At 37.9% G+C, this 144,179-nt stretch overlaps 3 protein-coding genes across 4 annotated transcripts in view; 1 reads left to right on the top strand and 2 right to left on the bottom strand.

Moving 5' to 3' along the window:
- The window catches only part of SLC17A8 (solute carrier family 17 member 8), a 42,272-nt gene extending 994 nt beyond the window's left edge, over positions 1–41,278 (bottom strand). The window contains exons 1-12 of the mRNA XM_014835080.3: positions 40,720–41,278; positions 29,111–29,363; positions 21,877–21,995; positions 19,934–20,048; positions 18,219–18,306; positions 14,288–14,374; positions 13,792–13,931; positions 13,510–13,659; positions 12,255–12,387; positions 7,869–7,979; positions 3,025–3,152; positions 1–1,637 (exon numbers count right to left, since the gene is read on the bottom strand). The exon at positions 1–1,637 is cut by the window's left edge and continues 994 nt beyond it. Of these exons, the coding sequence (XP_014690566.1) occupies positions 1,293–1,637; positions 3,025–3,152; positions 7,869–7,979; positions 12,255–12,387; positions 13,510–13,659; positions 13,792–13,931; positions 14,288–14,374; positions 18,219–18,306; positions 19,934–20,048; positions 21,877–21,995; positions 29,111–29,363; positions 40,720–40,847 (1,797 nt within the window). The 5' untranslated portion in view covers positions 40,848–41,278 and the 3' untranslated portion in view covers positions 1–1,292. The remainder of the gene's footprint in view (positions 1,638–3,024; positions 3,153–7,868; positions 7,980–12,254; positions 12,388–13,509; positions 13,660–13,791; positions 13,932–14,287; positions 14,375–18,218; positions 18,307–19,933; positions 20,049–21,876; positions 21,996–29,110; positions 29,364–40,719) is intronic.
- Positions 41,279–55,877: 14,599 nt separating this feature from the next.
- On the bottom strand, positions 55,878–122,869 carry SCYL2 (SCY1 like pseudokinase 2). Of its 2 annotated transcripts, none has more exons than XM_014835016.3 (18): positions 122,591–122,869; positions 109,689–109,893; positions 100,619–100,776; positions 96,397–96,541; positions 83,747–83,896; positions 82,336–82,557; positions 81,771–81,887; positions 81,057–81,182; positions 79,964–80,140; positions 78,169–78,291; positions 73,908–74,021; positions 71,047–71,179; positions 68,783–68,901; positions 63,913–64,013; positions 61,973–62,039; positions 61,732–61,827; positions 60,622–60,741; positions 55,878–59,127 (listed from the first exon to the last, which is right to left on the bottom strand). In XM_014835016.3, exons 2-18 carry the CDS (start codon positions 109,863–109,865, stop codon positions 58,483–58,485), a joined length of 2,790 nt encoding a protein of 929 aa, XP_014690502.1. In that variant the 5' UTR covers positions 109,866–109,893; positions 122,591–122,869; the 3' UTR covers positions 55,878–58,482. The 2 variants fall into 2 exon arrangements, with proteins under 2 accessions (XP_014690502.1, XP_014690503.1); XM_014835017.3 differs by having other exon boundaries at positions 61,732–61,824; positions 122,591–122,859.
- A 37-nt stretch (positions 122,870–122,906) lies between these two features.
- DEPDC4 (DEP domain containing 4) lies at positions 122,907–143,781 on the top strand. Its single transcript, XM_014834993.3, has 9 exons — positions 122,907–123,070; positions 125,037–125,448; positions 126,015–126,160; positions 130,056–130,242; positions 132,474–132,700; positions 133,334–133,476; positions 133,566–133,691; positions 136,515–136,593; positions 142,336–143,781. Exons 1-9 carry the CDS (start codon positions 122,947–122,949, stop codon positions 142,509–142,511), a joined length of 1,620 nt encoding a protein of 539 aa, XP_014690479.3. The 5' UTR covers positions 122,907–122,946; the 3' UTR covers positions 142,512–143,781.
- Positions 143,782–144,179: the final 398 nt, after the last annotated feature.

Genomic DNA, 144,179 nt, shown 5'->3' with positions numbered 1-144,179 from the left:
TTATTTAACCACATTCTTGACATTATTAAGGATTAACATTCAACAGCCAAGCCCTTGCTTACTTCTCAGCTATTTTGTCCATCAGATTCCTGGAAATTTGCTAGCTTGCTTAGCTTTCTCTTTCTGTCTTTCTCTTTTTTAAACTTATTTGAATCTCTTATACAGTCTGTGACCCTTATTATTATTATTATTTTTTCTTGAGGAAGATTAGCCCTGAGCTAACTACTGCCAATCCTCCTCTTTTTGCTGAGGAAGACTGGCCCTGAGTTAACATCCATGCCCATCTTCCTCTACTTTATACGTGGGACACCTACCACAGCATGGCTTTTGCCAAGAGGCGCCGTGTCCACACCCGGGATCCAAGCTGGCGAACGCCGGGCGGCGGCGAAGCGGAACTACAAACTTAACCGCTGCACCAGCAGGCCGGCCCCTGTGACCCTTATTATTTTAAAACTATGAATTCACAGAATCATTTGACTCTCAGATCATAGAGGCCCCTAAGGGTCTTTGAATCCAGCCCCTCATACAATGTTTGAATGCTCTCTGCCACTTCAACCCAAACGTTTCCCATCCCCCATGCCTGTCAAAATACGGTATTGTCCACAAGACAACCCACTCTACTTTCAATTTTCATTATTAAAAATGTCTTCCCTACCCTGAGGTAAAATAAAACCTTCTTCTCCAAAACCACAGCTTATTTTGGACCCCACCAGTCTTAGCACTGGCCCTGACAGGACGACCTCGGGCAAGTCAATCTCTTGTTGCTTTAGTTTCCTTAGTTGTAAAATGGGCATAAGAAATGGATGTCACAGGGGTGTGGAGATTAAATGAGAATGTTTATAAAGCACCTGTCACAACACAGGCCCTTCATGAGCAGTAGACTCTACTAGGAAGGAAACCCTCCTCTGCATGGCAGCTATTGTTTTCTCTCCTCCAGGACAAATATCTCCATTCCCTTCCATTTTTCTTTGAAAAGCTGGGTATTGTCTCTCTTATTCTTCTAGTCATTCCTTTTTGAATAAGTTCAGTTCTTTGAGAGAAGAATCAGCCGCCAATCAAAACAAAATTATATCTGTACCCATTTTGTCAAATTAGAGCAAGCTCCATACCCATAGGTATCATTGTAAGAAAATAGTTCTCTTTTCTCTATTGCTGATGAAATCTCTTCTTCCCCATCCCCCACCTCTAGTTGTCCCCATATTTGACTCTCTAGCTAGCTTGGCTATGGGGAAGGCAATAGATATGGATACTTTCTGGTTCCAAGGTGAGAAGAAAGAAGTGCCCCTCAGACATTAGGATGTATCTGAGAAGTTTCCTTCTTCATTCTGGTAGGATATCACCTCTTCCTCATCACGGGTCACTCCTCTCTGTCCCCTCCATTCCTTCTTCTGGACTTCACAATTGTGAGTAGTAGCTCCATAGGACATCTTCTTTTTGGGACTTGCAAAACTCTCGTGGTTGAGTTCTGTCTCTTCAGCTAATTCATCTTGGTCAATGATTCCACACTTCTCCTCAGAGAGGTTCTCAGGATCAGCCCACTCCTGTTTCTCCCCAGAAGCAAAGACCCCGTAGAAGATCACGCCACTGTAGTGCACTAGGGCAGCTATGAGGAACACATTCTGCCATTCCTCACGGGTCTGAACAAAGAAACACAGTACCAATTAATATTTTCACCAAAAACAAAGATTAACAGAATGTTCCGGAGGCCTCCACTGGGACAAAAGCACCTGGTCACCCCAAAGGCAATGCTGTGTCTCTTGGAAAGACATGTGTCAGAAGCATGCCCAGGATCCAACGGGATCCAATTTGAGTGTTTAAAAACTGAAAGTTAAGACTACAATGAATATGCATTTTTTAATTTATAAAAATACCTTACAAAATAAACATGATGTAAAATATGTGCATCGCCACTTCACAGCTCTTCTAAATATACAAATGGGGTGTCCATTCACATAGCAGGTTAAATGAAAACTGCTTTAGGAACCCCCCATTTTAAATATCAGAGGTCTCCTTCTTGCTTGTGTTGGTTACATAACAATTTGAACCACAAAAAAGCTCACTCTTGACTGTCAATAGCTTATTTATAATCACATTTTCTGTGCAAAATACAGTATAAAAAATAATGGGGATTTATGTTTAAAGTTAGGGGAAGTAGTACCTGAGATTTAATATTCATGTTACCAATCCTACCATCTCATGAACAGAGAGGGAAAATGTGGGTCTTCTGCCTATAAAATCCCCAAATCCCACCTTCCTTTTCTATCCAAAAATAAGAAAAATTACCCTATACTTTCTTCTCCAAGATGCTGGAAGAATTTCTGAAGTCATATTTGTAATAGGCAATCCAACTAAAAAAAATAGTTGGGTAAAAAACCCGTAATACCAAAAAATTCTTATTTGCAGAAAGCAGCATTCTGAAAACTTTTCAGTGACAGAGATTAAGAAATCACATGGTCTGTGGTGGAACTCTGGATGGTTGGGATCCTCCTCCACCACCCAGCCTCGTCTAAACACACAAAGGTTCAGTAACGACCGAGTGCCACAGCCTTGTAGGTTCTCAGGAAGGGTCATTAATGTCTTGTTTATTTTCTTCATAATAAGGAAGTGTAACAGCACTAATATTTTTATACTGGAACATGCTAAGCAATGGATGGAAAATGACTATAAAGTTTAATTATTTAGAATTATAAAACAATCTTGGGTAATCTATTTATCCTGAGTTGATAGCCTCAGTTTCTTCTCTGTGTCTCTAAACAGTCTTTATGGTGTTGGTTCCCCAACACACACATCTTTTATTTTCCAATTGAATAAACATGGAAGGAAACATCAATCAGCCCCCTTGCCATCAATTAACAATTATTTTTTTAAAAGAAGAAGAAAGAAAATAAAAAAATAAGTTCAAATGACTCAACCAAGGTTAAGGACATACACGTTTACAGGCTGAGGCAGGGCCTTGAGATCTCAAGTGTGTGCAGGACTTCAGTCCCCTGATACCATGACCCACAGACCCAAGGAGACCATTACCTTGTGCTTTGTCATTGCACCAACAATGAGGGGACAGACCATTCCAGAGAGGGTTCCCACTCCGTTTGAAATGCCCATGAGAATGCTGGCATAGCGGGGGGCAATGTCCAGGTGGTTGACGTTAAAACCTACAGTGAAGCCAAAATCTTAAAATCAGAGTCAAAAACAGACTTCCAAACACATTAAGGAAAATACTTGGCTTCCCCCAACTCTCCTCCATCTGTGCCGTTTCTTCTTGCACCTGATTAATGGATACCTCTACCATGAGGGCTGGATTGAGAATTGTCAGGCTATACCTGCACAGAGCAGAAAAACATGCTTTGATTGATTAGCAATGTCTGAGATGGGCTTTCCATGGGGAGAATTATGGCATCTGTGCCTTATAGGTTCAGACCTCCAAAATAAATGGTGTTTTGGGCAATACTGGAAAGCAGAAAGCTTGGATCACTTTTATTCAGAGCAAACAATGACACAATCACATATAGTGTGATTAGAACCAAACCCCGCCTCATAATACCCTCCTTCCTAGCCCTTGACTCACTCCCAAAAAAACACCATAGGTAAGCCAGATTTAGTGGCCACATGGAATAATGGAAAGGGTGATTTTCTGACAATAAACATTTGCACAGACATTGGCAGTATCCTCTGTAATTTACAAAACACTTTCACATACGTGATTCATTTGAAGTCTGTAAATCTGGATTCACATCTTATTTCCACCACTTAAGTAATTTTTAGGACTTTGTTCTCTCATCTCTAATATGGGGGTAATATTACTACTCAACTTATAAAGATGCTGTGAGACGAGACTCAGGGGAAAAATGTACGCGAGAGCCCTTAGCAAGCAGCTAAACTCTGCTATCTCTTCTCCCACCACGAATATGCTTCTGCTGCTGCCCCTGCGGCTAGGCATGTCCCTCTCTTTGAGGTCTTCCATAAAAGATAATGCTGCTGGGAGTGAAAAAATAATAAGTTGTCAACACCTTACTATTAATCTGTTTATCAGGAAAAAGAGAGTAAGTGGAATGAAGGGGGTGGAGTGATGTCAGGCAAAGAACAAGACTACGAAAGAGGAGGCTTCAGGCACTGGGAATCAACTCTACCCATATTGCCCAATTTAGAGTCAGACAGGCCTGCCCCTGGCAGCTTAATTAAGATGCAAATTTTCTGAACCTCTGCTTTTTTCTTCTAGAAACTGGGATAATCATTCTTATAAAATTGTTGTAAGAATTAAGTTAAATACTGTATGTTAATTACACAGCACATAGAGGTGAAAACTAACATGTATGTTCTTTACTGGTGTTAGCCATCTGTCCTCTTTACCACCACCTTCCCTGAATTGGCAAAGTGTCCGGCACATAGTAGGCACCCGAAGAATAATTGTTTAGTTAATCACTAATTTGAGCTATGAAATTACAGCAGGGGGTTGTAGACTTTATTAATTGATATTTTTGTTTTCCTTTGCCTTGCTTTTTAATTCCCTATTCTGTGCAAAGAACCTAAAAATAGGATTAAAAAATTATTATTTTTTTAACCTGGCACATTGGCTGGTTGTTTTTCCTACCTCCATTCAAAGAGAATTTTGAGAAAACCGTTTTGTAATAAGCATACCTTCTCTTTCAGATCAAAGTGGCAGGCAATCAGAATATAAAACAGCTGGAAGATTAATTAATTTTACTGATGATTTGAATGTGATAAACACTTTATTAGAAAAGAACCCAGAGATAAGAAGCAATTAATATGATTGCCAAGTATTATATTCTGATACAAAACCTAGGCATCTGTGTTCAGCTAAAGACAATGTGAGAAAAGCCATGTAGGTTTCTAGCTGCACAATCTTAATGTTCAGGGGGAAAAATCATTGAGAAACTGAGATATTAATAGTTTTTTTGGTAGCAGACACACACAAAAAAAAGTTGTATACAAGCTGGGAGAGTCTGTCTTCTCTCCACAGGACAGTTCTCAAAACTGGCATCACCCATCACTTGTATGTTTCTAATCACACCTGTCTTGGCTCTCTTTCTGTAATCAGTTCCTAAATCGTGCCAGCCTTCCCTGGAACAATAGGAAGTTATCTCTATGAACTCCTTGCAAAACTGGCAGATAGTAGATCCTGAGGAATTATCACCCCCATGGTCACAGTCCCTCCCACAGTGTCACTGTTGGGTTAGACAAAGCTTTATTCCAACCCCAGCCTCTTAACTTACCTGGGTAAGTTTAGTCACCTTCCAAACCTCAGTTTCCCCACTGGTAAAATGGACATAACAATACCCTTCTCATAGGGTTGCTACAGGGATTAAATGAGATCATGTCTTAAAAATGGCTACCATGAAGTAAGAGCTAAAAAAATAATGGCAGCTGCTGTGATTTGGGGTGTTGGGTTTCTCCTCTTCTGATTGCAGTGTAATTGGCAATCTGGAGGCAATATGAACCTGAACATTTCATATCTCTGGGGACAGGATATGAATCTCTTTTGCGTCACAGAGCAATCAAAGGGAGGTATTCTTCAACATCCTAATGGAAGCAGGTAGTGATTGCTCTATCCTTGCTACTCAAGATGTGGACAACTGAGCAGCAGCAGCAGCATCACTGGGAAGCTTGTTGGAAATGCAGAGTGTCAGGCCCCACTCTGGACCTGCTCAATCGGTATCAGCATTTTGCAAGATCCTGGGGTGATTTGTGTACACATTAAAATTTGAAAAGCACTGGTCCAGAGTGAATAATTGAACAATAAAAGTGAATACTTATTAATTTTGTTATGCATCTGGCACTGGGCTAAGGGCTTCAAATGCTTTATTTCCACTAGAATGTAAACTTTATAAGGACAGAATCTTTTATTTTTTTCACTGTAGTGTCTCTTGTGCCAAGAACAGTGCATGGCTCATGGGAAGTGTGAGTGAATGTATGAATTATCTCAGTTCATTGAGCTCTTCCAACAATCCTACAAGGCTACCATCCCATCTCTCCAATCTCTAGTTGAGGAAACTGAGGCTTGAGGATTTATAACTAAGCGAATTTTTTCTTTTATGAATAGTAGGTAGTAAAAAGAGGGGTCTCAAAGCCAGGTTTATGCACCTCCAAACGCAAGTTCTTACCTCCAAGCTACTTTTAAAGTAGACATATTTTTCCTAATTTAATGATTCATCAGTCTGATTGATTTTGATAAGATCAAGTCCCTGTTTGCTGGTAGTTTAGACCAGAGTTTCCACATTTTTCTGCTCTGGGACGTTACCACTCTGATCTTTAAGACAGCCCGGAACGGTGGAAGAAGTGCACGCTTGGAGCCAGCAGAGCTGCACTTTAGTTCTGCCTTTGCCACCAATTGTGTGACATTAAGAAAGCACCCAGGGGCCGGCTCCGTGGCCAAGTGGTTAAGTTTGCACGCTCCGCTGCGGCAGCCCAGGGTTTGGATCCTGGGCGCGGACATGGCACCGCTTGTCAGGCCACGTTGAGGCGGCGTCCCATATCCCACAACTGGAAGGACCTGCAACTAAGATATACAACTACGTACGGGGGAGGTGGGGGTGGGGAGATAAAGCAGAAAAAAAAAAAAGATTGGCAACAGTTGTTAGCCCAGGTGCCAATCTTTAGAAAAAAAAAAAGAAAGTGCCCAATTTTTCTGAGTTTTTAGATTCTTAATCAGTAAAATAATGGCATTACTACTTGCTTCACAATGTCATGAGATAGATGCAATATATGTCAAATGTTCTGTAAGTGATCGTTTTTAGCATCACATTATGCTTTAAAAGTAGAAAAACAATAGAAGTTTACTTTTTCATCCAGATTTGCATAAGGAGCTTCTGAAGTTTATAAGACATGATATGGTAGCACTCCGGCCTTTCACACACAGCAGACTGGTTTCTGCTCCTGTCAAATGGGAGACTGATACCACTGATTCCCTCGAGGGTCGCTGTGAGAATTACCCGGGTTATACACATAGAGGGCTCTGAATAGTCCCTGGCACAGAGTCTGGGCTTCATCAACATTAGCTCTCACCATAATCATTTTTTTTTTCTTGAGGATGATCAGCCCTGAGCTAACATCTGCTACCAATCCTCCTCCTCCTCTTTTTGCTGAGGAAGACTGGCCCTGAGCTAACATCTGTGCCCATCTTCCTCTACTTTATATGTGGGATGCTTACCACAGTACGGCTTGATGAGCGGTGCCATGTCCACACCTGGGATCCGAACTGGTGGACCCTGGGCTGCCAAAGCGGAATGTGCACACTTAACCGCTGCATCACCGGGCCGACCCCACCATCGTCATTATTATTCTTACTTCTTGCTCTACCCTATTCAGAAAGCCACATTCCCTTTCTGGACCTGCATGTCCTTGTTTGGAAAATGAAAGCCATGGAGTAGACAAAATCTAAAGAAGTTTTCCACTCTAAAAACTTTGGATTCTATGACTTTCTATCAAATGACCACATCATTTGACTTTTGAGCTAATACTAGCAGTTCTGTACAGGAGGTGAGGATCGAGAATGTCAAGAGCCTCTGTTAGGTAGGGTGACCTGGTGCTGAAGTATGAAAGTGCCACTTCACCCAGGACACAGGCTTGGATCTCTGCCCATGCCTTGGGGTGGGGGGTGGGGGGTCACCTGCACCTTGTGTCTTTTCCAAGATGGATAAGTAGGGACAATCCCAGCTTCACTGGGCTCCTAAGCCCAGTGCTCAATAATCTTAACAAAGTTATGGCCACTCAATGAAAGTCTCTAGCTAATGGCTCTGCTTCTTGGGAATGGCCTGGCTACTAAAGGAAGGTGCTACTATAGCCTGTCCTTCCTTCCTCCCAAGACTTGCTGAATCTATTGAAAAGATTTGGAAAACCAAAGGACACTTTACCTGAAATAGCAAAGCCACTAAAACCTACAGCAAGCACCAGAAAGGAGATAGCCACCCCTTTGGTATGGGAAAAGCCAACCACCAGGAGTAAGGTTGCCTCCATGCCAAAACCTGTGAATGGAAACAGCAGGAAAAAAAGGTCATTTTCATGTCGGTCAGCTCAAGTTTGTGAATTTATCAAATAAGAATCTATTTCTATTTCCACAGACCTAAGTTTTTAGTACATACATCCTGGTATAGTGTTTACATTACCTGAGTGTTTCTTGACTACATGACCATGCTAATGTTACCTGGGTGTTCTGTGAGCCTTCCAGCATTATCCTGGTGCATCTTGAACCCTGAATGTTCCCAGCAGGTCCCAATGATGCCTCTGGGATGAAGGATATCTATTATCCACTATTTCATGGGTAGTTCCCACTGCCATTTCTAAATACTAAAACTGTCAATTATTCTCCTTTGACTACGTAAGTTCTCTCTCACAGAAAAATAAAATGACAGCATTCTAATATTTATTTGCCAAAAGTGACCAGAAAGCTGTAGTGAATACCTGAAACAAAAAGCAGAGCCTTACTGCTTATAAAACATAAGGCAAAATCCTTTCCTTTCAGCAGTTCACCAAGCTCTCAGGCCTCTTTATAAAAGCCAAGAGATATTTGCAAAGAAAACACATCAGGACAAAAGTACTTTCTGTTCATAACAAATGAATCTAGCACAATAAAAAAGGATGAGGAAATTATGAAGATGTTCTTTCTCATCAAAACACACACACACACACACACACACAAGTTTGGCCAACAGCAGAAATAAAGATGATATAAATACGATTTCCAGGTATATAATGTACCCTGGGAGGCAGAAGACAATGAAATGATGCTTCATACTGGAAATGTCTGCTGATTTCAGACATCTCCACACGATTGTCCTAAAGTTACCTCAAAGACAACATGCCCAAATCAAGTCTCTATTTCCCTATTTTTTTACTGCTAAACAAACAAAGCAAACAACTGCCACATCACCACCACCATGCTCTGTCGTCTTCTCTAAATGAATCTTCTATTCACCTGTGCTTAGAACCTAGACTTTAGAGTCAGATAGGCCTGGGTCCAGATTCCACCTCAAAAATCACTAATTGTGTGACCTTGCACAAGTAACTTCACCTCTTAGATTCCTCATGCCCAAAAATGGAGCTAATAATATAACCTCATAGCACCGCAAGATTAAATGAAATTAGGTATATAAGGTGTTGAGCACAATCACCAGCACATGGACACAGCTCAACAAATGGAACCAAAAGTTCAACACAGAAATCTCGGGATCATCTTGGACTTCTGCCTCTTCCTCAGTTTTCACATAAGAATCTGTGGGTTAGACCTCAGAAACACCTGTCAAATCCGACCTCTGCTTTCCCCTCCTCTGCCACTGTCTTGGTCCTGGGCCCCATGACCTCTCACTTGGGCAACTTCAATAGCTTCTTTATTGGTCTTCCCATCTCTTCTTCCTCTGATCCATTCTTCACATGACTATCTTTCTAAACCACTAATCTGATCAGTTGCTCCTTTGCTTAAATCTTCTGTCAAGGGTTCCACATTATTAGTACATAGTTATTTAGTAAGTCTCTCCTGCTGTTCCAGCTTCATCTTCTGCCAGCCCTCGCCGCCCTGCTCACTGCCCCTAGCCCATGGAAAGCCCTCTGTTGCGATCACACAAATCTATTAGCTATTTCCCAATCACAACACTGTTTCATGGCCTTAATGTATGTTCACAAGCTGCTCTTTCACCTGGGATGCTCGTCTCCCACCACTTATTTCTCCTTTTCTGGAGAAATCTTACTATCCTTTAAAATCCTTTAAATTCCAATTCAAATGTCACTTCCTCTAGGAAGCTTCGCAACAACCCTGCCCCTCACCTACGAGTGAAGCTGACATCTCCTCCCGCTTCTTCTTCATTTTATAAAACTTTTCAATATTGCCTTATAATTTTTCATTTGTGTTTCTGCTTCCCCCACAAAACTGTGGTGTTATCCAAGAAGGTACCGTGTAGTAGCACAGAGCCTGGCTAGCATGTAGTGAGCACTCAATAAACAATGTTTAACGAATTAATGCAAAAGAAAGAAAATGGGACACAGAATCAAGATAATTAGGTTGAAATACAAACTAAAGCACTTTTTTGTAGACCATGGTAAATTACTTACCTTTCTGAGTCCAATTCCTCAAAATTATCATAGAAACAGGGCAAGGATCAATAACTTTTTTAGATGGTTATCTAAAAAGGATCAAATGAAAGTATGGAAGTAGTGGTGCCCTTTAAATTGTGGGCTTTCTCCCATGGCTACTTGTTAATTTTGTTTCAACATTGTAAATTATACATAGGACAAAGTTGCTAGTGTTTTATGTACTAACTCTATGTGTTTCACAGTGGACTATCTGAAACACCAAGGCATCTGGCTGAAACTTCTTTTACCGTAACACACTCAACAAAGGTTGTACCAGAATATTAATTCCTCCAAAGAATTAGAATGAAGACATTGGGTGAAGAATAAGACTTACGAATGATACAGCAGCTCATCTGCTGGAAAAAAAAAAAAAATCATTGCCAAATATTCAGTAGATTTCCAAAGTAAGAAAAAGCAATTGAGAGCCTAAATGCTTCCTATCCACAATGAAAATGCAAGAGATATGACTGTATGTTTCAAGAACTGAAGGATAAAATTTGAACTTCAGGGTGATCAAGAGATCCTTGAAAGTGAACCTGTTCAGAGCTGACAAGAGAAACAGAATTAGCATTTAAAGACCTGAGAAAAATTTTCATTTCATGTTAAAACAATCTGAAGTTCACATAGGCAACCAATTCAGCCAGACTAGAATTTTTCATTCAGTCACACTTTATGTGTATTGTAGAAGGAGGTACAAGGATTTGACATCTGCCTTTGAAGACCTTGGAAATGTGCCCTGATTCAGAATGAACTAGAATAGAACATCACGTCTTAAGACGATCAGTTTGCTTTGCATGATTCTAGCAGCAATGTCTCTTGTCTATGGAAAGAAAAGGAGGTGACAGACTCCACGAAATGTGTGATCTTTCTCAGATGAGAAATGTCCTCTATATTTCTTCTTAGAAAACATGAACCCAACTAAAATCCTCTGGAAGATCATGCAAGTGCTTCATTATATCCATATCAATCTGACTTATTCAGTGATGGCACCAAACCCTGTCTTCACGTATTTATCTCTAGCCTAGCATCTCTGTATATAAGCAAAATGTTGCTGTGTTGTTGTTGTTTTTTAATTTTCTACGTAGAGCTCACTGGTCCTGCTATGTCAAAATATAAACTGACATGAAAAGGCATATGAAGAGGGTTTTTTAAATTACTATTAAAGATGGGAGAGGGGCCAGCCCGGTGGCGCAGCGGTTAGGTGTGCATGTTCCACTTCGGCAGCCCGGGGTTCACTGGTTCTGATCCCGGGTGTGGACATTGCACCGTTTGGCATGCCATGCTGAGGTAGGCGTCTCACATATAAAGTGGAGGAAGATGGGCATGGATGTTAGCTCAGGGCCAGCCTTCCTCAGCAAAAAGATACCCCAGTCTCCTCACCGTAAAGTGAGTTTAATAATAGAACTTGCTCCACAATGTGGTTATGAGGGTTAAATAAGATAATGTGTGTAAAGATCTTAGCTTAGTGTCTGGCACAGAAGGCATTCAGTAAATGCTAATTCTAAAAGTAAAACAAAACAAATATGGAGAAAGTGAAGGGTTTGAAAAAGGTGAGCAGTCATGAATGCTGTGGGGGTTCACAATTACTTTCATCTACCTCTTCTGGAAAATTACCAAACTTCCACTTTGTCTTTGCAAAACCAAAATATAAAGCAGGAACTAAATAAAGCAGAAAAGAAGATGGTGTGTGTGTGTGTGTGTGTTCACTCCATGCACAAGCATATCTTGGGAGGAAAGAAAACTATTCAAAGAAAATACTTTTCTGTTTCTTACCAAAACATGTGTATATGTAGAAAGGGAGGAAGGAGATAAGAGAATAAACTACACAAGCAAAAGATTATGTGTGTGGAAGGAGGTATGGGAAGGAGAGACAGTAAACATATACAGAGCAGGAAATCAATCAGGTGCTTTGCCTTAAGAGAAAATGAAAGAAGGATTTCTGCAGTTGCGGGTGTGTATCGTCTGATGAACTATGTCGTATCTCAGGTTACACAAGCACAGGTGGATGACCACTTGGCAGGGGTGTGATGGACACTCAGTATCTGCCAGGGGATGGACTTTGGGGCCTTTAAGACCCCTTCCAGTGATTAGAAATAACCCCCAAACTATGCTCTGAAGTTCAATTTCATCTCATTTTATACAAGCCGTTTAGCCGTCCATGAAGTCCACAGTACCTCCACAGTTCATGATTTTTCTGACAGCAGTTGTGGTCAGAATTTTTCTGCTTCTTAAATAATCAGCCAATTGTCCTCCAATAGGAACAACGATGGTCATAACCATGTGTGGGACTGCTGACAAGAGGCCCACCTAGAATGGAAAGAAAGAAGGGGATATTTTTAGCTACTTCTGAGAGAGGTACATCCCTAATTCCCTGCCCCCACCACCTCTACCACCCCCCCACCACCAAATTTAATAACCTAATTATGTAGGACCCAGGTAGGCCTGAATTTTGTAATAAGTGAAAAATGAATGAGTGAATGATTTTAAGTAGTGACCTGTCTCCTCCACCAGATTGGAAACTCCTTGAGGACAGAGATGACTTTTACTCATCACAGAGGCCCCTGCACCAACACAGTGCCTGGCACGTGGTGGTTACACTGGCCACAGAGTGAGTGTTCATTGATGGCAGCCACTGTTACTGGCCCCTACTAGCTCGTCCATGGTGACTTCCGACAGGACCTGTGCAAACATCTACCTCTACTAGGCTGCTGTTCTTTCCCTTGTAGGAAGGAGGCCTAACTATTTCATGATTGGACAGGCAAACTCCCAGTGTACCTTAAAACAGGGCTTCCACAAGAGAAATGTCACCAGGATGCCCTTTAACTTCATCTAGGTACCGTGCGGAGATTAGACAAGTTTGCTCAGGCGCAGTAATTTGGAATTACACAAGAGAACGGAATAAAAAAATGAGAACCATCCACACCCTTTCTCCCCGAAGCACAGACAACCTAATGACAATGGCTGGGGAAACTGAAAAAAGTTCTTTCTCGACCATACGAAGCAATGGTCGTTATTAGTACAACCGCCATTATGGAGAGAAGGGTCATCTGTAAAATGAGCTTTAAGGTTCTAACTGAAACTCACTATGTCATTTATAAGAGGGAAAAAAGTCTCACCATCAAATCTTGTTATCTTTTTATCCTTGCCTAACGTGCAGCCCTTGGGTTAGCTTCAAAAACACTTTGCCATCAGGTAGAACATAAATCTTTAAAAGCAGCTTAATACAGCGCTGATCTTTTCTAAGAAGAAACTAAATAGCTATGTATACTATGCACAGACTGTGTAAATTGTCTGATCTCCAGGGTATTAGATGTCACAGAACTGTTACGAATTAGGATCAGCAATTTAATTACTGTATCATGCAAAGATTTTCTCAGTAGAAGCAAGAGATTTAAAGTTCAAGAACATTTGAAGCATCTACGTATTTACCTTACTTATTGCAAATCCAAAGACCTCTTCAAAATAAGCAGGCTGACTTATTAACAGCAAATAAAAGGTCCAGCTTCTGCAAAAATTTGCCACAATGATTGCATAAACCGGCAATGATGTGAAAAATCTTTTCCACGGTGTATTAAATTTCTAGAGAGTAAAAATACCATGAGATTTTTAGTGAATATATTGATATATTATTTTTCTTAAGAGGACAACACAATCACTGAGAGAAATTCTCGCAAGGAAGAGGCAAGTCTTCATCTATCCGTCTATACTTACACTCAGACTAACCAAGTTGGCGCCTTCTCCTATACTTGTCTCTATGTAGGTCCTCTCCTCATGGGATATTGTTGGGTGAGCTCCAGGACACTCGTAGGCCTGCAACAGCCAAAACACGTACCAAATAATCCCAAACATACCTGCAGTTAAAAAACAAAAGACTTGATGATATGGTCTCCTTTTCTCCCATCTCTAAATTTTTCAGTTTTCAAAATATTCTCAAACGGCACTATGTTCAGCTAAGAGAAAAGTGTTTTGTTCATTTCCTTGTTGTTACTAACCGGTATTTAAAGAAAGCTAATGTTCTGCTCATTAAGAAACTCTACTTTAATATAAACGTTAAATGAATCCTAGGTAGACAAGTATTCCATTTATATGATAAACTTGTCTTATTAATATCTATTTTCATATGGTAAACTCTTAGCCAACCCCATTATACAGTAAAATACCATCTCTGCGAGTCAACCATGGGAACTCAGAAAGTCAAATCACTCACCATAAATGTAGAAGACAGAGGCCCATCCAATGTACTGTACCAACACCCCAGCCAGGGGCATGGCAATCACTGCTCCCGCATAGGAACCTAGAACAAGAAAAGGTTGAGGGAAACTTACCAAAGGTCATAAGGCCTTTCCTCCCATTTAGAGTTCATGCAGCTGAGGATGAATCAAACTGAGCAGGAGTCAGAATGCTTCTGTGCAGAATGGACAGGCAAACACCCAGTATTCCTTAACACAGGGCTTCCAGAAGAGAAAGGTCACCAGGATGTCCTTTAACTTCATCCAGGTGCCATGGGAGGATTAGATAAAGATCGCTCAGGCACAGCAATTTGGAATTACATGAGAGGATAGAATAAAAACATGAGAAAAATCTAAGAGAAATCTGAAAAATTCAACCAGGCACAATATTGGGTGCTAAAGACAGCAAGTGAATTCTTTCAGAGCTCACGGTTCAGAAGGAGTATCACCCAGGTCTTTAAGTGAGGGGCTTCAAACTAGTAAAAGGATCATGCTTTTTTAGTCTTGATTTTTTTCTTTAATCAGGTAATAGTTTAATTCCAGGATGGCAGGATGACCAGGATGGCTTCTGTCTCCACCAACCTCCTGAATGGGTACATTCTGAAGCTTATTTCTTACTTTGTAAATACTTAACCTTGTAAATACTCACCTACCTGTGGATGTTTATCTTGTCTAGACAAGATAATGAGGGCTAGAGGCAGTGACCTGGCCTCCACTATCTGCTACAGCTCCATGAAATCTGCTGGAGAAACACAAGCCCTGCGAACTCCCAACAAATATTAACCGAATCAAAACATGACTATCTGAAATTCCCTCTGGGTTGTGAATGAAAAAACCCTTGCTTCAGAAAAAGTGAGCAGCAAAGGAAATTCTGTATCCCAGAATCCAATGCTGAGGAAGACCTTCAGGAAATGAGAGCTTGGGGATCTTCCAGAGAAGGAGATTAACCCCATCTTTTCAATCTGGGCCTGACTGGCTAGGAAAGGCCCAACCTGGAATCCCAAATCTGAACATCCCGACGCCTGAGGAAGCCTCTCAATCTCTCTGAATCATCCTCCTCAGAGAGAGGAAGGGAATAAATCTCTATCTCCCAGAGTTGTTTTGAGGAGCAAATAAACTCTGCATGTGAAGATACTGTGTAAGCTCTAATTAGTGCCATACAAATGCCAACTGTTCCCACTACTGTCACATGCAGAATGATAGCACAATTTTTTTTTCTTACCTCAGAATTCCTCAAACCTATAAGGCAGGCATTCTGGCGCATATCCTTTAGAAAGAGCTATAGGCCTGACTCCACTGTGGGTGTAGAGTAGGTGGTCTTTGTCCAGGGCCAAATACCCTGGGAGTGAGGTGTGGGTGGCTCCACGTTAGGAGATAAAAAAAATGCCCAGGACAGGGAGGGTCAGGGAATAACCAGCAACAACCAAGATGCATTGAGTGCTTCCCATGCACCGAATACCATGCTGAATATTCTGGACCCGTGATCTCATTTAACTTTCTTTACAACCCGATGACTTCGGTACCAATATCATCCCCATTTCAGAAGGAGGAAACCAAGGCTGGGGTAGGGGAGGTAAATTGCCTGAGGCCACACAGATTTGAGTGACACGAACCCAGGTCTGTAAGAATCCAAAGGCTTTATCTTTAAATATTTAATAACTCAGTCCTGCCTCCTCCCCTCAGCAGTGCCCAATAATTCCTCGCAGCAAGAAGCATTCTTTTGTTGAGGAAACTTCACATCTTGACCTAAACCACTCTTCTTCCCTGTCTATGCGACAAAGACTCCCTCATCCTTCCAGACATGGCTGGAACACAATCTCCCATCACACTCACAGCTCCTGAGTGCACCCCAATGGGTGTCGCCCCGGGGAACAGACTGCGCCCTGACCCCTGTGTGCTTACCATGAGGGCAGAGGAAGCCCTCCAATGTTTGTTAAACGGCCTGGAGCGGGTGAATAGCTGAATTGGGGGTGGCAAAGAGTCCCCAGTTCTGTCCTCACTAGCTGTGAGAAATTATATCTTTTTTTCCTCCCTGAGCCTCCGTTTTCACCACTATAAAACAATGGATGTGACTAGATGTTTTCTTCCGACTCCAAAACGTTTTGAGTGCAAGCACTGATAATACCCAAGCCTGGCAATTCTTCTAATGACATTTTCTCTTTGCTGATCTTTGAAACCAAGGCCACACCTTAGCAGGGAAATGTAATAAACCCTGTGACCTTGATCAGGTAACTTTCCTTGAGAGTCAAACCATTTCTTAAATCAGCCCTTTTCGGGCTATAAAGATACTAAGAATGGGGAGTGGCTGCTAGTCATTCTTGTTTTGCTGGCAAATCAAAATGAAAGGGCTTATAAATAAACCATCCAAAGAAAATAAGGTCAAGGATCTGACAATTCACAAGGTCAGCTGGGGCAGAATCTTACATTCTTCTAGAGTTGGTATAAGGTCAGTACTAGGGTGGAGATGATCTTGAACTGCAAACAAGAGGACAGAAACGGTTTCTGAGGACAAGAAAAACTAAAGATGTACAGACATCTCAGCTGAACATCCAATTCCAAACTAGGCACAAAATAGACGCACTGGTGAATATTTCACACCAAATTCCCAGGGATTCGTTTTCATTATTATTGTTACTAGTAGTAGCAGTAGTACTTAAAGAAGGTGAAGAGAAAGAGAGAGGAAGAAATAAATAAAAATATTCACAGAAATAAAGAGGAAGCCAATAAGGAGTACAGGTGAGCTTCTCTTAGGAAAGGCGTGCCAGCTTGAAAAATCAGACAGACCTAAGTGCTGATGCTAACTCTGTCTGGGCCCCACTGTGACTTTTGTGGCCTAAGGCACTTTAGTCCTCCTAGGCTCCATCCCCCATAAAAAAATATTTGAAGATAGATTTTACAACTGTGCTGACAGCAGCAGCACACGTGTCCGTTCTATTGTTGACTGTTACCTAGGTAGACTCTTCAGAATGCTGATTACTCCCAGAGATACAGAGAGCGGGCAGTCCCATAAGAATAGCTTGGAGTGAGGCAAACTTAGCAAGGTGACGTTTGGAGACCCAGGAATTAAAGTCACATCACTACTTAGGCACCGCTAGCTCACTTTCAGTTAAGATGGATGGTCTCCATCTTGTTTTTATCTGGAATATAATGGCAAAAATTAATTAAAAGTCTCTATGACAATGTGTACATGGTAGTGTGTAGAGAGGAAAATTTGAACCAAGAATTAGGTGGTCTAGCTTCAGCCCCATGACTTAGTAGTTTTGATCTTGAGCAAGTCATTGGACTTTAGTTTCATTTCAGTGAAACTAAACATTAAACTTTAGTTTCAGTTTCCCCATCTGTAAAAAAGAGTGGGGGACTTGATGATTCTATCTCTTCCACTTTTGACCTTGGCAAATATCATTTGTTGGCTGATCCAACAAGCACTTCCAATCCTTTCTTTCCTACCTTTCTCTACTAAAGATGCTGGAAACCCTAGGCACTTGCTTTCCTAGCCTCTTCTGCACTTAGGAAAGCATATGACACAATTAGGGCCAAAGAAACATAAGTGGAAGGATGCTAGAGGGTTTTGGGAAAGCTTTTGCTTTCCTGATGAAAAGAACAGATGTGGGTAGGATACCTATCCCCACTTCTTTCTGCCTTGAATGTAGACTTGATGACTGGAGCTATGACAGCCATCTTGTGAACATGAGGAAAAAGCAAGAGAGTAAAAAGCTATCACTCTAAGGACAGCAGAGTAGGAAGTCAGAACATGTGTAGACCCTGGGTGGATCGTTGAGCAGCAGAACCAACTCCAGCAAGCACTCATCTTTGAACTTCTGTTACGGGGGAAAAATTGAGTCTATTTAGTAGGATTTTCAGTTACTTGAATCGAAAAGCATTCCTAACTGAAGCTTCTAGTACACTTACCACAAAAAGAGGTTGTGGCCAGTCGACTTCTCTCCAAAGGTGGTGCCCACTTACTCCACATTCCATGGCAGGCTGGGTAGGTCACACCCTGGTAAAGGGTTGAAAATAGATTATCTGATTTGATTTTAGTTTCTGTTTGTGTTTAAAACATGGATCCTGCTGGGGCCCGTTCTGTGGCCAAATTGTCAAAGTTCCATGTGCTCCACTATGGTGGCCCAAGTTCATGGGTTTGGATCCCGGGTGTGGACCTACTCCACTCATCAGCCATGCTGTGGAGGCATTGCACATACATAACAGAGGAAGACTGGCACAGATGTTAGCTCAGGGCAAATCTTCCACACCAAAAAAAAAAAAAAAAAAAGATCCTGCTTCTTTAAGACAGGCTACAATACAAAAGCTCAAATCATAATACTAAATAGCATGTGTCAGCAGTTTTGACTTGCAGCACAGATGCTGAGATTCAAATATCAGTTCCAATGTAAGCATGGTAGGGAATAGGGAAGAGGGTCTTTATATTTCATATTATTGTAGAATATCAATGTAGAAAGGGACTTCCACAATCAGCTGATCTAGCCTCTCATTTCAAGATACAGAACCTCAGCCTCAGAGCCATTGAGTGACTAGACCGTAGTCCGCATGGCTGCTAATAGCATGTTCTTTCTATCACATCAGTATTTTTCCGAAGTGTGATATATGTCCCTCTAGTGGGATTAGAGTTGGATTTGAGGTGCTACAACAACATAGATTTTTAATTTTAATTGTTACATATGTATTCTAATATGCTTTAGAAAAAATGTAGCTAGCACATCAAACCCATGATTTCAAAGATATTGCTTAGGGTGAAGTTTTTTTGTTTTTTGCTTTTAAGTGAGTTGATCTGGGGAAAAGCCATAGGTAAATAATAGTAGAAATTGTACCCGGATATGACAAAAGTGCTGAAGGTTAGAGGTGAATGACTGAGTTTGGGAAACATGGCTCTACACCAGGGGTTGGCAAACTATGGCCTGATTTGGCCCACCATCTATTTTTGTACAGCCCTTAAGCTAAGAACGATTTTTATATTTTTAAGTGAGGAAAAAATTTTCAAAGAAGAAGAATATTTCTTGGAATGTAAAAGTCACATAAAATTCAAATTTCAGTGTTCAAAATGTTTTACGGGAGCACAGCCACATCCATTTGTTTACATACTGTCTCTGACTGCCTTCCCACTACAACGGCAGAGTTGAGTAGTTGCAACAGAGGCCATATGGCCAGCAAAGTCCAAAATATTTACCTTCTGAGTCTATATCATGCTGCCCCCTTCAATGAGTTAAATCTCTGTGTAAGAATACACCTAGGAAATTTACAGATATACTAATACATCCATTTACATTGTTTTAGCAGAAAGAGCCCTTGCTATGTGAACTATAGGTTTGGGGCTTCAGTTTCATCATTTTTTAAATGAAAGGTGTCAGATTAGATTATGTCTAAGATCATTCTTGGCTCATCTGAAATTCTGTGCTTATACGAAATGATCCTTTATTGTGTGTAAATTTGGAATCACACAAGCATTTTAATTAAGGTATTCATAATTGTAGCATAACCAGAGCTGAGATAGAAGGACAAGATGGAAGATAGGAAAACTGAGTGAAGGGGGTTTTCTTCAGAAGTCGAATTTTCTAAAAAACCGTGTTGTCTCCAGCAATATCGAAAACCGTAAGAAAAGTATCTCCTACCTCCACTAGACCTTGCAAAATTCTGACGCACATGACACAGCCGTAATGCACTCTGGCTGCAGAAGGAATGAACATGTTCAAAGTCGATGTTAAGAAGATGGCGGCTCCAAAGACCCTGAGGGACCAAAACACTGTGTTATTGGGCAGGCATGCTGACGGATGTGATATCTCAGCTCGTTTCATCAGAAATGAACCTAACAGTTCATGGAAGATCACTGTGGAAATTAATAGAAATAAATTCAGAGAAACAGATGCTATGTTAGTGTCTGGTGTGTCCCAAGCCAGACCGTTGGGATGCTTTGATTCCTGAGCTCCAGTCCCTGGACCAATTGTGGGCAGGTTTTTGGAAGTACAGGGATGTCCTGCCTGCCTATGAGGTCCTGAAGCTGGAGATTGACTAACATGAGGTGAGCTTGCTGGAGACCCACCCTTCTGCTTGTTTCCACCCAACTGACCAATTCTATTATCTCATGACTTCTGCACATTGGGGTTGTATCTCCTCCTTCCCAACTCTGCTCTCACTTTACCAGAAAGGGATACTGTCTATCTGAGAAGCACGCTGTGTCCTGGGACCAGCCAAGCATCAGACAAGCTGTGGACCTGTCTTAGCCCCCAACTCTCTGCCCAGTGCCACTGGCCTTCTCCTGCCTGCTTGGACCAGAGTGTCCTGGGAAAAGAGAGCAGGCAGCATTTTCTTCCTTTCTCATACATGTTGATGATGCTTCAGCCCTTTTACATGCTAGAAAATCATATTATGTGTAATTTCTTTTTAGGGCAGAGGTGTAAGCAGTACCCTGGAGACCATATGAGCCAATATTTTATCATCTGTGTAAAAAGAATACAATAGGTAAGTAACAATAAATAAAGGACACAAATTAGACAAGGATATAAGTAAATATAGTCATGCTTATACATATTTAGATTTTATGGTAATTGCTTTCAAACTTTTTTGACCTTGACCCATAGAACACAATATATTTTATAGTGCAATCCAATACATTCTTATACACACAAGTGTTATCAAACTAATATTTACCCTTAAATGTGCTATGAACTAAGATATTTTCTATTCTATTTGATTCTATTTGATTCTCTTCTATTCCTCTCTCTCTTTCTTTAGAAAATGCTCATTAGTAAATCATTATATTGATTTCACAAGAATCTAATGAGTTGTAGTTTAGAGTTTGAAAAACACTGCTTTATAAAATGTACACTTCACAAATTCCATATATGCAAAGGAACACAGGATATAGAATTGGAAGAGACCTGGAGCTATTTGGACACTCCTTTTCTGGTACATTTACACTCTACATCTCCTCTACGTGGCCATCCTTTTCTGGTTGAATACCTCTAGTGACAGAGAACTCACTGCTTCTTGAGGCAGCTCCTTCTGTTCTTGACACTTTTAATTGCTCAAACACCTACTATAGAATCTCAAGGGCGTCAAAGACATCTTCAATCTAGAAGGAAGTCCCTACCACTCACATGACAAAACCTGTATGGTACTGGGTGATATTAATACAACACATAGGATCACAGAAAGTCACCGGCCAAAGGGAACTCAGCACAATCTAACCCAATGCTTCATTTCACAAATAAGGAAACTGAGGCCCAGAGAGGGCAGGAAAGTGACTCAGTTGAGGTCGTCCAGTGAGTTACTTAGGGTCCAGGAACCGTTTCTCCCAACTCAGAGTCAGTTGCTCTTTTTACTACACAATCCCTTAAAGAGTTACAAGTTAAATTAGATTGGACGAAAAAGTAAATAAAAGGAGAATCTTAAGAACAGGATCGTTTGGGATCAATATCTGTGAATCACATCTGTCAGAATGGCTCCTGTCTTTCATCCCACACTCCTAAATTGGATGCCAACTACGCAGATTTGGTAAAAGTACAAAGCCATGTGATGATCGGGGCAGCACTCATGCTGTATCAGTTTATCTTACCTGTTAGCAGCAAACTTGTTTGAAATGAATCCACCTGGGATTTGTGTCACAATATAACCCCAGAAGAAAGATCCGTGGATAAGGCCCACCGTCTCTGGATCCCAGTTAAACTGTGCTGTCTGGAAATGAGAAATCAGATACAGTCATGTTTGTAAGAAAACAGCTGACTGCCGTTTTTCACTGATGATCCTACATAATAACCCCACGAGGTCCTTCGTCTCTTCCTTTATTCAACAAGTATTTAAGGAGGGCCTGTTGTGTGCTTGGGATCTAGCAGTGAACAGGACAAGGTCTCTGCTCTCGTGGAGCTCGCCTTCTAGTGAGAGAAAGAAGAGATTATGCATAAATTAAAAAAAAAATATATATATATATATATATACACAACAAATAAAATATACATATAAAAATATGTATATAACCGAATATATATATATATGGTATATACGTGTGTGTGTGTGTAGTGGTCAGTGCTAAGAAGAAAATAAAACAACTTGTGAAGAAAACAGAAAATAAGTTATAGCTTTACTAGGTTATTTAACATGTTAGTTTATTCAGAAACCACTCAGTGTGAGCACAAAGGGAATAAGTCTTCACTCTCTCATTTCTTAATGAGGATAATAAATCTATTCTACCTACCCATAGGATGTGTGGGGAAAAATGGCGTGAATATTTCTGGAAGGTGATTCCTCCGCTTAGGGATTTTGCGTTTAACACGTTAGGATAGCGCCCAGAACATAGTGTAGACTCGATAAACGTTAGCAGCCATTGGTGGTGTTAAGATGATGACAATGGCAACAAAATACCGATCCATAACTCAGGCCATTGAAAATACGATTCTCTAGGGCTGGAGTCCCTTTCCTCAGTTTCTTCTCCAGGCAAAGAAAATCACAACTCCTGACAAATGTCCCTTCCTCTGAGGAAGCTCCCCAGCTCCCCCAAATTGAAGTGACACTTTTTCCTGCACTTGTCCCACAGACCTCTGTTCTTACAGCCCTGGCACCCACACTGTGCTGCTCTCAAACTAGCCGTTCACGTGTCCATTTCCAACCCGGGACAGCGAGCGACTCTAAGTTAGCAGCCATGACCCATGTGACTTTATAGACTCAGTACCTAAAATCAATGCCTAGCACATGGAAAGGACAAGTAAATATTTGCCCAAGAAATGGCTTTGTAAAGCATTGATATAAAATGCAAGGCTTTCCTATTATGGAGTAAAGTCTCTGTCAACATGCTATATCTTATAAACTGTCAACATGGTTTATTTTCCAGTCACAAACTGTTACATGTTTATTTGCTCATTTATTCAACATTCACCTGGTTCCTCCTGCATGCCACATCAGGTGCTAGGTGGTGTAAATACGAATTCAGACCTTCCAGTGGATCATGGTCCAGGGAACGTTGGCCTGTACTCTGTACTGTAGTTCTCATGTTGCAGGTTAGGAAACCGAAGCTCATGAGTAAACAGGAGCTAACAGTCATTAACTCAAATCAGCTCACCAAATTTTAATTTTGTGCCTATTATGTGCCATGTACTATTATGTGCTATTATGTGCTAGGCACTGGGGATACAGCAGTGAACAACGACAGTAATTCCCGTCTTCATGAAGATGCCAGAAGGGACAACAGATGATACACAAACACATACTGTGTTAGAGGGTGGTCAGTGATGAGGAGAAAAAGGAAAGCAGAGAATGGGACAGGAAATATTGCGTAGGATGAGGTGGGGCCCAATTTTAGATAGAATGGTCAGGACAGGCTTCACTGAGGAGGTGATTTTAGAGTAAAGCCCTAAAGGAAGGACGGGAGTGAGTCATGTCATCATCTAAGAGGAGAGCTTTCCAGGCAGAAAAATAGTAAGTGCAAAGGCCCTGAGGTAGGGATGTATCTTGCGTGTTAGAGGAACAGCAGGATGCCAGTATAGCTGGAGGGTAATGAGTGAGGGAGAGCAGAATAGAAGTTAAAGTGAGTGGTTCAAACGGTGAAGGGCCCTTTAAGTCATCCTAAGGACCTTGGCTTTTACTCTAAGAGAGATGGAAACCATTGGAAGCTTTGAGCAGAAGAGGAACATGATTTCATTAAGGCCCTTTCCATATATTTCCTCCTTTAATCCTTACAACATCTAGAGGTAATTATTATTAGCTTTTTTTTTGTACATGAGGAAATTGAGGCTTAGAGAGATTAACTTTCTTTCTCAAGGTCATACAACGAGTTGCAAGAAGAGCTGAGATCAAGACTTCTCATCCGCCTGACCCAAAACACAATATTCTTTCCACTGCCTATAGAGACTTGGCTTTCTCACCAAGAAGCAGAGATTAGACTTTTTTGCCTTAAGTCACAGAATGACCCACAGAATCAAGGATCCAGGGCAGAGGGGTCCACTTCATCCAGTGGCTAATTGTCAGTCACGTGGTCCCTTCTTCATGCCTTTCTCTCTGAGGGGATGGTGCTTTTGCCCCTTCTCTGAAGGAAATGATCCATGAAGAAGAGCACTTGGGCCTACTGAGAACTGACTCTCGTCATCACTTGAGTCCCATTAGCATCATAGTGGCCCCATGAATGAACCATTAACATAAGCCAAGCACTGTGTCAGGTACTGCGTTAGGCTGAAAAATGGCCCCCCAAAAGATATACACCCTAAATCCCTGGAGCCTATCAATGCTGCCTTATTTGGGATAAAGGTCTTTTCTGATGTGATGAAGTCAAAGATCTTGAGACGAGTCATCCTGGATTATCCATCTGGGCCCTAAATCCAATGACAAGTGTCCTTCGAAAAGCAGAGGGAGATTTGAGACAGAAGAGGAGAAAACCACAGAGAGGAGAAGGCCAAGTGAAGATGGAGGCTGAGGTTGGAGTTATGCAGCCACAAGCCAAGCAATGCCTGGCGACACCAGAAGCTGGAAGAGGCAAGGAAGGATTCTCCGAGGACTGTGGCCCTGCTAACACCTTGATTTCAGACTTCTTCTGGTCTCCACAACCGTGTGAGAATAAATTTCTGTTTTTTTAAACTACCACGTTTGTGGTAATTTGTTATGGCAACTCTAAGAAACTAATATAGTTACTTTATTAGTACCAAATTACCTCATTTGACCTGCAAAGCAGTCCTTTCAGTCTCATTTCACAATAAGGGCAATAAGGGTTAGCAAAGAATCGCTGGGAATGCCAGTTCCTGCCTCCCTACTCACATTTCCTTCTAAGAGCATTTCCCCACCCGTGTCCCAGCGCCATGGGACTCTCCGCTGGTGACTATCGCGGCTGACTGGACACCTGAATAGGGAGAGTCAAGCCATAGGCTCGCTCTGTCTCTCTGTCTTTGTCTCTGTCCGTCTCTGTCTCTCTCTCTGCAATCTGAACCCAGAGATTCTAGTTGGATGGTACTGGGCACTTGAAGTGAAACAAGTCCCACTGGAGTCAAGGCCGAGTGAGTCAGCTCCCTGGCAAGGCAAAGGCTCCAGGAACTGCAGCTTTGGAAGGCAGTGAGGAGCCATGGAAAAGGAAAGAAACCAGTCCGTGGAGAGACCCGGGAAAATGGAGCAGACTCAGAGAGAAGCAGGTCAGAGACCCTGCAGATCAAGCAAGCTGGAGACCTTCGCTAAGAATTTCCTAGTTCCCATGAGGTCCAGCTCCAATCGGTGCTTCCTGACAGGGCCTCTGTTCACGCCTTGGAAAGAATTACATAGAGACTCTTTTCCTCCCCACGGTGGAGTCCAGCCTGGATCTCAGTCCCACCTCAGGCTGGGCCTCCCTGTCTGGGGCACAGGCTGCACAAACATACACAGCAGAGCTGCTTTCTGCCCTTCACTATCATGAGATCCCTTACCGCCCTACTATAATTCCCTTTTTAACTGGAGCTGGTTTCACTGCGTTTCTATTCTTTGCAGCCAGCAAACCCTGACCAGGACACAAGGGCAACTTGCTCAAGGACCCAGAGCTAATAAACAACAGAGTAGAGTTTGAAACTAGGTCTGGCCAATTCCCAATCCCATCCTACTAGCCCTACAGAGTTCATGATTCATGAGAAGGAGTTGGGACTTTTCCTGAGGGTCATGGGAAATAATCACAAAGTTTCTCAAACTTCAGTCATTTATTGCTCACCATAGCCAGACACTGTTCTAAGTGCTTCACATGTTTTAATACTCACAACTATTAAAAGAAAAATGATTATTTACACATCAGCTAAAACTACCCTTCATAGTAGTTTACTGGAAGAATATATGCCCCATAGTTGCAAGACCTACCTATGCATACTGCTTACTTCTCTCCCTCGTTTGACAATGAGGATTTAAAAATATTGCAGTGCATGGGGCCAGCCTGGTGGTGTAGCAGTTAAGTTTGTGGGCTCTGCTTCGGCAGCCAAGCGCTCACCAGGTCAGATCCTGGGTGCAGACCTACATACCACTTATCAAGCCGTGTTGGAGCAGGTGTCCCACATATAAAGTAGAGGAACATGGGCACAGATGTTAGCTCAAGGCCAATCTTCCTCAGCAAAAAGATGAGGATTGGTGGTGGATGTTAGCTCAGGGCTAATCTTCTTCTTCTTCAAAAAATCTCAGTGCAAAATATCTAGTTTTTATCCCATTAGACGAAAAATCAAACAAACAAAAATACCAGCCATTCAGAGCCTTTCTTAATACAATTAGTGGAATCTTTGTCATCAGGTTGAACACGTCCAGTGTATATCTCAGATTTGTTCTATTTGGATGAGAAATGGCCTGCTGTAAATTGGAATTGTGCTAGAGCTTCTGAAATGCTACTAAACTCCTACTTTTGAGGCCAGAGAAAATGATGTAAAGTGTATTTTAGATCTTAATCAGTTTCTCTAAGATGCCAGAGGGCAAAACCATAGAAACTAGAGCGCGCACACCGCATTGTTCCTTAGGTTTATCAAAATGTCTTTTCCATATGCCTCAAAGCAGACTTTATTGACCTAGGCCTGTCTTTTCAGGCAACAAACAAATGCAAACCAGCATCTCATTTTGCTCTGGGCCTCAGCAGACAAATTTTAATTAGCTGGCCTTGCTCACAAAAGGCTGGGAGAATACATGTGATACCCATCTGAAACCTCGCTAATATACATCATTCTTTATTTAAAAAATGTATGACATGCCCCACACACACCTCTCCGGCCCTTCCTCCTCCTCCCAAAAATAAACATCCAGAATATCTTTTTAGAGCAGATTCAGCTTGGCATCAAAAAGAGATTAGTTAGAAGAATCTCCATGGTGCTCTTCTCCTTGGCAGAATCATCTCTAGCTAAAAAAAAAATGCCTGCAGGCCAACTAAAACCTTCTTTTAAATGGATTGAAATCAAATTTTCCCAAACCAGTGCTTGGCAGGAAGTGTCCCAGGTAATGGTGTGAAAGGAAGTGCTCTGCAATCAAGTCCAGGAAATACTGCATACCACAGCCCCGTCTTTGGGGTTCTTATAGGACCCAGCACAGGAAAGGCTCCCACTTTACACAATACCTTCTTCATAGCTCAGCCTACAGAACAGTGACTTGCCAGGCGCCAGTTTGGGGAACTCTGATCTAAATCTTTCTTCAGGTATGGGTAGGGATCAGAAAACTATTAGATGCCTCTCTACAAATGGATAGATTTCCAGAGTCATCTCAGTGTATGTGTTCAATTCAATGAAACATGTATTTATTGGCTATCCATAGGGCATACACTTTTGTTTCTTCCCTCATAACCTCAATACTTCTCTAGGCCTACCATTTAAGAAACAAACCAGATTTTGTCTTTCCAATGATTCACAGAAATAGTATTATTTAAGTCACATGGGCGTATGTTTGCTTATGATGACAACAGCCCTTGAACTGGGCCTCCTGCTTCCTCTCACTTCAATCCCAATCCATTGGGCGATCACTGGCTGGACAGTGATAGTTCTGGAGCTCAGATTTGATCACACAGCCTCTCTGCTTAAAGCCCATCCTTGACTCCCCACACGGCTTACCAGGCTTTCCCCGACATGACCTTTACATTGCTGCCTCCTTCTTCTTTTTTTTTAAAGATTTTGTTTTTCCTTTTTCTCCCCAAAGCCCGTCCGTACACAGTTGTATATTTTTAGTTGTGGGTCCTTCTAGTTGTGGCATGTGGGATGCCGCCTCAGCATGGCTTGACGAGCGGCGTCATGTCTGCACCCAGGATCCAAACTGGCAAAACCCTGGGCCACTGAAGCGGTGCGCGTGAACTCAACCACTCGGCCCCAGGGCCGGCCCCAACTGCTGCCTCCTTCTTCTAATGCTCACCCTCGCGCTCTACCCTCTTACCAGGGGTTCTCAACCTGGGGTCTGTCCATGGAATTCTCTGGGTCTGTGAGCTTTGCTGGAAAAAATCAGCATCTTTATTTTCACTAACTGCTAACTGAAATTTAGCATTTTCCGTAATTCTGAATGTAGGAAACAAACCACAGTAATATTACCAGTACCTGTGACTCTATCACTAGCAGAAATGATAAATATGGTCATATCATATGACAGTTGTTGCTACTATCTCAAGCTATGGTGTATACTTCAAACTTCAAAATTACAGTAATTTTTAGACCCATGGCTAGATTTTGTCAACTAATGTGTTCATAAAGAAGCCCATATGTTTCTATATGTAATCAAATCCTATAAAAATTTGGTTTTTAAATATTTTTATATGCGTATTTTAATGTAATTGATTTCCTTTATAATTCTATGTATCTTATTTTAAAAATTTAAAACATTATTTTGACAGAAGGTTTGTAATTCACTAGGCTGCCAAAGGGGTCCATGACACAGAAAAGATGAAGAACTCAATTCTAAACACACCATGCTCTCTCCCTCTTTCTCACTCTCTGTCTCCCTTTTTCTTCAAACACTCTTCTTTCCACCCCACCAAAACCCGCTTTGTTTATCAGATTCCTCCTCATTCTTCAGGTCCAGCCATCACTTTCTCTGGGAATTCTTTCATGATATCAAAGTCCAGGCTAGGCCCTCTCCTCTATGACCCCAAGCATTCTGACATACATGGCACCCCAACATAGCACCTGCAACCCTGAATTGTAATTGCTTGCTTGTACATCTCTGTGAAAACAAAGGCCCAGCCCATATTGTGCACCCTTCTAGTCCCATCACCTTGCACAGCACCTGGCATGTGGTAGCCACTCTACATTTTTGTCACATTAATGAACGAGGCACAGTGCTTTGTTTCACATAACAAAGTATTTGCACAGCTATGGCCAAAAGACTTCCCACCCTAGACTGACAGTGACCTGAATTTCCGGTTTTCCATCAACATATACAGTGCTGTTGTTGACCATTTCCACTATGGCGACTCCAAGATTGCAGCGAATCCCAAAGGAAATGCAGAATCCCAGCCCACTCATGATGGCAATGATGTAACGCTTGGGGACACCACAGCAGTGGCAGTCACAGAGTGGAGGGCTCTGCCTGGACGTCTGCACTGGCCTTCCTTCTTCATTCAGCTCAATATTATCTGCTTCCTCATTGGTCCCATCAATTTTTCTACAGGAGAAAAAGAATGGGCAGAGAAGAAAGGCAAGGATTAGAGAGACAAAAAAAAGCATACTAGGCAAAAAGAAAAAGTGTGGCAAGAAAGAAAGAGGGAAAGTAGGATGCAGCCTGGATTTTTTAAAGTTGTGATTATCATCATCATCCTTATTAAAATAAATTGTAACGGCTAAAATTACTGATATTCTGGATATTGTTTTGTACTTTTATAGGCATTAAGTTATTTCAATCTCATAACAACCCCATGAGGTAGGTAGTGTTATCTTGCCATTTTCTGTGTCCAATCCAGAAGACAGGTGCCTTAGTTTGAATGTTTAGGCTTCCACTTACTTAACTGTGTGACTTTGGCCTAGTTACTTAACCTCTCTGGGCTTCAGTTTCTTCATCTGTAACCTAGAAATTATAATAAGAGTTTCTTCTTCCTGGGGTTGTTCTTAGGATTGTAATATTGAATTACTACATTCAGCTCATTTAGAATAGAATGTGACACATGTAAAAACTCAATATATGCCAGCTATTTCTATTACATTAAGCTTTGCAAACATTTAATGAGTCCACTCCATTAGACTGAGCATTGATGCCATTTATTGCCATTTATATGGATGCCTAAGAGTTATTTGGACCATAGGACTATTTAAAATCTGCAGACCCAGCAGTCTCCATGAATTTCTGACATCAGAACACATATAATTTGAATACCATGGAAAACTGATGCTTTAATAGTGACACATTATTATAACAGCATTATTAGTATTAGCTAAAACAGGGATGATATATAACAACTACACAAATATTTGTATGAAGTAAATTCAGTTTCTTCCCTCTGCCCCTCCCTCTCCCCACATTTGCATACAACGATCTTATTCGATGGTTAGAACAGCTCAGTGAGACATAGGAAATCTAACGCTTCCATTTGACACAGAATATAACTGTAGTTCAGAAAGCAAGAGCAGATTGGCCAAGGTCACACAGCCAGTCGAGGGTAGGGGCAAGATGTGAAGCCTTTCTCCTGGCTCTCCAGGTCTCCTGGTTCACTTTCATGTGTGTTTCCTGGCAGCCAGGCTGTGTTCTGTCTCAACATGTCCTGAGTTACTTTGTCTTCTGTATCTGTTTCTTTGAAGCCCTTGCCCAGCCACCATGGGACCACTCGATAGAGGAGAATCAGAGAATGGGCTCTGGAGCGAGAGAAAGTTGATGCTGTTTCCCCCATGTGTTAGCTTCATCACTTTGGCTAAGTTACTTGACCACTCTAAGCCACAATATCCTGGTCCTAGTTTGCTGGGGCTGCCATAACAAAACACACAGACTGGGTGGCTTAAACAGCAGAAACTTATTTTCTCACAGTTCTGGAGGCCAGAAGTCCAATGGTGTGGGGAAGGTTGGTTTCTTCCGAGGCTTCTTTCCTGGGCTTTGTAGATGATAGTCTTCTCCCCGTGTCTTCACAGCATCTTCCATCTGTGCATCTCAGTGTGCAAATTTCCTCTCCTTGTGAAGACACCAGTCATTTGGATTCGGGCACACCCTAATCACCTTATTTTAACTTAATTACCTCTTTAAAGATCCTGTCTCCAAATAGCCATATTCTGAGGTACTGGGGATTATGACTTGAACAGGTGAACTTGGAGAGAACACAATTCAGTCCATAACAATTGCCATCTCTAAAAAGGGCTAATGATAATGATATCGACCCTGATATCAGTTTCCCCACATTAAACCCAGCATACATGAGTTTAAAACCAAAACACTCATTCCCTGCTTAGCCTCTGGCTTCCTGGCTCCAGAATCCACTATCCTCCATGGAGACAGACACGTCAAGGACAAGCACCTGGATTATCTCCTCCCCACAAAGAGATACAGACTGGTGGGAAAGCTGCTGACCAGCAAGGTCACAGGCTTCCTCCTCTCTGTAAGTGTCTCAAGGCCAAAGACAGGCTGGTGGGAAAGCTCTGACCAGCAATGCCATATGTTCCCCCTCCCCTACCTAAAACCCCAAATAAAAACCCTTCCTTTTAGCTTTTTGGGGAGTTTGGGATTTCAGCATTAGCTGCCCTCTCTCCTTGCTCAGTGCTGTGCAAAAATAAAATTCCTACTTTCTTCCACCACACCCGGTGTCAGAAATTGGCTTGCTGCGCAAAGGGTGAGCGAACTCACTTCAGGTTCGGTAACAATAATAGTTATCTCATAGGGTTGATTAATGATTAAACGATATGATGCATGTAGCGGTATGATATAATATGTTCTCTGCTGCCTTTTTCTTGGAGGTAGAGCATCCAGATCTGGTCCTCCTAAGCTGTCTGGGCTTCCTAACATGCTTTACTAAATTTCGTTGCACTTTAGCTAGAGTGGCCTCTGCTGTTGCAACTAAGAACTTTGAATGATACAGTGTATTTCTTTGTGGAAGTAGAGACTGTTTCTGTGTGTTAACACACAAAGTGTGCCTTTGTCAAAAAATACAATGTGGCCTGATTCATTCTGTAAGTATTGAGTTCATGGCTCTGGCGCAAGTTTTGAGAAGCAAATAGAGGATTTGTTTACTGTAAAAATATTTGGGGAAAGTTGGAGAAAGAGAGAAAATAAACCCTGGATAAGAAAACATACTGCCAGACTAGGAAAAGATAAGAGATGGTGAGAAGAGAGAAGGCTAAGGGTCTAAAAGCTGAGGAGTCCTGTGCCCTGCTCCTTGGGTGGAACCCCTGAGGTGGGGAGTCCTTAAAAGATATTAGTTCTAGGAAGCAGAGCCTAAGAAGGAGATCTTGGAATTTGATTTCTCACTAGTTAGCTTGCAATGAGGACTCCAACACTGATGGTGGGTGGAGTATTGATAGTTCCTGGCACCCGGTGCAAAAGCTAAGACTTTCCCCTGTGGTGAACTGGACCAGGATACAGGTAGAAGGGGCTGCGCTGGTTCATGCAACATCTCTGGTATTTGGGAAGTATGGGAGAGAGAGCAATTTCTCCACGGAGTTGAGTGGCTGTTATTAAACGACATTGATGCTCTGAAGAGAGAAAATGATAGGATTCAGGTAATCAATTACCAATTTAAAGAAAAGTGCAAGAGTCATCTTCCTTGTCACCACTGAAAGAGATCCTCATCTCCCACAGTTGGAGGGCAGATAGAACTGAAGATCAGGCACAAAATGTCACTGTAAAAATGGCAGAATCCCCTTGGAGTGTGGGCTGGACTTAGTGACTTGCTTCCAAAGAACAGAATATGTAAATTATGGAAACCTGGCAAACACTTCCTAAGCAAGCAGTCAAGGTTAGCATCACAAGTAATAAGTCACGTTGATAGCGTTGTACCCCCTGATGTGATGTGATGAGAAAAGCAGTTTGCCTCTGTGGTATTCGTCCTAAAAACTCACAACCCTAAACGAATAATGAGAAAAATATCAGACAAACCCAAACTGAGGAAAATTCTACAAAATTTGTTGGTGTTAGTGCCATCGAGTCGATTCCAATCCTAGTGACCCTGTGTATAGCAGAGGAGAACCCTGCCTGGTCTTTTCACACCATCCTCTCACCTTCCGGACTATATAACGCAAGGCACTGCTGCTACTTATAGGGTTTGCATGGCCAATTTTTTTGGAAGTGGGTGGTTAGGTCCTTCTTTCTTGTCGGTCTTATTGTGTAAGCTTCACTGAAACCTGTCCACCACAAGTGACCCTGCTGGTATTTGAAATACCAGTGGCAGAGCTTTCAGCATCACAGCAACATGCAGTCACCACAGTATGGGTGGTGTGGTTCAATGACTGGAAAACGAACCCAGGCCATGGTGGTGAGAGCACTGAATCTTAATCACTGGACCACCAGGGCTGGCCTTCTACAAAATACCCAACCAGTATTCCTCAAAACTGTCCAAGTCATGAAAAACAAGAAAAGGCTGAGAAACTGTCATGTATCAGAGGTGACTAAAGAGTCTTGATGAGTAGGTGCAATGTAGTGTCCTGGATTGGATCCTGGAACAGGAAAAATGACATTAGTGGAAAAACTAATGAAATTTTAATAGAGTGTGGAGTTTAATTAGTAATATACCAATGTTGACATCTTGGTTCTGACAAGTGTACCATGGTAATGTAAGATGTTAACATTAGAGGAAACTGAGTATGGAGTATATGGAAAGTCTCTGTACTATCTTTGCAACTTTTCTGTAAGTCTAAAATTATTCCAAAACAAAAGCTTTGGATTAAAGAATAGCAGAACTCCAGAGAAAGTGGAATTCTGAGCCTAAGCAGGTCTCATACATCAAAGCTGAGATCCTGATAAGAAATGGGACCCTGAGAACTTGGGATGAGAGGAAATCTGAGACTTGGATGAACCCTCTGGACCTGCAAAGTGGCACTCCCCTTGTTGGAAGATAGATGCCCCTTCTCCCCTTACTTGAAAACAATACAAAAGCCTCAAATGGAGCAGGTGACTGGCAAGAAAATGCTGGCACTCTTCAGGATCTGCTCCTACCTCCCTTTCTGGCCACCAGACCAATAATCAGAACCAAATACCAGATTGGGCATACACTAGGCCTCCCGATGGAAGAGAGAGGTTACAGCCAGAGGAGCAGCACCTGACCAATATTTACCAGCAGGAAGCAGGAAAGTATGCCTGGGAATGGATCTTGAATGTGCTGGATCTGAGGGAAGTGGAGGGGTAATAAAGTTGAATAAGGAAGAGTTTGTCAACATGAAGATTGTAGGTTGAATTGTGTCCCCTAAAAAGAAATGTTCAAATCCTAACCACCAATACCTGTGAATATGATCTTGTTTGGAAATGGGATCTTTGCAGATGTAACCAAGTTTAGATGAGTTCATACTGGATTAGAGTGGACTCTAATCCAATGACTGGTGTACCTATAAGAAGAGTGGAAATTGAACACAGACACAGAAACTCAGGGGAGAAGACCAAGTGGCAACAGAGGCAGAGACCAGAGTGATGTGTCTAAAAGCCAAGGAATGCCAAGAGTTACCTGCAACCACCAGAAGTGAGGAATAGGCGAAGATGAATCCTCCTTCAGAGCCTTCAGAGAGAGCATGGCTCTGCCAACACCTTGCTTTTGGACTTCTGGTCTCCAGAATTGTGAGAGAATAAATAAATTCAAGCCACTCAGTTTGTGGTACCTTGTTACAGCAGCCCTAGGAAACTAACACAGGGGCATTCTCCCATGACACAGGATATAACATCCTGAAAAAGGCCAATAAAATGGTTCTATTGGGCTGCTAGAGTGGCTTTCAAAGGCTTAGACAAAGCAGAGATGCCAAGATGAGGCTGATGACCTTTTAGGTTCTTTTTAAAATAATTGTGTACTGGGGGCTGGCCCGGTGGTGCAGCAGTTAAGAGCACACATTCTGCTTCTTGGCGGTCTTGGGTTCACTGGTTCAGATCCCGGGTGCGGACATGGCACCGTTTGGCAGGCCAAGCTGTGGTAGGCATCCCACGTATAAAGTAGAGGAAGATGGGCATGGATGTTAGCTCAGGGCCAGGCTTCCTCAGCAAAAAGAGGATGATTGGCAGGAGTTAGCTCAGGGCTAATCTTCCTCAAAAAATAAATAAATAAATAAATAAATAAATAAATAATTGTATATTAATTTCTAATTATTACTGCATAGTTGTCAGAGATTATGGCCACTATGACTTTTTTTTAATAACTTGAGAGTTTCTTGTGGTTCAGTAATTGAGCAGAGCACATCTTTGAAGTGGATTGGACTATCAGTTACTTCTACCTTTCCATCTGACCATGTTTGAATTCTCCTTTAAATAAGAACCCGAAGATGGGGACCTGGTGAAGTCAGGTCATGGTTTAATAAGTGTGTGCAACATCATTCCTCTTGCCATTCATATTCATTTTGAAGAGAGAATATCCAAGGCCACAGGAGTACTCTTCCTTGAGTCCAGAGGTCCACTCCCTCCCCTTTCCTTCAATGTTCAATAAACCTAAATTATAAGCTTATTTCATTTTTTAATGTCTGTTATAATGACTACTGAATTTATTGGACCATATAGATGAACTAGTGAGAAGTAGATTGACTTTTTTCCTTTAGGTAGAATTTTCATTTCTGTTATTTGGAATATAAAAGTTCATGACGTATTTTCAATGTTGATCGTACTCTTCAATAAGTAAGTCTCTTTTTAACTGTTTTTGTTTTTTAAGAGAGACGCCAGAACTATCATGGCAGATTATAGAGAAAGAGATTAAAGGTCCAAAGAAGTGGACATGCTACAATGGGTTTACTATATATGACCAGCAAACCCACAGGCTAACTATAATTCCTCAGGAGGCCTGCGGGATACTCCCTTTATGAAGACAATGAGGAATGCAGTGGTGACGGGGCCACCAGCACCATTGAGCAGGTCAGATCTGACAGTGGGAGGCACTGTTCCAGAACTAGGCTCCCTAGCAGCAATCGGAATGATAGAATCCTGGAGAAGCAGAGGCCAGTGGCAGCACTTAAAGATCAGAGACAAGGGCAGTAAAGTCAGAATGGCAGTTGAGGGACCTGACTCGCAGGAACTGACGTACATGCGGATGAACCTACGAAAGCGGACACAAAGTGTAAGACCTTTAGGTTGCACATGAACACACATCAGAGAGCCTCCACTTGGAAGAGGCATTAAACAGCCAGTGGGCAGGTGGACTTGGCTGGTTGATGTTAACCACTTGTCTGAGAAACAAGGAGTAGAAGTAGGAGTGGCCTCACTCACCATCATTCCCAGTAACCCATTTGAGGAACATGTCATCTTTTCCACTTAGGCTCTGTCAGTCTAGAAGTCCTGATTCCCAAGGAAGAATTCTTCTACTTGGGAATACAATGGAAATCCTATTAAAATACAACTATAACTGCTGCTCAGTAATTTTTGGGTCTTCATATCAAGACCAAAAGGGAAGGCCAGGGGTCACCATAGTGGAAAGATCAATTGGTCCTGATCCTCAGGACAGGTTAGTACATTCGCTTCATCATGGGAGCAGGAAGACATATGTTTGGCATGCAGGTGATCCACTGGAACATCTCCTCATAATGCCTTGTCTAATTTAACTCAAATACAGGAACCATAACAGGGTAAGGTATGTTAACCAGGGGATGAAGGTCTGGATCAGTCCAGGCAACCCAACAGATGTGAGGGGGATTGAGAGTAGGGGAAGAGGAGGGACCCGCTGGAGCAGTGGAAGCTAGAGTGCATCCCATCAACTCTTCTCCTGAAGGTTCCTCAAGAATGATGACCCCAGAATCTTGGAGAATCTGTACCTGGATGGAATAAACTTAACGTGAGAGCAAGTAGATTTGAGTGGTGCAATGAGTGGACTGCTATAGACACTATAATGCACTCCCCAGATCCTTTTTCTCAGGCCAGCACATTTCTGGAGCTGTTCACAGCTTGTAACTGCTCGCCTCTTAGGAGAACTGACCACTGCTAAGTGGCCTCCATTATAAGCCTCCATCCCTGCTGGAGCAGCCCACGGTCAATGACTGACTGATGCAGAGACATGGAAGGCTGGCCCCTTTGCTCAAAGGAATAACTCAGTGCTGCTTATACCCCCAAACCTCCCCGCTGTGACGTGGCCCCTGTGCATTACCTGAGATCACATCCTTGCTTGATTTTCTCCTTTCCTATCCTGGTTTACTCCCTCCCTTCCAATTTTTTCAGGAAGAGCTCCCCTTCAATAAATCACATCCTAGGCTTATCCAAATCCCTATCTTAGCCACTACCTTTAGGGAACCCTACCTAAGAGAGAGGTGGAGCAAAATAAATCAGGGAAGGACAGGCAGTAGGTGAGAGGAGGAGGAAAGGTGAGATTTATCTCTAAATAGCCTGGTCAGAAAAGTCCTCCCTGGGAAGGTCACCTTTGAGAAGGGACTTGAAGAAAGTGAAGGAATGAGCCATCAGGCGATTTGGGAGAAAAGCTTTCAGGGCACAAGAGCTGGCATAGGAGTGGATCTGGAAAGTTCCAGTAAGAGTGCAGAGTGTGGCTGGAACAGGAAGAGGCAGGAAAAGAACGTCAGAAAAGAAGTCAGAGAGACCTTCCAAGGTCCTACAGATCGTGTAGGGCCTTGAAGGCCATTGAAAGGACACTGGCTTTAACTCTGAGTGAAATGGGAAACCATGGGGAGGTTCTGAGCAGGGGAGAGACGTGATCTGACTTTGTTTTAACAGAATCACCTGGCTGCAAGGGCGGGAGCCAAGTTGCCTGAGGTTGTGCAAGCAGAAAGCAAATGATGTGGCAATTGGAACCAGGCTTAGAGCCGGCTCTTACACACCTGCCTTTGTTGAGGGAGCAGACAGAGCACATCTGGTACATACATTCAATAAACCACTGCTGAATGCTGAGGATGGACGCAACAGAGGGATTGACTCCACCTCTTTAAAGGGAAGATACAAATACCCATAAGGAGATCAGACTCCTGCTCAGTTTCTCCTGGGGAAGTCTTCAATACTACAACTGTTTAGGAGAAAAGACCATACTTGCCATCAGGTCCAGAGGCTGCTGGTTACACTGCAGCCCAAGTAACTCTCTACACTTACGTGAGTCGGTAAATTTCAAGAGGAAAACATTTAGAGAGGTAGCACAGTGTAATGACTAAGAATGGTGGGCATAGAACATCTGGTCTGAAACCCAGCTCTGCCTCTTATAGCTATGTGACCTTGGGCAACTTACTTAACCTCTCTGTGCCTCAGCTTCCTCATCTGTAAAATTGTGATTATAATAGTCTCCACCCCACAGGGTTGTTTATAGAATTAAATGAGTTTACAGTGCCTGGAACATACTGTTTGCCATTATTATTTTATTATACATAAGCAATTAGAGGACACTCATTGTCATTTAAGTTGAATAAATCTGCATGTCAATTTCTGGACATTAATTTCCAAATTTAATGCTTTCTATGTCATCTGTTCCGATGTTGGACTATAAGTGAATGCATCTTTCTTCCTACACTTCTAAAACACTATTGCACCTTTAGCTGATTAAATTGTTCAGGTTTTTTTTTTTTTTTTATCAGTGACTGTTCTCCAGGAAGGCTCATAATGCCTGACTGTAATCAGCCCCACGTGTGAATTTAAAATGCTTCCCTGTGCATTTGTCACTCCCCTGACCATGAGGAACACTCCATAAATAAAATACACTTCAAGAATTCCATTTAGATGATGGCCTTTGTTTCCAAACGTTATTAGATACCTATGATTTACACTGCTTGTTAGAACATCGAGGTTTCTAACTTCCCAGCGTTCTTGTCCCTTACAAAACAGAAAATAGGTCTTTGTGATTTTACTATATTTTTTTACACTGGATTCTGTCAACTGGTTTTATGTGAAAAACAAACAAGGGGAGGGAATGTCCATTATATGTCTGGCTTTTAGCAAAGCATTTTATAGATAATTATCTTACAGACTTGAGGATCACACCAAGTGTGTGGTAGAGCTGGTCTCACTGGAGGAGCCCTAATTCTGCAGCTCTGCTCAAAGACCACGAGAGCAGAGGATCATCTTGGAACACTGGTCGATTAATGCCTTTTTTCCTTCCTTTGCCAATAATTTCTCTCTAGGGATCACTGAAAGAAGGGGTTTGAATTTGGCTTTATTTTTTCTAAAGCCATTCTACAATTATGATGACAATGATAACATCTAGCATGTATTTATGGCATTCTCTATCTCCAGCACTGTGCTGGCTGTTTTTCTATTGTTCCGTGATGCAATTCTGAGGAAACTGTTCAGATTCCTAAACACATAGCTCAATTTTGGGTTGAGGCCACACAACTTGGAAATTATTAATTTTATTGTAGCCCTAAGCAAACCAATCTGACAAATAAAAGGGTCCTCAAGTGGATCATCCAATCACACACAGCAAAAAGAACTCCTAGGATAAGACTCCTATTGAAAAAAATCAAATTTCAAAAAAGCAGTTAAACTTAAAGTTGGAAAAGAAAATTCCTAAGTACGCTTTTGTCAAGTATTTTAAAACGAAGGCACAGAGTTAAGTGATTATAATGGTGACTATAGTCCGAAGTCATGGTTTTTATTTCTGACTTTGTCAGATTCCTTTGTCATCATTTGCATATGCCAATTAAACCATTGTGCCTTCCTTTTGCATTTTTAATCAAATGACACTACCATAATAAGATGTTACCTGGGGAGTGCTCACGAGAGGGATAAAACACTCTTAAAAGAAAAGGTTATTATAATCATTTCCTGTTTGGCTGGTTTATCCTACTGTCACTGAGCTAGGTTTTCATCTATACATGATAACTCAGTGTAGGTCTGTTTGAAACCTTTTTGTTTTTGATTACTACATTAATAAGGTGCCAAACCCAGTTCTCTTATTTTGCAAGCTCATCAAGAGTGACACAATGGAAATTTTAACACTAACAGGAGCCCCCGTGTTATAAAGCACAAGAAAGAAATAGAATGACTCTCCGTGTGCCTAGAAATAGTCCTTTAACAGCTAAAGCTCTTAAATTTAAAAGATAATATAGAAAAGTTAAAAGAAGACGCCAGGTGGTATTTTCATTCATCAGGATTAGAAATAATCATTCAAACACACAAAAATATTATCAAGGGTATTTTTCACATTTATGTACATCAGAGAGATTAAAGGACTCATTTTACCTTGCACATAAGGACCACTCATTAACTCACCTATATAATATGCCTATAAAAAATCACAGATTAAAATGTCACATTAATTCATTCACTTAGGCAAATTCTCCTTCCAATAATAATATATTTTACTTTTTAAAAAAAAGATCTTTTGGTTTGGACAAAAACGTTCAATTCAAAGATAGTATGTAACATTTTCCCACTGTAACCATGTAAGATTTTCTGCTTAAAGAATACTAATTTTTTCAGTTACCTTCTTCAAACTGTTGTGTAACTATCCTTCTCTTTGAAAACTACACAATAAGGAACCACTTTATATAGTTTATATAACAAGGTAAACAATTTACAACTGTCTCATTTTTATCTATAGTGAAAAATTCTTAAAAATTATTTTAGCTCAAAGCATTACCATATAAAGTGGTTCCTGATTTTGTCACTACTATTGAGTTAACATGAAATATTATCTCCTTAAATCTCTTCTAATTCAATGCCAAACACACAATATGCAATACCACCATCTCCAGTAAGCGCTAATCCTGCTGTATAAGCAGAATGCTTGTCTTGGTATTTTCCTAATTCAACCTTATACATCTGATGCATCTTTTTTTCCCTCCAGGCACAGTCTGTTGGAGCTGGAAGGGGCTCCAGAAACCATCTAATCTGACCTACCTGCTCCTTTTTAAAATGTGGCTTTAAAAACAGCAAAGTCTCTCAAACATTGGCAACGTGAAGCTACTCAGAAATAAACCTAAAGTTTGCATTCAAACTTTACCTTCGCAAAATTCCCAACGAATCTCCCACAGCGTTCTTCACTCCTTCCTTTCCAGGTTTCACAAATTTTTCTTTGAAAGTATCAAATGCTTTAAAAGGCATTTTGAATGGGGGCCACCTCCGAGCCATTAACAATCAGTCTTAGAAACTGTCATCCTTTCTCACTTCCAGCGTGGGGACCACTCTGTTTTCCTTGATGAACACCTTAAAGTCAGTCCTCATGGAGGTAACTACTTAAAATCAAAAAGGAGATGAAACCCAGCCCAGATCTTCCAAGATGAGACCACTCCCCTCTCCCGGCCAAAAAAGAGGCCAAGAGGTATCTGGCTGGGAATTCAGCCCCTTGAAAAGCTACAAGCTCAGCAGCAGCCTGTGGTGCTGTCTCAGGCAGTCACTCTCAGTCTGAGCGCAGCCTCGCTCCCTCCCTGGGGCTGCAGCTGGAGAAGCTGAAGTGGGCTCCAGCCCACGAGGTGTCCTGAGACCAGTGACAGCATCTGCGGCCTATCTCCAGCCCCTCCTGCCGCTTCTGACCACATCCCCCTCCTGCCTCATTCTGCTCCGCTATGGCTTTCACTGAGTGATCTTTTCCAAGGTGATGGTGCTATAGTAACCGGCACAATACCTGCCCCTCAGCTGCTGGGGCTTATTAATGGGCTCTCAGCCAGAGCAGGCTCCCACAGTAAACTGTATGAAACATTTACAAGTCTTCTGCTTTTCTGAGGTCTGGCACTGCAGACAGGCTCTCAGCCACCACATTATGCCTCCTATGCCCCTCGTGGGAGCCATGAAACAATTTTTTTCAGCCAGACACTAGCATGGGTGTGGTCCTGGAAGAACACTTGCACTAGAGAAAGCTAAATGCAAAACCCAGACCACAAACTTCTAGGAGGGCATTTATTTGCTCCTCATCAACAGAGCAGGATCTCTCAAGGTGTGGTGCGTGGGTGCCACTGGGACCATCTAACTGAAGACACCTGAGGTGGTCCTAGAACCTGCTTAGAACTCTTCACTGGTCCTCACTGTCCTCAGGATAAATCCAAGTTCTTTATCACGGCACACAAGGCCCTCCACGGGACCCCAGCCTTGTTTCTTGTCACTCTGCTCTTCATATCAGCACTTTACTCAACTCAGCAAGCTCCCTAGCATCTATGGGCTTTACTCAAGCTATACTCTCTGCCTGGGTAACTCTCCTCATCCTCCCTTTGGGTAACTTCAGGGGATTCTTAAGTCTCACTGAGACATCACTTCCTCTAGAAACCCTCATAGACAAGGTTAGGCGTCCCTCCTCCCAATCACTGGTCCTCTGTCCCAGTAGGACCTGGAACGTAGTGCTGTAACATAAATCGTTGTTGGAGTGGGATTGAAATATCACATGTTGTTCCCACATTTATGGGCAGTAGGATGACACCTCCATAAATGATGCTGCCATGAAGAAACCTCCTTCATCTGCAAGGCTCCAGTGCTCCAGTCCCCCAGGCTGCACAACCAAATCAGGTGCTTTAGGCTCTCGGGTTCCCCAGGAGTCATTTCCACAGGACCAATCACTGCCCTCTGCAAGCCGTAGTCCAAACCCTTCTCCAAGATTTTAATTAAGTTGATCTAAATCAGACGTGGATCCTTGCTTGGCTAAATACTACTGCCAATAATAACTATTATTATTATGGCTAATATTTATTGAGCTCTCTCTATGGTTCAAACTTTGTGTTAAGTACTCTTTATGTATTATCACAATCTTCTCAACACTGCTTTGTGACTAGTAACTTACTATTTTCCCCAACTTTACTGACAGGAAACTGAAGCAAAGAAAGGTTAGACTTGCCAGGTTTCAAATCCAAACAGTCTGGCTCCAGCCAGCCCTGTTTTCATTCCTTCTCTCTCTCTCTCTCCCCCCACCATGCCCGACTCCCACTACCTCCTCAGACTTTACTGAGGTATAATTTGCATATCATATAGGTCACTTATTTAAACTGGCCAATCAATGATTTTTAGTAAATTTACCAAGTTGTGCAAGAATCCCATAAATCACAAAGCAGATAGAACATTTCTATCACCCCAATAAGATTCCTTATATTCACTCTTAATCCCCATCTCCCACCTCCCACACTGCTCCAGACAACCACCAATCTACTTTCTGTCTTTATAGATTTGCCTTTTCTAGACATTTTATATAAATAGAATCATACAAAATATGGTCTTGTCTCTGGCTTCTTTCACTTAGTATAATGATTTTGAGGTTTTTCCATGTCACAGCTTGTATCAGTAGTTTGTTTCTCTTTTTTTTCTTTTCTGTGGAAGATTTCATTGTATGGACATACCATATTATGTCTTTCCATTGATCGGTTGATGGGCATTTAGGTTGTTTCCTATTCCTGGCTATTATAAATAAAACTGTCCAGAACATTTGTGTGCAAATCTTTGTGTGGACATATCTTTTCATTTCTCTTGGGTAAACACCTAGGAGTGGAATTCCTGGATCATGTGGTAAGTGTATGTTTAACTTTTTAAGAAACTTTCAAATTATTTTCCATTTCATCCCATTATTTTCCATTCCCACTAGCATGCATGAGGGCTCCCATTTCTGCACATCCTCACCAATATTTGTTGTCTTTTTTAGGATAACCATTCTAGTGGGTATGAAATGGTATCTCATTGTGGTTTTAATTTGCATGTCCCTGATGACTTATGACGTTAACCATATTTTCATGTTCTTATTAGTCATTTGCATATCTTTTTTTGGAGAAATTTCTATTCAAATATTTTGCCCATTTTTTAAATGGTTTTTGTGTGTGTGTGTTATTATTGAGGTGTATGAGTATATATTCTCAATATAAATCCTTTATCAGATATGTGATTTGCAAATATTTCCTTCCAGTCTGCTGCTTGTCTTTTCATTTTATCCATGCTGTATTTTGAAATGCAAAGATATTTAATTTTGATGAGGTCCAATTTACCAGTTTTTTTTTCCTTTATACACTGTGGTTTTGCTCATCTAAGAAATCTCTGCCTAACCTGAGATCTTGAAGATTTTCTCCTGCTTTTTCTTCTCAAAATTTTATTGTTCCAGGTCTTATATTTAAGCCTATGATCCATTTTGAGTTCATTTTTATGTATGGTGTGAGGTAAATATCTAAGTTCATCTTTTTCCACGTGGATATCCAGTTGTCCCAGCACCATTTGTCGGAAAGGCTATCCTTTCTCCAATGACTTGCCTTGGCACCTTTGTCAAAAATAAATTGAACATAAAGATTTATCTGGACTCTCAATTCTGTTCTATTGATCTTTACATCTATCTTTATGCCAGTATCACATTGTCTTGACTGTAGTTGCAAAGAAATTTTTGAAACTAGGAAATAAATGTCCTCCAACTTTGTTCTTTTATTAAGATTGTTTTGCCTATTCTAAATCTTTTGTATTTCCATCTAAATTTTAGGAACAGCTTGTTAGTTTCTGCAAAATATTCTGTCTGGTCCTGTACTCTTAAAAGGATCGTTTCTGGCCACCAATCTTACCACCCACAACTCCTCAATACTGAGAAGGCCAAGACCCCAGGAAATCACACACCTAATCACTCCACCAACAAGTCTCTACCTGTTCAAAAATCTTGCTCATTTGTCAAAAGCAAATACAATCTAAATATGATAAACACACTCTCTTGCTACAGAAAGCATCCACTGGTGGAGCTTCTAACCCATTCCTCAATGCCCAGATACTCTTATGTTACTAGTCTCTCAGAGCACATAATGTAAGCACTACTACGCAAAGACCACATAAATCTCTCTTAAGGGTCAATGACTGCCAAGAGCACCAATCATTCCTGCAGAATGTGTTGCTCATGAAACATAGCTGCATCTACAAAAGTTTTTGGCGGTGGTTCAGATGGTTGATGATAATAATCACTAACATTTATGGAGCACTTTTTGGTGTCAGACTTTAAGCACTTAACTCATTCAATCTCCACAATGACCCTCTGAGGTAGGTACAATCATTATACCATCTACAAATGAGGAAACTGAGGCACGGAGAGTTTAAGTAAATTTGCTCAAGTTCAGAGAGATTGGAAATTAAGGAGAGATGGGATATGGACCCAGGAAGTCTGGCCTCAAAGCCTCTACTCTTAACTTCTACACTAGAGCTGTTGATAACAAAGACAGGAAAATATAAGTCAGACTTTCCAGAACTGAGGCTCATTTTATTCATTTATTCATTCGTTCCTTTTCTTGAGGGCCTACTATGTGGCAGGCCTTTTTGAGGCACTTGTGATATAGGTTGAACTATGATATTCCCCTTGAAGGAATAAGCCAGAAAATGAATGAGTCCATCGCAGTGTAGTGAGTGCCACATATGGGGTTATGGGAGCACAGGCAAGGATACCTAATTTAGCTTGTGGAAGGGAGTGGGAAGGGGCTTCCTAGATGAGGGGATGGTAATGGAAGCTTTCAGGAAAGAGAAAGAGTGAGAGAAACAAAAGAAAAATTGTGGGAGCAAAGACTTGCATGAGAAAGCATGGCACCTGAGAGAGCTTTGCATAGTTTCAGAGAGCTGGGTGAGTTTGCCATGTGGTGGAAAACAAGGCAGAGAGGCGATCTTGAGCATTATATAATTCAGTTGTTACAGAAGAGCATTAAAACAGGTGCTCCCCCAGAAGGAGGGAAATAATGAAAATTAGAGCAGAAATAAATGAAATTGAAACCAAAAAAACAGTAGAAAGGATCAACAAAACTAAGAGCTAGTTCTTTGAGAAGATAAACAAAATTGACAAACCTGTAGGCAGAATCACTAAGAAAAAAGAGAGAAGGCTCAAATAAATAAAATTAGAAATGAAAGAGGAGGAATTACAACAGATACCACAGAAATACAAAGGATTATAAGAGAATACTATCAAAAACTACAGGAAAACAAACGGGACAATCTAAAAGAAATGGATAAACTCTAAGACTCATACAACCTCCTAAAACTGAACCAAGAAGAAAAAGAGAATCTGAATAGACCAATTACAAGTAAAGAGATTGAAACAGTAATCAAAAATCTCCCAAAAAATAAAAGTCCAGGACCAGGTGGCTTCTCTGAAGAATTCTATGAAACATTCAAAGAGGATTTAGTACCTATCCTCCTCAAACTATTCCAAAAAGTTGAAGAAGACAGAACACTTCCTAACACATTTTATGAGGCCAACATCACCCTGACCCCAAAGCCAGATAAGGACAACACAAAGAAGGAAAACTACAGGCCAATATTGCTGATGAACTTAGATGCAAAAATCCTTAACAAAATATTTGCAAACCAAATACAGCAATACATTAAAAAGATCATACATCATGATCAAGTGGGATTTATACCAGGGACACAGGGATGGTTCAACATCTGCAAATCAATCAGTGTAATAAACTCCATTAACAAAATTTGGAATAAAAACCACATGATCATCTCAATTGACACTGAGAAAGCATTTCACAAGATCCAACATCCATTTATGATAAAAAACTCTCAATAAAGTGGGTATAGAAGGAAAGCACCTCAACATAATAGAGGCCATATATGACAAACTCATAGCCAACATCATACTCAACAGGGAAAAACTGAACACCATTCCTCTGAGAACAGGAACAAGACAAGGGTGCCCACTCTCACCACTCTTATTCAACATAGTAGTGGAGGTTTTGGCCAGAGCAATTAGGCAACAAAAAGAAATAAAAGGTATCCAAACTGGCAAAGAGTAAGTGAAGCTCTCGCTGTTTGCAGACAATATGATTTTCTATATAGAAAACCCTAAAGAATCCATGGGAAAACTATTAGAAATAATCAACAACTACAGTACAGTTGCAGGTACAAAATCAACTTACAAAAATCGGTTGCATTTCTATAATAACGAACTAACAGAAAGAGAACTCAAGAATACAATCCCATCCGCAATTGCAACAAAAAGAATAAAATATCTAAGAGCCGGCCTGGTGGCGCAGCGATTAAGTTCGCACATTCTGCTTCGGTGGCCTGGAGTTCGCTGGTTCAGATCCCGGGTGCAGACGTGGCACCGCTTGGCAAACCATGCTGTGGTAAGCATCCCACCTATAAAGTAGAGGAAGACAGGCATGGATGTTAGCTCAGGGCCTGTCTTCCTCAGCAAAAAGAGGAGGATTGGCAGCAGATGTTAGCTCAGGGCTAATCTTCCTCAAAGAAAAAAGAATAAAATATCTAGGAATAAATTTAACCAAGCAGGTTATACAATGAAAATTGGAAGACAATATTGAAAGAAATTGATGTTGACATAAAGAAATGGAAAGATATTCCAAGCACATGGATTGGAAGAATAAACATAGTTAAAATGTCCATACTACCTAAAGCAATCTAGATTCAACGCAATCCCAATGGCATTCTTCATGGAAACAGAAGAAAAAAAATCCTAAAATTCATATGGGGCAACAAAAGACCCCAAATAGCTAAAGCAAACCTGAGGAAAAAAACAAAGCTGGAGGCATCACAATCCCTGACTTCAAAATATACTACAAAGCTATAGAAATCAAAACAGCACGGTACTGGTACAAAAACAGACACACAGATCAATGGAACAGAATTGAAAGCCCAGAAATAAAACCACACATGTACAGGCAGCCGATCTTCCACAAAGAAACTAACTTCAATAACTGGTATTGGCAAAACTGGACAGCCACACGCAAAAGAATCAAGGTAGACAATTATCTTCCGCCATACACAAAAATTAACTCAAAATGGGTTAAAGACTTGAAGGGAAGACATGACACCATAAAACTCCTAGAAGAAAATATAGGCAGTACACTCTTTGACATTAGTCTTAGAAGGATCTTTTGGAATACCATATCTACCCAGGCAAGGGAAACAAAAGAAAAAATAAACAAATGGGACTTGCTCAGACTAAAGAGCTTCTGCAAGGCAAAGAAAATCAGGAACAAAATGAAAAGACAACCCACCAACTGGAAGAAAATATTTGCAAATCACATATCTGACAAGGGGTTAATCTCCAAAACATATAAAGAACTCATACAACTCAACAACAACAAAAAAAAACCCTGATCAAAAACTGGGCAGAGGATACAAACAGACATTTTTCCGAAGAAGATATAAGGATGGCCAACAGGCGCATGAAAAGATGTTCAACATCACTAATCATTAGGGAAATGCAAATCAAAACTACAATGAGATATCACCTTACACCTGTTAGAATGGCTATAATTACCAAGATGAAAAACAGCAAATATTGGATAGGATGTGGAGAAAAGGGACGCCTCATACACTGCTGATTGGAATGCAAACCCGTACAGCCACTATGGAAAACAGTATGCAGATTTCTCAAAAAATTAAAAATCGAAATACCATACGACTCAGCTATTCCACTACTGGGTATTTATCCGAAGAACACAAAATCAACAATACAAAGAGATTTATGAACCCCTATGTTCACTGCAGCATTGTTCACAATAGCCAAGATGTGGCAGCGACTCAAGTGCCCATCAACTGATGACTGGATAAAGAAGATGTGGTATATAGATACAATGGACTACTACTTATCCATAAAAAAAGACCAAATCATCCGATTTGCAACAACATGGATGGATCTTGAGGGTATTATATTAAGTGAGATAAGCCAGACAGAGAAAGACAAACACTGTATGATTTCACTCATATGTGGAAGATAAACAAATACATGGACAAAGAGAACAAATTAGTGATTACCAGAGGGGAAGGCAGTTGGGAGGTGAGCATAAGGGGTAAAGGGGCACATATATAATGATGACTGACAAATAATAATGTACAACTGAAATTTTACAATGTTATAAACTATTATGACATCAATAAAAAATAAATATTAAAAAGAAATGTGCTCCCCATCTTAAAATATCAAATACAGCAAGGACAGAGGAAATTATGTGTAGAGCAGAACCCCCTCAGGCTGTGAGACAAAAGCTTTGGTCTATGCTGGGCATAAGTAGACCAAATATACATTAGAAAAAATTCCAGCTATTGAGATATATTTGATGACTTCCATCATTCTCTACAAATGCCTCTTCCCTTAGAGAAAAATAATATTAACTGAGACATCTTTAGGGATGCTTGCCTAGATCAAAGCAATTCCTCATTCTCAGGGAACTTCTAGTGTCTCCCGCTACCCTCCCCTTTTATGGTGACAGGCCTCCAAAAGTCCTGTGTATACTATAATGTTTCCCATCTCTTCTGACCATTTTTGCATGGACCAGGGGTGGGCACCTACACCAGGCTGAGCCAGTCAGATGCCAGATTCTCCTGGTAATTTAACTTTGAAATTGAAAGGCAGCTAGTTAATTTTTCAGGACCCTGGAACTATAACTGTGGCGTGGCTACATTCACGTTATTGACTGGAGATGCAGAGAATACTTGTCTGTCAAAATGCGAGAGGAATGAAACATGATGGTGTCTGTGTTTCTGATGGCCTGCCAGTTCCTGTCTTGTCTAGACCCAGCTGTCCTTCCACCTTTGGGTTTCATGCAGTACCCACATCCTTATAACAAATTGCCCTCTTTTAGTTTATTCTAGCTAAGATAGTTTCTGCTCCTCACAGATAAAGAATCTTAACTTTTGCACTGATTTAAAACCCAAATCCTGTAATGCCAAGACTGCCTCTATTTACCATCACGTGGGCCAGCCTGGCCAGTTCAATGATAGATAGCATTCCAGTCTCCAACAGTGAAGAAAGTGGAGCTCATAGGCTGTCCTGTGCCAAGTCATTCCAATCTGCTATCTAGACAAAAAACAAAAAATAAAACATCCCAAACAACCTGAAGATAATATTTATTTCAGAAAATTATTTCATCAAATCCAATCAAAGTGTTAGGTGGAGAGTTTTAACAAGGCTCAGAGTTAATGACCAAGTTATTAATCTTTTTGGATAAGAAACTTCACAAGGAAACAAACGTAACAAAGAGAACTAATCATCTTATGGTTCCTTCTCTCCTGAATTCTGTGGCACCTCTTCCAGCCAACCCCTTTCTCCACCTTAAATCCATACTCCTCCCACCCAACTCCCATAACATATTGAGACCAAAATAAAAATTGCTATTTTACCCAGGATTCTTCTCATCCTTTAAAATTTGTATATCATTAATAACTATCATCATCACTAATCAGAATATATATAAAACTTGATTTTTCATTGTATTTCTCCTATGTTTGACACTCATTCTTTTATTAATAATCAAACGTTTACAGAGCACCTTCAAACATCTCATTTGATTCTCACAAGAACTCTGTGGAACAAATAAGCAGATATCAAGACTCATTTTTGCCCAAGGTAATCTGGCCAGTAAAATATGGAGATCTGGGACTACGTCCCTAAGCCCATTTCCTGAGCTTATATCACCATGGTACCCAGTAGCTTGTGATCCGATAATCCTACTGTGGCTATTAAAGACTGCCTTTAACAAAACTCAGGAAAGATGTACTTAGAATCCTTGTGCCCTTAAAAATGTCATTGAGCACTTAACTACAGGTAAGTTTTTGCTAGCTACTGCGGAAATTTCAGAAATAAATAAAACAGGATACTGATTTTTAAGATTACACACTAATCTACTTGCTTTCACTGAAGTTCCACGAAAAAGTAGGACAAACCAATAGTAAAATGAAGACAAAATTAACGTAAAACACTGATGTACTTGCCCCTTGATTAAGATTGCCACCATTCACTCAAGTCTGACAAGACACTCCTTCTAAGGGGAGACTAATGGGAACATTTGTCCCATTCATAGGGGACATATAGTAATTGCTTCCGTATCTGTTTTTCTGACTTGAGTTTCTGATCTCATTTCATTATCACAAAGTAGAATGAAAAATTAGATATGACAAAGTAGAATGACTGAGTAGATATTATCTCCATTTTACAAACGAGGAAACTGAGGCTCAAACTCAAGAACTTGTCCAAAGTTACCTCGTTTTTGGTGGAGCCAGGATTTAAACCCATCTGATTACAAATGCTCACTTTATTATACCACATTACCTCCTGTCCACAATAAAGCATTGTTAGTCCCATTGTATTTCAGCTCACTATGAATTGGGTACTGGAATTCTATTAATTTGGCTTTATGTTCCTAAATTATAGGAATACAGTTTTATACCATTATTAAATAAATAGAATACGTCTCTATAAAACTTTGCAAACATAAGGTTGCATACATGGACAACCTAGAAACACACCAAGTTCTATTTTCAGTAACTGCCTAAATATTGTGTCATTAATTTTTTCCCAATTAATGAAAATTTAAAAGAAAGTCAATCAAAATACAGAAATGTAGGATGCTTTTACACAACATGGAATAATATCTAAGTATTCTGCATTTTTCATAGAATTTAGTTAGAACATGAATTCCTTATATTTATGAAGTACTTTTAAGTTCATTCTTCACTGCTCCTTTGAGGTTATAACTACCTAGAGAACTAGGTTGGACAGACTACTCCACTTGACTGTTGAAGCCAATGGCATGGAGAAGACCAATGACATACTTAGTTCTTTTGAGGTGTTGGGCAGAGCTGGACTAGAAATCATACCCATGCACTTATCCTCTGGCTGTCACTGGCTGCCTTTAACGAATTATCATTTCACCTTGGAGAATCCCATTCTCACAGCCCCAACATAAGAAACTCGATTATAAATTTTTGAGTCTGTTTCCTGGCTGCAAAGATGAGAGAATTTTTTTTAACATGTTTTACTGCCTGAAGATTATGAGTATATATCGGATCAGACTTAGTCTGAAGTCCCTATTTGTGAGTAATTGGAGAAATACTGGTTCATTTCATCCAGTAATATTACAGTGTGGAAACACTTTCCAATTTTGCTTTACATACCATGAATGGTGACTTGAAAAAAAGATAAGTATATCTTAAGATGTGTCCAAGGCCAAAATATCTTAGAAAATCTGATAATTTAGTAAACGTGGTCGCATCATAATAATGCAGCCTGAAAATGTGGGAGGGAGTCAAGATCTGAGAGGATATTTTGGAGAATTTTTCATCCCCTTCATTTTTCTTGAAAGTGCAAATGTAACCTGGAGCATCCAGACAATTTCCATATATGGAGCAGTGAACAGGGTTCACATTTAGGGCATCAAGAATCAAGATGGAACAAACCTACACACCTTGGAAAAGTACTTTTTGTGAGGTCCTATCCTTCTCAGAAACTCAACACTAGAAGCCAAGAATTCTTATCATTTGTGACAGCCTGTCAGTGTTCAAAAAACATACCTGCAAAAGGGCTAATGTGATGGACCATTACTTGGGAGACAGTGACATCTTCTGGTAGTTTATAGATTAAACACATTTTTTCCCCCAGAAATCAGCCAGTTTTAAAGGAATAGATTTATCTATCTATTCAGTATACCTTTATTAAGTCCATAAGTGTGGATTCCTAAATTCCTGAAATAAAGCATAAATTAGCTTAAAAACATCAGAGCTCACTTAATTTTGCTCCTCGTTTCGCTGTCCCCCGGTTTAGTCTAACAGGAAAGGTTTTAAACAGCCACCATTAATTCCATTTTTCGTGGTAATCAAAAGTCACTTGACCAGACTTTCCTTAATTCGAGCAGTTTTCATATAATCTCAGAATTCAAAAGAAAACCTTGGAAGTTACCTGCTCTAATTCCCCTTCCCAGTGTGTCCAGCTTAACTTGGGAAAATGTGATTCCTAAGTAATCATTTGATAGCATTGAAAACAATGTTAAAAAGGCTCCACATGAGGCTGAGCTTATGCCCCATCTCCTCTGAAGATGCCTTCCCCACTCCCCTAGTCCAGGTTGGGCATCCCCCTATTGAGCACTTACCATGTGCCAGGAGCCTTGCCAGGTGCTTCACACACTTTTACTTCATTTAATCCTAATAAGTCTTAAGGCGTGATCCTCATTTTATACTTCGGAAAACTTACTCTGGTCAGTTAGTAAGAGACTAGATTTAAACTCATTCACTCCATATACTTATACTCTACCTTATTCCAAAATAAGACTTTCTAAGAACATGACACAAAACTTTAAATGGGGGGGAGTGGGGGAACAAAAGGAAATCAGAGCCAAGGAGAAATAAGAATTTAAGAAATCAGACATAGCCAGAAGGCAAGTACTGAACAATGCACACTATTAACGTCCTAAACGTTTGCTACAGGCGAAACTGAAATTTGGCTGAACCTCTTAGCTGTAATATGTGATTTGTTACTTTATTCAGAGACTTTAAAAGATAAGAGCAAACCAGTTGCTTAGAAGCACCTTTACTCCTGAACTGAAAACTGAAATTTCTCCTGGGGGGTCCTCAAAGAAGCGACCACAAGTTAGAGTGACCCAGCATCATCCCCATCATGAATATAAGCTTCACAATACATCCAAAGCTAAGTGTGGGAAGGAACTTGATGCGTGGCCAAAACAAGGCAACCCAGGCACAAAGGTCTCCACAGTGGGCTAATTTCATTCAGAATTCCTAGGGAAATGGATGGATTACTCAATTTTTGGCCTCCTCTATAAACATTTCTCAAAAGTTAGACTTTGAATGTTGGGCAATAGAGAGCTAAGGGTTGTTCTCTGACAAGTATCTGGGGTACAGGTATTATTGCTGATTAAGGGCAGGTCCATACAATCACTGGAGGCGGGGAGAGAGACGGCACCCCCTTCTGAAACTGAAGCAGTCTAATGAGGATACCGCCTCGGTTAAAGGTCTTTCCATCTCCCCACAAAAGTGATCTTATGAGTACCCACTCTTAAGACAGGATTTTCTTAAAAACAATTTTGAATCTGTTCCAACACATGAACAACTGTGTAAAAAATCCTGCCCCACCTCTATAGAGCATGAATGCTATAATTTTAGCCAAAAATTTTTTAAAACATACAAAAAACTCCCAACTTTATCTGGATCCAAAGTCTATGCACCCTGTATGCTTTCAGTGTGCCTGTGCAAACGCCCCATATTTGACTTTCATCTGATCATGTGTTTAGAAACACTGGCAGGCTTAAGGACACAGACTTGGAAGAGACCTGCATGAATGTTGATTCCTACGTTCAAATTCTAGACATTAAAGTCTCGATTTCATTTACTTTTTTATAAGAAAGTCAAACACTGGCTTCCCTACTAACCTAGGCCACCACACAAAGGAAAAACATACCCAAAAAGTAGAAAGAAAAAAAGGGTAAAAGTTGGAACTGCATCAAATAAGTATAAAGTAGCTAAACCAAATTTCCACTACAGGCACATTTCAAAAGAACTTTTAAGAAAGGAAAGTTTTTATTATAGGCTAGATAAATATAATTCCATATGGCTTTTGTTAGCAGCCTCAAGATACATCATTTGGCCCCATTTTAAAAAGGCTTAGTAGATTCAGGAGTGTATCACTGAGGGTGAGGTCAGGGGACCAGATATTTGAACACGGAAATTTTAATACAATAATTGTTAACTACTAAAAGGTGGTTAACTATTTAAAGGAATAAAAGAGGGCTCGAAGGAGTATAGAAGTAGCAGTTGCAAAAAGAAAAACCAAGCAGCTACTACCTCTAGGCTAAGAGAAAGTGAAAAAAAATTAAGGAACTAAAGACTAGGAGAGCCTCTCCCCTTCCCCCACCCCCCAGGCTGAGACTTCTCTGGAGAGGGCATGGTTTCCACAGGAACGTGCAGTCTGCCAGTGGTGAAGAAACTTGTCAGAAGGCACAGTCCACAGGGTGGGAGACAGTTGCCTGAGGGAATGGCTGAGCTGCTCCAAAGTGGCAGCACCCAAGTTGGGACAGTGACCTAAGGCACAGCTGGAGCTCCTCTGCTGGGGTTGCTGGGCTCCTATGGTGAATAAAGATGGAGAACTAGAACCCAGAAGTGAAATGTGTTCTTGCTATTGCTTTGCAATGCCACGTCAAGGGCCCTCTATCGATGAAGCCTAACATTCTGCCAAGCTGGTGAAAGAGGCAAGTTTATCTCATAGCTCCAGTATTACAAAGCAGGGCAGAGAAGATGGATTTGGAGCTGGAAGACAGTAACTTGATAATTGCCATAGTTCAGTACACTATCTAATAGTTACTAGCCACACATTGCTACTGAGTACCTGAAATGTGAATAACCTGAATTGACATGTGCTAAGTGTAAATATAGACTGGATCTCTAAGACTAGGTATAAAAAAAAGAATGTAAAATATCTCGTTAAATTTTATACCAATTCTATGTTGAAACATTTTGGCTCTATTCATTCAGTTAAATAAAATATATTAAAACTAATTTCAACTATTTTTATTTTTTAATGTGGTTACTAGAAAATTTTAAATTACATATGTGGCTTGCAGCCCAGGTAGTGGCTGGAGCAATCCGGCTGCTTTGGACAGAAATAGTTTCTAACCTCCAACAAGCTTGATTTTGGTGAAACGGCTTTTCCCAGTGCACCCCCACTCTCCGAGGTTACATGCTTTTTCTGCTACAGTCTGGATACTGCAAACACTGCCAACCTGGCTCCCCCAGCCCTCCTAACTCACAATTCAGAGAAGCAGCCCAGAGGCTGATTCTGACTATAAACATTTCTGTTCTGTCATCTCCCTCTCCCTCTTCAGTGGCAATTTTTCTAATATATTTATGTTATCCAATTAATACTGAACACATACTTGCTGTATAAAAGTCTCAACAAAAGCAAATCTAGAAGAATTCATACAATAAAAGATATAAAGGATGCAACACAGTAAACAGAGCATTGGATTGCAGATTAGGAAAAAATCTAGCTTCTATTCCTGGCTCTGACTTCCTTGGGTTAGCATGTAAGTCTCTGGCCCTCTTTCTACATCGGCCTGGAGAAAGACAAGGCTGAATTATTTCAGTTTTATTCAAACTACATGATGAAATCCTTTTAGCAATTGTAACCAGCCCTTTTTTTCCCCCAATAAATAGGATAGACTAAAAAAAATACGAGAATATACAACATGTATTAAAGACAATTTCTAAAACTTTTGTTTCTGGTATATATTTTATATACTGGTTTGCAGCATAAGATATATTTCTTACCGAGTGTCACAATTACAGCTTGAAAGCCACTGATGTAAATAATCTCTTAATATCCTATATTTATTAAACTATCCTATATAGTTTGAATTCTTACAGATTCATTTTGTTCTAAAATTATTTCAAGACCAATAAATCACAAAGCATGAAATCACAACTTAATATGGAAAGTTTTATCAAAGCTAAAATTTATTTGGTGCATACTCTGTGCTTGCTATCAGGTACTTCCACATATACTCTTTCCTTTAATATGTAAAAGCAATTGTGAGGTATTTTACAGCTTAAAAAAAATATTAACAAAAACCTACTTTCTTAACTTATTCAGGTGAAAAGAAGGATTATAAGCATTCCAAAATAAAAACAAAAACAAACAAAACCCAGTCAAGTACATGGTCTATTTTCATTTCCTTTTATACATCCTCTACATATATCACACACTTTAGCATTAGGAGAATAAAGAACCAACTGAAATAAAAGGGAATCTTTCTGAAATTTTTGTCTACAGGTGCTACCAATTTTCCACTCTAAGCACAAGAGACTTAAATGATGTTAATATCTGAAATAATTTTAACGTGATCTAGTACTTTGAAAGTTTTGTTCAAGGAGAAGTACAAGGCTAAAAATAGAACTATTTTTCAGAGGAAATTTCTCAACAGAAAAAGGCAATGGTAACAGTCCAATTGATGGAAATGATTTAAATAAAATATCTTCAAGAAAGTAGAAAAAAAGCGTAGGAAAAATTTCCAAAAATGTAGCACCATTATCTCAATGAATGAGCAAATTTCAAGATGTGAAAATTACCTAAGCATTATATATTATATTTTTTCAAATAATCTACTTTTATATTTGGTAGTTCGAATCGTATGTTGTTATTAAGCTTTCCTTCTAATTAGGAGTTCAACACTGACATCAAGTTATTTTACAAAACAAAAAAGAATTTCCTAATAAAGAGGGACTACCGAATTGTTACAAAGAAAAATTCTTCAACATTAACCAGTTTTATTCCATACGTAAACTTTTCTCAAGAGAAATATTAATATTGTGTTACAAACAAGACAGATAATCTGGTCAAGGTGTGAATGTATTTGACAAAAATATTTGCTCTTCCTAGTGCTTTTCATTTCTCAGATAAATTTCTTCAGCATTCCTATAAGTCCTTTTCTAAAACCTTGTAACAAAGTACAGATCATATAGAAACCAGATGTAAAGCCGACTTTTTATTTTTTAAAGTACCCTCTTACTGAATGCTGCCAGCAATATTATCAAATTGCATTTTATAATCAAGTACTGTATATTCAATGTATATATTTAGTGTATGTATACATATCTATTTCAATGAATAAACTTAGTATCAACACACTAAACTTCATAAGATTTACTTTAAATGATTGCTGGTTTCAGATAATTAAAAACCACAAACTCTATGGCAGCAACTATAATACATATATAATTCTCTGAGAGATCATTTAAAAATTATTACATAATGATAGAATATAATTTAACAAAATACAAATGACATTTATAGCATAAGGCTCCATGGTTGAATAATCAGCAAATCAAAGAAAAATATGAGAAAGGCTTTGAAAAATAAAGCACGTTTCTTGTTAAAATAATTTATTTTTTCCGTCCTAAAGATGGCTAATTATGAAAATGAAAATGTTCGAACAAAAGGTTCCTGAAATTCCAAGAATTAAATTTCAGTCGCAGTAATCGATGAGGTCAGACTTTATCATGGTAAGCAGAAAATTAATCTGTTGGTAGCCAGAAGATACAACTGCTCATTTTTAGAGAAGTAAAGTTTATTACATTTAAAACAATACAACAGGAATCTCAAAAGATTACTCATTAAATATAGTTTGATTCTTACAAATTTCCTTTTGAAAATGCAATTCATATATGCTGTACCCTCAGAAGTTTTAATTCAAAACGAAATATGAAGGCAGTAGTCAGGGAAATCACATCAGAGGGCTTTGTTGAATACCCATACAAATCAGTACATACCTCTTCGGTCTGTGATACAGTAGGAAAAAAATGATTCTAAACATATCCAAGTAAATGCAGAAAAATACATTACTATTTGAGGCAGACCATGCTACAACATAATTTATAATGATTAGTTTGCATTTAAGATGGTTAATAATGCCTTTACTTCAACCAATGAAATCAACATTAAGTTAAATTTTGCAGTATTTGCTCAGTCTTTTGTACTAAATATTAGTTCATCTGAGAAGCGAGTAAGATTGAAAAAAGCAAGTGATCTGATCCTTTTCATTATCATTTTCTCCGTCATACTAAATGCAAACAAATCAATACAGCATCAAGATTTTTCACATATCAAAATGAAGACTAATGACTTGAGAAGGCAGATTTTGTACCATGTAGTATTTAACAGATGAAACTTGCAATTACCATCAACTCAATTTTTTAAATAACACCAAGATATACAAGCCAAAATAAACATTTGATTAAAAAATTCTGCTATTCAAGATACTCAGGTGTCTTGTTTCTCTTTGAGATTGGTAAAGGTTGGGTCTTTTAAAAACCTGAAGAGGAGTTTGGAAGAGGAAAAAAATCCTCAATGCTTTAAAAAACTCAACTGTTAGGAGTCTGTACAACTACTATGCTGGCATGGAAACAGGTGTTTTCTGTCAAAGAACCATTCAGTCTCCCATAGAAGTAGTTCCTCCAAGCCAACTATATAAAGATGTAAATCAGCTCACCCATGATTAAAACTGAAGTAATCCTTCAAAAATAGGAGCAAGACACCTCACCCAAAAAGATCTTTTAAATCATTGCTAGCTGAACTGCTATTGGCCATAGTAGTTGGTGGCTGTGCAAAGTTCTGTGGGTTAAAGAACGGATTAGCCTGCATACCAAAGGCAGATTGTCCTATCATGTTCATCTGTGTTCCCATTACTGAACTGCCCATACCTGGAGACCCCTGAGGAGGTACAAACTGATTAAGCCACTGATTTGGTTTCTGTTGTGATAACTGGTTCATGCTAACTTTGGGTTTCTGAGGGCCAAAGAGATTATTAAGAGCAGACATATCTGTGGGTCTTTGCTGAGTCTGCTTCGCACCAGCAGGAGGAACGCTCACAGCACTGAAGTTTGGCAAAGTGGAAGGTGTTCCCAGTGTCATCTTGGTCACTCCAGATGTGCCTGGACTACTGAAGAAGTTTTGGTTTGTATTAACTGGCATGTTGAATCCTGAAGTCTGAAAGCCCATGTTAGCATTTAGGCCGTTTGTCATATTTCTCTTTGTATTATCAACTGGTGTAGAAAACATCATGTCAAGGTCCATGGATGGAACAGAAGTGAAGGTACTTAAAGCAGAAACCTTAGGGGTACTAACAGAAAGGCTGGTCAAAGACGACATATTATCCATCAACGTGTCCGTCAAGTCCTTAGTCTGAAAAATATGAGAGAATTACTTTACCTCCAAAAATTCCAAATTACTTTATAATTAGTAAATACTTGATAGATTATACTATAAAGGTCAAGTTAAAATTAAGCTCAACAGTCTACACCAAGTCAGCAAACCATAGCCCATAGGCCAATCCAGCCTGCCACATATTTTTGTATGGTTTTTACAGATGAACATGTATAATCAATTTGATGATAGCAAACACTAACTTTAAATTCCAATGAAATAAAATGTTGTCGGGCAGGCCCCATGGCCCAGTGGTTAAGTTCACACGCTCCGCTTCAGTGGCCCAGGGTTTTGCCGGTTCAGATCCTGGGCGCAGACATGCACCACTCATCAGGCCATGCTGAGGTGGCATCCCACATAGCACAACCAGAAGGACCTACAGCTAGAATATACAACTATGTACTGGGGGGCTTTGGGGAGGAGAAGAAGAAGGAAAAAAAAATAAAATGTTGTCTCCCCCATCCCCCTAAAACACAGAATTGCATTCTTCTCATTAGTAGATAATCTGTATTACAAAAAAGGATACTCTATGATTTTTATATTTTGAATCTCATCAAAATTTTGTGAAAAATTTTTTTTCTATTCTTATATAAGTATCTACAGAATATTCTTGCTTTTGCCTCTTGGCCCACAAAGATGTTTCTCAGAGGAAGAATTTTAGTGATTAAGAGGTAACAAAAAAATAATTTAAAGAAACTTTTTAAGATAGTTTTTTCTGAAACCAGTAAGAGTAAGGACCTTAATCACTGCTACAGCACCAGCATGCAGAACAGTGCCTGGACCACAGCAGGAAATAAACATTGGTCAGGACATATAGGTAAATATCCCTCAGTCAAGTTACAAATCTCTCCTTAATTGGAAAGCCAAAAAGTGAAAATAACTTTTTGCTCAAAAATATGTAAATGCATGAATATAATCTTCCTGAGCATTTCAAAATGAATATAGTTGAATTAGTACCTTTTTGTGTGTGTGTGTGTGAGGAAGATTAGATCTGAGCTAACACTGTCGCCAATCTTCCTCTTTTTGCTTGAGGAAGACTGTCTCTGAGCTAACATCTGTGCAAATCTTCATCTATTTTGTGTGTGGGACACAGTTAAGCATGACTTGATGAGTGGTGTGTAGGTCTGCACCCAGGTTTTGAACCCATGAACCCTGGACTGCTGAAGTGGAGTGTGCAGACTTAACCACTACGACACTGGGCCAGCCCTAAGACATAATAATTTTAAGAAACCCTCTTGTTCATCTAGTTTCCTCTTCATTGATAACAAGCACTGTCATGAAACATTATACTTTAAGCAGGATTTTAGAATTTGTTGGAAAAATCTTTATGCCCATACTTCTTAGACGCTGCATATTAAAGTATTCTCTGAAATACCTTTTAATACAAACAGTAGTAAGCAGACTAAGTTCCATACTACCTTACTCCTTAGAAGTAGTACGCTTGAAATTATGCAAAAAGAAATGAACTCTGACCTGTTTGACTGGTGCAACAGGTGTGTGCACTTGGGGTTTAAGAGGCTGTTGGCTTTTCAACTTCTGTGCCTGCTCCTGTTCTTTTGCTAATTTTTGTTTTTCTTCAAGTGTAAGTGATGCCTTAAAACAAAATAATATGAAAAATCAAATAGCAACTTCGTAAGTCCATTTGTAAAGCAAAAGACTTCTTTTTTTCCCTGTAAAGTATGTCTTGGTATGTTTTACAATACCAAGTAGTTTGCAAACTACTCCTGTATTGCTGACTGCCACAGGTAAGTTATATTTTGAATTATTATAAGATTTAACTTTAGGTAGAAACTCACAAGATGTGTGCTAAAATATTTCTAGTATGAAAACAATTATTTTAAAACCATTCATTAGAATCATCTTTTTCCAGACAATGAGAATATGATTAGGTGATTTCATTTTCTAAAATTGGGAAATTCTTCTTCGATTCTAAACTACCTCACTCCAAAAATATTTTAGGAACTCACCTAAAAGCTAAGGAAGAAGTGAACAATTTCTTTTACTGCTAATGTCTGCATCAAATTCATGTTTGTCTCTTTCTTTCATCAACCTTGCTAACTTTTAAGCTCACAGTATATTCTCTTATAACTTTGTAAATCACAATGTCTAGTAGGTCCCTGGTTTAACACATACAGGTACTCATATCTGTTGAATGAATAGAAGAAAACTGCCCTCAACAGAAACACAAAATTGACATATTTTTTGTATTGGATGTTAACCAATATTTCAATGGGAAATATCATTTTATAGTTTGTTATTCAAACTAAGAAGCAGAGAAGAGAGAGAGTGGAATTTATCAAGGGGTGTGACTGGTAAAGTGCAGCAGAAAGAACAAAAGGACTCAGGCAATCTAGAAATGTTACCAAGGGGGAAGGTGAGTAATAAAGGAAGCTAGAAATCTTAAGCTGGTTTATTCCCAACATGGGTCAGATCATGTTCCACTGATAACTTTTAAATTTCATAAAGATAATTAAAGAATTTTTCTTGTTAAGATGCTGAGCAGTATTTCCCAACAAAAATCTATGGTTTACAGGAAGTCCTATAACATAAATGAGAGTACTAAAAGAACAGTAAAGAACTTACTCTTTTATGTTTATTCTGTAACCCATCGTCTTTATTTTCTGATTCACCACCAGTGAAAAGGTCTGCTCCAATGTTGTTAAAGACTTTGTCAATCTGCTGAAAGAGAAAAAAGTCAACCACCTGAATGACATGAAAAAATTGTGATTTTACTGCTTAAAGATCAAAAGTCAACCAAATGAAGCACACTGTCAAGCACTTGACTTTAATTACAAAAATTAAAATAATCTAAGTATCTTCTTACCTGCGACCCAACATTTGTAACTTTTGTCTCCTCAGAAGCATTCATTTGATTTCCTATATCCAAAGACCTGCAGGAGAGAGGAATTATGACAAAGCAATAAAAATGAATGCATATTTTCAAAATGCTCCTACTAAAAATAGTTCATCCACATGGAATTTATTAAAACCTCAACAAACTGCAACTTCATTCTTTAAGAAGAGTCATAATCTTTGTCATTATTTACTACAATTAATGTCTGCTTACCCAAAATATTAACATTTGTATACACGCCTTTTTTTTAATCTCAACTTTTGAGATTTACTGAAGAATTGACTCAGGGGGTCATAAAACCAGGCAGGCATGGTTCTTACCATCAGAAAGCTAGAGCTCACTAGAGACAAGATATGATATGGGGAACTTAATGTGATTAAGTTCAGAATCTGTGATCCTAACAATAAATGCTATCATCACTGTGATGTTGGCCAGATCTATGCCTTAAAAAATAGGTAGGATTTAGATAGGAAGAAGAAAAAGAGAAGGTTCATTTACACCTCAAGAATAAATAATAGTGGGGGCTGGCCAGTGGCACAGCGGTTAAGTGCCCACATTCCGCTTCGGTGGCCCAGGGTTCGCCGTTTCAGATCCCGGGTGTCGACACGACACCACTTAGCATGCCATGCTGTGGTAGGCGTCCCACATATAAAGTAGAAGAAGATGGGCATGGATGTTAGCTCAGGGCCAATCTTCCTCAGCGAAAAGAGAAGGATTGGCAGCAGTTAGCTCAGGGCTAATCTTCCTCAAAAAAAAAAAAAAAAGAATAAATAATAGTGGGCTGGCTCCATGGCCAAGTGGTTAAGTTCATGCGCTCAGCTTTGGTGGCCCAGGGTTTCACCGGTTCAGATGCTGGGCACGGACATGGGACGGTTCATCAAGCCATGCTGAGGCAGTGTCCCACATGCCACAACTAGAAGGACCCACAACTAAAAAAATATATACAACTATGTACCAGGGGGCTTTGGGGAGAAAAAGGAAAAATAAAATCTTTAAAAAAACAAAAAAGAATAAATACTAGACATCAAAAATTTCTATTAAAAATTTTCAAAAATTATTTCTCAGGATTCCTATGTTAATATAGCCAATCCACCAAACATCATAAATATATACATCACAGAACACTTGAGAGCATACAAAAGGCTATTTCCTATCACTCTATCCTTGTATATGTACTTCCATTAGCCTTCATCTTACACTGGGGGAGAAGCTAAAAAGTTTCTATTTAGGGACCTTGCTCATGATTAACATCAATTTTACTGATTTTCAGATGTCTTTTGGTTCAGGATATTCAACTTCAACAGGCATCTTAAAATCATGTGTTTTTCTCTGGGGCAAAGAATGTAGTGGAGATTTGATTTTAATAAACTGGCATTCTCCAGTGAATAATTTCCACCTTTCTTTTCTTCCTTTGAATACTAGTATTTTGCAAATAATTTAGAAAATGCTCTCTAAAAAAGAAGACGTAGATGTTGTGGTATTACATAGGAAATAAATGCTTTCTATAAATGTTTCTGGAGTTAGAGGAAAGAGACGGGGGAATCAAAACACCAGGGTTTCACAGATTTGAAAAATATTTATAAGTGGTACTCTTGGTTATCAGTTCCCTGAGTTTACCATGCCAGTGGCTAATGCTGACAAGTGATTGTCTCAGAAATAGAATTTTCTTTATATAGAGAAAATGGTAAGATTATATCATATTACACTTTTGTACTCAGAAATGACATTAGATTTTCAACAACATTCTATTTTAACTCAGTTCAACTCAATATTCTGGAAAAATTTTAAATGTCTTATACATGGTCAAATTGAAATTCATCAGTTTTTCTAGTCCATATTCCAGAAAATCAACAGGAGACAACTTTAATCTCACTCTTGGACAATGTGCAATTCATATGCAGCCTACTTACTTCTGCTGTTCTTGCATTATATGAAGTTGCTCCAGTTTAGTCTTATGTTCAGTCTCCAATCTACTAAGCATTTCTTTTATGACGGAAATGAAAGAATTGAACTGGTATAATGAGAAATTGATATGGTTATGATGTTTCCAGTTAGCAGCTAATGTAATCTAATAAGATAATATAACGAGTTAATCATAATATTCTCTATTTTTACCAGAATACGACCCACTCATAGCACTGATGTCACAAGAATAGTATATTTAAACTCAGCATATCATAGCAAGTTTTTACAATATCTCTGTATGGTGGTGATATAGCTGATGAGTCTTTTAAGTTTTACATAACACGTCTCAATAAGTTTTCTATCCTGAGATGTCTAACAGCTCTTATTCAGGAGTATTATATAAATTCACCCCTGGCAGTTATTATATATAGATTTTCCTAAAATAATCCAAAATGGACCATCTGAATTTGTGCATATGTCAAACAATATGTTTAATAATGCATAAAAATTATTTATTCAGATCGTTATAAAAAAGACCTTTTGCTGAAATAAACCTTGTTTTCTAAAAATTTTGTAGAAATATTAAATGTACATAACCTAACTCTCAAATAATTAATGTTCATAAAGTACATCTAACATTATATATTAACACAGTTTAGCGCTGGTTAAACTTTGGTTAAATGATAATTCTTATAGTACTTCAGGGTCATCATAAATAATTTATTTGAATAATACCATATATTACAGGAAGAATCTAGAAACTGCTTTCTTTCCCTCCCCAAATCTTATAATTACATCTTTGTGCTAGGTGCTTTATACGTACACTCTTTTATTAATCCTCACAACTTTTCAAAGTAGGTTTATTAGTATTTCTATTCTATAAGTGAGAAAACTCAGGCTCAGCAAGAGAGAAAGCAACTTACTCAGAGATACTAAATAACGTACGGCAGAATTAGAATTCATACTAAGTTTGTCTCCAAAGTTTGTGCTCTTTTCTACTACATTACACTGCTTCTCACCATGCTCTATCATCCGTTTATCCTTTGTCTTATTATGAGGGTAACTAAAGGCATATTTCCTTAGCAGTTTACCATGACTGACTCCTTAATTAGAGTCAATTTAAGACAAATTAGGTCATTTAAAAATCATTGAACTTTTTAATGAAATATAACATACCAACAGAAGAGTATACAAGTGCACATCTCAAAAAATTCACAAACTGATTTGAACCAGTGGTCAGAGGACCAACAGAACATTGGCAGGACCCCAGGAGCTTCCTTGTGCTCCCCGCTTCCAATTATTTCCCAACCCCTCACCCTATGAGTAAACATTATTCTGACTTCCAGCAGTGTAGTTTTGACTGTTTTTGTACTTTGTATAAATGGAATCATTCCGTAGATCCTCTTCTGTGTCCGGCTTAATTTGCTCAACATTATGTTTGTGCAGTTCATCCATATTGTTGCATGTGGTTGGCGCAGTAGGCCTGAACTGCTGTCCTTGGAAAGGCCTGCTTGCGAGGTTGGTCCTTGGTGGTGTCCAGGAGGGTTCCTACCTTAAATGATGATAGTGGCTCACTGTGCCTAAACTGCACAAAGAATGTTTTACGCTGAACACCTGCTTTCCTTCTGGGAGTCTGGAATCTGATTACATGACAGGCAGGGTGGTAGTTGATCAGTTACCAGTAAAAACTCTGGGCACTAAGTCTCTAACAAGCTTCCCTGGTTAGCAACATTTCACAAATATTGTCACAACTCATTACCAGGGAAATTAAGTGCAATCTTTGTGACTCCAAGGAGATGATTCTGGAAGCTTGACCTTGGTTTCCTCCAGACTTTGTCCTATGAGCCTTCTCCCTTTGCTGATTTTGCTTTATATCCTTTCACCATAATAAATCATAGCTGTGAGCACAATGATATGCTGAGGCCTGTGAGTCCTACTAGTCAAACACTGAATTTGAGGATGGTCTTAGGAACACTCCAACACAAGTTGTGATTACTTTGATTGCTACACGCTATTTGCTGTTTTTTAATCAAATGCTAAAACTGTATTTTCCTAAGTTACTTTGTCTTTTTCATATAATGCATAATATACTTAGATTATTTTAAATCAGAACTAACAACACAGCAAACTTGAATTAGGAAACTTGTCCACGAAATAATAGGAAAGCAGACCATGTCCATGACAACTATAGAAGCCCCCCATCCTTATCTGCAGTTTTGCTTTCCATAATTTCAGCTACCTGCAGCCAACTACGGTCTGAAAATATTAAACGGAAAATTCCAGAGAGAAACAACTCATAAGTTTTAAATTGCATGCCATTCTGAGGAGCATGATGAAATCTCATGCCGTCCCGCTCCGTCTGGCCTAGGATGTGAATCACCTCTTTGTCCAGCATATCCACGCTACCTGCCCATCAGTCACTTAGTAGCCATGGACTGTTGTAGTATTGCAGTGCTTGTGTTCAAGTAATCCTTATTTTACTTAATAGTGGCCCCAAAGCACAAGAGTAGTGATGCTGGCGATTCAAACATGCCAAAAAGAAGCTGTAAAGCACTTCCTTTAAGTGAAAAGGTGAAAGCTCTCAACTTAAAGAAAAAAAATCATATGCTGAGGTTGCTTTTATTACAGTATATCATTATAATTCTTCTATTTTATTATTATTGTTGTTAATCTCTTACTGTGCCTAATTTATAAATTAAACTTTATCATAGGTATGTATTTATAGGAAAAAACACAGTATAGGGTTTGGTACTGTCTGCAGTTTCAAGCATCCACTGGGGGTCTTGGAATGCACCCCCTTTGGATACGGGGGGGACTACTGTACTGTCAAATACCAGAAGATATGAATCAAACTATTTCTGTTGATGAAAATAGGTTTCTTAAAAATCAACCACAGGGGCCAGCCTGGTGACACAGTGGTTAAGTTCGCACATTCTGCTTCAGCAGCCTGGGGTTTGCTGGTTTGGATCCCAGGTGTGGACCTACGCACGGCTTATCAAGCCATGGTAGGCAGGCATCCCAGATATAAAAGAGAGGAAGATGGGCACTGATGTTAGCTCAGGGACAGTCTTCCTCAGCAAAAACAGGAGGATTGGCAGTTGATGTTAGTTCAGGGCTAACCTTCCTCGAAAAAAAAAAAATCAACCACAAAGCTGAAGAAAACTAACACGTTTCAAATGGAATCATATATCCTGAAATAAGCATTCAGGAGTATTTTAAAACACTCCAAATCATAAATACAAGAAGTAACAACAGAAATGACCAAAAGTTGAAGACTATCAGGCATATTATTATCCTATTCTTCTCCAAGATTCACTGTTGCTCTTTTTGCCAGTCATAACCTCAACCCTGCCATCCAAGATATGAAGAAACTATCAAGCCAAAAACTGAAATCTAGGGACACAAACTTTCAGATGCTTACCCTACCACTTCAAATTAAATTTTGGATCTGACTAATTTTACAGATTACACTAATTCCAAAACTCCATTCACTTAGCATCTCTCCTATGCCAAAAGCTCTCTTGCTTAACTCCCAGCTTTCTGCTTCCTTCACTGCTCTAATTCACTTTCAGTCCTTAATTCCAAATCTTGCCTGCCTATCCATTTCTGACACTCTCAAATGAACAGTAACCCTTCCCAGTCTTTCCCATTATACTTCATTAAACACCAGTTCTATGGTCAACAAAACACCTTGTCATTACTCTGTACCTCAAATTCTCTCAATTTGATAAGTATTTTTATTTGTGGCACTGCACTAAGTGCTGGGGATATAATGAACAATAAGCTATAATAACCAGCCTTCCAAGGGAGTAAGACGCCTAAGTACATAGCTGTGATACTACAGTGACAGATGTATATAGAGAGATAATTCTATAATAATCTTTGAACACATTACCCCTTCGCTCAAACATTTACCCCATCTTGAAGGTTCAAATATCTAAACCAGACAGGCATTTAATTGTATTCTCAATTTGTCTTTCTCCCATTACTCCCTTATTGTATTATAGGTATCTCTCAGTCAAACTGGATTATTCATTTCCTATGGCAGACAGATTCTAAAATCGTTCCCAATTATCTCCTCTGGCTACTCATGCCTTTGTGTAGTCCCATTTTTGAGCATGAGTAGGACCTATGACTTGCCCGTAACCAACAGAATACGGCAAAGTTAATGGGATGTCATTTACTTGATTATATTATAAGAGACTAATAACTTCCATCTTTCTAGCAGACTCTCTCTCTTTCTGGCTTTGATGAAATAAGCTGCCATGTTGGAGAGGCCCGTGAAGCAAGGAATTGATGGTGGCATCCAACTAACAGAGAGCTAGGAAATTGAGGCCTTCAGTCCAACAGCCCAAAAGGAACTCAATCCTGCCAACAACCATGTGAGTGAGTTTAGAAGCAGATCTTTCCCCTAGTTGAGCATTCAGATGAGACCCCAGCCCGATGGCAGTATTGTGAGAAACTGAGCAGAGAATCCATCCCTGGCTTGGCAGACCCACAGAGACTATGAGATAATAAATGCATGTTGTTTTAAATCATCAAGTTTGTGGTGATTTGTTAAGTAACAATAAATAATGAATATATACCCCAGATACATTACAACAAATCTTTTCTTTGTTCATGTCCACTTCCCAGCCCCCAATTTGAAGTACCCCTAAATCCTACACATCTTTCAACATTCTGTTCATTTAGTATCTCCCAGTGAAGCCTTCAAAAACCCATTCTTCCACCTCACCTACTCCTTACTCTGGACCCACAAACTTTCTTTAACTCTGTGGCATATTTTTCCTTGTTTTAGCAATATTTATATACATATTTAATGCCAAGAAAACAATTAAGCTGAATAAACTGAATAAAGCATAAAACCACTCCTACCTGATTGAGATTAAGATTGTTTTCAATACTTAGGGGAATGAGATGAGGCAACACTTTTCCAGCCAGCTGCTCTTTGGTGATTCCCAACTTCTTATGAGTAAAAGTACATTTGTAAATACCTATTAGAAAAGAATGAGACAAATTTTATACTTCAACACCACAAATTAACAGAAATTAGGAAAATAGTGTATCTACATAAAATCTCATGATAAGTAGTGTAGCTACAAATTTCTCCCTATCTGTGCTTAGAACAAGGATGTGCTTATTACAAATTAGAATGATTTCAGCTTTATCATCAGTTTAGATTTAAACACCATGACCTATTTACCCTGTATCCTTTTGGTTTAAGAGCACATTTAATGACACTATAACATTAAAAGCCTATCAGTGGGTCTGGCCCTGTGGCTAAGTGGTTAAAGTTCCATGCTCTCAGCTTTGGCAGCCTGGGTTCACAGGTTCAGACCCTGGGAATGGACCTATTACTCATCAGCCATGCTGTGAAGGCATCCCACATACAAAGCAGAGGAAGAGTGGCACAGGTGTTAGCCCAGGGCTAATCTTCCTCAAGGAAAAAAAAAAAAAAAAGAGGAAAATTGGGAGCAGATGTTAGCTCAGGGCGAACCTTCCTCACCAAAAAAAAAAAAATCCTATCAGAACTAAGTACAGTTCTTACAGTGCAGCCGTAAGGTTACAGAATGCCTCTCTATCCTGAAAACATCTAAATACTTATTTCAGACCTCTCACTCAAACTTGAGACATCTACTTTAAAGTGTGTAAGCATAGATCCTACACCTTTATTCACTTCTTTAACCAATCAGACAACATGTTTGAACCTTAATAACTTAATTCAACTCCACACAATCCTTCCCTATTGTCTCACCTATTTACTCAAACTTCAAGATCCTGCTTGTTTCACCTATTCCACAAGGCCTTCATTTAGTAAACTGAGCAAGGTGGTCCTCATTCTCTGAATGCTTTTGTGTTATACGCATTTTGTATATAATCCAAGGCTTTAAAACATACCATCCCCTATTATTCTCCTGTTAATGTACATTTCACTTATATACTCAAAGAGAAACTTTATTGAGCATCTACTTCTGCTTATTTGCTAGGAACTATGCTCTTTACTTTCCCTTTGGTTGTCTCACTGAATTCTCACAAGACTCCTATAATGATGTTATTTTTATTCTCATTTGATAGATGATGAAACTTTTTAAAATCACTCCAGGAACTGCCACAGCCAGGATTGGGTCTAGAGCTCTTTCCACTATGCCAAAATCCCTCTCAAGAAGACTAATTTCTTTGAGCCCAAAAGTTTCATATTATATCCCAAAAGTTTTATGTCTACAGAGGTCTACAATAAATTACTTGCTGACCATTCCTACAAATATTTACTGAGGGCTTTCGATAGATCAGGCACTATAGTAAGTGTTAAAAATACACAGCCAAGTAATAAAGATTTTCTTCAAAATTAACAAAGAACTTAGAATTTAGTAAAAAAGTGAACTTGTTAATGTTCTTGTGATTCTACAGCTATGTCTGATTCTATTAGTACAACAGACCCCCAGAATTTTCAGATTGGATTTTCATAACTTCAATTATTTATAAACAATTTCAGAGTTTCTTGACAGAGTAATTTGTAATTATGCTGATAGAACAGAATGTGCTGTAAGGGTAAGATACTTCATCAGCATATCACATATCAGTGAAGCATACTGGTTAAGATTTAAACACCTCTAAATTAAAAACTAGCTCTACTACTTATCAGTTGTATAACCTTGAATAACTTACTTCACTTCTCTGATTCTCAGTTTCCTTACTGTAGGAGAGAAATAATAGTACTATTTCACTGGATTTTGGAGAGGACAAAATAAGATAACGCAGAGAAAATACTCAACATAATGCCTCTTACAAATTAAGTACCAAATAAACATCAGGTATTATTATTAAGGCTGGTATGAGCATTTTAAGAAGCTTTGTTTGCCTCTTATTTGGTACCATTTTACAGAGAAAACTACATGTCATCACGATATTGTGAAACCAGGATTCCCAAATGTCTTACTCCTTTGTAATGTCCAGGTTCTACGGTTTTTGCCAAAACTAACAAAAAGAAAAGTTATATCATAGCATTTATCCCATCATTCTTCAATTACTGAATGTTATATACATGAAAGAAGAGTACAACTGTTTTATAGATTGGAAAATTTATTTACATGACTATAAAATGATAAAGTAGCATTAAATGACATTAAGTTTTCAACTACCTAAAATTCCCATGAGGACTGCAGGTTCCTTGGATGGAATTTGTTGTAAGAAGGGCAGGATATCATCAAGTACAAACCACTTATCCAAGTATTCCAAAATCTTTCCTAAGCACACTAGTGAGTTTACACGAACCTATTAAAAGAGATAAAGTGCATTAGCCATTTAAAGTCTTTGCAATCTAGAACAAAATATTTAAATGTAAATTTCATCTTCACATAGATATATGTTAAAATCTCAAGAATAAAAGTGAGTTTAAAACCTCCTATCCTTTATTAATAAAGGAAATTCAGGTATTTACTAATTCCCCTGACTTGTTTCAGAAAGAATTTATGATTGCTTTACCAAGACACCAGTTAACTAAAGGGAAGGAATGACTTCAATTTTCTATCATTTTAAATAAAATGATTAGGATTGAGAAGCTTTACTATATATATGTTTACTAAGAACATTTCTTTGGGAACACCTGAATTATAAAAAGGACTACATTCTCCCACCAAGTTATCAATTTTACTGGGCTTCCAGTACTTTTCTCTAACTCAGGTTCAATTCATCCTTAAACTAAATATTTTAACAACATGTGAAGATATCTATATTTGTCCTACATAAAGTTTTCCGTTTCTAAATCTTTAACACAGTTACTAAAACCTGACATTTAGGAGCTCTTTTATCAAAATTCTATCTATATTCACTTGACTGTTTTGATAAATATTTCACACTCTATTTTTTCAGCCAGAATTTAAGACAGCATACTTTCAGTCAGGATCATAATATCAATAAAACTCCAGTTTTCAAAAAAAAGTAAACTAAGAAAAGCAGAAAATAATTTAACTGGTTACAAAAGTACCATATTTCTGCAAGAAAGTTGAAAAAAACTTCTGAAATATAACGCACAACTGTTTTCTGAAATTCAAACATAAGAAGTAAATTATAAATTCAAAAAATATCTAAAGGCTTAACTTGCTCTTAGAATCAGTTTTATAAAAGGAATTGCTGCATTCTTTATATGTGCGTGTGTGTACATATACACATATAAAGAGAAACTGGAAATACTAGTTTATTTTCTTTAATGATGTATAAAATATTAGTCATATAAGTCACGAAGAAATAGAGCTCTTGAGAGCATTTTACCTAACTCTGTGTAGAATGTATTTTTATTTTCAGGGAACAGTATTAGAATATAATTCTCATTCATGACTCATGTTTCAAGAATTTCCTAGTTAGAACTTTTAAACCTTAGAAGTCTATGTCTACGAATGCAACTCAGGAATTCCCATTTGCCACTCTGAAGGTAGGGAGCACTGAATGTAGTACATAAAATGCAAACACATTCCAGAGTTACTGTTCTAAATACATTCATTATAACTCCTTGTCAACAATATGCCTTTAAGGGATCAGTTGGCATCTTAACAAGAGATACAAACATCCCTGGGCATTAATACAGATCATTTAATTTAATAATCCATGCTTCCCACATCACTCTGCATACAGACTTAGAACTGAACTAGAACATGTACCTTGACAAAATGTAGGCTAAAATAAATTTATGCTGCCATAAAATATAGTATGACTTATGTGATGTTTTAAAGGGAATTCTGAAAACTGAAATTTAAGTTGTATATTACTACCACCTATTTTGAAAATTCAATCATAAAATTAGAAAATTTCAGAGAAAAGGACTGTATTTCAAATCCGTTTAATGTTGATGAAGAAAGAGACTCAGAGAGGTATAGTGACTTGTCCAAGGGAACAGGGATAGTTAAAAGAGTCAGAATAAAAACTCAGGTTTCTTGACTTCATTTCATACTTGTTCATTTCAGTAAACAATGATATATTTTCCTACTCTGGTGTAGTTTTCCATCTCAGAACCTTTCTACCAAAAAAGCAAGAACTAAAATGGATGAGACGGCTATAAGGTAAAATCGCATCATTATTTAAATTCCTTTTGCCTATAATTCTATTAAGCTATAAACGCTTATTTTTATTTAAATTCACATTTCACTGAATACAGATGGATAAGATCTACAAAGAACTATCTTAATAAAATGGAAATTTAATAATATGCCCATTATCAAATATGAATACAATGACTGATCAGGTGAAGGAAGGATATTTCTTCCTCTTTTCTAAAGCTGCTATTTGAAGAGAGTATTCAATGTTACTTCTATAAAGAAATATCAAAGAGATAAATTCTTATGATTTAGTGTTAGAAAAAAGGTTGGGAACATTTATTGCTCCCAATATGAGACAATGAGAATTATGTTATATACTCTACCTCCTTGACTACCAAGTAACTTAGTGTTAAAATTTTGTATTCAAAGGATGCAACTCTTCACCTAGCTTTCTGAGTACAACTATTTCCTCCCACTTGCACTCTTATTAATTTATTTCTTTATCGTACCCTTTACTGTTTTTGAAGGTAGACAAGTTAAGTGGGGGCTTTAGAAACTTTTCTCTCTAAAAAATTTACAGAGAAATGACTAAAAAAAGAGGCAGTTAATAAAAGGAAGCCAATCAAAAAATGTTTAGGTTTATACACCAAGTTAAAAATCTCATGATTATTTTAAAACTACCAACAAAATGAATTGTGAGTTATAGCAGAAAAGGATTAAGAAAAAAAATCACTTAAATTTTCCACTAAAACATTAAAATTTAGGGGACAGGGAGGAAGGTCAGGGATGCAGTATTGTAAACATATACATCAAGGAAACTATAGCTAATGCTCACTTTTATAGTACTACATATAGGTTACCTACAGACAAGATGAAATAAATGAACTATAAAAGAGTTATTAAACAATAAGAAAATTATTTAAACCAACGAGAAGTGAAAGAAAAACAAAAATTAACATGCAATTACTTACAGCAAGGGAAGACGTTTGTAGACATGCATTTTTAATTCTTGGTATCAAAGCATTTTTCATGGAAGGGTAGTCTATAAGATTTGCAAAGGTTGGAATGATGTTTAGACAGAGTTCCTATTAAGAAAATAAATCAAATCAATCTTAGGGAAAGATTTTCTCACCCTTTCTCTCACATACTAAAAAAAATTTCGCGAGCCAGTCCTGATGGCTTACTGGTTAAAGTTCAGCACGTTCTGCTTCGGCAGCCCAGGTTCGGTTCCTGGGCACAGAATCACACCACTCATCTGTCAGTAGCCATGCTGTAATGGCAGCTAACACAGAAGAACTAGAATGCCTACAAATAGAATATACAACTACATACTGGGGCTTTGGGGAGGAAAGAAAAGGAAGATGGACCACAGATGTTATCTCAGGGTGAATCTTTCCCAGCAAAAAAGAAAAATTGCATTTGCCTGGCTAATTTGTCACACAGTTTGAAATAAACTTTTACGTATTTTACATCATTTGGTCCTTCCCACAATTATTTGAAAGAAGAACAGCTATTATCAGTTTTTAATTCTAGAGATGAAACAGGCTCAGAAGACCTTACTTGAAATCATGGTAGATCATATAACTAGCATATGGTACCAAAATTCTCTGGCCTCATTCCTAATTTCCTTCCCTGATAACACAACTCCTCATTTATTTTTAAAAATAGAAACACCAGGGCCGGCCCGGTGGCGCAGGAGTTAAGTGCACACGTTCTGCCTCAGCGGCCTGGGGTTTGCCGGTTCAGATCCTGGGTGCAGATGGCACCGCTTGGCAAAAAGCCATGCTGTGGTAGGCGTCCCACATATAAAGTGGAGGAAGATGGGCATGAATGTTAGCTCAGGGCCAGTCTTCCTCAGCGAAAAGAGGGGGATTGGCAGCAGTTAGCTCAGGGCTAATCTTCCTCAAAAAATAAATAAATAAATAAAATAAAGTAGAGGGAGATGGGCACGGATATTACCTCAGGCCCAGTCTTCCCCAGCAACAGCAGGAGGATTGGTGGCAGATGTTAGCTCAGGGCTAATCTTCCTCAAAAAAAAATAAATAAATAAAAATAAAAATAGAAACACCTAAGTTTTCCTGTCTTTCACAACGAGAGAAAATCAAATATAAAGTCACGTAAAACTATTCCTCTTAAATAAGGGATTAATTAGCTGTTACAAATATCCATATGATGGAATATAATACAAACTCTTAAAATATCTTTTAAAAGATAGTTTAATAATAGTGAGGAGAAAACACATTAAGACACTATTATATAATCCCAATTTTTAAAATGTGTACGTACATGTGTTTGTCTACAGGCTCAGGAAAAAAAGACTACAAGAATATATCTGAAAACATTATGAGCAACTCTGAGAGAGGATTTTAATTTTTAAAATATTTTTAAGTACTTCCAAATTCTGATACTTAAGCACGTATAACTCATAGAAACAGGAAAAAGTTATTTAAAACATTCTTGTTAACTAATACCTGCCATATTACAAATGACTGGAACTGGGAACTCTGAGGATAACAGACGAAAAAGGGGGATAATTGAGGGTAGGGGATTAATTGAGACAAGGAAAAGAACAAGAAATGGCTTGAGAACTAACTGGCTGAAGAATACACATCTCAGATACCTTATTAAGAATGATCCTTGTAGCCAAGTATAGGAGAAGAAATTACTGAAGAAAAGGAAGTATAAATGTGTATCAAGGAAGGAATCATTGACAATATTTGGTAAACTTAAAGATATCCATTTGCAGACAGAAATGAATTAAGTACTAAGAATCTGTTATCAAACTACTGGCCAGTATTTTATTTGCTTTAACGTATTCCAAGATTTTCAAAAGGTAGATATAAGGGAGTTACATGTTTATATCCACTCAGAACTATAATAATTAAATGGGTGACATAATTTGAGGATAAGAAATATAAGCTACATTTAAAAACCATTTTCCACAGATGGGAGGAACGGACCAGAGTGAGCAGGCAGTGAGACACTGCTCCTGTTACCAGAGGGTGCCTCCTGATGGAAGATCAGCCTTTAACTGATGAGAGGGAGAGAGTGTGTGCACGAGAGAGAGCTCATGAGTGCACCATGCTGTATAATCTAGCAGTAGGTTACAAAAAGGCAAATCTTAACTTACAAATCAAATCTTAACTAGCTAAATGAGGAGAGAGCTCTCTCCCTAGGAGGAGATAGGATGAAAAACCTAAGAACAGGAGACTGAAAACAACAAAACTCAAGGAAGTCCAAATAGCACATTCTCAAGAAGTTGCACCTGATTTTATACTTAATAACTGGTGGTTAGGAGGGAAGAATGAACATATCTTTTACATGTTTTACATGTTTACATGTAAAATGTTTACATGTTTTACATGTTAATTTTTTTATTGCAGTAACGTTGGATTATAACATTATAGCTTTCAGAAGTACATCATAATATATTTCGAATTCTGAGTAGATTACATCATGTTCACCACCCAAAAACTAATTACAGTCCATCACCACACACCTAATCACCCCTTTTGCCCTCCCCTCTCTTCCTTTCCCCTATGGTAACCACCAATCCAATCTCTGTTGCTATGTGTTTGTTTGTCATTGTTTACATGTTTAATTTTAAAGGTAAATAAGTTAAAAAGCTGGTTCACACATACGTTTCTATTAATGCCTCTAAAGACCCTAACTCTTGCAAACCACCTTCTACTTTTCCAAATGTTTTTCTAAACTCTCTAGCCTCTTAAATATTCTAATCAAACTTCACTTTAAAAATATCACTCCAAAAATGAATTTCAGGAGTTACTTTGTAGCCTTCTACTTGCATGAAGCTTGAGGTAAATAAAGGCTTTTATTTCTTGCTCTTGCTCTAGGACTCTCCCAAAACTTAGACAGGCTTTAACTTTATCAGACTCTTACCAAGCAGTGTTGATACTAGTCATTTGGACTGGTGACTAAAGACTTACACTGAATGATAACAGAAATGCTGGTTTCTAAAACTCAGCAAAGTTGCACAGGTTGATCTGAATTATATATTAACTATTTCAATAAAACAGTGGCTGATACTTATTAGCCAAACTAATCCCCCGAGGAAGAAAAATGGCCCAGGTCACTCAACAGTCTCTCTCCTTCCTAATCTCACTGAATATAAAACCAGGTTGGCCACATAGGGCCTGTGGGAATGCTTCAAGAAGCTATAATTCACAACTCCTTTGGAAAGGGCTAAAAAATAGAAGTACACCTTCCCCAATTATGCCATGTCATTTGGACAAACGCAGCATATCCTCACTTTTGAGACGCTATCACCTTAGAAGGAAAAAATTTTAATATCAACTTCACAACTTTGAATAAACAAAAGAACTTAGCAGGCAAAGTCTCAAATGACCATAAAAGTGACCTTATACATATGGTATTAGGTTCACATTAAAAAAAAAACTTTGGTAATAACTCTAAAAATTAAAATTTCATTCTTCTTTACCAGAATTTCTATACTGGCAAAGACACTATAAACTTTTACATAGGAAACCATTTATCCAGTGAGATGTTCTTAACATAAGTATTTATTTTCTGAAGTAAAAAAAAAGAAAGCCCAAGAAACTAAATTACACTTTTAATAGTGATCCAAAAATTTTTTTTTTCTAGACACATAGCCCACAGAAGCAAAGCTACAGAACCAAAAGTTTGGCAAAGTGCAAGACGCTTTAACATCACCTTTGTGACACAAAAGCATGACTATAAATGCAATAGGAATGGTCACACTAAATTACTGTCTGCTTGTCTATCTACCTGCTATACAGATTAACTTCAATGCAGAAGGCATAACATTTCTAAATAGAAGACTGACTTACTATGCATGAAAGAAAATTATGAGTATGGGAAGTACCTACTTAACATTTTCATAAGAAAAAGGCACATATATCTCTGACATTTTATTTCATATGTGACCCACTTAGGAAGAAGGTATAAAATAATCCAAACTACAATAAATCAAACCTTCTACAATAGTGCCTTTCTGATAAATAAAAGCAATTAATCATTTTACTTCATTAATACAGGTATGTGTCAACTGATTCTTTAAATTAGTTAGGAGTGGATACATTTTAGTAACAGTGTATAATGCAATTCAATATGGATTAATATATACTATTGAGTTTTATATAGGAGACTTTATGACTTAAACCCAAAATGTACTTCTTTCTTTTGCTTTAAGAATCAAAATTATCATCAAAGAAAAAAGATCAAATATTATACCTGAATCTGAATGGAAGGAGCCTCTAGTGCTCTGTAGACCATTGGTAGGACACTGTTCTTTATGTCATCAGGAGGAGTTTTGGTTAGTAGCAAATCCATTTTTTGTAGGAAAATTAACAAAATCTGTGTAGAAAAAGGGAACAATGTATCAAAGTCTAGAATCTTTGCAAGATTTTATATATGCCAAAATTTAACATATCTTCAAAAGAGTAAGTTATATATTAAAACACTTACCATGTTGCTAGCCTGAAGGCATGGAAAACAAAAACATACAAATCAAGTCTCTTACATTTCTGGAAGGACAATATTTAACATCTGCTCTCAGTTTAAACATTTAAATAAAAACTAATTTCCTAACTCTCACATATCTTCAGTAATACATTGCTCACCCAAAAGTACCAACTATCTGGAAAGCTACTGGGTAAAAAAATAAAAGCCTGAGGACAGCAAAGTCAGATGTCCCAAGGAAGTAAATTCCATCACTCAGCTTCTACGAAGTTCAAGAGAAGAAGAAAAGGTACAGAAATGAAAAGGACTATCAGGAAAAATTGTAAAATGAAACATTTTCAATTGTCCCTGATCATTCGTTTTTTACCTGGCTGCTACTACATACCTAAATTACAAGGAACCAACTGCCCCTTCTATTCATGGAGAATGCACAGTTTTGTCAAGGCTCAGTTAAAAAGTTTCAGAAGGAATTTTTAGCTGACTACTAAGAGAAAAAAATAATACCAAAGAATGGATGCAACTAAGAATTCAGACGATGAGTTCCTTAGGATACTATCTTGACTGATGCACAGCTTAGTGAACATGTGGCTCCACTACCTCCCCTCCTGACACCTTGACCATTTGGGGAGAACTCTGCTTCACAGCCTACCGTCCTTCACCTGCCCTTTCCTTAGCCATAGGAACTCTTGTCTTATCACCAGACTTCTTTCTCTTCCCTCCTTCTGAGGGAAGGACCACAAATAACTTGTCATAAAACCATTAAATCAAGTAATTGATAGTTTACTAATAATTTGTTTTACCATGCAGTGGCAGAAACACGCAATAATATTTACTATGTGCCAGGAAAATTTTATTTAATCTCAACAACCCCTTTCATTTTAGAAATAAGCAAAATGAAAGCTTTAAGAGAGTAATGACTTATCCAAGTCATACTTCCGGTAAGGAGATAAAGAAGGCCAGATTCAAACCCAGGTGTGTGACCCTACTGCTCTTAAGTCTAAGGCTATTTTGAATCTGGCAAATTAACATCGTAAGAGTCTACATCAGAGACTAATTACATTTTTCACTTATAATACACACACATATTACTTCCATGGTGCTATAAGCATTTTCCCTCTTCTGGTGAAACTATGTATTAGCAATAAAATAAAGAGAACCAAGTGGCATAAACCATCTACAAATTAAAGAACTGAATAACAAACCAAACAAAAAACAAAGAAACAGAAATACTTAAAACTGCAGGAGAAAAAGAAATACTTCTTTTCCCAAACCTGTAACTTTCAATAAGGCCAATGAGAACAGTAAAACACATGCAAAATCTCGTTACAATTTATTTTCTGAGATGGTAACTTATGGAAAGCTGTAGACATTTACTTGCAAAGTTCAATCATAATTTTAGGAATGGTTCACTTTAAACATATGCAAAATAGTTTCTGACTAATGGAAAGTCTCTTACCTCAATTTTTAAAAAGTCATATATCTATTCCTTTTGTTTTTAATGATAGTCATCACTGACTAACATCACTGAACAACAGCAGATAAATAGGAAAAAAATCTACATACATACCTGGATTGGCTCCTGCTGTTTAAAGACAGGGCCAAGTTCAGGTAGAATTAATTTGACATATTCTTCTTTGGTGCATTCTTCAGCAATCAGTAGAACATTGGGCAAAACAAAAGGTACCATGTCAGGGTTTACAAACTCTGAAGTCAGACAAGGCAAAATTCTCTGCACAATGACACGCTGAAAGACAAAAATGTTTTCATAAAACTAAATTTTATTTCAGGTCTTCAGTATTAACATTGAAGTTACAGTCTAAAATCTCCAATCTCTTGGGGTAAGGTGACCATATAATTTATGGTTGAGAGTAAAATGGGGTGCAATTGCTAATTATACCAGGACAAAAGGCATAACTTGGGAATGTCACAGATAAAAGGGAAGATATGGTTACCCTTCCTTTAGGAAACTTCCCTAATTAGTCTTCACTAATATCTTTCTCCTCTTAATTCCTTCATTACTTACGATTCATACCACACAACTTAAACACTGTCCTGTATTGTTAATTGTTCCATGCAACAACCCTTACTGTAAGTGCCTTGAGAGCAAGGATAGTATTTTGCTTCCTCTTTAATCTCCATAGCATCTAAGTAAAAGGCTAGACAAACAGTACATAATGAATATCTGACAGATTAATAAACACTGGAGATTTTTTTGCAACCAGGAATTGCTAGTTTTCCAACCAGTGGCTTCTTTAGCATTCCCCAACATTTTTTAGACTAATTACACTCATGATTTAATAAGCCAGAGAGGGAGAGTTAAAGGAACTGGAGAGGCTAGTAACAGTACAGAAGTATCCCCTTAATTGCTAGCGAGGCAGTGATCTCCACAATGGCAGCTTATGGGCTTCTCTTCAGACCTTTAGTGTTCAAGTGCACAGGTTGCATAGGTAGTATCCTCAATTTTTTTACCCTTTTTTATTATTTTTGAACTATGCAAAAAAGGTCCACTAAACTTTTGACTTCAGTCTGCAGCATTTTATAGTCATTTATGCACCTAAAGCAAAATTACATTTCTTTTTTTGGGAGAGTTATTATACTAAGTCAAAGTAAACTTTAATTCTAAAATCCTGACTATAATAAGAAACTGATCAACAACAAACCTTAGGTAGTTTTGGTAGGACCTTTGGCAATCCTTTGAAAAACTGTGATTTCTGAAGATTATCTCTTTGGAATAAGGTATCAAAATACTGCAGTGTTACTGCACCAACATCATCAAAGAAAGGAATCTAAAACAAGGAAATAACATTATTTTGATAAATATTAAAGTACTTCTCATATCTGAAACTACCATAGTATGGTGAAAAAATATTCAGGAACATTTTACAAAATGCTAAAGACCACTTAATAAAAATCAGAATAAGGAAGTAATACATAAATCCTTTTTCCATATTCAAATTTTCAGAATCAGGAGTTGTGAGTCGGCTGGGCAGTAACATTTTCTTTATGTAACTAATAAAATATTGAAAGATTAAGTAAATATCTTGAAGGCCTAAGGATTACCATTTATCTACTAAAATTCATGCTTAAAAGAGTGAATCAGAGGGCTACAATTTCTTGGGGTGTCCAGAATTTCTGCATATTGAATTGTAACTGTTGGAACTCTATCTATTTGAAATTTTAATTTTATATCAGAATAATTACATACATAAATTATTTAACTGTTTAAGATTAAAACAAGTTGAATATTTAACACATTTAAGAATACGGATGTTATCTGGGGACTATATCTGACTAAATCTTGCTTTAGAAGCATTTAATCTACTTTACCTCATTTTTCGTCCCTCCACCTAAGGCAGGAATTCATTTGTACTCACCTTTGTCATTTGATCCGCATCTGGTCTTACAGTGGGAGTTACATTTAACAGTAGTTTTACATGTTCACGGACTTCCTCAGGTATATTTGTAAGTGAACTAGATCCTAAACGACTCAGCTATTCAAAACAGTGATAATAGTAAATATTAATATAAAATATTCAAAAAGATATGCATTTACATTTTCAGTAGTCCATTTAAGAAAACTTTCTGAAATTTACTCAAAAATACATTTTTAGATTAAACAAATCTAATTCTACTGTTGCAAGATAAGTAAAACACTTTTCTTTAATACCTGAAATAGTTTCTATTCCTAAAACAAAATGCCCAGTATTTTAAACCATATTTCAATATTTACTCCAGTAAATAAATGCCATGAATAAAGTTGCAGGAACAAACTTTAATCCTCATTATTCATAGAATTACTTTTGTTAAGTTGATTTTATGCAAACTTAAAATATGAGACATTCACCTCATTTTAGAGAATTTTCTGAATACATTTTGGAAAACAAATCAAAGAAATATTTAATAGATTTTAAATGCAAGCAACTATTTATAAACAAATACCTGATCCAACTGCCTACTGAAACTCTTGTAAATATCTTGCTTGTTAACTTCAAATATAGGTTTCCCTTTATTAAATACAGCATACATGACTGTTCCTAGAGAGTACATATCACTGGCTGTTTCACAGCTCACAGAAAGTATGTATTCAGGAGCCAAATATTCAGGATTTGGAAGACACAATGATGGTAAATTTGGATCCCATTCTTTACAAGGAAACTTAGGCTGTAATAAGACAGAAAAGGGATTACATAGATTAAATATTTCAAACTAAAGCAAACTACTATCAAGCAGTAGCAATCCAGTTTCAAATTCATATTCAGTCATGCAAGTAAAAATGTTACCACCACCTTCATTCCTGAATTCCCAAGTCTAGAAAGTTCACGCAACAAATTGTGAGATAATAAGAACTCTTAACTTTGAGATTTTTGGAGCTCTCTTCCAGAACACAAATTATCACTTTAACATGCAGTACGACTGTGGAAAGGTCTGGCCTATGTTTTATGATACACAGGCGTCAAGTTTTATGGCCTCAAATATTATTTGAAACCTTGTTCCTTCACTAACTAGTATGTGATTTAGTCAACAGCTTCAAAAGGTTATTGTAAGATTAAACAAATGTATGCAAAAACAAACCTAGCACAGTCCCTGACCCATTCCCATTGTATACTCAACCAATACTAATTCTTCCTGCTTCCCTTAAAAATCTTTACTTAAATTACAAATCTATCTTAGGTCAAATCATGGTCCCTTTAACAACTCCGTATAGTTGACTTGACACATTGCAGTGTTTTCTAAGTATAAATAAGTATGTATCAAAATCACTAAGTACCATGTGCTTTGGAAGCAGAAAGAGTGCGTTCAAATCCTAGCTCTACTACCTGTCTAAATTTAGGCAGATTATTTTATTCTATGAGCCTAACTTACTCAACTGTATTATTCCTATACCTCACTGAGTTGTTGTGAGACTAAAATAAGTAAATACATAAAAAGTGTTTACAAAAATGCTTCAATAAATGTTAGCTATTATCATTGCTATTGTTGTTATCATGCTCCTTAAACAAGATTCTGTGGTCTACTAAGTTGGGGAAACACTGATAGAGATTCACTATGTTTGTTAGTGTATTTGACATTCTGAGGAAAAAACCTGCTTCACTCAATAGTTTTCAAATTTGCTTAACTCTAGAATCCTTTCTCACATAACATTTACAACTATGGAATTAATGAGCTGAAGAATACTGTTCGGTACAATGAACACTAGAAACTTTCTATGAAGCTATACATTTAAACATACCATTGTACCACATAGACTATTTCTACACATTTATCAGGCTTAAAAATTCTCTAGTCCATTCCAGATGCAATCACAAATTTCCATAGCCTTAAAAAATTAGAACATTAAAATCTTCATTACCTCTTGTTCAGAAGGATTGGTCGATGAGACACAAAAATCAAAGCCCATTATTTTCCAGGCTCCACTTTTATTCAAAATTATATTTTCAGGTGTAATATTTCCATGAACCATTTTCACACTGCTATGCAAAAATGACAATCCTTCAGAAACCTGTAAATGGAAAAAAAAAACCCAGATATTTTTACATTAAATAAAACTCCCTTCAATTACAGTCATAAAATGTCTCATAAAAATCACAATTGCTGCTTCTCCAAAAGATTTTTTACATGTCAGGTCACAATTAAATTTCATCATAAATGCAAAAGTGTAGATATTCTCAGTTGCCAGGACAATCTAAGCATTAGCAGGGAAAAATTCAGTTATAAAACCAGAGTACAACTATTTATCAAGTTCCTTTCTATATGCAGTGCACGTAAGCAAAAGAACAGATGATACAAAAGCACTTTGCTATCCAAATTTCTTCAGTTGCTGAGCTTGAAAAGTGAGGGAATCTTTGGTTCCTGTGTTGCAGATAGTAAATTTCAAGAGATACCTTTGTCAATTTGATTGTAATTCTTAATATTTTTGTATACTTACACTTCATATTGAAATTCAGTTCTTTTGAATAGTGCTGTGCTCAGTTTTCAAGTAGTAACTGATGTTCACTCATTCTCACACTGGATTAGTATTTGGGAATTATTATATTTGTGGCTGAGTTTACCACGGAATTTGTTAACTAAAAATACAGACTAGATCTGTTTCCAGGACCAGACTTTGGCAAACTAATGCTCTCTAACTTACAGGACACCATTCTCCCAGGTTTTCCTCCAACCCCAGTGGTCTCTGATTTTCAGTCTAATTTGCTGGTTCCTCCTCATCACCCAAACCTCCTGAATTCAATGTTTAGACCTGTGAATTTTCCATCTACTCTTTCTCAGTGTTCTCACAGCTTTAAATACCATCTATATGTTGATTATTCCCAAATATCTCCAGCCTGGGCCTCTATTCTAAACTCCAGACTTGATTATCTGACTGCCTTTTTGACTTCTCTCCCCCAAATGTTTTATAAGTATCTCAATTTTATAAGATTCCAAAACTGAGCTGCCCTTACAATTCAATTTTCTCCTCCTGCAGTCTTTCCCATATCAGCTAATGGCCACTGCATTCTTCCAGCTGCTTAGGACAAAAGCCTTTGTGTTTTCTTGCACTACTCTGGTTTTTCTTATATAGCAAATCTATCTGCAAATTCCAATACCTTCACCATCAAAATATACTTAGAATTTGTGGGTGATGTCAGCATTATGGCAGAATGAACTTGCCCAGGACTCTCTCCCCCCAACATACAATAAAAAGGGGCAACCATACTTCAACAGAGGTCATCCTAACAACACAAAAAACTTCAGAGAGACACGCAGCCACATGACAGAGGGCAGAGAGGCTGGGGCCCTCCTCAGTGGAGCAGGAACAGGGTAAGAGAGAACTTTGCTCCCTCCCCTAAAGACTGCAATCGTGCCTGCAAGAGAATCCATGAGGGAAGGAACAGGTGAGGGGTCGCTCATTCGCAGCATCACCAAGGAGTCCCCAGGGCCCTTGCAGCCTAGAGGGAAGCACTCTAACAGAGCAAAAGCTTTTGGAGGGGGGTGACCTCATCAAGCCAACACCCCAGGAGACCAGATAGCAAAAGCTGATCAAGATAGACCAGAGTGCACGCTGAAGAAAGTGCCTCTTCCCCAACCCGCCCCGTGCCGTTTCACTTCCTGGGACATCGGCTGAAGGCGGAAGCCTCAGAATACGCAGCTCTCAATCCCCACCCAGTGGCAACAGGCAATGACTGCAACCGAATAATATCAGAACGTGTAAGACCCGACCTTTCAACATCAGACACTAAATCAAATCTCCAGACCAGAGAGAAAACGACAAGCACTCAGAACTCAGTCATGCGGACACAGAAATATGTAATCTAAACGACAATGAATCCAAAATAGCTATCAGCAAAAAACTCAATGAGGTAAAAGAGAATGTAGAGAAACAATTCAATGAGTTCAGGAGCTACTTCAGAATAGAGATTGAAACAATAAAGAATAAATCAGAAATATTAGAGATGAAAGACACAATGGAAAAGAGAAAACAAAATACAGATTCCCTAAATGCTCAAACGGACATCATAGAGGAACGTATCAGCATAATTGAGGAAAGACATGTTGAAATGCTCCAGACAGAGGAGGAGAGAGAACTAAGACTAAAAAGAAATGAAGAAATATTCAAGAAATATCCAACTCAATGAGGAAATGCAACATAAGAATTATAAGTGTTCAAGAAGGAGAAGAGAAGGAGAATGGAGCAGAAAGTGTGCTCAAAGAAATAACAGCAGAGAACTTCCCAAACCTAGGGAAAGAGGGAAATTTGTGGAAGTCTTCCAGATCTCCTAGATTTGTCAATGTAAAAAGGCCTACTACAAGGCATATAGTAGTAAAACTGGCAAAAATGAATGATAGAGAAAGAATACTCAGGGCAGCAAGGCAGAAGGAAATAACCTACAAAGGGATCCTTATCAGGCTTTCAGTAGATTTCTCTCCAGAAACCTTACAAGCTAAGGGAGAATGGAACGACACAGTCAAATCTTTAAAAGACAAAAATCTTCAGCCAAGAATACTCTATCCAGCAAAAATATCCTTCAGATATGAGGGAGAAATTAAACCTTTCCCAAACAAACAAAAGCTAAGGGACTTTGTAGCCACGAGACCCCCCACTACAAGAAATCCTCAAGAAGGCCCTTATACCTGGGAAAAAAAAGGGGGGGGGGAGAGAAAGGAGACAAAAAACACAGAGTAAGGAGATAAATAGGTAGACAGAACCAGAATAAGATAGCAATCATTCAACTCTAGCATTAAGCTAGAGGGAAGGAAAACACCAAAAACAAAGATAATCTTGTCATTTAAACCACAAACTCACAACACAAGATGGAATAAGATGTGAAAAAAACACCTTAGGAGGGGAGGAGGAAAGGGACTAAATCGGTATAGACTAAGGAAATAAGAAGCCATCAGAAAATGGACTATCTTATACAGGAGATTCTGAATACAAAGCTCAAGGTAACCACTAAACAAAAAAGCAGAACAGAGGGGGTCAGCCCTGTGGCTGAGTGGTTAAGTTTGTGCGCTCTGCTTCGGCGGCCCAGGGTTTCACTGGTTCAGATCCTGGCGCAGACATGGCACTGTGTGTCAAGCCATGCTGAGGTGGCATCCCACACGCCACAACCAGAAGGACCCACAACTAAAAATATAGAACTATGTACTGCAGGCTTTGGGGAGAAAAAGGAAAAATAAAATCTTAAAAAAAGAAAGCAGAACAGAGACACAAAGAATAAATATGGAGAAAATAAAGAAACATATAAAAAACTACACAATTCAACAGGCAGACCAAAACACACAGGACGAGAAACAAAGGAAATGCAGGAAAACCAGAAAACAAGTGATAGAATGACAGCATTAAGCTCTCAAACATCAATAATCACCGTAAACGTAAATGGATTGAATTCTCCAATAAAAAGATACAGACTAGTGAGATGGATTAAAGAACAAGATCCAACAATATGCTGCCTCCAGGAAACACATCTCAGTTCCAATGACAAACACGGCTCAGAGTGAAGGGGTGGAAACGGTACTCCAAGGTAATGGCAAACAAAAGAAAGCAGGTGTCGCAATACTCATATCAGACAAAATAGACTTCAAGATGAGACAAGTAAAGAGAGACAAAGAGGGGCAGTACATCAAGGGACACTACATCAAGAAGAAATAATGCTTATAAATATCTATGCACCCAACACAGGAACACCAAAGTTCATAAAGCAACTATTAACAAACCTAAAAGAAGATATTAATATTAACACAGTAATAGTAGGGTACCTCAACAGTCCACTCACATCAATGGATAGATCATGCAGGCAGGAAATCAACAGGGAAACAGTGGAATTAAATGAAAAGCTAAACCAGTTGGATTTAATAGACATATATAGAACACTCCATCCAAAAACAGCAGAATACACATTCTTCTCAAGTGCACATGGAACATTCTCAAGGACAGACCAAATATTGGGAAACAAGGCACGCCTCAATAAATTTAATAAAATTGAAATAATAACAAGCATCTTTTCTGATCGTAATGCTATAAAGCTGGAAATTAATTACAAGAAAAAAGCTGAGAAAGGGACAAAGATCTGGAGACTAAACAACACGCTACTGAACAAGCAATGGATCACTGAAGAAATTAAAGGAGAAATCAAAAAATATCTGGAGACAAATGAAAATGATAACCTACATACCAACTCATATTGGATGCAGCAAAAGCCATATTAAGAAGGAAATTCATCACAATACAGGCACACCTTAACAAACAAGAAAAATCCCAAATAAGCAATCTCAAATTACACCTAACTGAATCAGAGAAAGAAGAGCAAATAAAGTCCAAAGTCAGCAGAAAGAGAGAAATAATAAAAATCAGAGCAGAAATAAATGCTATTGAAACAAAAAAGGCAGTAGAAAGGATCAATGAAACAAAGAGCTGGTTCTTTGAGAAGATAAATAAAATTGAGAAACCCCTAGCCAGACTTACAAAGAAAAAAAGACAGAAAGCTCAGATAAACAAAATCAGAAATAAAAGAGGAGAAATAACAACAGATGCCACAGAAATACAACAGATTATAAGAGAATACTACAAAAAACTATATGCCAACAAAATGGGACAATCTAGAGGAAATGGATAAATTCTTAGCCTCTTACAACCTCCCAAAGCTGAATCAAGAAGAAACAGATAATCTGAATAGACCAATCACAAGGAAAGAGACTGAAACAGTAATCAAAAGCATCCCAAAGAATAAAACCCCAGGACCAGACGGCTTCTCTGGGGAATCTACCAAACTTTCAGAGAGGATTTAACACCTATCCTTCTCAAGCTATTCCAAAAAATTGGAGAAGATGGAACACTTCCAAACACATTCTACGAGACCAACATCACTCTGAAACCAAAGCCTGACAAGAACAGCACAAAAAAGGAAAACTACAGGCCAACACCGTTGATGAACATAGATGCAAAAGTCCTCAACAAAATCTTGGCAACCCAAATTCAGCAACACATCAAAAGAATATACATCACAATTAAGTAGGATTCATACCAGGAAGACAGGGATGGTTCAACATCCACAAATCAATCAATGTGATACACCACATCAACAAACTAAGGAATAAAAACCACATGATCATCTCAATAGATGCAGAGAAAGCATTTGACAAGATCCAACAGCCATTTATGGTAAAAATTCTTAACAAAATGGGGATAGAAGGAAACTACCTCAACATAATAAAGGCCATATATGACAAACACACAGCTAACATCATACTCAATGGGCAAAAACTGAACGCCATCCCCCTGAGAACACAAACAAGACATGGATGCCCACTATCACCCTTATTCAACATAGTACTGGAGGTTTTGGCCAGAGTAATTAGGCAAGAGAAAGGAATAAAAGGAATCCAAATAGGGAGTGAAGAAGTGAAACTCTCACCGTCTGCAGATGACATGATCTTATATATAGAAAAGCCCAAAGAATCCATCAGAAAACTAATAGAAATTATTAACAACTACAGTAAAGTTCAGGGTACAGAGTCAACTTACAAAACTTAGTTGCTTTTCTATACTCCAATAACGAACTTGCAGAAAGAGAACCCAAGAATATAATTCCATTTGCAATCGCAACTAAAAGAATAAAGTATCTAGGAATACTTGGAATTCACCAAGAATGTGAAGGACTTACACAATGAAAACTGTAAGACATTACTGAAAGAAATTGATAACAACATAAAGAGATGGAAAGAGATTCCATGCACATGGACTGGAAGAATAAACATAGTTAAAATGTCCATACTACCCAAAACAATCTATAAATTCAATGCAATCCCAATCAGAATCCCAATGACATTCTTCACAGAAATACAGCAAAGAATCCTAAAATCTATATGGGGCAACCAAAGACCCCAAAATGCTAAGGCAATCCTGAGAAAAAAGAACCACGCTGGAGGTATCACAATCCCTGACTTCAAAATGGACTATAAAGCCATAGTGATCAAAACGGCATGGTACTGGTCCAAAAACAGACACACAGATCAAGGGAACAGAACTGAAAGCCCAGAAATAAAACCGCACATCTACGGACAGATAACTTTCAACAAAGGTGCCAAGAACATACAATGGACAAAAGATAAGTCTCTTCAATAAATGGTGTTGGGAAAACGGGACAGCCACGTGCAAAAGAATTAAGGTACACCATTATCTCACACCATATACAAAAATAAACTCAAAATGGATCAAAGACTTGAAGATAAGCCCTGAAACTATAAAACTCCTGGAAGATTATAGAGGCAGTACACTCTTTCACGTTGCACTAAAAAGGATCTTTTCGAATACCATGTCCTCTCAGGCAAGAGAAACAAAAGAAAAAATAAACAACTGGGAGTTCATCAGACTAAAGAGCCTCTGCAAGGCAAAAGAAACTAGAATCAAAACAAAGAGACAACCCAACAACTGGGAGAAAATATTTGCAAATCATATATCTGACAAGGGGTTAATCTCCATAATATATAAGGAACTCACACAGCTGAACAATAAAAAAACAAACAACCCGATCAAAAAATGGGCACAGGATATGAACAGACATCTTTCCAAAGAAGATATACAGATGGTCAATAAACACATGAAAAGATGTTCAACATTACTAATCATCAGGGAAATGCAAATCAAAACTACACTAAGATACCACCTTATGCCTGTTAAAATGGCCATAATCACCAAGAGTAAAAATAACAAATGTTGGAGAGGGTCTGGAGAAAAGGGAACCCTCATACACTGCTGGTAGGAATGCAAACTGGTGCGGCCACTATGGAAAACAGTATGGAGATTCCTCAAAAAAGTGAAAATAGAACTACCGTAAGACCCAGCTATCCCACTACTGGGTATCTACCCAAACAATCTGAAATCAACAATCCAAAGTAACATATGTACCCCTATGTTCATAGCAGCACTATTCACAACAGCCAAGATATGGAAACAATCCAAGTGCCCATTGACAGATGACTGGATAAAGAAGATGTGGGATATAAATATAAAATGGAATACTACTCAGTGAGAAAAAAAGACAAATTCATCCCATTTGCAATAACATGGACGGACCTGGAGGGAATTAAGCTAAGCGAAATAAGCCAGACTGAGAAAGATAAACACCAGATGATTTCACGCATATATGGAATACAAACATACACATGGACAAAGAAAACAGTTCAGTGGTTACCAGGGGAAGGGGGGGGGGGGAACCAGGTGAAGGAGAGCACTTATGTGGTGACAGACAAGAAATAATGTACAACTGAAATCTCACATCGATGTAAACTATTATGAACTCAATAAATATATATGTACACACACACACACACATACACATACACTTAGAATTTGATCCTATCTTATCACCTTCCCGACCCTGGACCATCACTTCTGGCCTGTCCTACTGTAACAGCCACCTACCTCATCTCTTTACTTCTGCAGTTACCTGTCTACACAGTTTAATCCTCAATACAGCAGCTAGAGGAATTCTTTTAAAACCTAACCCAGATCATGTCACTTTGCTGCTCAAAATCTCCCAAAGGCTTTTCCTTTCTCTCAAAGTAAAATCCAAAGTATTTCTCTGGCTTTCAGACCTAATAGGACCCAAGCACTCCCTTAACTCTTTCACCCTACCTCCTACTACTCATCTTCTCGTTTACTCCTCTCCATCACTCCAGGTATTTTACTATTCTTTGAACATTTCATGCATGATTCCATCTCAGGGACTTTGCACTTGCTGTTCTCCCTGCCTAGATCATTCTTTCCCCAGGTATCTATATTGCTTGCTTCTTTGCTTTTTTTCAGGTCTTTACTGAAACATCCCCCTTTCAGTGATAGATTTCCTGACTACCCTATTCAAAAATGCAAGTCCCCACTCCTCCCCATCGAAACTATCCCCTCTTCCTTTTTCCTCTCAACAAGCAATTATAATCTAATGTATTATATATTTACTTATTTTATTGTCTTTCTTCCTCCATTAGAATGCAAGTTCTAAAAGGCAGGAATTTGTGTCTGTTTTGTTCACTGCCAGACCTTTAGCACCCAGAACTATGCCAGACATACAGCTGTCCAATAAACATTTGCTGAATGAAGAAATATGAGAATGAATTCTCTAAAAAATCCCTTACAGTTTTCAACATGAAGGCAGTTCAAAGGGTAAAGAGCATAAAGAGTACTATTTTAGAAGATATCTAGATTCCTATCCCCACTTCATCACTTACTAGCCTTGCAACTTTGAGCAAGTCACTGAACCTATGTAGGTCCCAGGTGGTGAATTACTTCAAATGATGGTATATTAACTTCTTAATAAACATGGGAAATCATATTAGACTCCACACTACTCCCAGCTCCCATCCCCATAGCCATCAGGGCCTAGTCTACCTTTCTATAACTTCACTCTGTATCTCTAGTCCTTCCTATGATTTTTGACCAAGACTTTTCTTTTAACTATCATTAACTATTTTGTACATGTAAGCACTATGCTAAGCACTTATAAATTTACACATTTGATTCAGAAAATAACCCTATATAGTAGGATTATTTCCCATATGTTTTCCCTACCCTAAAATTCCACTTTTCTAGAATAATAGCTCTAAAATGCACAGCAGACCAGGTCATTTTCCCTGCTTAAAATCCTTCAGGGTTCTCCATCACCAACAAGGCCTTTCACTATCTTTTCAGCGTGACTTTTCACCACTCGCTGAGATGCTACCTGCTACTTCTAATTGCCTGAATATTTGTCCTGAGTGACTAGTACAAAGAAGTAATTAGGGGCTTAATAATATTTTTCAAATGAATGCTTTCCAGTTCTAACACATTTGAACCCATGAAATTCATGTAAGATTTACATTTTTAAAATGCTTATTCCTCAAATATAATTTATAAAACACGCAAAGTTTTTCAAGTCTAGAAAAGTTTTTCTAACTTTATAATAAAAATAAAACCTATTGCATGCTTGTTGTATATTTCAGGCACTCATTTGGTAGTTGCATTTACATAATTTTCTCAGTTAATCTTTGGAACCATTTTATGGTTAGGGGAAAAAAGTTCAGATGCTTACTACAAAGCTATGGTAATCAAAATATTGTGGTATTGATATAAAGACAGATATATAAACCAATGGAATAGAACAGGGAGTCCAGAAATAAACTCCAGCATATATGGTCAAATGATTTTCAACAAAGGTACTAAGTCCATTGAATGGGGAAAGGACAGAAGTTTCAACAAAGAGTGCTAAGAAAACTGGATATTCACATGCAAAAGAATAAAGTTGGACCCTTACCTTAAACCATATATAAAAATTAACTCAAAATGGATCAAGACTTAAATGTAAGACCTAAATCTATAAAACCCTTGGAAGAAAACATAAGAGAAAAGCTTTATGACATTGGATTTGGCAATGACTTCTTGGATATAACACAAAATGCACAGGCAACAAAAGAAGAAAAGCAAAATAAAAAACTTCTGTGCTTCAAAGGACAAAATCAATAAAGTGAATAGGTAACTCATAGAATGGGAGAAAATATTTTCAAATCACATATCTGATAAGAGGTTAATATCTAGAATATATAAAGAACTCCTACAACTCAACAACAACAAAAACAAACAACCCCGGGGGCCAGCCCCATGGTCGAGTGGTTAAGTTCTCACACTCTGGTTCGGTGGTCCAGGGTTTCGCCAGTTCGGATCCTGGGCACGGACGTGGCACCACTCATCAAGCCATGCTGAGGCGGTATCCCATGTACCACAACAAGAAGGACCCACAACTGAAAATACACAACTATGTACTGGGGGGCTTTGGGGAGAAAAAGGAAAAATAAAATCTTAAAACCCTTAAAAAATCTTAAAAAACAAAAACAACCTGGTTCAAAAATGGGCAAAGGGGTTGAATATACATTTCTCCAAAGGAGATACAGAAATGCCAATAAGCACATGAAAAGATACTCAAATTCACTAACTATTATGGAAATGCAAATAAAAACGACAATAAGATACCACCTCACTCCCATTAGGATGGCTACTATCAAAAACCAGAAAATAACAAGTGTTGGTGAGTATGTGGAGAGATTAGAACCATTTTTGCACTATTGGTGGAAATGTAAAATGGTGCAGCCACTATGGAAAACAGTATGCTTAGTTCTTCAAAAAATTAAAAATTGAATTACCATATGAGCTGGCAATTCCACTTCTGGGTATATCCCCAAAAGAAGTGAAAGCAGGGTCTCAAAGAGATTTATTTGTATACTCATGTTCATAGCAGTATTACTCACAATAGCCAAGAAGTGATAGCAACACAAGTGTCCACTGACAAATGAGTGAATAAAAATTATGTGCTAAATACATACAATGGAATACTATTCAGCCTTAAAAAAGAAGGAAATTTTGACACATACTACAACATGGATGAACCTTGAGGACATTATGTGAAGTGAAATAAACCAGTCACAAAAGGAAAAATACTGTATGATTCCACATATATGAGGTACCTAAAGTAGTCAAATTCACTGAGACAGTAAGTAGAATGCTGGTTGCCAGTGGCTAAGAAGAAGGAGTTGGGGGGCATGGGGAGTTATTGTTTAACGAGTACAGCTTCAGTTTTGCAAGGTGAAAAGAATTCTGGAGATGGATGGTGGTGATGGTTGCACAACAATGTGAATCTACTTAATGTCACTGAACTGCAGCATATCTAAAAATGGTTAAGATGATAAATTTTATGGTACGTGTATTTTACCACAATTAAAAAATATATATACTGTTACAGGGGCTGGCCCGGTAATGCAGCGGTTAAGTATGCATGTTCTGCTTTGGCAGCCCGGCGTTCACCAGTTTGGATCCCGGGTGCAGACATGGCATCGCTTGGCAAGCCACGTTGTGGTAGACATCCCACGTATAAAGTAGAAGAAGATGGGCATGGATGTTAGCTCAGGGCCAGTCTTCCTCAGCAAAAAGAGGAGGATTGGCAGCAGATGTTAGCTCATGGCTAATCTTCCACAAAAAATAAATAAATAAAATCTGATAAAATAAAATTTAAAATATATATATATATATACTGTTATGAGAATAAGATAAGCCACAGACTGGGAGAAAATATTTGTAAAATCATATATCTGATAAGGACTTGTGTCCACAATATAGAAAGAAATCTCGAAATTCAGTAATGGAAAACAACCAACCCACTCAAAGAATGGGCAAAAGATCTGAACAGACAGTTCACCAAAAGAGATATTCAGATAGCAAAGTAGCATGTGAAAAGGTGTTCAACATCATTATTCATAAGGGAAATGCAAATTAAAACTCCAAATTAAAATCCCATCACACACCTATTAGAATGGCTAAAATTAAAAGAACCAAGCATACCAAGTTTTGGCAAAGATGCAGCAGGAATACAAAATGGCACTACCACATTGGAAAACAGTTTGTCAATTTCTTAACAAACGAAATATATACATACCATTTGATCCAGCCATTCTACTCCTACATACTTAACCAAGAGAAATGTAAGCATATGTCCATAAAAAACTTGTACATGAATGTTTATAGCAGTTTTATTTGCAATAGCCAAAAACTTTACAACCCAAATGACCATAAACAGGTGAATGGATAAACAAACTACAGTATACCTGTACAACAGACCACTACTCAGCAGTAAAAAAAAAAAAAAAAAAGTACTGATATGCAGAATAATATGAATGAATCTCAAAACAATTAGGGTAATTGAAAGAAGCCAGGCCCCAAAAAAAGTACATACTGTATTATCCCATTTATAAAATTTCAGTGACCCATTCATACTGACAAAAAGCAAGGCAGTGGTTTCCTGGGACAAGAGATGGAAAGACAGCAAGGAGCAGGAGGGAGGGATTACAATGAGTATGAGGAAACTTCGAGGGGTCATGGATATGTGCATTATTTTGATTGTGGTGATGGTTTTACAGGTATATATATATGTCAAACTTATAAAACTGTATATTTTGAATATGTGAAATTTATTGTATGTCAATTAATTATACCTTAATAAAGCTGTTAAAAAATAATAAATAAAATGATCTCTGTCCCCAAGGAAATAAGAAGCTACTGCATAAATTTATCCTATAGAACTGAATATATTTTGATAAGCAGAGAAAGGAAAATCAGAAAAAGTGGACATATATGAAAAGGCTAACAATATCTCTTGACATCTATTAAATAATTTCCTTAAAGATGTAATTTTTTATTAAGTACATTATTACTTCAATTTAATATTTCGCTTATGAAATGCACTCACAAGGCTCAAAACTGAAAAAAAACAAAAGTAAACCACCTCATCCACCAATCCACCACATTACCAGTGTTGTTTCATACAATTAAAATATAATTTAAGACTAACAATTAACTGTAGAAAAATTCTAGAACATAGTGATAATTTTTAAATTACTCAAAAGATACAAAGATTTACATAAAGTAGTTTACATGGCTACTAAGTTTAAAATACTCAAAAAACAATTTTGAAGGAAAAAACTCTTCACATGATGAATAAAAATACATACCTGAAGCAAACCATATTTAGTTTCTACATCATAAAGTTTATAATCCTTAATGTCTGGAGATACAGGGGAAGGCAGATTTTCCCAGTTACCTAAAACATTGGCTAAACTGGCAAAAACTGGTTCCGTACAAAATGCCAAGCAATCCCTGTTTTAAAAAAGAAAGAGAGCTATTTACCATTTTTTCCACATTCTCAAAATCAAATACACATAAAAGATTAGTGGTCCTATTAAACTACCAACAAAAAGGTAGACTATTTTAGATTTATTTTCAGTATTAACATAACATGCTTATCCCAAGAGAGCAAAGTCGGGAAGCTTTGTATATGAATTATACTAGATAAATCACTCAGTCTTTTAAACTAAGTGTCCTAACAGTTGTGATACATTTTTTAAAACTTAAAAAGTCAGAAAATAAAACATTATTTCAACTGTGCTTTTGAAATGACTGATATTTTATATGGAACACGAATATAAAATATTGATACATTACACCTATGATAATATCCTTATTTCTAAGGATATAATTTTCAAAATATCCTCAAACAAACCCACACATTTCCTACAGACACCTCTGGAGCAAGAGGAGTCAGAGAGACAGGGCATAGCTCCACGTCTCTCATCACTACTTCAATCAGAGCAGTTTTGCTTTTATCTATTTTATCATCATTTTGAAAGGTGTCATAATTTTTAAATTTTTTAAATTATTGCTCTTTGATGTTTAAGCATATTTAGAAATTCAGAAAATATTATATATTAACATTCAATAAGCCTTAGAGAGTAATGATCAAAAACTCAGGCCTTGAAGACAGACAAATACCCAACTCCAAGTCCCAGCATTCCTATTCCTCGACTTGGTGACTCTGGATACCATGGTTGAATCTCACTTTGCCCATTTGTACAACAGTGATAAGAGACTACCCTGAAGGGTAACTGAAGATCAAATGAGATAAGACATGTAAAGTACAGTGACTAGCGTGTAAACAATAAATGCTTACTTTTGCTATTATAATTACCATGCATTTGAGACTCAAATCCTAACATTTTATGCCTTGGGCTTAGGCTCTGGCAATGAAGAACGACAAGGTAAGTGTAGCAAACAGCTATACCAAGCCTCTTCACCTGAATATTATGCCCTTTGCTGTTTCATCTGTCCACAATACCTGAGCAAGTTTTCTTTCACTTCACATGCATTTTTCAAATGAAAGCATACGCAGAAGCTCAATATGTATGAGAGAGAAAGACAGAGCTGCTTACATTGAGGGAGAGAGTCACACTGTCCTGCTTGCTCAGTCACCATCAAGGATGCTATCTGGTTCTTTACTCCCACACTAAGCTCATTAATACAGTGGACACTAGGCTTTTGTTTGAAGAACTCTACTGAAGGAAAACTGCTCAAATACTCTATGTCTTTTCTACAGTTTCCTATGATTACCAGGACTCATTTATTTTAGCAATGCATTCTTTCCCCTCTCTGTCCTGACTCCAAAATCATCGTTAGTCATAACAACATCCATATGATTATTCCTCAAGCTTGAAGGCCTTATTATATTTCATGAATATTCATTTCCATCATCATTACAGTTACATACCAGAAGGGCTATATCCTCTCTCAAGGATATAGCCAACCTCCCCCAACCACATGTACTTACTAGCCATTTATCTCCTACCCTTTCACTGTCTCCACCAATAGAGACTCCCAGTAAGTTTACTCAATAAATTGGAAGTATTCGGTCCTGACTACAATTGATTCCTTTCTTTCCCTCAACTATCTCAACAATAAACTATTACCCTAACTATTCTTTACTGAGCAAACCCTTAATAACCCGTGGTAACCATCACGTTTCTTTTACTTTCCTGCTTATGTCATAAGCTGAAGGAAAAAACAGGAAACCCAAATCTTTATAAACTCACAGCATAAAGTCACATAGTGTACTTTAACCTTGCTCTTTTATTTTTCAACATTCAAGAACATTCCTTCATAGCCCTCTTATTTAACTCCTCATTCCACTGCCCCCTTACCCACTACTCACTTATTACCCACTTTTTACTTAAGAAAAAAAAAAGTTCATCTAATATGAATGACCTCATTTTCCTAAACTTCACCTTAGCATACTAGTGATTCAACTATGCTTCTAAAATTTCCTTTGAGCTCCTATTAGGACTTTACTCACATAATGGTATCTTCTCCGCTGGGTTTCTTCGTATGTCTTTTCTAGTGTCCGAACGGCCATCCTACTGAAATTACGGACTATCACTAACAACCTAATGTAATGGGTTCTTTCCAGTCCTTATTCTCTTTTTATTCAGTGATCCCCAGTGTTAGTGCGTTCTTTCTTCCCTCTTTTGGCTGCCATGACATACTGCCAATTTTTCTCCTGACAAATGACAATGACCCCTCACCAGTTTCTTTCCTTGGCTCTTCTTTCCCCTCTACATTTCAAGTTCTGTCCTCAGTACTCTGCTCTTTTTACTCATGCTCTTGAAAAAGTCATTTTTTTCATCGTTTTAATTACTGCCTCTATATTACTCACTCTCACATACATCACCAACTCTGGGCTTTCATCTCGTTTACTTTTTGATAGCACATTTCTTTTGGATAATTCCAGTGTCATCTCCACATTATTAATTCATTAAAAACTGGAAGTTTTTTCCTTCCCTAAAATGTTCCTATTTCTATCAATGCTACTGCAATTTTTACAACCTAACAATCAAGAGGCCTTAAAGTAATCTTTGAACTGTCTGTCTTCATGATTGCCAATAAATCCCTAGTTCTGTAATAGTTAAATCACATAAAAGAAGCTGCAGGGACAGAGAAAAATATAAAACATTGGTCCTTCTCCCCTCAAGAGACTTAAAATGTAATAATGAAATATAACACATATTGATACAAGTCAAAATAACAAAGATGGGTAGGATTCTGACAGATAACACTATAGACACTGATATGAAACACTCTAGAGGAAATAGCACAAACAAATACGGAGTCAGGAAAGCACAGGACAAATGCAGCAAACAAAACTTAGTCCACTTTGGGATAGAGGGTTCAGAATAGCAAGTGTTACATAAGAGAGAACAACTATAATCTTCTTCTGGGTTTATTCATGAAAAGAAGGGTAATAAAAATATTATTATCATAATAGGCATATGAGCATATTTCTGGGTAGGCACAGCATGGTACAGTGACGAAAAATAAAACATGGGTTCAGGAATCATGGTGCTATAACTATGTGACTTAAGTAAAATCTCTGATCCTCAGTTCTTCAATACAACTGCAAAAATTAAATGAGTAAACAAATGCAAAGCATTTAGTACAGTTTTTCACATGGTAAATATTAGGTTTATTCTTTTAGGTTGAAAGAAAGGATCTTATGCCTTCGGGAAAGGAGGTAAATGATGGTGAGTTATTAAAGATTCCAAAGTAAGAATTACGCAGAAATTCAATATATAAAATAGATAAAAGCAAAACTGTCCTGGCTGTCTGTTCCTCCCCTATCCTTAAAATCCTAGGGTCCACAGAATACAAGTGGCAAACCATTTACTTAAGATCTTCTGAATTAAAAGAGGAGACTACAGTCAGCTAAGTAGGAAGGAAGAAAGGAATAAATTAGGGGTTATGAGTAATGTGGAAGACTTATATAGTTAGGGTATCTAAAGGAAAAGGAAAAGTACCACAAGCTTGAGGATCCAGTTAAGATTACACAATACAAATTTCATTTTTTTGTCATTCTTAGCAAAGTTCCCAAGTTCATCTTTGAGAAAAATAGATGGTAGAGTGACTGAGGGCTATAGAGTGACATACTAGGCATAGTAGAACGTTAAATGTCTAGAACAGTACCTGGAACACATAAAAATAGGTCCCAAACACTGAATCAATGAACAGGGTACAAAAATTCTAGCAAATTAACAAGGACAGCTACTTTCAGGCAGAGACTGTATTCTATACCTCTCTTGCATATTGCATTTTGACTATGGTAATGCTGAGCATAGAACAAGGAGAGATACATGGCAAATATGAAAAAAACTTTCATTGATATTTCAAAAAGAGACATATACATAGAACATGCAAATAAATCTTAGGGAAATAACTAATCCGTAAGAACTCAATACTCAGTTTATAAGAATTTTTCACTGCCAGTAGACTTTAGAGAGAGATTTCAAATATGAAGTTATTTTTAATTATTTGTTCAGGAATTCTCTTATCTAAGCTTTTATAGAAATTTACCTGGATTCTTCTAAAGGATGCTGGACGGTAAGAAGTCGAGGGTGTCTCAGTCGAGTTAACTGTTGGACTCCTCGTTTCAGAGAATCGATGATTTGATCCTTTTCAAATTTTTGATATTTGTCAATAAGCTTTTTATCAAAGACAAAAACAGCCACTTCCTAATAAAAGAATTGTGAACTCATTTTAATCAAGAATATATAAAAACAACAAAATTTTATTTGATTGTCACAACAATCTACAAATAGAAATAACTAAAAACTAACGCCACGGAAATTTGAGCACCATTGTAATATTTCTTTGATATCAAGAAAATTTGGTTTTTTCATGATTAGTAAATCTAAATACAGCCATGCATCACTTAACGATGGGGATACGTTCTGAGAAATGCAACCTTAGGTGATTTCATCATTGTGCGAACATAATAGAGTGTACTTACAAAAACGTAGATTGTATGGCCTACTACACACCTAGGCTACATGGTATGGGACCACCATCATATATACAGTCCATCGTTGACCAAAACATTATGCAGCACATGACTGTACTTTGAAAGATATGAGACCCAACACCCTCATCTAAGGAGAACATAGGAAAATCTCCATCTTTGAATTCTGGTATCAGAAGTACACATAAACTGTGTGTAATGTGTTGTCCTCTACGTTGTCATCTCTTATTTAACCAGAATTCAAATAAAAGTTAAAATGTTTAAAACTTCAAAATGCTATTCACAATGGCAACCAGAGAGTATACTACAAAATCTTGAAATGCTTTTTGACAGAAAGGTTGTATATGTCAGAGTGCTTGTTCATACAAAAACGCAATTCGTAAGCATCTTTCACAAATTAATAACCTATACTCTTTCCTTCCACTCTATCCCCATCTTGTTATGGGTAGTAACTGGGAATAGTTACCAGTATAGGAAGCTGCTACCTGAATGCCCCTCTTTGAGCGTTATTTTATACTCACAGCTTATTTTACACTATTAAAAGCCCACATTCTCCTTAACTATCTTCTTTTCCTTCTCTCTCATTTACTTAAGGGAAAATAGTTCCCATTCTCTTACCCAATCTTAACAAACCAGTCAAAAAATAGCTATATTGATAGCTGATGTATTACCACTGTATACTATTCAACTATCAATATTCAAGACAGTATCTTTCCATTTTATTGCTTCTCTTCTAATTGTTTTTGCTACATCATGATTATTCTTTTCTCAAGTTAGCCTGGCAACCTAATCAATTAAGAGATTTACTGCAGAATTCCAAACCAATAAATTTATCAAACACAACTTGTTTTAATTTGGAGGCTTCTTATATATATATACATAGTTAAAGATTTTAAAAAACAAGTTAAAGATTTTACTGGATTGAGTCTCTGAAAAGTGATTAACATAAAGGGGCTATTTAGTGACTCAATCTGAACATTCCCTAAATATTTGCATGCTTTTTTGGAATTATCCCTTCCTCACAGCAACCCTACAAGACGAGTTATTTTCCTCACTTCACAGATGAGGACATTATGGAAAAGATAAATGTATTATCCAAGACCTCGCAATTGATAAGATGAAGAATCAAGATTCAAACCCAGTCAATCCAGCTCTAGAGGCCACATTCTTAACTAATACAGCATTTTGTTTCCCAAGAATAACACACGGCCAATAAATATGGAGCACCCCAGTAAAACATGGCATACACCTTCAGGAAAACCACCCTTTGAGTGAGAGCTTTAAACAGCACTCATATGTAAATACACAATCATAGCTCTTTTGAGCATTATGAGACAGAGGACAATCAGGAGCTAAGAGCATTATGTAATATAATTTGAACTAAAAACAAATGACCTAGAAGTTCAAGTTCCTATCTCACTATTCATGTGCACAATCTTATTTTAGTAAGTCTTCCGCAATAACACGTTTTATAAATGCATCTAATTTAAATGTGTTTATTTATTCAAGACCTTTTGTCTTTAAAAAAAGATCACGTGAAACAGCTCTTGAGCTCTCGCAGTTTCACCACCCTTACGGAAGAACACTACAGTTCATAAAGAAAAAGAAACAACACAAAATTCTCTCTCAGGCATTCATTTATTGTTTCAGGTCAAAGATGAAAGATCCCTACATAGCTCAGAATAGGTTATCAGCTATCTTAAAAATATTTTCTCTTTGTTCCAATCAGTTAATTAAAATTAACCAATTTCAACAAAGTTGTGACTAATTAACTAACCCATTAGGCCTCACACAACTTTCTAAGAGGAAACTCTTAGCCTGCAGCCCAAAATCATTCATCAGAATAGACTATCCTCTAATTTCTAAGTTATGTTTTCCTTCTACTACTTCACCATACTACTCACTCTGCTAACGCATATTATTTGTGTAAAAATTCTGTTAACTTATATGTATTACAAGCTTCTTGAAGAAAGAAACCATGCTTTCAGTGTCTCTATATCTACCACAGGATCTACACCTAGAAGACACTCAGATGTTTATTGCCTACTGGTTGCCGATAAATACAAACAATTACTAGAAGCTCTTCATTCTTATCTTGAATTAAAATCTTCTTCAACTTTTCATTATGAAAATTTTCAAACATACAGAAAAGCTGAGGCAGTGCAATCATCCAACATATTTTCCACTTAAGATGCAACAACTGTTAACTCTAATTTGAGGCTCTTTTTAATACAAAAATTAAAACAAAATGTAAGCAATACTTGGCACTCATTTATTTATTCACTTCATATTCTTTAAAATACAGTGACAGGGGCTGGTCAGGTGGAGTAATGGTTGAGTTTGCGTGCTCCACTTTGGCCACCCGGGATTCACAGGTTTTGGATTCCGGGCGCAGGCCTACACACCACTCATCAAGCCATGCTATGGTGGCGTCCCACATACAAAATAGGAAGACTGGCACAGATGTTAACTCAGGGACAATCTTCCTCAAGTAAAAAGAGGAAGATTTGCAACAGACGTTAGCTCAGGGCCAATCTTCCTCATCAAAAAAGTAAAATAAAATACACTGGCAAAGAAAGTTACCCACTAAAAAGTATTTGTTCTCAATAGCCTACTTTTAAACAAAAAAGGCTCTGAAATAAATTATTCTAAAAACTAATATTTGCCAAATTGGAGGCTGTACCTTTTGATATAGATCTAACTTACAATTTTTAAAAGCTACTTTGCTTATTACAAAGTTGAACTCTTGCTGAAAACAAGATAGTTTAAGTAATAAAACCTAAGTTAATGTATACCAATACATCTAGGATTCCCTAATAGCAGTCATGACCTCCACTGACCTATCCCTCAGAGTCACCAGAGATTGTTTTTGAAACACAGACGTTCCCTGTAATCTCTATTTTATAGACCTTTCATAACTGGCCAGTGGTGACTGCCATGCATCATGCTCTTCATTTTCCATGTGATTTTGGGACAATGTTCCTTCCTCAAAATAATAAAACAAAGTCCAAATTTTTATTTAGATTAAGTTAAAAATAAGCTGATTTTTGAGAAGACAAAGAGAGAACAAGATATAACCCTTAAAATTACTAGAGACAATCTATGATCATTTTTGATCTAAGCAACTTGACTTGCACATTCAGCTTTGCAAAATGGTTCCCTTTATTTTAAAACTTTTAATTTATTATAACTATTTATAATAATTCAATTATGCCTTTGTTTACACAATATTAGCAAGCGTAACCCATGAATATTGGCATCCAGATAACATAATGTAGACTTTGCAATAAGGAAGGGACCATGTCCAAGCCTACATATGGAAGAATGGATAAAAAATGAACAGTTAAATATTACGTAATTTTTAAAATCAATCTTCATTCTCATAGAAATAGTCGTTTTACTGGGGTTGTTATAAAGCTTATAAAGCAGTCAGACAAAAGAAAAAGGCCAGCAAAAATGACTTTTAAGCCAAAATAAGACTGAAGCTGCCCTACTTTAAAGAAAAACAAGTCTATTCCAAACCTGGTTACAAGATCATAATAAATGTGGGACACTAGAAGACTACTAATAATTATTAAGTTAAATCCATTTTGATGAGTAGTCACCTAGCAACATAGAATCTTGTATCAAACACAAATGCTTAATAATAATAAATAAATGCTTAAACAGCCCAAGAACCAGGCAAAATTTTTATATATAGTTAAACATACACAAAAACACACCCATGTATTTTTTTAAAACATCTTCCCCCAAAATAAATTTCTTAGCTTGATACAGGAGAGTTAAAAGAAACTTCAAAACGTAGAATTATTCTTCCACTTGAAAGAAAGAGAAAGGTATACAAGTGAGACAGAAACAATATTAAATAAGTGCTTTTATTACAAATTATTTAAACATATTAGCAGCCTTGATGGTTATAATATTGCTATCTAACAGATAAGACAATGGTTTTTCAGTTTTTAAAGGACACATTTATACGCAGCAAACATTTCTCACTTATTATATATATAGTTTAGCCAAAACAATTTCCCTTTAATGACTTGTTTAAATAAAGTATAATTTAAAAATTAGAAAAGCTAATGAAATCCAATCAAGGGCATCTGTCTCAGAAAACTCTCTCAAATAAATATTCTTTAAAAAGAAGATAAAAAACATGTTTGCAAAGAGTGCCTATGTTTAGACACCCACTTGAATCCTAAACATGCTACTCTATAGAAAGACTAAGTCAGTTACAAAGCTGTCACAGAAATTCAACAGTATAAACCCTACGCCCAACAATTACCTATCAGACATCATAAAAGTTCAAGAGGTAGGGAAGTGGGGAATATTTCACTGAATTTTCAAAAATTAAATAGACCCTCTGTTCAGAATGTCTAAAATTAAAAAGATTAACCATAAAAAGGTTTGGCAGGGATGTAGAGAAACTAATTGCTGGTGGAAGCCTACACTGGAACAACCACTCTGGAAAAACTGACACTGAACAAATACATACGCTATTACCTAGCAATTCCACATCTAAGTAATGTGTCATATACGCCAACAGCACATGCAAGAATGTCCATAGCAATACTCTATACATCAATGAAAAGAAAAACTGCTATGTTCAACAACACAGATGTACCTCATGAACATATATTTAAGGAAAAGGAGCCAAACACAAGAGTACATATCATGATTCCATTTAAATAAAGTTCGAAAACGGGCAAAATTATTCTGAAGTGTCAAAGGACAGGAAAGCAGTTAGCCCTAGAGAGAAGGGGAGAGGTAATGACTGCAAAGAAACATGAATATTAGCAATGTTTTCTTGATCTGGACATTGGTTACATAGGTATGTTCACTGTGAACATTTATCAAGCTGTACATTCACTATTTGTGTACTATTCTGTATTAAGTTCTTAAAGATAAGTTTATATTTAAAAAAGTAAATAGATACAATTTTTTATTTCCTAAATGTCATCTTGAAATAGCTTATAGAATCTCTACTGAGATTCTAGAAATAATAATAGTTAGGAACTAAGGGCTGCTTATAAATGAACACTCAAGGGGCCGGCCCAGTGGCGCAGTGGTTAAGTGTGCACGTTCCACTTCGGCGGCCCAGGTTTCGCCAGTTCAGATTCTGGGTGTGGACACGGCACCGCTTGGCAAAAGCCATGCTGTGGTAGGCATCCCACATATAAAGTAGAGGAAGATGGGCACGGATGTTAGCTCAGGGCCAGTCTTCCTCAGCAAAAAGAGGAGGATTGGCAGCAGATGTTAGCTCAGGGCTAATCTTCCTCAAATAAATAAATAAACACTCAAAAAGGAAACTAAATAGTACATAAGCCTAAACAGTAGCTTCAAATGCTAATAAGCTAAAAGATCTACCCATTTCAACATGTTTACATGTTGTATTTGGTTAAACTTATCTAAATAATAACTTTTAAAATCTTAATGGCTTATCTTATATACAAAACTGGCCTACGAACTTTATTTAACTGCAAAAAATCAACTGTACACTTGTCTCTAAGATTCTCAGGAATCCTTAATTTCACTTTCATAAATTATTCACTATGAGGTGTGTCTTCAACAAATGTCTTTCAAAAACAGTAAGAACCAATAGAAATTGGTTTCTGGACACATGAAGCCAGAATAATAATACAGATGTCCAATCAGGTACTAAAGTTACCAGGCACACAAGTAAATTTTTATTTACCAAGTTTTTCTTTATCGTGCTGCATCCCAGGTTTTATAAATATGCACTTTTTTGTGATCTATTCTTTAGGCGTTGTTACTATTCTTCTCAAAGGCCTTCAAACATTTAGGTTAAAAAGTCAAAAACTGTACATGATCTGAAAATTATAATTCACTATGGACTAATGTGAACTTGAAATAACCCTAGGAAAAAATACACAGATAGTCCTTAAAAGAGTATGGGAACTTTGGAAAATACTATTTATATAAGGATTCCTTTGACTTGGAAATATTGTATTTTTGTTGTTTTCTTAGACAATGTTATATTATGATACTTTTCTTGAAGACCATGTAAAAAAAAGTGAAATGTGTTTGAGAAGAAGGAGAACAAGATGTAAACTTTAAATACAACGGCTTAAATATCATGGTATTTATTTCACTGTCATGCAGCAATAGAAAATACTTTCATATTTTTAATTATTAAAACTAGGTATGAGAATTTCCTAGCCCAAAGTCCCTAAACCAATGTTTACATCAAAGTCAAAGTCAAATTGAAGGTCATATCTTCTGCTATAAAACACAACTGGAATTAAGTATACTGTATGCTAGAGCAAGAAAGGTTGAGAGGGTAAGAAAGATGCCCGCAGTCTCAATGTTCCTTTATGGGGGGGAAAAGGACTAAGAAGAACATCCTTTTCCCTTATTTTTCTCAGAAGAATATTCTTTTCCATTATTTTTCTCTCAGTTTCTCTAAGATCAGTGCTGTCCAACAGAACTTTCTGTGATGATAGACAGTTCTACATCTGCATTGTCCTATACAGTAATACTAGCCACATGTGGCTAGGGAACTTTTGAAATATGACTAGTGCAACTAAGGAACTGAATTTAATTTTATTTAATTTTAATTAATTGAAATAGCCACACACAGCTTGTAGCTACCATACCAGAAGCACAACTCTAGATTGTCTATTTTCTATAAATTCCCTTTAATAAAAATGAAGCAAGTGAAAAAGAATTAAAACTTTTTCAATTAAGGGAGACATTAAGGCTTCAATGCCAAGATGGTTAGAGACTTAGCTATTCCTTAAGGAATTAGCCAGTGTCCAGATAGGATACTCAGTTCTGACCCCTGAGGTCTGAAAGAGGCAAAGGAAGAAAATTCAAAACCATATCCACAGTAAGCACTGATATATTTCAAAACTACCTTTTTCCTCAAAGCAATAAATTTTCTGGGAAAAAAGAATGTAGTAAAGTTTCCTAAGAGAAGCCAGTTCTGGCAGTCAGCAGTTGACAACTGCTGTATTATTGTGCAATATCTAATCAATTATCTGTTATCTGTGTCTGGTTCTCATATTCTACGAGCAGCAACAGAAACTTCAGCATTATCAGAGGATTTCAGCATACGAACTACTGATATAAATACAAACATCAAGAACTCCTTTGGTTAAGCACAAAGACAGTATTATGTCACATAATTGATTGCAAAAGCAATTTGTGCTAGTGTTAGAGGTTGGTTATTTACATAATTTCATGACCTCATTGATATCTTTTTAAGTAGTCAATACTCAAGAAACTACTTACTTTTTAGATGAGCTCTTGGTGAATTGAAAGAGAATACAATGTTCAAAAATGACAAATCAATCAGCATTTAAGATACAGATCAACTCTGGACTTAAAGACTTCCAACCAGACGGCAATTAAAATAAGATTTACAGGTCAGGTACAAACCACATACCAGCAATCTATCAAAGGACCAAGATTCCTACTTCATAAAAGGATAATCAAAGCCAATTCAGTCTTTAAAATACTTGTTTGGGAAATAAGCTAATTTTGGAAAAGTCAGAAATAATACATACCCACAAGTGTATGATTGTGACAGTCATTGGAAAAGGTATATTAAGTTCCATATGTCTTAGAATCCATAGGTTTCACTTGTAGGGAAGTAAAAGCACTTTTGGAAACAATGATTTTTCTTTTTAAAGAACATATTTCTACAGAGGTTTTAAACCTGGAGATTTTTCAATTCTTTAACAAACCAACAGAAAGCTCTTGGTAAAATTTAACACTAACAATCTGCCATATTTCTAAGAACCCTCTGTTGGTCTCTTAAGTCAAATTAAAATAGAACTCATTCAAACTAGTTTTCACTAAAAGAACAGTTAGTTTTAAAATAACTTTGAAATCAATAAACCCCAAAACACATTACTGACTATATCTCACAAATGTATCCCCGTCTAATAGTAAAAACTATCAGGTTAAACATAAAAGAATATTATAAAAGTCTGTTCTCTAGAAGGCTATAGAATAAAAGAGGGAATAAGATCGCACTAAATAGGAATACATTTAATGTGAGAAAAATTTAACTGGGTTTGTCAATATAACTTATTGACAAATATAAAAAGGAACATGACAATTTTTATTCTACAACATATGCTTGGTTAAATATTAAAATCTAATATACTCATTTGCTCAACTGACATGTTTATTTTATTAATTAAGAAATTAAATTACAAAGTGAGATGATATATCAAACAATATATTTGCAACCAGGAGATTCAGAACAAGATCAAAGCATTTGTTTTTGTATGACTTCATTAGACGAAATAAGCCCTAAAGAACTCAGGACTTCCAGCATTTCTTAACATAAAAATGCACACGTGAGGGGCTGGCCCCGTGGCCGAGTGGTTAAGTTCGCCCACTCCACAGCAGGCAGCCCAGTGTTTCGTTAGTTCGAATCCTGGGCGCGGACATGGCACTGCTCATCAGACCACGCTGAGGCAGCGTCCCACATGCCACGACTAGAAGAACCCACAACGAAGAATACACAACTATGTAGTGGGGGGCTTCGGGGAGAAAAAGGAAAAAATCTTTAAAAAAAAAAAAATGCACATGTGCACATTATGGTACTTATTAGCATGTGTGTTTTTTCCAATTGGACTCTGAATTGAAACTTACCTGTTTTGTTGACTTTTTTGTGCCATTAAAAATCTTCCAAGCTAGCCCATTGCCACCACTGGCAATGTGTCGACCAACATCGAATTCTCTAGTGACTGGATTTCCCATTACAGCACTAGTGACGTCAGCTGTTACTTTTGTAACAGTACTCTTCAACTTATTAAGCATGGACTCCATGGCTGCAATATTGGGTAGTTATAGTTACCTAAAAACACAGGGGGACAGAGGAGCATTGATCACTTGTTTTTACTTGTTTAAGCACTTATTCATTATTTAGTGCGAAAAGCTTCAAAACAATCCCACAGAGATAAAAGCTACATGTTTATTTTGTCTTCAGAGAACCCACTACACATGAGTGTAAACTTAAGCCTAGGAACCAAACTGTTCCTTTCAATGTCAACTGTTAAGGACCAGGAAGACATAAGACATTCACACTTGACACTGACATGAACGTTGCTCAACTAGGTAACCTGGACCCTTTAAGACTTAAAGTGGTATAGAGATCTGAATCTTTCTTCACACTAAAAACCACGATATAAAACCTGAAAGAAGTTAATACTATACTAAGCAATAAATTTATATTTTATAAAAGTTTTGTTCACTATTAAAACAATTACTGTTGAAGTATGAAATCATTTGAGAATACTTTCTAAAAGAAAAGCAGTGATGGCAAAAGGACAATAAATGCACGAGCAAGTAACAGGTCATAAAATATTTTTAAAATTCACATACTTCTAGCCATGATGGAGGAACAAAGAGTAAACCTGTCCTCTCACTTTGAACAAAATATATGAGACAAACATTTTCAGGCACTGAACAGGCAGCGCAGGCATGTGATCCAGTGACAAAGCAAACTAACAAGGTGAACCCTTGGATTGCCCCAGCTTTCTGCCTAGAAGCACACTGCAAACCAGAGCAGAGGGCAGAATTCCAAGCAGCAGTCTAGCTGAGTTAAGAAGTTGAGGAGACAAACTGGAATTCAAGTACGCTGAGGTGGCTGGGAGTTCTGGAATAGAATTTCAAAGAGAAGGTGAAACAGGAAAAACAAAATTTTTTTAAGAAAAAAAAAAGAGAAGGGAATTATACTGAAAAAGAGCTCCAAAAATATGCATGGGGGCCCCTTGATATGCTTTGTTGAATACTAAGATGCACATACATAGTGTGAAACACCACCAGGTCATGCAAGGACCAACTAGAGAGCTGTGAGCTGAATAGCTGTAGAATTCACACAGGGCTGCAAATCATTTAATTTCTCACCAACTAGAGTGCAGAGTCCTCATTGATCACTACAGGCAATCAGCAAAAACCTCTGAAGGACCATGCCTTACTGGTAGGATAGAAGTTCTTAGAGTAAAAGCTAATCTAAACCTGCCCTAACAAACTAGAAGTAAGCCTCAAATGATCAAACTAATCATAAATTACCTAACTTCCTATGAGAACAAAATTCAATACTTATGAAGACAAAAATTTTTCACACACTAAACAACATAACATTCACAATTAATAATAATTAATAATTATCAGACATGCCAAGAAGAATATGTGAGGGGTTGGCCCAGTGGCGCAGCGGTTAAGTTCGCACGTTCCACTTCTCAGCGGCCCGAGGTTCGCTGGTTTGGATCCCGGGTGCGGACATGGCACCACTTGGCAAAACCCATGCTGTGGTAGGCGTCCCACATATAAAGTAGAGGAAGATGGGCATGGATGTTAGCTCAGGGCCAGTCTTCCTCAGCAAAAAATGGAGGATTAGCAGTAGTTAGCTCAGGGCTAATCTTCCTCAAAAAAAAAAAAAAAGACTATGTGATCATAATCAAAATCAAAATCAGTCAATAAAAACAGACTCTAAAATGACAGATTATAAAATCATCAACAAAGACATTAAAAAGCCATCATATGTCCAAGTACCTAAAGCAACGCATGAACATAATGAAAGAAAATAGAACATAAAAAAACCCAAATGAAAATTCCAGAAATGAAAAATAAAATATCACAAATAAAAAATTCAGAGGATGTAATTAACAGATTAGACAGCAAAGGAAAAAGGTTCATGAAATCTGAAAATAGAGTAAAAGGCTGAAAAAAAATGAACAAAGTTTCAGTGATCTGTGGGACAAGATCACAGTAACATACAAAACTGGATCTCAAAAACGCAGGGAAGAGGGAGAAATATTATTTGAAAAGATAATAGCAAAATTTTTCCAAATTCAATGAAAACTATACAAAGTGCCAAGAAATTCAGTGAACCACAAGCAGGATAAACAAAGAAAATCATGCCTAGATATGTCAAATCACATAGCTGAAAATCTGTGATTAAGAGAAAAATCTTAAAAGCAGTCAGAGAGTGGGGCCAGCCCCATGGCCGACTGGTTAAGTTCTCTCGCTCCGCTGTGGTGGCCCTGGGTTTCACCGCTTTGCATCCTGGGTGCAGACATGGCACCACTCATCAGGCCGTGCTGAGGCGGCGTCCCACGTGCCACAACTAAAAGGACCCACAGCTAAAATATACAACTATGTACTGGGGGGACTTGGGGAGAAAAAGCAGAAAGAAAGAGAAAAAAAAGCAGTCAGAGAAAACAGGCAAATCACATATAAAAGAATAAAGGTAAGAATTCTCGGGACCAGCCCCGTGGCCGAGTGGCTAAGTTTGCACACTCCGCTTAGGCAGCCTGGGGTTTCACTGGTTGGGATCCTGGGTGCGGACATGGCACTGCTCGTCAGGCCACGCTGAGGCAGTGTCCCACACGCCACAACTAGAGAAGTACCCACAACTAAAATATACAACTATGTACTGAGGGAATTCGGTGAGAAAAAGCAGAGAGAAAAAAAGATTGGCAAGAGTTGTTAGCTCAGGTGCTAATCTTTAAAAAAAAAAAAAAAAAAGAGAATTTTCCCCAGACTTCTCATCAGAAACTACCCAAGCCAGGGAACAACTGAATGAGGTCTCTAGAGTGCTGAAAGAAACTATTAACCTAGAATTCTATGAGCCATGGGGGGAAAAAAACTTTTAAAAATAAATGTGAAATAAAGATGTCTTCCAGGACAACAAAATCTGAGAGAATTTGTTGCTTATAGATATTTCCTACAAGAAATATTAAAGAAGTCCTTCAAACAGAAGGAAAAAGATACCAAATGGAAATCTGAATCACAAAAGGTATGGAGGACAATGGAAATAAAAATTATACGAGAATATAAAAAAACTTCTCATGTTATCTTTAAAAGACAGCTAATCATTTAAAGTAAAAATGTATGTGCTTACAATATATGTAGAAGTAAAAACTATGACAAAACAAACTAAGGACAAGAGAGAGGAAATGGAAGTATATTTTTGAAAGATTCTTACATTATATGTGAGACAGTATATCATCATTTGAAAATAGATCGTGAGAAGACATATTATAAAGCCTAGAGTAATAACTAAAATAATAAAGAGATATAGCTTAAAAAGCCAACAGTGAAAATAAAATGGAATCTTAAAGTTAACTGAATTAATACAAAAAGAAATAGGGAAAGGGGGAAAAAGGAACAAAGAACAAATGTAACAAATAGAAAACAAACAGCAAGATAGTAGACTTAAATCTAACCATACAAGTAATTATATTAAGTGTAAATGATTTACAATTCCAATTAAAAGGCAGACTGTCAAACCAGATAAAAAAGCAAGACCAAACTATATGCTGTTTACAAGAAACCCACTTTAAACCCACTTTACAAGATGATTTAAAAGTAAAAGAATGTAAACAAATACCAAGCTGGAGAGGCTGTATTAATAAAAGGCAAAATAGGCTTCAAGACAAAGAGGGCTATTTCATAATGACAAAGCTGTCAATTCATCAAGAAGAGATAACAATCCTAAATGTGCACACACTCAATAAGAGAGCTTCAAATATATGCAGGAAAAAGTGACAGAACTAAAAGAAGAAACAGAGAAATCCACAATTATAGCTGGAAATTTCAAGAGTTCTCTCTCAGAAACAGGTGGACAGACAGACCAAACAGACAGAAAATCACTAAGGATAAAGAAGACCTGAATAACACTATCAAACGACCCAACCTAAAACACTCTATTTATATTTAAATTTATAGCTTTAAATGTTCGTATCAGGAGGAAAAAAGTCCAAAATCAATGGTCTAGGCTTCCACCTTAGGAAACTAGAAAAAAAAAGAGAAAGTTAAATTCAAAACAAGTAGAAAGAAGGAAATAAAGAGTAGAAATCAATGAAATAGACTAAATTTAATGTAATTTAATACTCCGTTTAATAGAGAAACAAAAAAGAAAAATCAATGAAGCCAAAAACTGTTTTTTTAAAAAGATAAACCTCTAGCTACATTAAGAAAATTTTTAAAAAGAAGACACATATGACCAATATCAGAAACAGAGGAAATCCTATAGATTCGTATCCTATATGAAACCTTTAGATTCTAAATGAATAAGATATTACATTATGAATGATCTTATGCCAATTAATTCAACAATTTGGATGAGATGGAAAAATCCCTTGAAAGCCACAACTACCAAAATCCTATATATAAAGGAAATCCAATTTATTAACTACAACCCTTAGCACAAAGAAAACTCTTGGCTCAGATGGCTTCACTGTTGAATTCTATCAAACATTTAAGGAAGAAATAATATCAGGTCCATAAAAGCTCTTCCAGAAAACAGAAGAGGATAAAACACTTTCCATTCATCTTATACAGTGAATATTGCCCTGACACCAACATCAAATAACAACATAATAAGAAAACTGCATACTAATATCCCTCATCAATATGTAAAAATCCTTAACAAAATATTAGCACATCAATTCCAACAAATCCAACACCACGACCAACTGGGATTTATCTCAGGAATACAAGGTTGATTTAACACTCAAAACCAAATCCATGTAGTTCACCATTTTAACTGAATAATGGGGAAAAGAAAACCTAAGATCATCTCAATAAAGGCAGAAAAAAATTTTGAAAAAATTCAATACCCATTCATAATAAAACTCTCAGCAAACTAAGAAGAGAAAGGAACTTCCTCAACCTGATAAATGGCATCTTTGAATACCTATAGCTAATATTATATTTAAAGATAAAAGATTGATCTCTCTCTCCCTAAGTCTGGGAACAAAGTAAGGATATCTACTTTTGCCATCTCTATTCAATATTCTAAGGGCAATCCAAAGCAATAAAGAGAAAAAAATAACAGCTACCTGTACTCTTCCCTAAAATTGATTTGCCTGAGAACAAGTCTGTGTCATATAAATTTTCCTTAACCAACTCTTTCTTTCTTTCTTCACAATTTTCTCTCACTTGATCAAAGAAAAGTATTTTTCTCAGCTATCTCAGTCTTATTATAGGACATTTCCTTGGGTACAAAAAAACTTTGGAGGCAGGGCCAGCCCTGTGGCCTAGTGGTTAAGTTCAGCATGCTTCACTTCAGTGGCCCAGGTTCAGTTCCCAGATGCAGACCTACACCACTCATTGGCAGCCACGCTGTGGTGGTGACCCAAATACAAAATAGAGGAACAGTGGCACAGATGTTAGCTCAGGGCCAATCTTCCTCAAGCAAAAAGAGGAAGATTGGCAACAGATGCTAGCTCTAGGCCAATCTTCCCCAGCCAAAAAAATAAACAAGTAACACTGGGGGGATAGGGAGAATGCAATTTGAGAATGCATTAATCCTGAAGGTCCCTTAAAAGTAAAACAAAGAAAAGTTTGGTAACAGGGCTGACCCTGTGGCTGAGTGGTTGAATTCGTGTGCTCTGCTTCAGCAGCCTGGGGTTTCACCAGTTCAGATCCTGGCTGTGGACCTGGCGCCACTGGTCAGGCCAGGCTGAGGTGGTGCCCCACATGTCAAAACTAGAAGGACCCACAACTAAAATATACAACTATGTACTGGGGTCTTTGGGCAAAAGAAGGAAAAAAAATATTTGGTAAGAAATACCGAAGGGGGTTGTGCTTTCTTTCTTTCAGGCCAGATATTAAAAGCAAGACCGCATGCCTTATCCATCATAGAATTATAATTAAGAAATAAGATCACTGTCAAACTGATGTATAGGAACAAGTTTATTTCAATTAATAAGAAAGAACTCTAAGGTTTTAATGACACTAAAACATAATCACAATATATGACAATCTAGAAATTAGATCCTTTATAACATCTAAACTCTTGACAAAAAATTCAGACACCATCAACTTAAAAACATGCAAAGGAGTACACTGTTTTTCAAAATTATTTAGAGAATACACAAGCAAAAATATTTGGAAGGCCACTGGACTAAGGTAGCACTAGTTCATATCCTGTTTTCTCTGTTAATTAAATTATATTTATGTAAATATAATGCTTTCTTCTATTAAAGATTTAAATTGTAAACAGAAATAGACTCACTTTTCCTTTTTAATTTAATGCTGCATTTCTGTAAGCAGTTAGAAAATGTTGTTATTGGCATTATGAAAACATTTATTGCTATGCCAAGTTGTTCTCTATGAACATTTGCTGCTGATTTTGATGGGGAGGTGAAGGAACACAAAAATCATATTTAAAACCTACATATCCATTCCTCTAACTCTGCCTGACCAGCTACATATTACGGGCCATACAGTTGTTTTACATTGGGAATACAGAAGTAAATGGAAATATTCCTGTTCTTTTAGAATTCAGTCTAGTAGCAGATTCAGACCTGCAAAGAAATTTATAGCAATCAACTAGAGGTATGAATGTACCATGCTATGGGAACACAAAGATGGGCTCAAAAATGAAGTATTTTTCAGGTAGGAAAAAAGGGAAGGAGCATTCCAGAAAGAAGCATTACTATGTGCCAAGACACGGAGGGGAGGAAGACTATGATGTGATTTGAAAATTACAAGTAGTTCAGTATGAAAACAAAGGATATTTTCAGAATTAATATTCAAATTTGAGATGCCTATCCATCATCCAGAGTCAACATCAGTGTACACAAGTGTACACAAGGTAGGAACAGACATGGAAATTCATCTGGTGAATTATTTAATATTTACCGAGTACCCACTATATACCTGATGTCACATAAGAAACTGAGGAAGAAAGAAGTAAAGGCAAAATAAGCCATCCATCAAAGGGGCACAGACAGAGAAGTAAACCAACCATAGCATTAGCCTACAGTGATAAAATGCCATAGAATATACATGCAGAGAGTGTTACGGGAGCAGAAAGAAGAGGAACAGACAAAAGAAAGTTTCTCAAAAACCGTAATGCTAGAGAAGTTTTTTAAAGGTGATAGGAGTGAACTAGATAGAGAGTGAGAGAAGTGTAGGAGTAAAAACACAAAGTAAAAACAAAGTAGATCAGATAAAAGCTGGAGGAAAAGAAGGTGGTATGGCAAAGGAGAGTTAGAAAAGCCAGATCACCAAGGGCATTAAGTAGTGAGAAACCAAGCCATGATAAGGTACAGATGGGTTCTGGGCATGAGTAAAATGATCAATCACTCCATCAAGCAGAGTGAAAGACATACTAGGGGTGGAAGTAGGAAATATGGCAAGACTGAAGAGAACGTCAATATGTACATCAGGGATGATATATATGTATAATTTAGAAGGTATACAAAGCAAGAAAACAAAGGAAAGGACACTTGGAAATAGGGACAGGGAGGCCAGGGAAGAAATGGTGGGTGGAAGGGGTGTTACATAGACGTTTATTTTATAATTAAATATTATGCACTTTTATATATTACATATAAAATTTTAAACAAATTCTAAAAGAAGGAGAGGTTGCTGAATTAAGGAAACGGCAGTAAGGAAGGAGAAGAAAGGAAAATTAAGAAACAAATATGAGTTAGAACTGAGAACTTAGTGACCAATCAGATAAAGAAAAGGGAAAAAAGTAGCAATCCTAATCAGGTCTCCAATCTGAGACTCTAGGTAGAGAGCGAAGCCATTTACCAAGGCAGGACCTATAGGAGACAACTGTTTGTTTTGTGGGAGGAAGAACTCAATTTTCTACATGTTGAAATTGAGTTGCCTGAATGACATTCATATAGAGATACATTTAGTAGGTTTTTAAATATGAAAGTCAAAAACTTAGAAAAAATGTCCCAACTGAAGATAAAAATTGGGGTACCATGAGCATATAAGCAATATAGAAGTTAAGACTGTGGGTTTGAAAAAAGTTCCCCAGGGAGACCCAAAAAGAATAAGTAATATTACAAGACTAACAGAAGGCTAAGGACAGAATGAACTGAATGGGGTTGTAAAATAAGACCTGAACTTAGATTTTGAATTATTAGCAATAGCCTTTTAAAATGTAAGAAACGGGGCTGGTCACTTCAGTGGCCCACGGTTCACCAGTTGGGATCCTGGCAGGGACCTACACATTGCTCATGAGGCCATGCTGCGGCAGCATCCCACAAAGAAGCAGCAGAACGACCTGCAACTAGGATATACAACTATGTACTGGGGCTTTGGGGAGAGAAAAAAGAAAAGAGGAAGATTGGCAAAAGACGTTAGCTCAGGGCCAATCCTCCTCACTCCCCACGCCCCCCAAAAAAAGCGTGACATGTAAGAAACCCAGAGTCCAAATATCTTATGATGATAGCTTTTCAAATTTTCATTTGATTAATGAAGAAATTAGCCTATTTTTTCCAGTCATAAATGACAGAAATATTTCTTCATATAAAACATTTCCATTTAGTAGAATTCACTTGAAATTCAATCATCTTTCCCCCCTAAATCTCAGCCAAAATAAGATCTGGGGCAGCTTCAGTATGATCCCAAAATTATCTCTCTCCACCATCTGGCTCAACCATCATGTAGCTTTTCGTAGAACCAGTAGGTGAATCTGTTGTAATACGAGATTTTACACGCACCTGGCAGAAGGTGGGTTGAATGTTACAGCACCTGATGGCAGGCAGCTGAAAGGAACTGGCAATTCTTTCACGTCTGCCTACTCATAAACTCTAGATACAGCAGGAATATAGTAGGTAAAATTATATTTAAGCTGAAAAAAGCCTTCCTGAGTTTTCAAGTATCAAAACTGCAAAAAGAGTGCCTTACTTCCCCAAGAATAAAATATTAAAAAGTAGAATTAGCTTGCATTTTTGTTGGAAATACTGCAATGCAAATAAAAAGGTTACTGTAATAACATCTGACAAGGAAATCATGTTTAGTAACTGTTAGTCTCATGGCACCTAACAGAGACTAGACTTTCAATAGGCACAAAATAATAGACTCTGACTACAAAGAACAATAATACAAATAAATACAAATGAACTCAAAATAGATTGTTTTTCTTATTCCTTAAAGAGGCACAGGAGTCTGAGATTTCTATGTAAATGCCTGAAGATAAAAGAATACCACATATATAGTCATTTATATAGTTAAGTATTCAGAAAATGAAATTTTGTAATTCGAACTAAGAACTACATTAATATGACATAAATACTTTTGGTAAATGATTCATAAAGTTTGAAAAAGTTTTGTACCTACCCTCTTATATGTAGTGCTTATCTGTTTATATCTAAAGTAAAATGATCCTGAGATATATTTTTGAAATACATGTTTTTTTCTTGTGGGAGCACTAAGAGATTACTAGAAGTTTTAAAAAGATATAGTTTTCAAAAAATGGTTAATACCATTCTTTGGCCTACAGAGAAATCATGTTTAATCTTATTCAGAACACAAAGATTATATCAGCTGAGTACAATCATTCTCTTTACAACTACAGAAAGTATTTAATTATTATCAGTTGAGCTAGAAGGGATTACTTACAGGAGACAAACCTGATTTAAGAAACAAACATAAAAAACTAAAGAGACTTAGCAAGGTACAATGAAGCACACATCCATTCAACAAATCACTGGACACCTACTAGGTGGGAAGCATCATGCTAGGTGTAGTAAGAGAAACAAGAAGTAAAACATTCAGTTTCTATCATTGTTTACAAACTTAAGATCATTGTATAATAAGATTTAAAAAGTAACATAAAAGATTATAAAGCAACATATGATTAAATATCAAATTATTAATGTGAACAATAAGATCTAAGGAGAGCTTACATTCAGCTCTTGAAGGCACATCCAGCACATGTACTTAGTGTAGTTTTTACTACAAGAGGTCAATCAGATTCTTGAAATTATTATAATTTTAGAAAAATGTAGCAGCAGTACTGGGGTGGCAGTGTCTCACTATTCAGCCCCTCCAGCTGGAGAAGGGGAAAAGGAATAACTGGGTAGAAAATTAGAATAAACGACCACTAAAGTCACTTCCTTAGGTCTACAGTTCTTCCTTGATTTAAGAACATATGAAATCTGAAATATAGTCCAGTACAATGTATGAAAACAAACTAATAAAGCACTGACATGTTGTCTAAAACAATGGTTTTCTAACTCCAAGGCAACAGTTTTCAAACTCTGGTGAACATCTAAATACATCTAATAACATCTAAATGACTAGATAACTTGTTAAACCTTGTAGATGCCTATGTACTACCTCAAATCTTTGGAATTACAATCTTAGAAAAGTGCAGTCAGGGCGTTTGCATTTTGAGCAGCTCCCCAGGTGATTCTGATGCACAGTGTGAGATTAAGTGTTATATGATTAAATACAAAGTGTTCAGTGGCAAGGAAACATGGGTTCAAATGCCAGTTCTAATACTAGCACTGTGACCACCAAGTGGCCTATCACTATTTGTAATCTTTAAAAAGGGGGAAACGCCATCCATACCTCAAGTGATTGTTGTGAGGATTAAAAATGATGATGCACATTTACACTTAGTACAATTCCTGGCACAGTTAGTAAGCATTCAATGGATTCATTCATTTATCAAACATTTATTAAGCACTTACACAGTATCAGGAGATGAGGAACATCTCATTAATTTCTTAAGTATTAATAAATATGGCAATTCTACAATGGTGTCATGAGAACATATCATTAGGAGAATGCATCCTAATCAGGAAAGTCTTGCCTGAAGTGAGCTGAACGAAGGCATTAACTTGATAAAAAGGAAAGGAAGTACATTTCCAGGCAGAGGAAGCATCATAACCAAAAGCTACGTACCTGAAGCACAACAGAAAGAACAGGTGACTAGAGGAGAAAGAAATGCCAGAAAGCACTGTGGAGATGAATGGAAAGGCAATTGGGGGTGGGGGGTCCAAAACAGGCTGTTAAGGATTTTACTTTCTCTTAAAAACAATGAAAGCCACTGAAAGGTTTTAAACATGGAGACAATGTAATTAGATCTGCATTTTGAAAAAGTCACTCAGTCTGGTGTGGAAAACTACAAAGGAGGCCACAGTAAATGCACACAGACCACAAATAGGAGGCTCATAATACTTCAGATGAGAGATGATAAGAGATGGTGGCTGGAACTAGAGTCCTAGCGGTGAAGATGAAGGAGAGACTCAAGAGATATTCAAGAGGCAAAATCAACAGAATTTCATGAGGCTGACAGGCATGAGAGAGAAGTTGTCAAACTTCTACTCCTATAGAAAGGGATGGATGATGAAGATAGTTACTTGAGTTAAATATAACAAGAGGACATATTTTTCTTGGCGGGTAAATCATCAACTTCAAACATGCGGGTACGAGTAGTTATTCCCAATTACAAGGTTGATTCATAGAGAAATATTCCATTGCATGGAAGTACAATGCGCCTGAATTTATTTTTTGAGTGTTTATGGATCTTTAGAGACAAAAGGTTTCTGCCTGTGTGTAAAGTGGATCTGAAGAGAATGAAGGTCTTTCCCTTCCTTTAGCTTCCTTTCCTTTACACAATCTCCCAAAAGAATCTTTTATGACTACAGCTTAATATTGTCTCAAGAAGTTTATTTATACAATTATCTAATAAGTCATTTTTAAACATTTTAAAAATTAATATTAGAATACGACAGGAAGCCAAACCAAAAAAAAAAGCCTGCAAAGTCCAAAAGGAAGCTTCAAGCGCCAGACTTTCAAGCCATTACCAGAACATCACCAGGTTTTACAGTGACAAGCCAGTTTGGAGCATTTTAGTTAAATTATATTAATTTTCCAGGAAAGGCATGCGAATGTAACTTAGAAAACTTCTTATTCATAGAATCCAATTTGTAAAAAAAAAAGTCATCATACAGATAATCCCTGAATTTGATATACAAAAAAACTAGTCTGCAACTTAAAATTGTAAGTCACCCCTGACATAGAGCTTCTAAGTCGCTTTGAGTCTGGAGTCTCATGAAGACTGTTATAAGGGTTGACTGGACAATATTGGTCTTACTAATTATTGATCATCAGTATGTATTCAGTCGGATCCCAAGAAGTTTTTGCAAGCTTTATCGGTCTAAACCTTCCTCCATCCTTTCTCTCCCGCTTAGAAAAACAAGAGTGCAGGAGCCACCAAGGGGGGTTTTCGTCTGAACAAAACAGATGCCCCACCCACCTCATACACAATAACCTTCCGTTCCAGAACTACAGCTACTGTCAGAAAAGGACGCCGGACAGTAGGGCCCTGGTTGGTAACTAGGTTATCAGAGGTGGACCTCAGAACAGAGGGGAGCTGTCTCACCTAGTTCCGGAGAAGTGTCCAATTTCCCAAAAGAGACCCAAGATCTCCACCACGGAAACCCGAGCTGCCGAGCCAGAGAGGGAGGCTCTCCCTCCGGCACACGGCTCCGGCCCCGGCTCTCCCGCCACTTCAAGGCCTCTTCAGGGGACTCGGGCCTCTCTGATCCGCTCCCCGGAGCTCCCCGCTCCCCCAGCCCGCCTTCGGGCGGGCGCCCACCGCCCCGCCAGCCCGGTCCGCAAGCCGCAGGCCCGTCACCAGGCAACAGTCGCCAACCCCGGGGGCCTTGGGAGGCCTACCCCTGACGCGGGTCCTTCCCCGTTCCCTCCCCGCTGGCCTTGGGAGCCCAGGCGGGAGCCCGGCGGGGAGGCAGGTCGCTCAGTAGCCATGGGCGGTCACTCACCTCTTCCTCTCTCCTCCCGGGAGGGGCGGTACGGGGGCTCGTCTCCCCCGCCCCCCCAAACGCCTCCTGGCTGCTCCGGCTCAGCCTCGGCGCCTGGCCGCTGCCGCCGGCTTACTCCATCGCCTCCTCCACCCGCCCGGCCTCAAAGACTGGAGCCAGAAGAGGGAAGAGGGAGGGGAGGGGGGGGACTGGGGAGGAAGAGTACGGGAGAAGGAAGACCAAAAGACCAGCCGGCCAGGGCATGACGTCACTTCCGGCTGACTCGGAAGGGGCGGGGCCGGGGCTTCCCTGGCCTCCGCCTCCCGAGTCAGGTGAGGGCGGGGTTACGAGCCTGGGCGGAGCCTGCGTGCGAGCTTATGGCGGTTCTTTTGACTCCGCGGTTCCGTAGCCTTGGCAGCCAGAGCGAGCTTCCTGGCCCAGGGCGGAGCGGGCAGAGTTTCGTGAGCCCTAGAAGTGGCTTGTGCCGGAAAAGGAGGACAGGTAGCCCTATGGATCCTACCCAAATGGGTACTGAAGGGGAGGGCAGCTGTGGGGAGCGGAGGTTTTGGACTTTGCTCCTCAGGCTTCTAGGGTCTGTCCCTTTGCTGGCCCCGCCCCTTTCCCGGCCCACCTGCCCTCTCCGGTCCCGGACTCCGAACCGCGACTCTGCCTTTTCCGGAGCTACTCTTCGTGGGGAGTCTAGGAAAGCAATGCTTCTCGAACCTTAATATGCACACGAATCATTTGGGGACTTTGTTAAAATGCAGTTTGGATTCAGGAGTAGGGTCTGATACTCTGCCTTTCTAATAAATTCCCCGATGACTCCAGTGCTGCTGGTCAGCAGGCTACACTTCGAACAATGGGTTAAAGTACCAGATGGCAGCTTCCTTGAGCACGGGGACTCTTTCTTTAACCTAACCTACCTGTTTAAAGAAGGTTAGAGGCAAATGGTCTACGGAAAATAGCCTTGTTTCCACCGCCCATAGACCCCAGCCTTCTCCACTCCACCCCATCACACCCTGTCCCTACCTGCCCATCACCCCCCTCTTCCAACGCCCCCATTTCCACTCCTCGCCCTCCAGCCTCCACTCCTGTCTCGAGGCACTGTCCACCATGTCTCGGTCTAACATTTCATGGAAGGACAGGCGGACAGCTTCTGTTACAAAAGGAATTTGAAGGTGATGGGCTTTTATTTCTGTCATTTTGTCATAAACATCAGATTATTATGTACAGTTGGGCATACTGTTTCCACTTATTCATAGTCAAAAAAGGAGAGAGCTTAAATTCTTGGATTCTAAAAAAAAAAATCTAGAAACAACATTCTAGATGTTTCAACTTGTTCTCTTATTCTTAAATTTTTTTAATTAAAAATTTACTGAGGTGGAGGGGAATGAGGAGTGATTGCTAACTGGATGGTTTCTTTTTGAAACGATGAAATGGTCTGGAATTAGTGACAGTGCTCAACTTTGTGAATGTACTAAAAACCCATAGAATTGTACACTTTAAAAGGGTGAATTTTGTGGTATGTAAATTATGTCTCAATAAAAACATTAGTCTCCAATTAATTTAAAAATATTATAAAAATTAAGAAATATATAGAATAAAAAACGAACATCCTCTTTCATTGCAATCCAATTTCCAACAGGTTAATAGTTTGAAGTTTATCCTTCCAGACTTTTCTTTCTTTTTATTTACATATATTTGTGTGTAGGTTGGGAATTCATTTTTACATAACTGAGATGGTATTATACAAATTGTTCTGCCCAATTTCTTGGGTTTTGTTTTTGTTTTGTTTTGTTTCTCCTACTTAATGAGATCCTTCCATGCTATAAATCTCGTTCTTCCTAATGGCTGCTTAATATTGCATAGTAAGTCTGTGCCGTAGTTTATTTAACTATTCTCCAGGTGATGGACATTTTTATTGTTTGCACGTTTTCCTTATTCCTCACAAACTCTTCTTTTTTAAACAAGAACACACTGGCAGATAAATTGATTAGTTTTATTCAGCTCCTTGCCCTGGATCTCTTTCATGAAGGGCTTGCCATTGGTCAAAAAGGCAAAAAGAAGAAGGAAAAAGCAAAGATCCTGGTGAAGCCAGAGCTCTGTAATAATCAAAATTCCAATGTGTGTGTGTGTATTCCTTTTAAATGTGTCCTGAAATAATATTCTTCAAGATTAAGTATAGCTAGCAGTTAATCATGTAATGTTAAGGGTATATAAATTCACATAATAATATATTTCATATCAGTAAAGCAAGTTCCTAGGTTTACTCTGTTTTTATTGGCAGACAAACATGGTGCAATCTTAGTAGATATATTATGGTTTATATAAGTGGGAGGAGGAGAAACTTAAAGACTTTGGCAGCAGATATGCCATAAGAAAGCATAAGGTTGTCAAAACTGAAAAACTTACATATTTTTGTGTAATCTAAATTCATTAGAAACATATTTTTAATTTTCTTTTTCAGGATGCTCTGGTCCTTTTCAAGCTACTCACCTATGGGATGGTATTATTCACTCCCTTCAAACTCAAGTGGAAATAAAAAGGAGGAGGCGTCATTTACGAACATACAAAGACTGTTTTACTGGTTCTGATGCTGTCGATGTAGTATTAAGTCATCTTATGCAAAATATGTGCCTAAGTAGTAATGACATCTCTCGTCTTAAAGGAGTTCGTCTTTGCCGAGTTCTAATGAACCATAAAGTATTTGAACCCGTAGGAATGAAGCTATTCAAAAATGAAAAGGAATTGGAATTTGAAGATTCAAACAATAGTCTCTACAGGTTTCTAGACAATAAATCATCTTACGTTTCTTGCAAAAGAAAAAAGGATTCTGAGAATGGGTTAACGGATGAAATGAAAGCAAAGGAATCTTTAAGGTTAGTGTTAACCAAGATACTGTAATATATTGTGTTTAGACTCTGGCAGAATGGTCTTCGTTCAGCTAAACTTGAATGTTATGCATTCAGTTTTTTTCAGAAGTCAGTAAGAGAAATAGCCATGTAAAAATTAATTAATTTCTGCATTTACTCTAAAACTGTTGTGGAGGACATTATCACATAAATTTTTTAGAATTTATACCAGGAAAAACTGTGTCTCCTTTGATGAATTGTATGCTTCCTAATTTTGAACAATGACTTAGCCAAAGTTTAAAAAAAAACAAGCTTATCTGGAAACTCAGAGCAAGAATTTTCTACTTTATCATAGTAACCATGTTAATCTGAGAATTCATATTTTTTCTCTTTATTTACTGTCCTAATTTGTCCTCTTCTGGTGATAATCTATTATCTAATAAACTTATTATTTGTGTCTTTTATTGTAAGTTGCCTGAAATCCTTTTGGAAATAGGGAATGTGTAAATAAGTTTTAATAAATAAATTAAAATGTATATTTGAAATTTTGGTCTTGTATATAACAGGAAAATCCACATATTATTTCTTAACAGACAAGAAGATGAAATTATTTCAAATCCTCTAGCACAAGAGATTGGTGAGGACAGACTTGAGGAACTTATTCATACAATGAATGAGAATCTGGTTTTACCTCCAAATACCATGGTTGATAAACCTGTTCTGCCCGTTTCAAAAGAAGGTAATTTCAATTTTCATTATTTTTTTTCAGAACTTTGTAAGGAAGAACTGACTTTTTTTTTAATAGACTTTATTTTTTAGAACAGTTTTAGGTTCACGGAAAAATTGAGCATAAAGTTCAGAGAGTTCCCATATACCCCCTGGCCCAACACTTACACAGCCTCCCTCACTGTCAACATCCTGTACCAGAGTGGTACATTTGTTACAATCCCTGAATCTATTTTGATACATCATTATTACCAAAAGCCCAAGTTTACATTAATGTTCACTCTTGGTGGTATATATTATATGGGTTTTAACAAATGTATCCACCATTTGACACATGTATCCACCATTATAGTTTCATACAGAATAGCTTCACAGCCCTAAAAATCCTCTATGCTTCCATGATTCATCCTTCCCTTCCCCTAACCCCTGGCAACCACTGATCTTTTTACTGTCTCCATGAACTGACTTTTCAGATATGATAAAAATAGTGTTTGGTGTATTGACTCTCTACTCCTCTTCCCTGTAAGAGTTTCCTTCTACAAAGTGATTGCATCAGACAAAACAGGTGAGGCAGCGTAGATCCAATAACATTTAGTTTGTTTTTTTACAATGACCATGATCAGATTAACTGGAGGTGTTATAGTCTATACTACCAGAAAAAACATGCGAACTCAGTACCAGTGCTTATTATTTATAATCCAAGACCATCTTCTTATGAGCATAGATCCTTTGTCCTTCGTATAAACACCTCCCAAACATCTCCCTGCCCTTTGCCTTTCAAAACAAACTAGCTAGGCTACCTGTGGTTCTCCTCCTTTTTACTATTTATTTCATCTGCTTGTGGTTTTCTCTTTATAATGCCACTAATTATAATGCCACTAACGGTGGAAAGAAGAACTCCATACTGAGGGCAATTAGGAGGGATGCATACACAATTAATGGTTACACTGTACTGCATTTGGTCAAACCATGACAGAAGTAAGACAAGCATGATTTGCACAGTGGAGGAGCGAGATTATCAACGGTAATTAGGAGAAGCGTAATAAGGGAAATACAAGATGCCCAAAGAAAGGGTGTAGAATGAGAAGAGAAGAAGAGCTAGAAGAGAACTCTGAGGAAGACTAATATTTGGAAGACAGGCAGAAGAAGAAGAGCCAACAAAAGTACAGTTTTTATCTATTACAAATGAAAAATCAACTTGTCCCATCATTTTCCCTTGAGGATATGGGGTACCTCTAGAAATTTCTAAATAAAGATGGATGTAATTTATCAGTGATGATACTAATAAAAATAATTTCCACTCATTGGGTCTTTCTCTGTGCTAAGCAATTTGTTGTGCATTTTATATTATCTATAATCTAACAATAAGCCTATAAAGTGACAGGTAAAACTCCCATTTTACAGTTGGGGAAACTGAGAAGGATAAATAAATAAATTGTCACAGTAGGAAAGGAAAGCTGGCACTCTTATATACTTCTTTAAACATTTTTATTTTTATCTTTGTTATACATGTACATGAGCCAGCCCTCGTGGTCTAGTGGTTAAGATTCGACACTCTTTGCCACCTGAGTTCGTTTCCTGGTGAGGGAACCACATTACTGTCTGTCGGTGCTCATACTGTGGTGGCTGCATGTTGCTTTGATGCTGACAGCTGTGTGACCAGTATTTCAAATTCCAGCAGTGTCATCCATGGTGGGCAGGTTTCAGTAGAGCTTCCAGACTAAGACAGACTAGGAAGGCCACCCACTTCTGAAAGAATTGGCCATGAAAACCCTATGAATAGCAGTGGAGCATGTCTGATATAGCACTGAAAGGTGAGAGGATGGCACCAAAAGACCCAGGAGGGTTCCACCCTGCTGTACACAGGGTCACTGGGAGTCAGAATCAACTCAACAGCACTAATGACAAATTTTGTAGAAAGTTCCTCATTTTGGGTTTGTCTTTGCTCAAATATCACCTTCCCAAAATAGTTCCCACACCTTATTTAAAAATGCAGCACTATCCCACAGCACTACTTCTCTCCTTTTCTGCTTAATTTCTCTGCATGGAACTTACAACTGATACACTACATATTTCACTTTTTGTTTGTTTGTTTATTGTCTGCTTCCCTCCACCCACTAGAATATAAGCTCCATTAGGGCAAGGATTTTTGCCTGTTTTGGTTACCACTATATCCCTGGCACCTACAACAGTGCCTAGCACAAAACAGATCTCAATAAATATTTGCTGAATAAATGAATGTTCTGTCTTGATGCTCTTGCAAAATAATCTTTTTTCCACTTTTGGACTTATTCATAATATATCTATTTATACTTCTTGGTGACTTGATAAAATTTGGCTTCACTCATTTCTTATGTGACTATCCTTGCCTCCTTACTTAGGGTGTGGCTGCTGAAGATCCACTATTTTTTATGTATCTTTTTCTAGCACGTGGTTCAGTGCCATGCCCAAAGGTTGGTTTTGACAAATGTGTACTGATTGATTAGAGGCTATTTATGATCTCAGGTCTTTACTAAAAGACTGTTAATTCAATTTCTTTTTGGCCAATAACTCAGAAGTAGCAAATTCAGATGCCTTTAGGAGCCAGCAAGATCAGAGAGCCAGTGAGTACTTAATTATCAAATATGTACGAAGAATATATACCATTGTTTTGCTTGACTTGCATGACTCTCTCAGGCTGTTTTTCCTTTTCCCACTTAACACAAAGATATCAGTACGGGGAAATTGATTTTTACTGTAGCAAAATCAACATGACAGTACCACGAAAATGGTAACTGACACTCAGCTTCACTGCTGGGGATGCAGTGGGGAGAGGAGGGGTTTGTGGTGAATTGGAAATAATATGCCAATACAAAAGGGATGGCCACTAATTCACATTGGCTGACTTTGGTCAGGCATTAATTCAAGCCCAGTGTTATGCGATCTTATGGTTTTGTTTTTGTTTTTGGAAGATTAGCCCTGAGCTAACTACTGGCAATCCTCCTCTTTTTGCTGAGGAAGACTGGCCCTGAGCTAACATCCATGCCCATCTTCCTCTATACATGTGATGCCTACCACAGCATGGCTTTTGCCAAGCGGTGCTATGTCCACACCCAGGATCCGAAACTGCGAACCCCAGGCCGCCAAGAAGAAGAACGTGCGAACTTAATCTGCTGCGCCACGAGGCTGGCCCCAAGACCTTATGATTTTTTTAAACAGAGGCTTGAAACCCAGAATTTTACATGAAATCTCCCATTTTTATATGTTAGTTTGATTCAAAATACTTTATAACCAAACAAGTCATGGCTATGGTCCAAATTTAATGCATAGGCTACTGGCTTGGGAGCTCTGCAAGAGATTTACTAGCACTGTTGCTATTAAAATTTTGTTTCATTTAAAGGACAAACAAAACATTAATTATGATCTGATGATTAGGATAATGAAAAACTTAATTAACTCTTAACAGGAATGACCAGATACCCAAGTTAAGATTACCCTAATTCTGTATTTTAATTTAAAAACAATAAACTACAATTATCATGCTGCTTTGAATAAAATTGTAAATAATCAGTAATCTCAGATGTACAAAATAATTTATAAGCATCAAAAAAATCACGACCGGTAGCTTTTTATATTTGGAATTAACTTATTGTTGGCCTTAAAAGCTAGATAATATCACTTTATAATCAACATAACCAGAAAATAAAATCGATATGGCTCATAACCCTGATGTTTATGTAAAGGTCAATCTTGAAAGAAAAATTGTAATTTAGCAAATTTAAATTATCCTAGCATTAATTTAACCCATTATATTATATTAAGGTAGCTTTTCTTTTGTATTATTTACAAACTAAAAAATTTTATAATATTGGCTGAATGTGTGTATGTTATTTATCAATCTGAAAGGTAACATTATTTTTCTTTCTAAGCTGTGGAAGAAGTTTGGAAACAACAAACATTGTTACATATTCTTCAATTGATTCACCTTCCATTCTTGGAAAATATTTTGGAGCCTCCAGTTAAAACACAAAATCATCAATTAAGTAAAGAGGAAGATCTCATTATCTCAAACACTTGTCTAGACAGAGAGATTATTCCAAGCTTATGTCTAACTGAGTAAGTGACCATTTTTATTATCAAATAATTTATAACTAAAAAATTCTTTCCAGTATTTTGTCCTTGGTATTTTAAGATATGAGAACATATCCACATGTATAAGCTGACATCATCTCTGTTTTGTAAATTAATCACTGTGAATTCTCATTTGATCTGCTGTAGAAAGTCACTGGTTATGACCAGCAAGATCATCATTGGAAATCAGAATGATTTCATTCATATGAATTCACTCATGATTTGTCAATCATCCTTTCCCTTCACCAGCCCTGAGTGTTTTCCAATTTCTGTTTCATAACCCTAAAATAACATAACCATCACAGTTTCTACCAGTTTATTTATCCTTGCCCTAAAAGAATCTACAGTCTAGTAGGGGAGACATTCATGAAATAAAACATTATAGTCCAGTGAGATAAGGCCTATCATAAAATATTTGTAGAGAAGATGGTCAGGGAACCCAGTAACCTGGGTGAGGCTCCGTTCTCTTTCACTCCCAACTCCAGGATATTTGTAACTCCTGAATAAACCGGCTGCTAGGAACTGTAGGTATAAGACCTTGAGTACTGTTGGGATTCCAGCAGCAAGAAGTGATATCATGCTTTCTCCTCCATGGGCCAAATAACAAAAGAACATCAGACTCCAGGCTGAGGACCGGAAACCTTCAGATCCTGAGAAGAGGTTGGCGATCAGAGACCTGTGGACCCACTTAGATAGTCAGCCGTAGTCTTGTTTGTATGTACCTGGCAGGCTTCCCTAATTCACAATAGGCCAAGAAAGACCCAAACAAATGGCTGAGTCTTCCCCAACGTCCGAGTCAGGAAGAGTATAGAGACGCCAGCAAAGAAACGGAATTTCTTTAGGTGCCTCTGCAGGAAACTGACAGTAGCCAGTTGGTCTTTATAAGCTTCCAGGTAGAAAGGGTAAGTTACATGCAAGAGAAAAGCAATCCAACTGTCATTAATCTTTTCATCTGCAACACTAGGATCTAGAAGATAATGAGTCACACATGTTAGGCAAGATACACCACCTGTCGGGGGGAAAAAGAGAAGGAAGGAAAGAGGGAAAAGGGAAGAAGGAAAGATATTTGAGGATTATCAAGAATTCATAGAGTATATCACTCAGAAAACCCATCTTATGAAAATATTTGAGGAAAGATTTTAATCAGACTACAAAGAAATAACCAGAACTCCAAGATGGAAATAGATGAAGAGGAAAGAAAACATTGGTAGGCAATGTGCTCTCTTACTGTTTTCTCTTTCTGATTTTGTACCCACATGTGCGCTTGCACGCATACACACACACACACACACACACACGCACACAAACATATTAATTCCAAGTTGATATGGTAAGGCTGTGTGGGAATGTTTAAGTGCTAAATAAGAAGTCAAAACAGAAGGGACCTAGTATTAAGGGAAATTTTAATAAATACTAACCTGACTGCAAAACCTGGGGATTGGCAAGGTGGCAGATGAAGAGAAGGGAATTAAAGGCCTTCCAAAGGCATCACTGAAGGGAGGGAGGAGTAAAAGGGTCCTAAATTTATTTTCTTACTGGGGTAGAGAGATAAGAAAGGGAAAACAGTGTGTGGTGGGATAGACAGTGCATCTTGATTGGGGAAATATTTGGTATCTTATTTTCAAATAATAATAGAACTATAGGAACCTAATGATTGGACTGGGGAAAGGTGGGGGGGAGCACAATGGAATGGAACAGTACAGAAGAACTCCCCTGAACAAAATCTAACAAAACTAGCAATAAATAATGAAAAGGTGGTCAAAAATTTTTATTTCTTGAAAATAAAAATACAAAAGGTGTGGTGGTAATTGGTGAGGAAAAAAGCTATCCCCTCTCATTTACTCCCTCAGTCATCCAAATTATTGAAATGATTCTCTAAAAAATAGTTTCTTCGCCCCATGGCCGAGTAGTTAGTTTCGTGTGCTCCGCTGTGGCAGCCCACGGTTTCGCCAGTTCGAGTCCTGGGCGCAGACATGGCACTGCTCATCAGGTCATGCTGGGCCGGCATCCCACATGCCACAGCTAGAAGGACCCACAACTAAAAAACAAATACACAACTATATACCAGGGGGCTTTGGGAGAAAAAAGAAAAAAAAAGTTTCTTTATATTTGGTTAAATAAAAGCTAGATTTTATTATATTTTGTCAAACAGCGCTTTAGGTAGTCAACTGGAAATGTTAACTATTCATTTATTGTATTTTGTTTTTTACCTCCAGGGTTGATAACTGGCTTAATGCAGCAATTGAATGCTTGGAATATTTCCCTGACCAGCTAATAGTTACAGTTAGTCAGCAGTTAGTGCAAAACAGAAATGAAGAGACAAGATTGAATATACAGAAGAAGATACTCTTTGATGTGATAGTAAAATATTATAATCAAGAGAGAAATTGCCTGTTAACTGATGAGTATTTTGATATTCATTCAGGAATTATTGAACTTTTAGGTAAGAAAAAATGTTTAAACTTTAGTTTTTTACATAATAAAGCATTTTTAAAGATACAGGTTGTAGAAAATTTTACATATTATATGAGTTTACATTTTAATATTTTTCTTCTATGGTGTCAAAGTACTTCATGGAGTCTTTTTTCACTTCACTATTGTTGCCTGCCCTGTAAAATACTATCAAGCATCCCCAGTGTAGTACTGGACATTAGCTCGAAGGTAATTATATCACAAGGACATCCTAAGAAACATATTTTGATATAGTACAGGATTATAGAACTGAGTTATCTGGAAATATTAATTTCTGATGTATTAATTTGGTGACCTTTAGCAAAATAAAAATTGAGTGATATAATATGTCACATTGTTAGCTATGTAGGTGGCCATATAATTTAATGTTAAAAACAAAATACTGTTTGATAATGCTGGATGTAACTACACAGATGTTTGATATATTATATAGAATTACATAGAAATTTCCTGTGTATTTGAAATATTTCATAATAAAAACTTTTAAGTGTAAAAAAAAATTCACAAACCAAATATAGCATCATAGCATTTTAATTGACTACTAAGTACTATAATCTCCATTTTTTTCTCCCATGCTTTGTCTTCTTTATAACCCATGTAACAGAAAATGAGAAAGAAACAGAAGCACTTGAAGCAACACAACTATATCTAAGATTGTTGTTGCCCAACATTAGAGAAGAATTACGACGGCTTCTTGCTTTTATGGCTATTGCATCAGAAGCTAATGCCTACAAGTTACAAAAACAGGTGAAAAAATTGCAATAACAGTTTTACAATTTTATGCTGTTTTTTCTTTTAAAAACCATTCAAGCTAATATTAATCTTTCTGTTTACAGTATGATAACAAAACGGTAGTCCTGAAAACTCTTGCCAAAGCCGTTTTGCCAGCCAAATCATTTTTAAAAGTACAGGCAGAACAACTAGTCTGTTTTCTACTGGAGAATCACTCTGAGCTCTTCAAGGTATCTCTGTCATTTTGCCTGGGCATATTATTACTAACCTATTTGTGTCAAGCAAAAAGGTAAATCATTTACTTAATAATTAATTTACTGAGTACCTATAATGTGCAAAGTTTGAAGGAATGCTGTCTCCCAATATCCACTAAAGAGAAGGAAGCAGACTTAAAACAACGTCAGTATTTTCAAGTATATTGATTAATTCCTTTAGCCCATTTCTGGTGCATTACTATGTGCCAGGTACTGTTCTGGGTGCTTGGGATACATCAGCAAACAAAACTACCAAAAAACCCCACGAAGATCCAGGTCCTTAAGGAGCTTATATCCAAATGAGGGACGACAGACAAAAAAAATTCACATAATAAATCATCAAGACATATAGTTTGATATAAGGCAATAAATGCAATAGGGAAAAGAAAAAGAGTAGGTTAAGGGGATCTGTGGGGGCTAGGGTAAAAGTGAGCAGAAGCCTATAGTATTAAGCAGGGTGGCCAAAGTTGGGCTCACTAAGTGAGATTTGAGCAAAGACTGGAGGGAGGAGAGAAAGTCAATGAAATGGCTGTGAGGGTTGGGGTAGTGGTTTTATGCAGAGAGAATGGTTTCTAGATCAGAGACTCTAGGGGTGATGCATGCCTGGGTGCTGACGAACAGCAAGGAAGTGATGAGCAGAGGAGGGAGTAGTATGAGATGGAGTCAGAGAGGTAGGGGCCCTTATAGGCCATTGGAGAGACTTTGCCTTTCCTTGGCATAAAACGGGGACTCATTGGAGGGTTTGAGCAGCACATTGGCCTGATTTTACTGACGTTTATAAAGATAACTCTGGCTGTTGTGTTGAGAATAGATTGTAGAGGGGCAAGGATAGATGCAGGAACACCTTTTAGGAGGCTGTTGTAATAATCTGGGCAAGAGATATGGTGACTTCAAACAGAGGGGTAGCAACAGGGTTAGTAAGACGTGGTCAGATTCTTGATATATTTTGAAACATCCTAGAAAAAGATTGTTTTTTAGCCTGACTACTATATTTTAGCAGCAGGCAGTGGTACTTTTAAGTGGCATTTCTCTCTCCAAAGCCTCTATAAAGAATTGTACCCTCCTTCAATTTTTTTGCTTAAAAAATTTTTCTCATGTCATAAGAAACACATTGGTTCAAGTTTTATAGCAGTTCTGTCAACCTTAACTGATATTTCATTTCCATTATTTCAGAGAAAAAGGTGGTACTAAGTATATACAATAGCGGTAGTCCCCTAGTTATGAATTTTGAATGAAATATATTCTAAAAGGTCATTCGTAAGTTGTTAGGTATTCTGCACCTAGTTTTCCAACCAAAAATATAATAAATGGAGTTTAGGGCCCAGGTTCCATAAATTTTTAATTCTACAATCACTAAACCAAAATTCATGTATATAGTTTACTTGCAACATGGGTTCCAGCTTCCAGCTAGGAATTTAGAAAGAACATTTCCTCTCCCTCCCTCTTCCTTACCACTAAGCTTCTCCACTTTCTTCTTTCTCACCCTGCCTTCTCCTCTGGGTAAATGAATTCTCCTCTTTCCTACATATGGCCAATAAGTTAGAAGGGATTTTCTCTTTTTTTACCTCCCCCTCATGTCAGAACTAGCAGTGTCATAAAGAAACATACTGGTTCAAATTTTGTAGTAGGCCACAAAGGGAGAAAAGGAACATGACCTAGGCTGGAGAAAGTGGGGCGGTGGGATTCAGGAAGCAGGGAGAAGCAGCTCTGATGACTCGTCCGTGGAGATTAGGAAATGAGGTATTTCAGGGAGGCGGAGATGTGGGTGTTTATGATAGGGACTCTCAAACATGCCAAGCTTTTTCCCGTTACCAGGCTTTACCTAATGCTGTCTATTGTCTGTCTGGAATGTTTTTCTCCCAAATCTTCTTGTGGCTCACTCCTTCACATCTGTTCACATCTCTGCTCAAAACATTACCATCTCAGAAAGACAGAAGCCTTCCCTAACTAAGATAGCTACCAATCTTCTTCACTCTAGCCTCTTACCCTGATTTATGCTTTCTTAATGGTAGTTATCACTACCTAGAATTATATATTTGCTGATTTCTTTAAATTGTCTCTCTCTCCTATGAGAATATAAGTTCCATGAGTTCAGAAACTTGATCTGCTTATTCATCACCCAGAACTGTGCCTGGAACACAGCAATTTCCCACTAAATTTTTATTGAATGACAGAATGAACTAATGGGAACAGCTTCATGGCTGGAAATTAGCAGGACAATAGACGCTAACAGAAAGGTAGCCTGGGGTCCAGGATGAAGGAGCTATGTGGACATGAGGTCCAGCCTTGGTAGGTCTAGGGAGTGCCCTCTGTAACAATATTAGCTAAGGGATTATTTCCCCCAAATACATATTGTAATCTGGGATTACCTTTGTGTAACCAAAACTGGAAAAGGAGTATTTATCTATTTTAAGAGAATAATGTTGTAATGTATTTTAGAGCTACTATTCACTATATGGACCATGTGATTACAATGTAAGATTATTTAGACCAGTGCTATTATGGAAGTACAAATAATTTATATTATTATTGAAGAACATTATACTAATGATTGGTTAACCTCATTTCAGAGATAGTACACACATGAAAGTACAAAATAGAATTTTAAGAATTCTAAAAAAATTTCAAGTATTCATACCCATAATAATTCAGAGGCCTTCTGCTACCTGTCCCTTCTCCCCATCTGCAATCCTCTTCCACTAGTCATTGGTCAAAAATATTGAGGGTTCTTTTTCTATGTTAGATTCCTGGCCCCCCAAAAATAATATTAAATATTTGAAAATACCTGTTTTTTTGTAGACACCCGTTACTTTATTGGCTCTGGTTAGTAAGAAACTTAAGAAGCTTCTACATGGAGAAGATCCAGATGCCATATCAGGTATTGATTCAAACTTGTTGTTTCTTTATCATTAAGTGTATGTTATAGCCAAGTAAGTTGGAAAGGAGCCAAGGGTGGGTAGGTAATAAACTTATAATGTGATAAAAGGTGGCTATATTAAGGTTATTTTTTAATATCTCCAGAGTAAGTTCTTCTCTAGTTCTTTTTGGAAGCCCTTTGTTTGATTACCTTTCTTCTAAAAAGGTGAAAACTTTCTCATTGCTGCTCCCAAGTCTCACCTGCCATTTTGCTTTTTACCCACCCACCTGCTTCCTTGCTCCTGTGTAATCTGTTGTCTCTTTTTCTGATTCTCACAAATTCTCTTGTTTCTTATTCTCTCCCCTGCCCTCTTCTTTTCTAGGAAATGACCAAGTTTTATAGAGGAGGTCCTGACCCTCTCAGTTTGATAGACTCCATAATTCCTTTCATTCAGTGTCTTGTGGCAATTGACCTGATTCCTTAACTTAGAATTTCTTTAAACTATAAAATATTATTTAATACAAATTTTCTAAGATTGTCATGTGAGAGACAAAAAAGCATAATAGATATAACTGTGGGTGCCAGGGCCAAATTGCCCAGGCAAGTCATTTAACCTCTTTGTGCTTCCTCATCTAAAAATGGGAATAATAATAGCATCTACCTCACAGGGTAGTTGTTAAATATTTAATATTTATGTTAATAATATAATATTACTATAAATTATAAATATAAATATCTAAATTGTATTATTATTTAAATATAAAATACTATTATTGTTTAATATTAGTTGACACTAATATTGAGCCCTACAATGTGTCAGACACTGCTGAGCACTAACATGGATTTGTGAAATTATTTATTATACACAATAATCTACTATGTAGGCATTATTATCATCATCCCATTTTATAGGTAAGATAACTGAAGCTTAGAGAGGTTAAGTAGTTGGCCAACTAGAAAAGTAGGTAACATTTTTTTCATTAAAAAAAAAAAGTTTCGACCCAGCCCTGATGGCCTAGTGGTTAAAGTTCGGGGCTCTCACTGCTTCTGTTGCCCAGGTTCGTTTCCTGGTTGCAGAACCACACTACCTGTCTGTCAGTTGCCATGCTGTGATGGCAGCTCACATAGAAGACCTAGAAGGATTTACAACTAGGATATACAACTATGCACTGGGGCTTTGGGAAGGAAAAAAAAAGAAGATTGGCAACAGATGTTAGCTCAGGGCAAATCTTTCCTTGCAAAAAAAAAAAGGTGGGGGGCGCAGCTGGCTGGCACAGCAGCTAAGTTCACATTGCACTTCGGTGGCCTGGGGTTCACCAGTTTGGATCCCAGATGTGGACCTACACACCGCTTGTCAAGCCATGCTGTGACAGGCATCCCACATAAAATAGAGGAAGATGGGCACGGAGGTTGGCTCAGGGCCAGTCTTCCTCAGTAAAAAGAGGATTGGCGGCAGATGTTAGCTCAGGGCTAATCTTCCTCAAAAAAAAATAAAAGTTTCTAGGGCATTACTAACTTTTAGAAAAACATTCATAGAGTAGGGCATAAACTTATTTACCTGAATTACTTGGAATTTCTCAGCTAATAGATGCCTTTTTCCCTCATTCCATTCTTTGAACACAGGACAAATAGCAACAGGTATGTTGCCACATGCATCCTGTCTGTTTGATACAGTTAAACAGTGATACTGATGAAGTATTCTGAAGCTAACATCTGGATTCTTTTTGGATTAATTTGATCTCATCTGACTAATTTCAAAACAAACTTCATTTGGCTGCCATTACTACATTAGCTTTTCACATTCAATTTTCTGTTACTTTTGGTTTTTGAGGAAAATGGAGGGATTGTAGGCATTTTAATATTTATTTGCATTCACCATTCATTCAACAATATGCCTTAAAGGGAAATAATGATTATAAGTGTTCTGCACTGTGCCCTGTGCTACAAGCACTTGGCAAGTGGAGAGTTATGTGATATTTTCCCTAAATAGCTTAACTATGTTGTCTCTTTTTGAAGTTTCTCTTATTCAGTAAAATTATCAGATCATACCAGCACACAACTTAATTGAATTTTTAACTCTGTGTTTTGTGTTGTATGGTCTTTTCCCCATACTTGATTACTTGAAATTCATGAGTATTGATTTAAAATACTTCTGATATCAAATATTTATCCATCTATCCAATTATTCACTATTTTTTTAATATCTACTATGAACCAGACTTTGTATAAGCAGTAAAAAATATGAAGATGTATCAGATAATGCCTCAGCTTGCAATCAACTCTATCCCAGTGTTCAAAGTGACTGGCACATAGTAGACATTCAGTAGATATTTGTTGAATAAAGTAATTCAGTGAAAGAGTTGATGTATGAAAGAGACAACCATTATAAATCATAATAAAATATAATAGGGATATATTCAAACCAGAGGAGGTCAGGGAAGAGGAAGAGGAGGAGGACTACCTGACCTAGTTTGAGGAGATTAGGTTACGCTTGTGGAGGAGATAATGCCTGGTCGGAGTCTTAAAGAATCCGTAGATGTTAACCCAAAAGAGTAGAGAAGGGAAGGATATTTTGGACAGAAGGAACATTGTGAGCAAAAGTAGGTAAGTGCTAGAAACTGCAATCAAGGGGTGGCAGGAATTAAAACTAGAGAAATAGATAGATGTTTGGTCATGAAGCACCTCATTTAGCAATCAAGGAATTCAATAGGCAGTTAGAGAGGCATTGAAAATTATTTTTAAGAAAGTGATATGGATAGTTTTACATTTTAAATAGAGCGTGCTTAGCAGCACTATGGAGAATGGGTTGGCCAGGGGAACTGGAGGCAAGGTTCCTAGGTAGGAGACCACTGATGTAGGCCTGTACTATGGCAGAGGTCAGAAGGATGGAGAGGAGGGGACAGGTTTGAGAAATATTTAGGAGGTAAAATTGGCAACACTTGATTGTACCTGGGGGTCAGGGAGAAGGGTGATTCAAAGATGACTGTCAAGTTCCTGGGTGGGGTGACTGCCACTAATTCAGATAGAAAAACAGAGGGGGGGAACATGTTTAGGGAGATGATTGAATCTGTTTTGGCCTTTTGGTTTAAGATACATGTGGGACATCTGGGTCTAGATTTTCAGCAGGGCAGCTGAATGTTCAATTTTTTTTTTTTTAAGATTTTATTTTTTTCCTTTTTCTCCCCAAAGCCCCCCGGTACATAGTTGTATATTCTTCATTGTGGGTCCTTCTAGTTGTGGCATGTGGGACGCCACCTCAGCATGGCTTGATGAGCAGTGCCATGTCCGTGCCCAGGACGCGAACCAACGAAAACACTGGGCCACCTGTAGCGGAGCACGCAAACTTAACCACTCGGCCACGGGGCCAGCCCCTGGATGTTCAATTTTGAAGCTCAGGGGAGAGATCTGAGCTAGAACTAAATATCTGGGAGCATGTGGAAATTAAGGTCATTTAGAGTATGCTGAGTAAAATAAAAGGTCCAAAGAGAAAACATTAAGGGACACTAATAGTCAAGGGGTGAGTAAAGAGGAACGTATGAATGAGACAGAGAAGAAATGTTAGGAGGGGAATGAGGTGAAGCCATGACCATAAAGCCAAGGAAATCTAACATTTTAAGAAAGAGGATTCCATGTGGCAGAATATCAGGACTGCCGCTGACTATCTGGAGCCAATTAGTGAGAGCTGATTTAGTAGCTTGAGAGGCAAAAGCCAGGTTGCAGTGGGATGAAAAGGAATAAATGGGTAAAGAAATTAAGAGTGGATATATAATAAGAAGGGGAAGAGAGAAACTGGGCAATAACTGGGGCAATGCTAAGTCAAGCCAGAGATTTGAGCATACGGACCTGCTGAGAGGAGGGTAACAGAAGAAACGGGATATTGAAGGAAAAAAAGAGATGAGTGATGGAGCCAGGCCCTGGAGGAGGCAGGAGAAAATGCATTCAATGGCACAAGACCAAGGGTTTGCCTGAAACAAGAGGAGAGATAATGGAATAAAGGTGACAGTGTGCGGGTGTAAATAAAAGTGTAGGGCCAAGGTAGAAAGCTGAGGGAGATCATTAAGTGATGAATCCATTTTCCTTGATAAAGTAGGAGGAGGAGACCATATTGTCTGAGGAGCTGTAGGAGGACCATTGAATGGATGACATGAGAAGAAGGGAATAGTTTGAAACAGATGGTTAGGGGAATGGGAAAAGCACTTGAGAAAGGAAAAGTAAATAGATTGATGAGTAATTCCAAGCACCCAGATGAGGCAGATTATAAACTTTAGTGGTACCAATTTGGACAGTATGATTTTTCTCAGCAGCACTTATGTACTTGAGTGTTAGAGTGGAAAAGGTGGATTCAAGCACTGATTGAGAGCAGGGATTTTGCTTTGTCAGGCATTACAGAAAGATAGGAGTGCAAGATAAGTGAGGATGCACATAAGTGAGAAAGTGATTCAAATGTTCAGGTATTTGTCTGACTCATGATGGGAAAGAAGAGATGATGAACAAAGAAAAGTGGCACAGCAGGGTTTGATGTTCTGAGATTGATGATGAGTTGTGACAGAACTGAAGGCAGTATAGCATACATAGTGGTAAAGAGCATCTTAAGATTCATAGCAGATTCTGAAGAGATTTGGGTGCAGGAGTTTAAGTTTTCAGAGGCGGTGTAATTCCAGGGTATCACCACAGGTGTGTTTAAGCGAAGGCCGTTATAGTGAAGATAGGCAAAAACCCTAATATTAATGGGCTTTAGGCTTTCAAAGGTTATCTGATTAAGAACTGCTTTGGTGTGTGTGGAGGTTATGGTGTCTTAATCTGTAGATCAGCAGAGAGGCTTCGTTTACTGTACATGCTAAGACAGCTCTCAGGGAAGTGAAAAATCACTGCTCATGTTCATGAAATTCTTTGTTCATGTTTTGAACATGCCTCTTATGGGGTTCAGGACACATGACCCCAAAATATGGTACTTGGCATATTGAATATTTTAAGCTGAAGGAGTTTGAGAAAATGACAGAAGCAGGAAGGTCACTCTGACCTCCTTCCCCAATCGCCCTTCTCCCCTGAAAGAGGCCATAAAACCCTCTTGTGAGAGGTACCCTCCCTGTACCTGGAGGAAAGGAACATCCTTATCTCCGAAGACAAAGGGACACCAAGAAGAATCCAAACAAACAGGGCTTGCTAAGTTTTCCCCAATTTATTTCAATTATCTCATACTCCTTAACCTATCATATTCCTCGTTCCACGACTCTCCACTCTTCATCAAACCTAGCATAAAACATAGGTCTGTTTCTTTGAGTCTTCATTTCCTTATGAAGGCTCCCATGTCACATAAAACTTATATTAAATAAATTTGTATGCTTTTCTGTTAATCTGTCTTAATCTGTCTTTGTCAGTTTACTTTTCAGACACAGCCAGGGACCCTAGGAGGGTCAAGGAAAACTTTTTCTTCCCCTATATCTCCTATTAGCCATGTGACTTAAACTCCTTGTGTATTCCTCTTGAAACTGGGATAATAGCTCCTTGCTTCTACTTCATACAATTGTTTTGGAGATCAAATAAAAATATCTATGTAAAATAAGATAGTGTATGTTTGGCTAAAGTATAGAACCCTTATAAAAAACAGTATTAATGTGAAGCAAAGAAAATGTGAGCATAAGTGATATTATCTACCACATTTGGGGGAAAAAATAAGTCCAGCATAAGGCTAGTTCAGGTAAGTACATTTTAGTTTTTTTTTTTAACTTGCTTTTCCAATTGTACTTTTTTTTTTTTTTTAAGGCTTCACATTTTGCCAACACTTGACATACAAGGAGTTTGAAAAACGAAAGGAGAGGACGATTCAAAATCTTCACCAGTTGGCTCTTGAGATTAATAGTAACCCCAGCATCTCTTTGAAACAAAAAAAGAAATTAATCAAAGAATTTCAAAAACACCATCCAGAAGCTTTGCATTAACATTTCTGGGGCAAGAAACTATAATCTGTAAATATAAACAACTCTCTGGTGGTTTTCTCAAACTGCCATACTTACATTTCAGAGACAGAACAGTCTCCAAGCATTCTAAGTATAATCATGTTTAAAAGATATTAAGGAAGGTGGTCAAAAGGTACAAACTTCCAGTTATAAATAAGTCCTCGGGATGTAATGTACAGCATGGTGCCTATAGTTAATAATACTGTTGTATATTTGAAAGTTGATGAGAGTAGATCTTAAAAAATTTCAACAAAGTTTTTAACTTTAAAAGTGAATACAAATTAATTAAGTTCATGTATGCTGATTCACTTAATTATTATGCTGCTAAAATCACTTATTAAATGTGCTGCTATTATTAGGGATTGGGTACAGTTAACTTCCTTAGAATTTTTTTTTCCACAGAAAAGGACCATTCATACATAAGTTCTCCGAAGAAAGCATGCACTTTCCTTAGTATATATTATTTTTAAGCTACTCCCTTAGGGTACTGTAACTTAAATGCTGTGAATCATCGAAATAGGATAAGGCTTATAAAGTAGATTTTAAAAGCCACAAATTTACAATTCATAAATATCTAAAACCATGATTTTGCCTTCTCGCTCATTCTTCTTTAGTCTATATAGTATTTTAGGGTTTTCTTCTTTCCTTCATCCCTCCCTCTTTTTTTTTTTTTAAGTTGGTTAGTTTACTTTATGGCATCATTCTCTCAATGTGACATATGTTGAGGATTCAATCCCTGTTGAAAGTTACACAGAGATGCATCCTTTTATAGTCTTAATTTATGCATTGATCACAGGGAAACAGACGCATATATCAAAAGTACTTGAAAAAATATACATTGAACTGTCATCAGTTTTATCTTTTTGTGTACCAAAACTATCAATTGTGTTGAATTTGAAAGCTTAGAGTCAAAGTTCTCAACTGAGTCTGTAAAAAGGTTCCAGAGGGCCGAAGTTCAATGTACTTTCTGAAATGCTGTGCAATTTTTTGTGTACATGTGCATATGGCATTTTTCTAGGAAAAGGATCTGTAGCTTTCACCAGATTCTCAAAGGGGATTATGACCCAAGCACATTAAGAATCACTGAGTTAAAAAGTCAACATTGTTGATTCTGTCTTTAGAGACTATACTATATATATATATTTATATATTTTCCAAATTTTGCTTTGACTTTATAGATAAACTGTAAGTCTAAATGTCCACCTTATGTATTAAATAGGACATTAGCTAGATGAATTATGAGTTCCTGCTCAAAACAAAAAACAAAAAAAAAATTCTGTGACACTAGAAGATATAACTGCCCTAATCTGTGTATGATTATTTTGAGTTAGGAAGGAAATTGATATACCTCCAGTAGAAGACCTGAGAGGGTGGTTCTAGAGGAACCAGGAAAATACTGGAAACATGCAGGCAAACCCTATTTATTGAAGTGGGTGTGGGGGAGACTCTCCTTATTTGTAAAGTTTCCATTTTAATATTCTGTGTGAATCAGGTGGGAAATTGCTCCCTATTACCATGAATGGCTGGCACTTTGAGAAATGCATTAAGGAGGTTACCATGTCCTTGGCTCTGCTGCTCAGAAGATTCTATATAACCTTAAGCAAGTATCTTCCCTCTGAGTCTCAGTTTTGGTTTGTTTTTAAATCTCTA

Source organism: Equus asinus, chromosome 4 (genome assembly GCF_041296235.1).
Source record: "Equus asinus isolate D_3611 breed Donkey chromosome 4, EquAss-T2T_v2, whole genome shotgun sequence".
Lineage (NCBI taxonomy): Eukaryota > Metazoa > Chordata > Mammalia > Perissodactyla > Equidae > Equus > Equus asinus.
This window is presented reverse-complemented; position numbering and strand designations above follow the sequence as displayed.

Coding starts and splice junctions, on each gene's coding strand:
- DEPDC4 (XM_014834993.3), top strand. CDS start 122,947: ATGGCGGTTCTTTTGACTCCGCGGTTCCGTAGCCTTGGCAGCCAGAGC. Junction 126,161..130,055: donor TCTGCCCGTTTCAAAAGAAG/GTAATTTCAATT, acceptor TTTCTTTCTAAG/CTGTGGAAGAAGTTTGGAAA. Junction 132,701..133,333: donor AGGAATTATTGAACTTTTAG/GTAAGAAAAAAT, acceptor CCCATGTAACAG/AAAATGAGAAAGAAACAGAA.
- SCYL2 (XM_014835016.3), bottom strand. CDS start 109,865: ATGGAGTCCATGCTTAATAAGTTGAAGAGTACTGTTACAAAAGTAACA. Junction 100,777..109,688: donor CAAAAAAGTCAACAAAACAG/GTAAGTTTCAAT, acceptor TTCTTTTATTAG/GAAGTGGCTGTTTTTGTCTT. Junction 81,183..81,770: donor ATGCGGATCAAATGACAAAG/GTGAGTACAAAT, acceptor TCCTTGTTTTAG/ATTCCTTTCTTTGATGATGT.